Source organism: Nicotiana tabacum, chromosome 11, assembly GCF_000715075.1.
Source record: "Nicotiana tabacum cultivar K326 chromosome 11, ASM71507v2, whole genome shotgun sequence".
Classification (NCBI taxonomy): Eukaryota; Viridiplantae; Streptophyta; class Magnoliopsida; order Solanales; family Solanaceae; genus Nicotiana; species Nicotiana tabacum.
The window spans coordinates 82,056,263-82,200,441 of record NC_134090.1 but is presented as its reverse complement, the minus strand read 5'-3'; the positions used below and the strand labels follow the sequence as shown (position 1 = coordinate 82,200,441).

The 144,179-nt window shown below is 37.7% G+C and overlaps 5 protein-coding genes and 1 non-coding gene across 10 annotated transcripts; 2 read left to right on the top strand and 4 right to left on the bottom strand.

The window, feature by feature from the left end:
- The first annotated feature begins 37,000 nt into the window (after nucleotides 1-37,000).
- LOC107800113 (uncharacterized) lies at nucleotides 37,001-45,074 on the top strand. Of its 2 annotated transcripts, XM_075225254.1 has the most exons (12): nucleotides 37,001-37,221; nucleotides 37,313-37,368; nucleotides 37,549-37,582; nucleotides 37,837-37,935; nucleotides 38,044-38,192; nucleotides 39,047-39,085; nucleotides 40,710-40,802; nucleotides 41,263-41,361; nucleotides 42,255-42,335; nucleotides 43,473-43,556; nucleotides 44,124-44,189; nucleotides 44,719-45,074. In XM_075225254.1, the coding sequence occupies exons 1-12, from the start codon at nucleotides 37,152-37,154 to the stop codon at nucleotides 44,803-44,805; spliced, it is 957 nt and encodes a 318-aa protein (XP_075081355.1). In that variant the 5' UTR covers nucleotides 37,001-37,151; the 3' UTR covers nucleotides 44,806-45,074. The 2 variants fall into 2 exon arrangements, with proteins under 2 accessions (XP_075081355.1, XP_016478747.2); XM_016623261.2 differs by lacking the exons at nucleotides 43,473-43,556; nucleotides 44,124-44,189; nucleotides 44,719-45,074 and adding an exon at nucleotides 43,257-43,452.
- A 764-nt stretch (nucleotides 45,075-45,838) lies between these two features.
- On the bottom strand, nucleotides 45,839-60,911 carry LOC107800112 (peptide chain release factor PrfB1, chloroplastic). The gene is made up of 7 exons (XM_016623259.2): nucleotides 60,628-60,911; nucleotides 60,294-60,371; nucleotides 58,357-58,577; nucleotides 57,645-57,848; nucleotides 56,745-56,960; nucleotides 46,801-46,987; nucleotides 45,839-46,370 (listed from the first exon to the last, which is right to left on the bottom strand). Exons 1-7 carry the CDS (start codon nucleotides 60,800-60,802, stop codon nucleotides 46,066-46,068), a joined length of 1,386 nt encoding a protein of 461 aa, XP_016478745.1. The 5' UTR covers nucleotides 60,803-60,911; the 3' UTR covers nucleotides 45,839-46,065.
- Nucleotides 60,912-62,634: 1,723 nt separating this feature from the next.
- LOC107800111 (aspartate--tRNA ligase 2, cytoplasmic) lies at nucleotides 62,635-70,530 on the bottom strand. Its single transcript, XM_016623258.2, has 10 exons — nucleotides 69,936-70,530; nucleotides 68,788-68,898; nucleotides 68,484-68,597; nucleotides 67,605-67,895; nucleotides 67,427-67,537; nucleotides 67,177-67,239; nucleotides 64,714-64,793; nucleotides 64,476-64,591; nucleotides 63,175-63,289; nucleotides 62,635-62,932 (listed from the first exon to the last, which is right to left on the bottom strand). Exons 1-10 carry the CDS (start codon nucleotides 70,431-70,433, stop codon nucleotides 62,806-62,808), a joined length of 1,626 nt encoding a protein of 541 aa, XP_016478744.1. The 5' UTR covers nucleotides 70,434-70,530; the 3' UTR covers nucleotides 62,635-62,805.
- Nucleotides 70,531-88,897: 18,367 nt separating this feature from the next.
- LOC142165919 (uncharacterized) lies at nucleotides 88,898-89,833 on the bottom strand. The gene has a single exon (XM_075224307.1). The coding sequence runs from the start codon at nucleotides 89,831-89,833 to the stop codon at nucleotides 88,898-88,900; it is 936 nt and encodes a 311-aa protein (XP_075080408.1).
- Nucleotides 89,834-90,425: 592 nt separating this feature from the next.
- Nucleotides 90,426-90,532, top strand: LOC142166671 (small nucleolar RNA R71). Its single transcript, XR_012697074.1, has one exon. It is a non-coding gene; the product is annotated as a small nucleolar RNA R71 (small nucleolar RNA).
- Nucleotides 90,533-95,254: 4,722 nt separating this feature from the next.
- Nucleotides 95,255-107,102, bottom strand: LOC107800114 (OVARIAN TUMOR DOMAIN-containing deubiquitinating enzyme 12-like). 4 transcript variants are annotated; one of them, XM_075225250.1, is made up of 11 exons: nucleotides 106,894-107,102; nucleotides 104,644-104,987; nucleotides 104,389-104,558; nucleotides 102,864-102,937; nucleotides 101,965-102,019; nucleotides 100,563-100,637; nucleotides 100,208-100,281; nucleotides 100,081-100,129; nucleotides 97,810-97,894; nucleotides 96,253-96,309; nucleotides 95,255-95,575 (listed from the first exon to the last, which is right to left on the bottom strand). In XM_075225250.1, the coding sequence occupies exons 2-11, from the start codon at nucleotides 104,969-104,971 to the stop codon at nucleotides 95,523-95,525; spliced, it is 1,020 nt and encodes a 339-aa protein (XP_075081351.1). In that variant the 5' UTR covers nucleotides 104,972-104,987; nucleotides 106,894-107,102; the 3' UTR covers nucleotides 95,255-95,522. The 4 variants fall into 4 exon arrangements, with proteins under 4 accessions (XP_075081351.1, XP_075081352.1, XP_075081354.1 ...); XM_075225251.1 differs by lacking the exons at nucleotides 95,255-95,575; nucleotides 96,253-96,309; nucleotides 97,810-97,894 and adding an exon at nucleotides 98,655-98,813; XM_075225253.1 differs by lacking the exons at nucleotides 95,255-95,575; nucleotides 96,253-96,309; nucleotides 97,810-97,894 and adding an exon at nucleotides 98,655-98,810.
- Between the last annotated feature and the right edge of the window lie 37,077 nt (nucleotides 107,103-144,179).

Genomic DNA, 144,179 nt, shown 5'->3' with positions numbered 1-144,179 from the left:
AATACCAAAATACTACCGTATCTGTATCATGTGCAAGAGTTGATGAAAAGATTTACAAAGATAGAATTCAAACATGTTCCAAGAATCCAGAATTAGTTTACAGACGCATTGTCCACTTTGTCCTCCATGATACAACACCCATACAAGAATTTCAACAACCCGGTTCCAGTAAGAATCCATAATTAGCCAGCTTATTGCGCTCATGTTGAAGAAGAAATGGATGGGAATCCGTGGTTCCATGATATCAAGGAATACTTGGCAAAAGGAGAATACCTGGAGCATACAAATCATACTCAGAAACGCATACTCCGAAGATTATCCAACCATTTCTTCCAAAGTAGAGGAATTTTGTATAGAAGGACTCCAAACCTAGGGTTATTACGGTGCTTTGACGCAAAAGAAGCTTCCAAATTGCTCGAAGAGCTACTTGCCAGAACTTGCGGACCACACATGAACAGTTTCATTTTAGCCAAGAAAATATTAAGAGAAGGATATTTTTGGATGACTATGAAAATGGACTGCATCAGGTATGTCCAAAAGTGCCACCAGTGTCAAATACATGCAGATATGATACGGGTACCACCAAATGAACTCAATGCACGTTTGCCGCTTGGGAAATGGATGTCATCGGCCCGATCGAGCCTGCCGCTTCGAACGGGAACATGTTCATTTTAGTGGCCATAGACTACTTCACAAAATAGGTTGAAGCTGCATCTTACAAGGCTGTAACCAAGAAAGATATCATAGATTTTGTCAACAATCGTATTGTTTGTCGATTCGGGGTATTAGAATCCATCATCATCGACAATGCTGCCAAACTCAATAATGACTTAATGAAAAGCATGTGTGAAACCTTCAGAATCAAGCATAAGAATTCCACAGTATACATGCCTCAAATGAATGGAGTCGTGGAGGCCACAAATAAGAATATCGAGAAAATATTGAGAAAGATGGTAGACAACCACAAGCAATGGCACGAGAAATTACCATTTACCTTATTGGGGTACCATACCACAGTCCGTACATCAACTGGGGAAACTCCCTACTTGCTGGTCTACGGTACTGAAGCTTTCATTCCCGCCGAAGTCAAAATTCCTTCTTTGAGAATTATACAAGAAGCAAAACTCAATGATGCAGAATGGATATGGAGTCGCTATGAACAATTGGCTCTTATTGATGGGAAAAGAATGAATGCGGTATGCCATGGTCAACTTTATTAGAACAGAATGTTCAAACCTTTCAACAAAAGGGTTCGACCCAGACAGTTCACACTAGGGCGGCTGGTGCTGAAGCGAATCATTCCATATCAGGATAAAGCCAAAGGAAAGTTTTCACCCAACTGGCAAGGTGCTTACATAGTTCATTGAGTACTAACAGGAGGAGCACTCATACTTGCAGAAACGGATGGAGAAATTTGGCCAAAACCTATCAACGCAGACGTAGTCAAAAGATATTATGTTTAGGATTGTTTACATTTCTTCATTTGATAAAACTGAACTATGCTTGACATGATTCCTATTTAAGTGGGGATATGTAGGCAGCCTTATAGGTTCGGTCATATTTTAATAAAATCTTCATTTTTCCCATGGTCAAAAACTAGGGCAAAATTTTGAGGAGGACCCTCAAAATTCTGAAGCAAGTCCAGCCAATTTTATCGTATGCGGAACGACCAAAGAATCGCTTAGTAAACTGGGGCAGAATTTTGAGGAGGATCCTCAAAATTCTAATGCAAGGAAATCGCAATGTCTCTAAAGTGTCGTAATCATTGGTTCATCTAATTTATTTGATATTGTATACTACTATGTTTTTAAATAACTACATTCATCAAATGCATGCATATTTTTCGAAAACCTTATTTCTATGGAAGCCAGATTTTACCCAAGGTAACTCAAACAGAATCTCAAGATAAGAGCATAGACAAGTAGAAGACGAAGGCACGAACCAACCTTCCCTGCAAAACTCACGATTTTTCTTTGGATGCAGGAACAAGGAATATTCATAAATACGTACACACATCAAAATCACTATCTTCATAATGACAAAGCTGCCAAACACAAACATATCTCTAGCTAAGAAATAGTCTGCTATCACTCATTACCTTTTCCTTGCATTGAGACTAAGCATTGTCTCCTCTTTGCATGAGGCTAAGCACTGCCTCCCTCTTTGCATAAGGCTAAGCACTGCCTTCCATTACATGAGGCTAAGCACTGTCTCCCATTTTGCATGAGGCTAAGCCCTTCCTCCTCAACTGCATCAGGCTAAACATTCCTCCCTCTTTGCATAAGGCTAAGCACTTCTTTCCATCGCATGAGGCTAAGCAATGTCTCCCATTTTGAATGAGGCTAAGCCCTGCCTCCTTAACTGCATAAGGCTAAGTACTGTCTTCCATTGCATGAGACTAAGCACTGTCTCCCATTTTGCATGAGGCTAAGCCTTGCCTCCTCAATTTCATAAGGCTAAGCACTGCCTTCCGTCGCATGAGACTAAGCATTGTCTCTTATTTTGTATGAGGTTAAGCCCTGCCTCCTCAACTGCATAAGACGAAGCATTGCCTTTCATTGCATGAGACTAAGCACTGTCTCCCTTTCATTGCATGAGACTAAGTACTGTCAAGCATTACCTCCCTAATTGCATGAGGCTAAGCCCTGCCTCCTCAACTGCTATGCCTTTCCTTGCATGATACCAAATGCTATGCTACTTGAAATCTAGCATTATTTTTTGCTTTCCCGGGACCAAGTTCTGCCACAATATTATGCAAGACTAAGCTCTATCTTTTCATATAACCTAGCATCATGTCTTTGCATCTCATGGGCTGAAACATCGCCATCTTGTTCAAAGGCGTCATAGTCTGAAGGCATCATCCTCATAGCCTGAAGACACCATGTCATGACCTGAGGATCTCTCAATATTGCACATCATTATTCAAAGGAGTCATAATTCAGAGGCACCATTCTCATGGCCCAAGAACATCATTTCATGGCCTGCCAATCCCTTATCATATGATTTATGGCCCGGGACATCATGGTCTAAGGACATCATCCTCACCGTTCAAAGACAACCTTCATCGTCCAAAGGGAATTTGCATCATATTTAAATTCTTGCAATAACCCATATATATTTGCATGCATCGTGTTTTAAGTTTTGCAGGTAATCCAGGAAATAACCGTCCTTCAAACGGGAGCAATCTTCGCTCCGGTTTCCGTTTACAATGTCCACATTCCGAAACTATTCAAACGTAACCGACCACCAATAATTGCCCACCTTCACTCTATGACCGTTCATATATTTGCATGTGATACATCCATAACGCTTCAGATTCACTCATGATTTAGCATAAATTCATCCGATATTATCCTACACCAAAAGAACCTTTTCCGAAACATACAAGCATTCATATAACAACTCCATCGGTTCCGTTCACCGTTGGATCCAGAACTACACACGACCTGATTTTCATAACATCAGAGATATGTAGGCAACTCAGGAACCAGGGTTCAGCCCCCAGTTTTTCAAAATCACATCATCCCTTATTCAATTCGGCCAAAATTGGTCATCATTTCTTTACCCTTCAATTTTTTCATTATTCCCGAGTAAAGAGGGGTAGTTGTTGATATCCAATTTTGCCCTCATATTTTTTCAAAATATATATATATATATACTTTCAAAATATCATTTTTGCATCATTATTTAGTTTACAAATTTATATAAGCATTTTCTATAATTTTTCATAATTTTTAGAGCTTTAAATGATTTTTTCTGCATTTGAATTACTTGAATAATTATTAATTATTCCTTCAAATTATTTTGTGATGATCTAATCATCCAAATTTTTTCATCCTCGTATATGTTTCATAATATTTTTACTTTATTTCGTATAATTATGTTTGCATTTTTGAGCTATTTACCTAATTTTGCAATAATAGCCTATATTCATATATAATTGCTTTTATCTATACTATTTGTGTCAAAATAGCCTTCTATATTTTTATAATGCTAAATTATTATTGTTAATTATTTTATTTCATAAATAATAATTTTATTTATTTATTAAGCATTTTATATATATTATTTTTGTTAAATTGTGTGTATTTAAACAATAGCCCATTTTTAAGACCAAAATTCATACCCAAATTAGCCCAATTACCCCTGGCCCAAGACCAAACGACCCTGTCTAATACCTGGTCGGTACCCATTTCTAAAAACCCGACCCAACCCTTTTTTAAACCCTGGCGTTTATCTCTAATATCAACAACACACATTTAATCTGCCACTTTAACTAGCCAAACCCCCCAAAACCCTAACCATTCTCTATAAACCCGCTGCCTCAGAATCCTCTCTACTCTCATCTCCTCTAACCCTAGCCGCCTCACTCAAACTTCCTCCAATCTGTCTCAATCATGGATTCCTTCCATGATTTTCTTACCTTTTATGTGATTCCTCAGTATTCCTTGCAAGATTATGATGTTATATGGTACTTGCCCCAAATTTGGCAAGTACCGGTACCCAAGCGGGATTCCACCGCCTTCAGTCACTAAAATTTAGACGATATTTCATCTATACGCATTCTATATGGTCTGATTCAGTGAGATATTCGACTATCCATGCTTCCATTTTGAACTAGGGTTTGAAATATTCCTTCATCTCTTACTGGTTCTTGATTGATACTTTTCCTTTTTCGTGTTTGATTATTCTTTTCTGTATCTCCGTTTAATTTGCCATGTTTCCCTTTCTAGTTTATCTTTTTACCCTAAATCTGACTCAAAATGATTTTTGGTATGATTTTTCTCGTTCTCTGTTTAATCTTCTGTATTCCTTTATTTTTAGTATTATTTGTATGATAATTGTTATTCCCTGTTGATTTATTGAACCCATTTGTTTATGCCCTAAACAACTGATTCTAATTGATTTTAGTATATCTTTCCTTTTTTGTGTTTGAATAATTTGTTTCCATATTTAATTGTTTGATTTCTACTATATAAACCCCTCTCAAAAGAGATTTTGAGGACCCGGACTCTGACTACTGTTTTCCACTACTCTTTCATTCGCTATTACTATCAAACTCGCTAAAACTATTGAATAACCTCCTCCAGTTCAAGCACTACTCAGAGCCCATTCTCGAGGCTCTTGTGAACTCTGAAGCATCGGGGATTTGGGGTTTTTGCTTCTACACTCTGCACTCTTTTAATCCTGCTACTGGTTAGTGTTTAAACCCTTATAATGTTTAATGTTTTTCCTGTATATGTATCTGAACTTTGATTCAACTGTGATAGTGTTCAACTTTGATGTCATTCTGTGACACATGAGAATAGTCTACTGTCCATGTCATGCTTCACTATAATTTGCATTTTGTGATCTCTTATCTCCTAAGATTAGCTCTAGACCTTGTAGCATCTTAACATGTTAATCTTGGGCTTCAATATTGTAGTTGTATGATGTTTTGCATATTGTGATTAGCTAATGCCCTAGCTCTGTGGAAACCTCTTTACTTGAATGAACTTTTACTGCATCATGTATATATTGGAGTGTTTTGTAATACTGCTTTGAGACTTGTTTAAACCTGTTTCATGTTATCTTGATTCTCTCAAGGCAAACACTCTATTTTCTATAACTATTGTGCAAGCATGTTTTTTCCAGTATGACTTGGTTCATCTACTTTTTTCTCTTTTCTATGGTTATCAATATGTGTATCCTTCTATTGTGTTCAAGTATAGATTAATATGGCATTAGATTAGATTAACTCAATTTAAACCTTTAATTGCCAACCTATGTTTTCTACAAACCTGTTTCTTTTCCTAATTCCTATGATGACTGGTTACATGGTATTTTGATTATGTGAACCTGGCTTGAATTTGCTGGTCTACATGAGTAGTTGTGTTGTATGATCCTTCTATGAATTTCTGTCTATCCTTCCTACCGGTTACTTTGGTATTCTGAATCCCTATTCTTAGCCGGCTGAAAGCCAAGGCTACCTAGGCTCTTTGTTGGTATCCTTAGTGTGAGCACTTCTCGGGGTCCATCTGAGGTCCTTGTAAACTCTGACATACTAGGGATTTGACCTTAGTCATTCCTCTAACCCCCAAGCCATCCCTGTTGCTCTACTCCCATATCATGTGCTGTGTTTTTGTGCTGATTGTCCCAAGTGATGTATTACTTGGTGTTGTGGCTCATTGGAAGATCTGAACTCCCCTATGGACCTGTGATGGTATGGTATGCTATGTTGAAGGCTTAGTATGGCTGGGTATTTAGTTGTTTGCTTGGGCCCGCCATAGGCCTGTTGTCTATTGCCATGTAATATTACGATGTTTATTTGTTCATTTAGGGCTGTAATAATACCATTGTATAAATGATTGGAGTGCTGGTAAAAGGGGAAATAGGTAGAATGTAATATTTGCATTCAAAAATGGGTAGATAACATGCCTATAGGACTTGATAATTATGTGATATACGTGTTGTCCAATTATTATGTGCACTATAGAACCATGCCATTAGAGGAAGCACACATACACACATACTTCTGCTAGCAAACACAAGTAAAAAATACTGCAATTATGTTTATTTCTATGTGTTATTAGAAATCCTGCATATAGGAACAAATGTCAATGGACTATCTTTCAATTCACCTCAGCATATTCACTAGCAATCATGTTTATAGGACTCTTGCTAATATCTTGCAATATACACTAGAAATCATGCCAGTAGGATTCTTGATCGCTTTCTTGCTATTGTCTCGCACCGTTCACTAGAAATTATTCCTATAGGACCAAGTATAACCATAGAATCAGTCCCAAGCGCTAATCATTAGAGACCACGTTTATAGGATATCATTATTCGTTTAATGACCGTTAATGATGCACCTCTCAACTCTGTTCACTTAGACCACTATCAAAAGCATGCATAATTTTAGACTTCATTGTCGCTTAGTGCGTAAATCACTTAGGCACAACATTTACAAAATTAATGACTGGAAATCTTCGATTCTTCTTAATAATCAGTATGCAACATTCGTATATCTTGTCAATGAATAATGCGGGTTCTTCAAATTGCTTGCATGTCTGGATGCCTATCGCTTAGAAATCATGTCTGTGGGTTTTATAACACCTATAATCTATAAATTAGTTAATTTAGAATAGTAGCACCGCATATACGATACTGGAATCCAGAATTACCTAGAAATCATGTCTAGAGGGCTTAATGGTTTTAATTCGTCCCAATTCTGAAACTATCTAACGCTTAATGTGAAAATTTGTTTGCTTGCATTTGTTGTCTAAGTGTGGAGGTGCTAACTTGAGCCCTTAATTACTTTTACATGAAGTCCAACTTGTTTTGTATGTCGCCTAGTTATATCATTTTTGAGCAGCCTAAGTTAAGTCTAGAACTATCCAAAATAGAGGTTCAAACGCCTCTTGGACCATAGGCATGGGACGGTTAGTGCACGCATAAGACACGGTTTAGAATCAACTAATGTGCTTTAGGTAACAACTTAAAGAAAGTAATCGGGTAGCAGGAGATGATAATCTGTGCCCGCTGAATAATACGAGTAATACCCCATCTTGAGGGAGTTACGAAGTATTATTTATATTGCACGGGGTGATCCTTTAGGCTAAAAAATTTAGGACCCCCTCCCTCATCTTGTCTTTAAATCAATTATTTGTATTTAATAAAACTTCCCAGACTTTTTGCTTTCTTTGTCTTTTGTTTGTCTGACTAATTCATACAATTCGAGTTCGGCCAGGACCCACAGTTGTGGACCTCGAAAAGTATCTAACACCTTCTCTTCGAGGTAATTTGAGCCCTTACCCGATCTTTTGTGATGTAAACTAGTTAAAATAGAGTTATTTGCAAATAGGTGCCCTAACACACCTTAAACTCGTTAGGTGGCGACTCTCTTTTTTAACACCTGTCTTAAAAGAGTTGTCACGTATTGAAACCCGATTTCGTGAGAAAAAGGGGCACGGCAGGTAGTATCCCTTAGTTTTTCTTTGGACTCCGGTTCTTTTCCAAGGATGTATCTTGAACCGGGTGTTTGGTTTTTTTAGGAGTAGGATAGAAAGAAAATTGAGTTGCTTTGAGATACCTGTTGACATATTTGGTGCTGGCACATTAGGAAATGACTTGTGATCTGTCTTCCTGTATATTTGATTTGAAGTGTAATGCCTAAGAAAAATAAGTAGCCTACTCTGTGACGCATTTTTCTCAATTGTTTGACTTGCATGTCACCTAGTGCATTATTGCTTAAAATTTCTCAACTATATGTGCTTGCTTGACTTGAGAGTTGAACATAACCATCTTGATTGAGTCATGTGCAATATGTGTGTAACGATTCGTGATATTCTATGCTATTATGTGTAGTCTAGAACTTGCCCTGTGTGTTAATTGAAGAGAAATCATTAAGTTGTGCCAGACTAGAAGATGACGTAGGTGTTTCTTGATTGATCATAGAGGTGCTTGTCACTCACAAATAAAATTTCATATTGCTAGCCCCTTTGTGCCTATAGACTTTTTCTTTGGTACCCACACTACAAGCTGTATCCTTATTTTGTTCTTAATTTGAGCTTGTTGAACCTTTACTTCCGAAGGCACTTAGGTGCTAAAAGAAGAAAGGTGAGAAATTTTTGAAGTAGATTTCGAGTGGAACCGTGGAAGGACACATAAGGTGCACTAAAATTGTAAAAAATACCACTAGCCGATAAACCTTAATATATGGAGTGTGTGTAGAGAAAAAAAGAGAAAAGAAAATTGCAAGAAAAAAATAGACAAATAATGTGGATATTCAAAAAGAAGAAAAGAACACACCTCCTAATCTTACTAATTCATGCTAGTGGGGATGTAGAGTGCTTGATTGAAGAAAGGGCTATATTGTTTATGGTTTGTGGCGATATGAATTGGTTGCGAGGAAAAGTGCTCGATTCTTGAGTATAGTGTATTAAAGTGCTTAGGAGGGTTAGTCAGTATTTCTAAATGTATCCTACCCGTCCCTTAGCCTACATTATAATCTTAAAGTCCTAATTGATCCTAAATTTGACTAGCTTAGATTAGTAGTACGAGCAAGCTTATGGTACGACCACGAGATGCACATGAAATTCATTGTGAGAGTGAGCAAATTTTGTTCAATTGTGTAATGTCCTTAATTTATGTTCAATGGCATATTTGAACGTGTGGACTATTTTCATATTCACTCTTTTGTTTGTGGTGAGGGCACTTGATCCCATGATGGATTGGTAATATTGTAAACTTCTCTTGTTGGTGAGTGCGCGAGTTGAGGGTGCTTAGTGGTAACAAATCGTCTTTTGAGGTAGGGTGGTTGTGGATAGGTTGTTTGAATTGGTTGAATTGCATTGTGTATACTTGGGAATGTTTAAAACGGGAAGAATGTGAAATTTGTGTGTTCATGCTTGATTGCTAGTATCGACCATAGTCAAAAGGTAGAGTGTATGATTGAATTAAATTTGAATTGCTCTTTCCTAGTGAGACGTACATTGTGGGGTGTAGTATAGTTCCATTGCTTGAGAACGAGCAAGAGTCTAAGTGTGGGTTGTTGCTATTCGGCTTAAAGTATAGATATTTATATGTATATTGCCTCACATTTTACTCATATTTCGTAGATTTCGGATGTGTAATGTAATGATTTTTGCTAATTAGTGGTATTTTTATGTGTAAGAATAATCCGGAGGCAATTTAGGACGAAGGTGCGCGAATTGAAGCGAAAAGGGGAAGAAAAGGGAAAAAGTCACAATGTAGAGCCACAGGCAGTGTAGGGCGCTACTTGTGGCGCACAAAACAAAATCCTCCAAATATCCAGTGCTAGGGCTAGCGCCCCACGCTACCCTAGGCGTTGGTGATGTAAATTTGTCCTATTTTGATCGGGACTCAGTTATTTCAACCCAAGACGCCCCCAACTCGTATAAAAGCAAACCTAAACCTATTTTGGCAAGGGAGACGTGACTTTGAGAGAGAAACACAAGTACGAAACACTTGGGAGCACGGAATTCATCAATTCTTCTGTTCTTCTTCTAGTATTCATAGCTTATATATTTGAAAATAATATTTTAATGATTGTTATGAACATGAGTGGCTAAGAACCTTACTATTTTGGGATTATGGGTCGTTCTTGACTATTGTAAATTGACGGTTGATTGTTTTGCTTGATCTTATCATATTAATTTGTTTATTCAATCTTGCACTTAATTATTCTATTAGTTAGCTAACAATAGAGTACTATCTAGTGAATTTTTAGTTGAACTCGAAAGTGGGAACTATAAATTGCATATAAGGTTGAATAGAGTAAGTTCTTGAATCCCGACATCCGAGAATAGATTCGTGATTAGGATAGACATATCCTAGTTGCCTTACTTGGTTACTTTTGCAGGAAATATACATGCATTATTGTTAAGCTTGATTCTATAGACATACAGTTTAGGTTGGCTTGAATAGGCGAGTGATGCATCGAAATAACTTCACGAGCAACCCTGCTAATCAACAAATTAGATAAGTCAAGTAACTACATTAACCCGAAAAATTAATAGGAGAGACGTTAATCTCATAACCCTGGAATATCTCCATCTCATTGAAATCTTTCCAAGTGTTTCTTTCCTCTACTTGCAATATTATTTTCTCGATTGCTTACTAGTTTAGTTCGTAGTAATTTATTTATAAACATCACGATCATCTTATTCACACTCACTTGAGCAATAAATATATAAATAGCTTAGATTGGAGAATATTTGATCATAAATCCTCGTAGGAACGATACTTTTTTATCACTTTATTACTTGTCGACCGCGTATACTTGCGTGTGCGTTTGGACCCAACAAGTTTTTGACGTTGTTGCCGGGGATTTAGAAATTAGTTATTTGTCTGAAATAAGCATTAATTGATTTTTGTTCAAGTGTTAATCTGTTTGACTGTTTCTGACTCTACAAGTATTCACCTCGAATGCTAAGAAGAAGCAACAGTTTGAACAACCTTCCTCCTCATGATCCTGAACCCGAAAGACTCTTCCACAGGTTAAGGAGGGAGTTGGAAGAAAGAGAAAGAATTGCAGAGTTGGGTATTGTAGTCCAACTATATCCAATCGAGATGGCAGGAAATGAAAAAAGATCGGTGATTGACGCTGCATGGCCTAATCTTGCTAATATGACTTAGGCTATCATGAAGCCTGATATCACGGGACACTTTGAGCTCAAACAGTATATGGTGCAGCTGATTCCGTCCATAGGGCAGTATGTGGGTCTATCTCATGAAGATCCACAGCGGCACATTTAGATCATTTTAGAGATTATGGATACATACAACTATCTAAACGTCTCCAGGGACTATGTCAAACTGACTCTATTTCCCTTTTTCACTGCTGGGAGAAGCTAAGGAATAGTTAAACAAAGTACCCGCAAACTCGATCCACACCTACAGGTGCCCTTTCCAGCGATACAAATAATAATCCTTGGGTAAATGCTGTAACCTTGAGGAATGGCAGAGAATTAGAAGAAGTCCCAAAAAAAAACAAGTCACTCCTAAGGGTGAACTTATCCCCAGTTTTTAGTCAACTAGGGTTGGAAGCCCCAAGTCCAACCACAGTCATGTTGTAGCTTACTGATAGATTTATTGTCCATCTCGAGGGTCGATAGAAGATGTGCTACTACAAATTGGGCAATTTATTCTGCCAACAGATTTCATCATACTAGACTATGAAGCTGATGAACAAGTCCCTATCATCTTGGGACGACCTTTCTTAGCCATTGTTGATGTTGTGATCAAAGTTCGTGAAGGAAAAATAATCCTCCAGGTTGATAATGTGGAAGCAGTCTTTAATGTATACATGGCAATTCAGCTGCCAAGTCACTATGAGGATCTAGCTATGATATATGTGATTTAAAATGAAGAAGAAAAAAATGATGTGGGTGCATATCTGGATGACTCTCTAGAGAAAGCACTTATGTTGTTTGAAATCATTGACTTGGACGACGAGGTGTAGAAGATGGTGCTTCATTTGGATGCATGTGATTACATCAAAGGATTGATCGATTTCGAGCCACTAGATAGACTAACTGGGCCAACCCCCAAGCCATCTATCGAAGAAGCTCCTAAATTGGAACTCAAGCCCCTAACCTCTTATCTTCATTACGCCTATTTAGGTGTTGATGAAACTTTACCTACTATTGTATCTTCTGACTTATCTATTTTGTAGGAAGAAAAGCTACTTCGCGTGCTTAGAGAGCACAAGTGGGTGATTGGATGGACCATGACTGACATTCATGGTATTAGCCTAGCATTTTGTATGCATAAATTTCTCATGGAGGATGGGCACAAACCGAGTGTAAAACACCAACGCTGCTTGAACCCAGTCATGAAGGAAGTGGTAAGAAAAGAAGTCATAAAGTGGCTCGAAGCAGGTATTATCTTCCCCATCCCTGGTAGCAAGTGGGTAAGTCCAGTCCACTGTGTACTAAAAAGGTGGAATGACGGTGGTCATAAATGATAAACTAGGAAGTTAAAATTCCGAAAGTTTAATAAACTAGGAAGTTAAAATTTAGTTGGCAATGACTAGTTTCTAAAATTGACAACGGCTAATTTTTTAAAGTTGGCAATGGCTAGTTTATAAAGTTAACAACTACTAGTTTTTTAACAAAATTTCAAAACTAAATAAATTATAACTAAGCTAAGTAAGAAATTATAAAATATAAAAAGAAAAGACCTGTAGCAAAATATTTTAGTAAACATAATGTTTTAATACTTATAAAAAGAAAAAAATTATAGTTTATCAGATATAATCCCAAGTATGAACGATGAAGTAACTAAGTAAGAAAATTCTTTTAAAAAAAATTAAGACTAAAGCCTTTTAGTTTATTTAATAGAAAATTCAAATTTCACACACAAATACAAGTACATAAAGAAGAGCACATAATCTATAAATTATCATATTAATATTTGTATTGTTTTATGTAGCTTCTTTCTAACTTTCGTATAATTTCGATAGGAAGCTCCTTTGGAATTGGCGATGATGTTTGATGTTTCATTTGTTCCATGTCATCATTGCTTCTAGTGTTGAGTATCTTATTGTATTATTCTTCTTCTTGAGTGGTTAATTTTAGTAAGCCAAAATTTCTTCTTTCTACATTGATCCAGTCTATGAATAAGACAAAAATCTATATGTTGTCTGTAAACATTAGATGTACGTCAAGAAAATAATCAAGACTAGAAAATAGTGCAATAATCGTAGTATTAATTTCAAGCAATTTGAGTGTTACAATCTCTATAAATCCACTTATTCTTCTTTTCTAATATAAATTCAAGGGCATTTAAGCTTGATCTTGAATTTGAGTTTGATCTATCATCACGAACACCTTGATGATCGCCACGAATAATAATTCTGTTACGAACAAGTAATATTGATCTTGAACGCCTTATTTTTTAAGAACTTCGTTCTTGATCTTGAACTTGATTTTTTCAACTTGAACCAGATTGCTTGAAACTTGTAGAGAATTTTACGGTGTTTGATCGACGAGCTCTCTCTTGCTTTTTTGTTATGATTTATGGTACCTTTTCTAAGTTATGAAGATCTCTATTTATAATTGTGGGAGGGGTGTAGCTGTATGATTTGATTGGTTGACTTGAATCATTGACCAATCAGATTAAGGCAGTAACAAGGGCATATTTAATTGTCGAGGCACTTTCATTGGTCTTTGATTTGACTGACATGTCTTGTCGTTTTTGACAAATGGCATGATTTTATTGGCTTTTCTGTTTGACTTGGCGTGCTTCGTCATTTGATATGTGGCAATACATTGGGCCTCTAGAATAAGATGACTTCTTGGGCTAAATAAAGTGGGTTCGTCATTTGAAGCCCTAATTAAATGGGCTAACCTAATAGATTTGGACTTAATTGTTAAATTCACATGGATTTATATAACTACTCAATTATATTAACCCAATAAATTTATTTGAACTAATATATATAGTCCAAAATAAATTTATGAATTTTAAATTCAATAAAATTAAAATGTTTAAGTTGTCCTCAGCTAGTGAATATATGTCAGTCTCTAATTTAAAATCTTTGCATGTTAAAACCACTCTCTGAAGTTACTGATGATACTTGAATAGCTAGTACATATCAAGGCATTCTTAAAAGTATTAGAAATGCCTGACATGCTCCATACACCATACTAAAAGTTGCTCTTTGTCTTCTTCATCTTTAATATATTCCAATCTCTGATTAAGATAAGAATCAAGTTCATTTTCAATACCAGTTAAATCAAGACCTAGACCTATTAATTCCTCCCTACCTTGTTTTTGGTTAACTGGACTAATATATATTACCAACTAAAATAAAATAGTAGCATTGTTTTCAGGGGTATATGAGATCTCTCGTGGGCTGTGATCAAGAGTGTTAATATTACAATCCAAAAAATTTCTAGGAATAATAGTTTCTGCATTCAAGAATGATTGAGTCAAAGACATGGTTACTCGATTTAAGCATTCTTATTACCTCAGTCGAGTCTGTGTTGATTTCAAGTGGTATGAATCCTCTCTGATCAGCAATCTGCAATCCCTTTAGAACAGCAAGAAGTTCAGCTTGTGTATTTGTGGTGTCGGGCAAACTTCCCAAGAAACCCAAAACCCAGTTGCCACTGGAGTTTCTGAAAACTCCTCCCACACTTCCCTTTCCAGGGTTCCCAACAGCTATCCCATCAGTGTTGAGCTTATAATGGCCTCTTGATAAGGGAACCCATTTGACCCAAATGATTTTTTTTGGGTGAGTGGTTGGTAAACTGAGATAGTGACATACTCAGTTGCCTTTGCCAAAATAACAAAAGTAGGGACAATATCTTTTTTATTGTTGAAGAGATTATTATTCCTGGTTATCCAAATCTGCTAGAAGCTAAAAAGGAATAGATCTTCCCAACTGAGGATATTGTTTAATGGCTTTCTTTTGAGGGTTGACCATGTGCTAGCCCAGGCTCTGATAGTGAATGTAGAGTGTTGGGTTTGTGTTATAGTGGTGCTCTTCGAGGTTAACTGTTGCTAGAATATTTTTGCATTAGGGAAATCAAAGAAGATGTGGGCAGAGGTCTCAAGAGCATCATTGCAAAGAAAGCACATTGGGTTACAATGAACCCCAATAGTATGGAGGTATGACCCTATAGGAAGCCTTTAATGGTAAAGGAGCCATATGAATGTTTGATCTTATTGGGAGCCTGTAGTTTTCAGGTCCACAAGTAGCTATTGTTATTCCCTTTAACCTTCTGTGGGGCTATTTTGACAAGGTGGGTATATGCTGATTTGGTGTTGGAGAGGCCATTACTGGTGTTGCCTTAGATCATCTTGTCCTTCTTGATGGGATTAGGTGGAATAAAAGCAGTTGAGAGGATGTTTATGATGTTAGGAGGGATGCTTAAGGATATGGAGGAGGTATCCCAAGCCTCATTATTGTAGATGGTAGCAATTGTGGCTGAAAGGTCATCTCGAGTGAGGGGAACTTCTATCATGGACATGATTGGTGGATAGTTGGGGATCGAGGAGTCATTGATAAAGTTGACACTGTCTCTTTTGTGTACCACACATCTACTGGCTTGTGTACATGTTTTCCAGTCTTTGAGAATGCACTACTAAGTAGAGGATTTGGTTTTTTTTTGGGGGGGGGGCTGGGGGGTAGGAGGTGGAGTGTCTCCAATTGCAGTGCTAGGCAATCAGAGTCTTCCCAGAGGGGGAGGTGTTATGAAATTGTCTCCAAGCAAGGCCAGAATAAATAGTTTTATTTTTCAACTTAGCCCTTTATATTCCCAGACCTCCTTAGACCTTAGGCTTGGTGACAGTGTCCCAGCCTACTAGGTGCATTTTCTTCCTATTAGGTGTACTACCCGAGATGAAGTTTCTTTGGATTTTTTCAACTTTCTTTGATGTTTTTGAGTGGAGCTTATGAATTGCATGACATGGATTAGAATGTTGTTCATGGAGGCTTTTGCTAGAGTAGTTCTCTCAATCATGTTTAGAAAGTTTGTTTTCCAACCAACCATTTTAAAATGCATGTTGTCAATGATGAACTAAAAATTATTGTTGAGGGGCCTTTATGGAATATAAGGAACCTCGAGTACTTGCCAAAGGTAGCTGAGGTCTGGATAGATAAGTTGTTAATGTTGGTCTCCATCTGGTGGGGTTGGCAATTGGCAGAAAACAATATTCTTGGCTTTGTGAGATTGATATTTTGGCCTAAAGCCTGATTGAAGGAGCTTAACGTGTTGATTATTGTGGATCAGTTTTTCTGGTCAGCTTTAGCAAATAAAGTCAAATCATCAGCAAAGAATAGGTGAGAGATCTTAGGATCAGACCTGCTTATGCTGATTAGGCATCGCTCCTTATTCTGAACAGTATCACCAATTGACCTAGAAAGTCTTTACATACACATAATGAACAAATAAGGGGAAACGGGGTCACCTTGCCTGATGCCTCTAGTTGGTTTGAGGGGGGGAAGGGGCAGGTTATGTCCCCATTCACTAGAATAGAGATGGAGGAGGAGCTTACACGGACATGATAAGATTGATAATGTCAGTAGGGAAGTTAAAAGCATGGAGGGTATCCCTGATAAAGGACCATTCAATCTTATCAAAGGCCTTTTCCAGATCAATCTTTAGGATCATGTGAGGTATTTTGCCTCTCATTTTTCCTAAGTGGGCTATTCCTGAAAAACAATAGCATTGTCAGAGGTTCCCCTATCGGATATGAAGCTTGCCTGACTAGGACCAATTATGTGGGCTAGGTAGGGCATGATTGTGTTGACTAGGATTTTAGTCACAGTGTTACATAGCCCTATAGGCCTAAAGTTCTTAAGCATGTAGGCCTGGGGGCACTTTGGTACGAGGCAAAAGAGGGTCTCACTTATATTGGGGTGCATTGTTTTGGATGAGAAGAATTCTTTGTAGAATTAGATAACATTTTCCCCCACAATGTGCCGGTAATTCTGGTAAAAAAAGGGTGCAATCCATCAGGCCAGGGGGCTTTGAAGGACTTGAATGAGAAAATTGCTCTTTTGATTTCACTATCTCTGAGAGGAAGAGCCAGATTGGCTTTTTGTACAGTGGACAATGATGGACACTAGGGGTTGGAGTGGTAGTGGAGATGGGGGACTGCGTGTTTGAAGAAGTGTAGAGGTCATTGAAGAATCTCACAATGGAGTCCTTGATTTCATGTGGATCATACTGCCAGTTCTCAGCCTCATATTTGAGAGAGAGGATCTTGTTTATCCTTCTTCTATTTAGAGTAGAAGTATGGAAAAACTTGGTGTTAGCATCCCCATTAGAGAGCCAACTAATCCTACTTTTCAGTTTCCAAAAGTCCTCTTCATTTTTTAGGATTGAGTCTAATTACTCTATTAGAGTATTTTCTAAGTTTAGGAGGAATTGACTAAATTGATAGTTAGGAGATTTTTGGATGCTAGCAATCCTGGCCAATAGTCTCTTCTTTTTGTGGAATATGTTTCCAAAGGTATGTTTGTTCCAATTGATGACATTATTCTTGAACCTTTGAGATGAGAGGATTAAGGTGGAGTGAGTTGGGAAGGGATCCTGGATGAGGGCAGGGAAAGCTGGGTGACTGCACCACATGGACTCAAATCTAAAAAGCTTGGCAGTAACAGATTTGGTGCCATTATTTAGCTTAACAAGAAAGGGGCAGTGATCAGAGTGGGTCCTAGCTAAGTGGGTTACAGAAGCTTCAAGGAATTCATTGATCCAACAATTATTAGCAAAACGCCAATCAATTCTCTCTAGGATTAGGCTAGTCATGTTCCTATATCTCTTGTTAATCCAAGTGTATTTACTATCTTTAAAACATAGGTAACTATTTTACACTAGTTAATGCAATTCCAGAACAGATTACTTCTGTTGGTGTTAATGCAGTTTCCACTAAATTTGTCTCTTGCTTTCAAGACTTCATTAAAGTCTCCAACCACAAACCAACTACCATTTATGCTGTTAGAGATATATCTATCAGATTTCCTCAAACGGCTTTCCTATCCTCTAGATAGTTACTTGCATAAATTGCCGGAAAAACACAAGGGAGGTTGAAGGGTAATACCTTGACCATTATATGTATACCTTGTGGTGTGGCTGATACTTCATCTACCTGGAGGATGTTATCTTTTCGCATGATGACGATGCTCCCAAAGTGCCCCAATGCTAGGAACTAGATATGCAGGTCATATTGCAAATCCTCTATGAGCTTCTTGTGATTTGCTATCTTGGTCTCCAGAAGCTAGGGGTGTACATAGTCCGGGTTGATTCAGATTTTTCATTTACCAAACCAAACCAATTATCTCGGATTTTTAAATCTATACACCAAACCAAACCTACAATAGTCGGGTTTTTCAGTCTCGAATTTTTTGGATTTTTTTGTAGTTCGCTGTGAAGCATCTTACAATAACATCAGAGACAATAGAATATAACAAAAATAAGAATCCATAGATGAAGTAAGAAGATCATCTATACTATTACAATAGCTATGTCAATCTAAATATGAAAATTCTAGGCTAATTCAATCTAAACATAATCTCCAGTTAATCCTGAGCTATAAATATCCTTCTTACAAATCACAAAATAAACTGAACACAAGATATCTTCACTAAGATCTTCCCAAAAGGTGTTCAAACTTCATACACAATAGCTGCAGCTCCAAAGACCAAAGAATTTAGTCTTTGGTTCTTGAAACTTTATGCATCTCACCAAATTTCCAAAATCCAACCTTAAATCTTCTGAAAAATAAATTAAAGTTCTATAAAAGATGAAAAATGTGAATATTGACAAGATATACATAAATACTGCGGAATACTGTATAAAATACCCACTCAAGCTACTGAGGAAGCATGCTATGAGAGATCATATATTATGAAACTTTGATTGACATTTTAAGAAGGTTATGGAATTCTAACTCAAGCTATGAATTTCTCATACTCATTTCAAACAGATGATGTATCAACAGAACATAGATATGATATCGATAAATTAAAATTGTATCAAGAATGATCAAATAAGTTCTCATACCTTCTCACACAGATGGTGCATCATGAATAGAGTCGGCTAATCAATTCTCAAAGGTGAGTCTGAATATTCTGAAATAAATAAAATAATTCACATATTAGGGATTAAACAATACAAAATATTAAAAAAATATTCATTAAGAATTGAATATATAAATTACCTTCTTCAACTTGTTCAATTTTCTGGATGTCTTCCAAACTGTCTTGAAACTTGTATTCTTTGGTAGGTGATCGTATCCATTGTTGAGTGCAAATAAGGGCTTCTACTTTTTTTGGCGATAAAGAACTCCGATATAAATTAAGAATTTGACCACCTGTACTAAAAGTCGACTCAGACGCAACAGTAGAAATAGGAATAGAAAGAACATCCCTTGCAATCTTTGAAACAACAGATATTTAATAGATGAAGCTTTCCACCAACTCAAGATATTAAAATCCTTTGTCTTCACCACATCATCCATCAAGTACATCTCAAGATCAGACTTTTTTCAATATTTCCCTCATCTGCCAAGTGTTTTTCCCACTTAGATAGCAGTAGATCACCATTTTCACTCATCATACTAGTATCGCTTCTAATATTATCATTAGAATCCTCAAAAAAAGAACCATTATAGTGATTATATAAGCGACTCAAAGAACCTGCCATATCTTCAGATTTTAATCTTCCCAACAAGGAACCATATGCATCACTAAGAATGAAGTTCACATACTTTATCTTGTATCTGGGATCCAACACAACAGCCACAAACAGCAACATATTCATGTTCTCAAATTTACCCCAATATTTCTCAAGCTTACTTTTCATCTTTGTTGCCATATCAACCAAAATAAGATCATCACTTTTAGTATACTTGATAATAGCATTTCGAAGAGTAAAAAATTCATGGAAGAAAGAGTTGGACGTAGCATACAAACTACCTAAAAATTTCAAAGTCGACTGGCAGAAAATATTAAGAAACTTGACAAAAGCCTTCACATTCTTCCAATCACTTATAGATGAATTTCCTCTTATTACACTTATTTCTCGACTATACTTTTGGTACTTATGGTCATCAACATACATTCTTGTAAAGGTTTTTTTAAATTTCAAAGTCGTATCTAACATGGTATATGTCGAATTCCATCTAGTTTCAACATCAAGACTCACTAGACCATGACTGTCTATCTTAGATTTCTCAACAAATGACTTGAAAGAATCAAACCTTGAAGGGGACGACCTAACATACTTAACCGCATTCCTTACACGAGAAATGGGCTCAATTTGTTCATCTAACCCCTCTTTTACAATCAAGTTCAAAATATGAGCATTACATCTAACATGTAAAAACTCATTTTCAGGTATTACCCCTTTCCAATCATCAATGCGCACCTTCAAATGCTTAACGGCAGCATCATTAACAGTTGCATTATCGAGGGTCACTGTAAATAAATTCTCAATACCCCAACCTAATAAGCATTCTTCAATTCTCTTAGCAATAGTTTCACCTTTGTGATCCGATATTTGGAAAAAGTTTAGAATTTTCTTTTGTAAATTCCATTGTTCATCAATCCAATGTACAGTGACAACCATATAAGTTAAATTTTAAAATGATGTCCATGTATCACTAATAATACATACACACTGGTTCTTGATAAGCTTTTTGAGTTTTTCTTTTTCTTCTTGATAAATCTTTAAACAGTTTCTAGCAATAGTTACACGGGAAGGTAATTCAAAATTAGGCAAGGCTTTTGCCATTAATTTTTTGAATCCTTCTCCCTCAACAACTCTAAACAGTTGCTCATCAATGATTACAAATTCCGCAATAGCTCTCCTAATATCCTCCACATTATACACCACCCTTTGAGTGGAACCTGAACCTCCTCCTAGCCACCCTTCTTTGATAGGTTTTAATGTTGATTGCCTCTTATCAACGATTCTAAAGGGGCACTTGTGACATGTCTCATTTAAATGTGTCCATAATGTAGTAGTCTCATTCTTGCTCTCACAAGCAAAGGTTTTAGGACAATAATGACATTTTGCCCTACATTTACCTCCTTTAGCAGTAAACTTAGAGAAATGATTCCAGATCTCAGACGTCTCTCTGCCAGTATTTCTGGATTTAGAAGGTATTGGACGAGTTGTTCGTTTTTGCTTTTTAGGAGGAGTGCGTCGATGAGGAGCGTTTTGACCTTGTTGTTGAGCTACTGCTGGCATAGTCAAAGGGTTGTTTACCATCACCTCCACATCTAGTGCAGAAGTTGTAGTTTCCATCTGAGAAAAGATATCCTGCACATAAAAGATAAAATTATAATCTCAAAACAATAGTTATATGCTTTCTGATATAAAACTAAGTAAAAGGGCACAACAACGTAAAAGATAGCCACTTTCGAAGCAAAATGTTATATTCTGGAAAAAAAAAAGCATCCCCAAAACCATAAAAAGACCCAAAAATCCCAAGAAATGAGTGAAAACTAGAGTGTGTAATTGGTTCTGAAGATAATAAGTTCAAAAAATTAATACTAAAAAAATATTTAGAAGAAAAGATTATGAAATAGGATAAAACTTAGACATAGAACAAAACTTAGAGGAGAAAATGAGCAATAAATGAAATAAGTTTCAAGAACTTTTACCTGAAGAAAGAAGCTTCAACGACCTCAGATTTGGAATCTTCAATTTGGGGAAGATAAAGCTAGGGGTTTTGATATGGGTGGGAAAATCCAGGGGTCTTTGATTTAGGGGGAAAAGTATTCTGCTTTTGGCAGAAAAGTCGATGCCATATGTGGTATTTTTCCTTTTATATTTATTTACTTTTGTTATTCTTTTTGGGCTTTATTTGGCTTGCTAGATGTATATGGAGTGGGCTAAAATTGTAAGCCCAAATATAATGTTAATAATAAAAGATAATGATAAAAATTAAAATAAATATATATAAATTTTATTATAATAAATATTTATTTTGTATAAAATAAATTTAAAAATTATATACATAAATATCGGGTTGGTTTGGTCTCGGGTTGACTTATATTAGTCAATACCAAACCAAACCTATTATAGTCAGGGTTTTTTTACATACCAAACCAAATCAAACCAAACCACTAGTCGGGTTTTTTTTCGGTTTGACTCGGTTTGTCGGTTTGGTGCGGTTTACCGGTTTGCTTTGTACACCCCTACTAGCAGCACTATCATGGTCGATTTATGCATTTTGATCTTCTCATAGCAGTGTCTTCTGAACTCCATATTGTTTCCCCCTCTAACATTCCATATGATGAAGTTCATTAGAGGGTTTTGGTTTGTTTGGGGAGTTCCTGCCAATGCCTTTTTCCTTCCCCTGGGTAGGCATCATGTCCTTCCTCCTTGCTATTGGCGTTTAAGATCTCATGACTGTAGTTAGAGCCAGCAGTGGTTTCATCACACCTTGGTTCTAATGATAGGACAGGTTCAATCCACATCTGACAAGGGTTTTGAGACAGAGTAGTATTAATGTCTCGCTATAGTCCATGCTGAATTCCATTGCCCTTACTGCCTCTAGCCATAGGGAGTCTGTTCTCATTGGGTAGTATGAGCTCTGGTTTTCCATCTCTTTGATGGTTTTCTGGCCTTTGGGTATCTCTAAAGCCTTCGTTATCTTCTTCAAGATGTTCCCCAGTGGAGGTGATTGTTGTTTCTCCAGCGTTGAAGATGAAGGGTCTTGCTGAGGCCATTGTTCCATCACTGAGAACTGGGGTATCGCTGATGGGTCTGGTGTTGCTGAGTTAGGGAAGAAGGGGATAGAGTTGAAGATCTGCTACATGAGGTTGTGCTCTGATGGAGTGTCGTTAGTTGGTTGCAGAGGGTTGAAGATGCTCTGTAGAACCATTGATTGCTAAAGCTGAGATCCAAACATAACCAAACCCCTGTTTAGGGCTTTTGTTATAACCCTTGCCATGTGGGCCGGGTTTTAGATGATGAGAGTGATTGGCTAGTTTTCCAGCTAAAAATTATAGATTAAACCCTAGCCGTGGAGTGCTATCTCCGGCCAAAACGCCAGAGTGTGGTCTTATGGTGGAGGGATGGAAGTCAGAACGACCGGGGGTTTGAAGGGTTGATCCATTTTTAGGTTTTTTTGGTATTTCTTTTTTGGGCGGGTATTAATTAGGGGATTTTTGGGGTAATCAAGAGTCATTACTAATATCGGGATTAAATCAACACCCATGTTGTGTGTTTCGTAACTTGTGTTTAATACACTAGGTTTTGAAATAAATATGGATCTAGTTGAGTTGACGAAAAGGGTCAAATCACCTGAGCTTTGGTGGTTTATCATAAATGGCACTTGAGTATCCATGGAGGGGTTTTTTGCAAAGTTATTTGGTAGATGTGATGTAGCTCTGTAGGGTCCATCATTGGTAGTGGTGATCTTGGAATGGGTCTGGCCCTCTATGGTAGATGGGGGTTTGGGGTCTTGGGGGGCTGCTTTCTGTTGCACTAACAAGCCCCCACTTGGTCCCGTTGGGCCTGTTGATTTGTTTTATCTGGGGCCGTTTGGACACCCCCTTTTTGATTTGTAGGTCCCTTTTCTTTGCTAAGAGTTGGGTCTTCCCCTTCCGGGCCTGCTTTCCTTTTTGTGCTTGTGTTGGGCTGCTCTCGTATGGGTTGATTCCTGGTAGGCTGGCTCATCGAGCGAGGAGTAATTTTCCTTGGCCCATGGTTTATGTTGGTAGCCTGCACAGGATTAGACTTAGAATTATAACGAAAAATTTTAGTTTCAAGGAACTTACCGGAGTTTGCATCTAACATTTAGACTTGGATGCCTCCAGTTGAAGTGGTGTTTTTCTCCTTCCTTTCATGTGTTGTTGTTGCTTGGCGTTGTGGTAGGGGGTGTCCATGTTTCCTTCTTCTAGGGAAGACGACAGTTTTCCATTCCTCCTCCTCGTCGACGTTAACTTTAGGAGAGGAGCATTCAGGCTGGTCTTGTATTGGGGAAGGGGGCTTTTGTATGTGGGTACACGATTTTAGGGTGTGACCCATCCTCCCGAATCCTGTGCATAGGATATTTTTTTTCTTATATCACCGCTTGTTTGTGGTCCCCAATAGTGACGGATGTCGCAACTGGTGTTTCCAGTGGAATTTGTATACAAATTCGCTCATATCTGCCCCTTAGCGTAGCTGATGTGCACGTATCAATTTTGAGAAGTTTTCATAGTTTCCGTCCAACTTTTTCCAGTATCTCCTTGTCGTAGAATTCAGTTGGTAGTTGCGGTAGGCGCACCTATATAGCAGTAGAGAACAAGGTGGCTTCTTGTGGGACAAATTTTGGTTCCCACTTTCTGATTAAGAGGAAATTTTTGGATAAGAACATAGACCTTGGTGTATTTCCTTTATCAAGTTCTCCTCTTTTTCAAATTTGACTATAAAGAAATTACATCCTAAGTCAATTAAAGATAACTGTTCGGAGAGGTTTCATAGTTCAATTAGTTTGGATCGAAGGAGATGATGTGGCATTCTTCTACCAAAATTTTTGATAATGACCTAGAAACGTCATGGTTCATATAGCCGGTTTTTATCAACTTAAGAGAGGATGATTGAGGCTATGTTTTCTTTTCCCTTTACAACGCTTCCTGTTTTATCAAGCTCATTTGCGTAGTATTCCATTAGGGATGTATCTTTCTTGTCTAAAAGCATTTACTTGTAGGAATGCGCAGGATTAGCATCCTCCTCCATGGGGTTAATGTCTAGTGGTTCCGGTAGTATATTAGGTATTTTGGTTGTATTTTTTATTTTGCGTAGGGGTGGAAAATGGTTCAAAGAAAACAGTTAACCACCCATATTATCCACTAAAAATGGGTTGGATAATGAACTTTTTAAAAATGGGTCAAATATGGATAAGAACCATATTATCCATTTAGAAAATAGATAATCAATGGATAACCAATGAGTCTAACTTTTACATTTGTAAAGCTTCAAATTGGGGGTTCCTCAAGTTAGGGAGACTAAGAATTCTCCAAAAGTGATCATATGCAAGAAGTCATGGATAATATGGTTACCCATATTATCCGCCGGTTAACCCATTTTTTATCCATATTAAATATGGGTCGGGTCGGATAATTGATCTATTTTTTCATTACCCGTTTTCGACCCGAATCATATCCAACCCGACCTGCCCGTTTGTCACTCCTAATTCTGTGTGTAGTGAGAAGTGAGAGTTTCTTGCTACAGAATCCTTTATGAACCATCAGGATCTAATTCTTTTTGGTCCTCAGAACTCAACAATTCCTCCATACCTTCTCACACTTTATCTTCTACTCTAGCCTTAGAAGTTGAAGATGGATGTGCACTGTCTGGAATTGTCATATTTTTATACTTATCAAACTTTAGTTTGGCATACACACACAGAGAGAGAGAGTTGGCCATTCAGTTTATGAAAGTTCTAAATTCTCATATATTTTACGAACAAGTTCTTTTGCGTCAGTAATTTTAAATATATATATATATATATATACAGACACACACACACACACACACATAGAGAGAGAGAGAGAGAGAGAGAGTTGGCCGTTCAGTTTAATAAAGTTCTAAATTCTCATAAATTTTACGAACAAGTTCTGTTGCACCTCGTAATTTTAAATATGGGTTAAGTATAGTAGAAACTAAATAAACGATGGGAATATGATTAAAAAATACTTTTTAAATTTTGAAATCATTTCTTCAACGGTTTGTATATATGCATCCATTTTTTTATACATAGCAAATACAACTGAAATTTCACAAATATACCATAATATTTGTGTAAAGTAGGATAATATATACCAGAAACTTATTTTGTAGCATAATAAAAAAAAAATCTAAAAATTTAATAAGCCTTTGAATTTTATCCCAGTTAAACTCGATAATTTGATTAATAGGGTTAACGTTATGTGAATTAAATATCATTTTTATAGGAAACCGATAGCATTCAACTTACTACAAACTTATTTTTGAACTTTTCTATATGAAAGTTCAGCATAAATACAACACTCTTTAAATTCATGAATTTTACTCGCTTTTATTAGCATGAAAAATGCAGGAACAAATATATTGTATTTTAGCACAAGAAGCGGCAAATAAATCAATATCATCTTTTATAACCAAATTAAAAGTATAATATGCACATATAACATGAAAATTGAGTCATAAAGTGGGCAAATTCTAAAATTTTAAGTTATTTGCTGCAGTGGTATTAGCAGAAGCATTTTCTAATGAGATAATTAATATTTTATCGAAATACCATAAAATTGAATAATTTCTATGACAGTTACAGAAATATATGGTAAAATTTTCACGGGGTGTCCTATTTGGTCGCCCCTTTTTAATCTGTACTCACTTTTTAAATTTTTTTAATTAGTACCCAAAGTTTAGATAACTTCAGGCCCTTTTCTCCTCCTCCTCCTTCTTTCTTCTTCTCCTTCGCTGTGAAAATAAAGGTGACAATGAATTCATATGGTATTTATGAGCATATTTTAAGGTAGTTTATGATATTTTACAGTGGTGAGTTGTTGTGACACTTTATGTTTTGTTGCTGCTTAGGGTTTCTTCTTCTCCTTCTTCTTAATTACAAAATGATTTTTGTTAGATTTATTATTGTTTTGACAAATTGATGATTCAGTTTTGTTCTTGATAATATTTGGAGGTTATGTTTCAAATTTGAGCTCATTTGGAATAGATTTAGGTGTTAAATCGTGTATTGAATTTTGAAATTCGAAGAATAAATTTTTATTTCTGAATTTTGCACTTCAGACCTACATGGCCTTAAATGCATGAAAACATTAGTTGCACTATAGACCTATTTGGTCTTAAGTATATTGTCAGAACCCAATTCCCGCTATAGCCCGTGATGGCGCCAACGTCACCGCTGGGTAAGCCAACGGTGAACTATCTATATAATTGTCCATTTTAATATTTTTAAAGTCATTGGTTTTATTTAATAAGGGAACGATTAATAGGTGATCGTAATAATATAAAGCATGAAATAAACAAATGAGTGAAATAGTGAATTTAATAATCAAAATCATGAAATATCTATTAGAATCTCCTAAAATTCGGTATCACAAGTGCACAAGCAAACTAGTAGAATATACAAAATCTCTTATACTAATGTCTAGAGTAAGATAGACAGAAAAATAAATACAACAAAGAAGAGCCTTCGGGTGCTGCAGAACGAGGCATAGGAAGCAGCTTACCACTAAGTCTCCGGGTAGCGGGGGTATGTTTACCTTGAAAATGGTAGTTACAATTATATTTGATTTTGTGGTTTTAAAATACGTGATTTATTTTAATACTAGTTGTCAGGCAATAGATGCTAAGTGTGAGCTAGGAAAGTAAGAGTAAGAGTAAGATGCAGTGTTGCTATTCAAACCGAACGAATGCGAATCGGGGTCTCGGGGTGGCCTAAGCTGGACCTCGATGTTGAGCTAATGAGCTTGACTGGGGACGATCAATGGAGGACTAACAGTTCCAAGGGCCTCAATAAGGGCTCTTTATGATTAATGATGAGTAATAAATGAGGAACAATAAATGTAAGCAATAAATCAAAGGAAAGACAGTGGAGAATGTTTAAGTTAGAGAGCAGAGAATGTTCTTATTCTTGTATTGAATATCATGTGTCTTACAAAATGATAAGGGTCTCCTTTATATAGGAGGGGGAATCCCAACATAGTACATGTGTATTTATTACAAAGATATGCGGCTGGTACAACCATTTAATGTCACTGTACAGACTCATACTATTCTTGTAGACCTAGTCAACTCTAACCACGTGCCTTAGGAATTTCCCGCTTGTGCATCATAGCCACCGATTTGCACCGCCCCGAAGTCGAACATAGGGACCCCTGGGGCTGAACCTTGAGTTGTGCCTCGAGCCTTCTAGAGACGGGTTGTGAAATTCCATAATGATCACAAAATCGGACTCTCTAATTTTAGCCGTATATAGGGTACGCGCCTGAATGGCCACCAGATGCACCTGTCTCAGATCCTACATGATTAGTGTAGAAGTGTAGTGTGAGTACATAAATAACATGTACCCAGTAAGTATCTAGTCTAGCATCGAAGAAATAGTAACGAGGGGTCGATATAGACACTTACTAAGGGTAAATAAATAAAGTGCAGAAATTATAAATAGGAATGAGATATATAAGTAACAACAAAATAAGGAACAATAAATAAGTGGTTCTTGAACTAAATATCAATTAAAAATCTCCAAATATCACATACTAATTTCAACATATAAGATCCATAAAGTGATTATAAATTCTCAAGCCATGGAAGAAATATCAAGTATAATCGGACTCCGAGCAATATCACGCATGATTTATGCTGAGGTCGTGCGACCTGATCTAGAATATTGTGTACACTGCCGAGGTTTGACCAGCGCGAATCATAGATGCATCTAATATACTACTGAGGCATTCGTCCCGATCCACAGGAAGAGAGAATACTCTATGAACTTCGATTAATGGCTACTAAGTAAGAATAATACTCAAATAAAGCATAATTTTCACTAACAGTCAAGTAAACCCGCCAAAGTAGTGAAGCTCAGTCTTTACAAATCCTTTATGCAATTTCAATTATAATTTAAGTAATTAAACTAGCAAGTTGGGTGCAAATAATACAAGTAATACATGGTAGAGTTCTAAAACTACCCGGACATAAGCATGATTTTAGCTACCTACGAACTCTCGTCACATCGTGCGCACGTAGCATCCACAATTATTAGCAAACAACCATTTATAGAACCTACGGGGATAATTACCTCTTACAAGGTTAGGCAAGAGACTTACCTCATTTCCTAGTCCTCTTCCCGGTCCACAATTCACACTAAAAGCCTCAAATCGGTGCCACGCAATCCAAAACTAGCCAAATATTGTACAAACTAATCAATATATACTCAAAAGTTTATAATTTAACTATTAGAGTAATTACCCAAACCAAATTGGAAGATTTCAAAGATTTACCCCAGGCCCACATGCCCGAATTCTAAATTTTTTAATAAATAAAGATTACCCATAACCTCACGAACACAAATATATAATTAATACTCAATGCCATAATGTCACGACCCAAAAACTGACCCGGTCGTGATGGCCCCTATCGTGAAACTAGGCCAACCGACACAACTCCCGAATCAACTATTTTCCAATAAACGTTGTTTTTATACCATTTATAAACAATAATTCTCATAATAAATTTTTAAAGAAAAGTGCGGAATAATTACACAAGTCTGACATTGGGGTGTCACTAGTCATGAGCATCTACCAAAGTCTGAATACAACAAGAGTCTAAAAATGTACTAAATACAGTAATGAAAATGAGAGGAGGGAAGCAATGCTGCGAACGTCGTGCAGCCACCTTGCTAACTCCGACGGCTCTGCCTCTGAGCAATCAACACCCGCTACTGAGTTTCGAAATACCTGAATCTGCACACGAGGTGCAAGGAGTAATGTGATTACTCCAACCCAGCAAGTAATAAAAGTAAATAAAGACTGAGCAGTAGGAAACGATGAATCCACATTTATGATAAACTCAATAAGTACAACAGGCTTTCAAATCAGAATACGATTCAATCGTCTCATTTAAAATCCAGCTTTTGGTAAAAATCATTTGAAAATGCTTTCCAACAGCTTCAGTAGGGGTGCAATATCATTTATAATAAAATAGATGAAAACCATAATCGGCCCCTCGGGCAAAACATAGTTCGTATACAGCCCCTCGGGCAAAATAGAAATTTATACCCATTTCATAACTTAAAAACTTCAGTTTGAATGAAGGTTGTTTAAAGCATGTTCTCAACATTTTCAATAGAGGCTCGATCTAAAGACGAGTGAAAGCAGTAATAAATCAACATATTCGATAAAAAAACTCACTTTAAGAAGGAGTGAAAAACAGTAAGTTCATAAACAGGCCCCTCAGGCAAAGCATCACTCATGTACATGTATATCTATAGCCCCTCGGGCAAACCTCTCAGTCACTCGAGACTCAACTCTCATCAATCAACGCTCACACTCAGCACTCACACTAAATAAGTACCATATAGTAACCACTGCGGCGTGCAGCCCGATCCGTATATATAGTCGACTGCGCTCACTAGGGATGTGCAGACTCCGGAGGGGCTCCTATATATATATATATATATATATATATATATATATATATATATATATATATATATATATATATATATATATATATATATATATATATATATATATATATATATATATATATATATATATATATATATATATATATATATATATATATATATATATATATATATATATAGCGGCATGCCCGATCCATAAATATATAATCCTCACAACCAGGCCCTCGGCCTCTCTCAGTCATTAACCTCACCATCAGACCCTCGGTCTATCTCAGTCATTAACCTCACAATCAGTCCCTCGGTCTATCTCAGTCAATACCCTCACAATCAGACCCTCAGTCTATCTCAGTCATCAACCTCACAATCACTCGGACCATCAGTAAAACAGGGAACTCAGCCCAAACAGTTTTCACATTTAAGAAATTAAGTGATAAAACCAGATTTAAACAATAAACAGGTAAATCATGACTGAGGGTATGCTTTCAAAACAAATAAAGTGAGGAAAAATAGTAAAAAAGCCCCTAAGGGTCTCAACAGGTCGGCACAAGGCCCCAAACATAGCATACAACCCAAAATATAATAGCAATCTCTAAAATATGGAATATCATATGATTTCAAATCAAATACGCGACTTAAAAGTCATACGGGACGGACCAAGTCACAATCTCCAACGGTGCACGACTTCACGCTCATCATCTAGCGTGTGTGTCACCTCAAGTAGCACAACGATGTGACACCCGGGGTTTCAAACCCTCAGGACAACATTTACAATCATTACTTACCTCGATCTGGTCCAAACTCTAGCCCGCGATGCCTTTGCCCTGACGAATCATCCTCTGGATGCTCCAAATCTAGCCATAATCAGTACATAACCATTAAAATATGCTAAGGGAACAAAGCCCACTCGAAAATATCCAATTTACATCAAAAATCCCGAAATTGCTCAAACCCGACCCCCGGGCCCACATCTTGAATTCCGATAAATTTTACATCAATAGGTTCCTTATCCTCTCACGAGTCTATACATACCAAGAACATCAAAACCGAACCTCAAATGCCCCTTCAAATTTCAAATTTACACTCTCCAAATCCAAGCCCTAATTCCCCAATTTTAGGCTTTAATTTCCACATATTTCATGATTAAACAAGTAAGAATCAACATAAGATTGAGTATTGAGTTCACAAATCTTACCTTCATGTGTTATATCTTGAATCCCTCTTCAAATCCTCTTTAAAAGCTTCAAAATCACCCAAAAATGGTGAAAGATATCCCCAAAATCGCGGACAATGGCTATTTAAACATTCTGCCCAGGCCTCAAAAACCTTCTTCGCGAACGCGGTCAAAGCCTCACGTTCGCTAAGCACAATCCAGCTTTGACCAAAAATTCTTCTTCGTGATCGCGTCTTGCCACTCGCGAATGCGATGCTTCCACAGACAAAACCTTCGTGATCGCGTAAACTCTCTCGCGAACGCGATGACCTATTGCACAGCCCTTCGCGAACGCAGAGCCTGCCTCACAAACATGAAGGCTAAATTCCAGCCTTCACCAGCTAACCCTTCGCGAACGCGAGGGCCTACTCGCGAACGCGAAGGCCATTGTCTCTGCAACACTGATCAACAATTTCTACAACTTTTCAAAACATGAAGTGGCCCGATGGACCACCCGAAACTCACCCGAGGCCCTTAGTACCTCAACCAAACATGCCAACATATCCCATAACATCATTCAAACTTGTTCCAACCTTCGGAACGCTCAAAACAACATTAAAACACAAATTTGCATCGAATTCAAGCCTAAGAATTCTAAAATCTTCCGAATTATGCTTTTGATAAAAAATCCCAACCAATCCACGTTCAAATGACCTGAAATTTTGCACACACGTCACAAATGAATCAACGAAGCTACTGCAACTTTCGAAATTTCATTCCGACCCCTATATCAAAATCTCACCTATCAACCGAAAAACGCCAAAATCTCAATTTCGCCAATTCAAACCTAAACCTTCCACGGACTTCCGAAATGCATTCCGCTCACGCTTCTAAGTCCCAAATCACCTAACGGAGCTAACCAAATCATAAAAATTCCGATTCGAGATCATATACAAACAAGTCAAATTTTGGTCAAACCTTTCAAATTTCAAGCTTCAAACTGAGAACTGTTCTTTCAAAAAATTCATTCTGATTACCCTGAAAATCAAAACCAATGATTTACATAAGTCATAATACATCACACGGGACAAGCCATGCCCGAGAACTGGCGAGCAAAGTACAAAAACTCAAAACGACCGGTCGGGTCATTACACATAATCATATTCATGGTCTAATCTCATTTTTATCAAACCCTAGGTTTTTCAACAAAGTACTAAATTTTTATAATTTTTATGTTAAAATCTATCCATAATCTATGTATTAAACTCACATTGTGTAGAATACACTTATCAAGATGCTAGGTGAAAATCACTCTCTAAAAATCTCCAAAATCGGCCAAGAGATGTGTGGAAATGAAATAAATGACCTAAGTCCCGTTTTAAATTAAAACACTACCCAGGCCTATCTTCTTCGTGATCGCGAACAAGCCCTGGCAATCGCGAGGGCAAAACTGCCCAAGCCCCTAAAAACCTCTTACGCGATCGCGAGAAAGCCTCCGCGAATGCGAAGCACATGCCCTGCCAATCTACGTGAACGTGACCATCCCTTCACGAACGCGAAAGGCATTTCACCTGTCTAGCCCCCATGCGAAGCCTTCTTTGCGAACGCGAGCCTCCTCACGTGAACGCGATGGCTAGTGGCCCAGAGTATCGCGATCGCGAGATCTTTTTCTCGAATGCGTTGAACAAAATCTCCCTCACCCAATTCCTTCATCATGAAACGCGAGTCCTTCTCCGCGTTCGCGAAGAAGAAAATCGAAACAGCAGATATCAGAAATTTGAACTTAACTCCGAGTGTTCTGAAACTCACCTACGCCATTCGGGACCCCGTCCAACTGCACCAACAAGTCCATAAACATAATACGGACCTGCTCGAACCCTCGGAATACACAAAATAATATTGATACTAAGAATCACACCCCAAAACAAAATTGAATCAATTTATGAACTTCAAACTTTTCAACTAGCTCTGAACGAGTCGAATCTTACTTAGACAACTCGGAATGACGCCAAATTTTGTGTACAAGTCATAAATCACCTTACGGACCTATTCTTAGGCTCGAAATCCCAAACATACCTCAATAACACTGAAGTCTACTTCAAACCAAATTTAAAGAACTTGAAAACCTTCAATGCGCCAACTTTCAACATTAAGCGTCGAAACGTTCCTGGATCATCCGAAACTCAATCCGAACATACAATCAAGTCTAAAATCATAATATGAACCTATTAGAACCATCAAATCCCAGTTACGAGGTCATTTACTAAAAAAGTTGACTCACGTCAAACTTGGCCATCTTAGGCCACTATTAAGGAACCAAGTGGTCCTATTTTAACCCGAACTCTTCCAAACCCAAACTGACCATCCCAACAACTCATAAAATAGTTAAGATATATACGAGGAGTCTTAATTAGGAGAACATAGATCTAGAAAGCAAAACGACCCGGTCGGATCGTTACATACATCCGAAATGTAATTTTTTTACTTCCGACCTATTTGGTCTTAAGTGAGTGAAAATATTGGTTGCATTTCAGACCTATTTGGCCTTAAGTGGATAAAAATATTGGTTGTACTTCACACTTATTTGGCCTTAAGTGCATTCGAAGTTCAATTTTTTTCACTTCAGACCTATTTGACCTTAAGTGCATGAAAATATTTATTGCACTTCAGATTGTATTTGTCTTTAAGTGCATCTTAAGTGGAATTTTTGTACTTTAGACTTAAATGGCCTTAAGTGCATTGCACTGTCGACTAATTTTTTTTTTAATCTTAAGACGCGATAAATCTGAAATTAATTTTAAAGTGGGCAGGCTTGCAAAATTTTGTGCAAAGTGAGTATAAGTTTAATTATGACCCCAAAATTGGGTATATATGCAAATGCTGCTTCATTTATTTTTTCATCAATAAATTTATAACAAATAGTATGCTTTTGGAAATTTAGTTATAATCAAATCCAATGATATGTAACAATTAAATAATCATTATCATTAGGACTATGACATATATGAGAAGTGATAAGACATTTCACGATTAAGTAGTAAAATACACAATATATATACTGAAGATAGTCATAATAAAATCTAAAAATATCTTTTCTAACTATGTTCCAGGGAAACCTTGAAAAGTATAATTATACATTTCTTGTATATAATGCACAAAATCTTGGTGAGAAGGAAAACTAAAAGGTAAGCCATAGATAACAACTATTTTTCCTATATTTCTGTCATTGTTATATGGATGTTGTAAATCATCAGTGGCAGGTTTTAACTATTGTTGGACACAATTAGAACCCTCGACAGTTCATAGGGGTGCCAATAACGCCGCTAGGATCCAGTACTAGGCCGACATCTATTCGAGCTTGTAATTATGCAGCTTTGTGTTTTTTGCTCCAACCGTCTCCTTAACCCCCCCTCTTCCCCCGCCATCTGCTCCTCCGTTGGATCCATGTGCAAATTGTGATCCACATTTGTTATAATTAGCAACATATGCATCGATATAGAGAGTAAAAAGCAGTAACATAAGTAATTTTCTCTGACATGTTGCCTTAACCTTACCCCTAGTATGAGGTACATGGGAAGGTCAAGCTTCAAACTGAGATTTAGTCTTAAGTTGGAGCTTCTATAATTGGACTAGATAGTGTTTCATCTAATTCATCTTCTTCTTTCTCATTAATATTACCAAAATCATTGTCAAAATATCAGTCTAAAGTTTCATTATCTTATAGCTCCTCCGAATTAATATCATAAAAGCCGACGAGTTGACTAAAATAAGTTTTATCAACATGAGTATAATCCTACTTTTTTTTTTCCAGAAAATGAGTTGGATATGCCTAATATCTTTTTAGGATCCATAATTTAAAAAAAATATTAAGAATAAAACTTTAAATTAACTGAAATATAATAAATTAATTACAAAAATTAATGAAATTAAGAGATGGACTGAGTGTACCAAACGTCTACATAAAAGCAGACGATTATAACCGTTAGCTCTAAATAAATTCTGAAACTTGAAGCTTGAAATTTGCTCCAAATATTTGCCCAAATACTTGAAGTTTAGATGGTTAGCAAATTTAGAGAGAGAGAGAATTAGAGAAGTGTGAGTAAAAATGAAGAATGATGGAAGGTGTTTATTATTTAGAATTACGGCTAAAATGTAATTTAATAAGCTTGAGAATTAAAATAAAAATTTGGGGGGGGGGGGGGTAGAGGACTGTTTTAGCCGTTTTTAGTTGTTGCTAACGACCAATTTTGAAATCAGCCGTTGACGCCAACAGCTAATTTTGAAATCAGCACTTTGCTAATGACTAATTTTTAAAATAATTTGGTAGGATACCGGATCGGCATCGATTCGGGATACTGGGACCCATCTCATGACTCGTTCTCGGTCTCCCTCCCTTCTATACCGTCCCCGCTACCCTAAACCCAGATTGGAATGAACGGGGCTCGGACAAGGCCGTAGTTTACACGAGAAAAATATAGAATAAGAATAATACAAAGATTAAAACAGCAAAATAACAAAATTAACCCCATTGCTGCATTATTAATTTTGACATACTACCTCCAATCCACTTTAAGTGATTTCTTTGGCTGTTTTCACATATATTAAGGGATTCGCCTTTTAGCCTTAACTAATAATATAATTGATCATATTAATCTTAATTTGTTCATTGGAAATACAACAAATACTCCTGAGCTCTTTACTCTAAGAGTTACTTTGGAAAAAAGAAGTTAATTCTTTCTTGATATTTGAAAAATTAAATAATGTGGAGTATAGACCACAAAAAGGCCAAAAAATCACTTAAAGTGGACCGGAGATAGTAATAATTTGGGAAACTTACAGAAATGTCCTAAAAAAGTCTGAACTTACCAACCTTTGGCCATTAATCATAAACTTACCTAAACTAGCCAAGCACATATAAAAATTGAAAACCCAAAGAAATAAGGTTCTTTCTCTCCAAGAATCATAAAACCCAATGAAATAAGGTTCTTTCTCTCCAAGAATCATACAAAAATATCTCCTTCCATATTTTCAAGTGTGATTAGCAACATTAGATGCAAGACGAAAATGAAATTTCATGGATGAGATAGCAAATAAAGTGATAAAATACAAAAAAATATATACAAGATTCCAAAAATCTACGTAAAAAGAGGCCTTTTTCAATGGGTATAATTGAGATTCACTAAAAACATATAGATGAGTCAATATACAAAATTTAAGAAAGATTGGAGGTGATTTGAACTGATTTAGTATCAAATTGTTTTAGTTAAAATCGAGTTAAAAAAATTCTTCTGCGACACATGTAGCGAACATGTATAATCTCACACGCAGGTATACATGTGATACATATTTGATACATATGTGATACACAATATGATACACTTATCATGTTCATCTTCTACTTCGAATTTTCAATTCAAACCATCTCAAAACTCCACCAAATCATCGCAAAACTGAGATTCAAGCTCCTTAATATGTACCCAATCTATTATAATAACACCAACTCAAAAGAAAGCAAAAAATTGACCTTTTTGGCTACAAATAGCTAATCGGCTAATATTAGTAATATTTTATGAATTGATCAATTTTTATAATAAGCTACTTATAAATGGATAGAGGTGATATTTTCCCAAATAATTTCTGTGTTACTAATTCCTGTTAATATAATCTCCACATAAAACTGTCTTTGAACCACCCTACCCCTAAAAAGTTACCTGCAATATGAAACTGAAAAAAGAAAGTACATTTGATTTTTTTGTAAAAACGCCAAGGCATATATCGCCCTTTTGGAGCCGAATGCGCAGTGTGGCAGGCATTTAGCAGGAAACTCGCTATACATTGGCGTGCTTTGCTCGAGCATTAACGACACTATAAGCTGAAGAGGAAGAGAAACATGATGATCTTGTTTTTGATATTCCTTGCTATCTTCATAGCCTTCTTCATCAAGTTCCTCACTGCTGATGGTAACTACTCATTTCATATGGATACATACTTCTATTTGGATCTGATTGTGGAGCAAAGGATTGAAATTTCAAAATTTTATTATCTTATCAGCGGACTTTACATTACTTTCCAAAGGGAAAGTCAAACGCGAAGAAATCGAAGATAAGGTTACCTCATTTTTGCCCTTTCACCTCATACGTCTGAGTTTCTGTTTTTTGGGGAAAAATAGCTTGGTTTGGAGTACTATTGTGTTGATGCCTCTAGTTTACTCTCAAATTTTGAGCCGATACTTTTTATGTGTTTTTCTAATTATTTATTTATTTTCTTAATTTTGAATTGAAGTGCAGGTTATTTGGGTTACCGGAGCTAGTCGCGGAATAGGTATTTGGTTTTTAGGATGTCCTCTTTCAGTTTATGGTGATTTAAAGTATTTTATCTTATTTATTTATTTGTATGGAACTGGTGCTTACTGCATACATAACATTTGAACTTACTACATGCATAGAACTTCTCATCTTTATACTATGCTCATTGGCCAAGAAAGCTGTCATAAGTTTGTCATCTCGTGTTAATGCTGTCACTCAAGTTAGTGTCACTCTCTCAAGAAACTAATTCGTTTGTATATTGGTGAAAAGGGGAGATTCTTGCCAAACAACTTGCAAGTTTAGGGGCTAAACTCATTATATCTGCTAGAAATGAAGCTGAGCTCCAGCGTGTCAAGCAACAACTCACGGGTAATGCGTTCTCAATGATGCAGAATAAGCATCAATTTCTTACTTGAGTGCTTACTGATCTTTAAATCCCGGTTTTTATTTCGGCGTTATTGTGTCTATTAAAATCAGGAAAAAATGCACCAAGAAATGTGATGATTTTACCACTGGACTTGACATCCGGGGAGGAAAGTCTGAGAGTCGCTGTAGAGAAAGCTGAATCATTTTTCGATGCAGCTGGAGTGGATTATATGATTCACAACGCAGCCTATGAGCGGCCAGTAAGTAGACAATACTTATGATAAAAAAAAGCCACAATTAATTGAACTTTCACTATTGGCCATTTAATTCCCTTGAATCTGACTCATTTTTCGAACCAGATATTCTTTTGTGCTTTCATTTGGATTCAGTTCATTAATTTCGACATTATTCCTTATGGTCGGAAGGGCACGTTGTGAACTAGCTCATCTCATGGAGTTCTCTTACTCAGAAACATTTCAACATTTAATAAATATATTATTAGTAAATCTGTGAACGTCAAGGATATTCAATTCTTTTGCTAGTTCTATTTAGCATTTCAATCTAGAGAAATTGGGAACTTCTGATATGGGTACTTATCGGTCTTTATGTTTAACTTTTGTGCCTCCTTTTTAGCTGGGCATGAAGCAAAAAGATAATCAGTCCAGTTTGTTATATAATTTTATGAGGTCACAGAGGAAGCAAATATAGAAGCAACACCACTTTCACACTTAAAAGTTTCCTAAAGAAAAGAAAACTTCAAATTTGTGGAAATTCTTTTAAGGTTGAGGGTTGACACTTTCTTAGGATGTTGAATTAAAACTTCAATTATTGTTCATTCTGGCTGGTTCCAATGTAAGCTAGTAAATTTAACCTTGAGTTCTCTTTTAAATTCCTTTGTGCTAAATCTTTTATACTAACTATAACTACTACTGGAGTACACGTGGAAGGGTGGGAGAAGAGAGAGAGAAATGACTATAAAGGATCAATTGAAATTTGCAACTTTCTCTTTGTAGCTTGCATCTGGGTTTTCATTGAGTTTTTGTTTGAATTGATTTTAGACCATTGTTAATGTTACGAAGATGTAGTTAAAAGTTACCGTTCTTCTTTATTCCAGAAATCTACAGCATTGGATGTGACAGAAGAAAGTCTCAAGGTATCATCTTTTATAAAGCTTGTTGTGCAGATAAGGTCCATATCCATGCCTAGCCTATATAAATCCAATATGCTAGTCTGTTCATGGGTTTTTTTCTTAATCATTTCAATCAGAGCTAGCAGCCTCGTAATTCAGTAAATATGCACCCACAATCACAACTAATTTGTTCTAACAGAAGATGTTAAAACACAAGAAAATGTTTGTCAACTGCTATACTATGTCCACAAGAAGAATAGTCTTCAGCTATTATTGTTTATCTGTTGGTTTCCAAAGATAGTTTCAGCTAGTAATATGTTCTTGCAAGACTATTTTGCCTTTCAGTGACTTTCATAAGCAATTGACTTAAGGAAAGAAGATATATCTCCTAAGTTAATTATCTATAAAAAGAATGGGCTGTGTATCCTTAGTTTGCAAAAATTTAGGATACTCTATTGGAGGGCTTAGCTTTGGAGTTCTGGAGATATTCTGCAATGCGAGATTGAAGGCCAGGACTGGACACCACCGTCATAAAAAAATAAAATAAAAAGAGAGCTTAGGAGGCTTGAGGACAGATTGAACTAGTACAGTAATAGCAGGAAGATGGAAAGCCGAAGATTTCAAAGCAATAGCAGGAAGAAAATTGTAATTGTCACTCACTGTTTTGATTTCTGAATATACGTTGCTCGTGCCGTTCTTGTAGGATTTATAGAATCTAGCTTGTAAGAGATGTCAATTTGAGGTGTAATTAGCTAGATACTAAACTGATTTTTTTTCTTCTGAATTTGCTGACACCCCGGTCTCAGTGCACAACTTATATATATATTCCTGTAAGGAAGGAACTGTTTCCTGTGGTGGCTCATCATTCAAACATGTAAATATCTTTTGTTGCCATGTCATCCCTATAGCGGGTACGAGTAATTTTAAGGAGTCTCTTTTATTTCAAAAGAGGGGGTTGTCTTTTACTCGTGCAAATTCATATAACATGCTACAAAGACTTGGTTAATGAAATGAAGGGAGAGGCGAAACTTGGAGGCTAAGAGCAAAGAGAACTGAGGAGGCTTGATCACAGAGTTCACAACTACCACAAAAGCAGGAGAATGGAGTGCAAACGGAATTCAAGCAACAACGAAGAAATTATAGATATCACTTCAAGTTCATTTGGTCTCTAAATATACCTCGTGTGGGCCTCATAGTTTTCTAGATGTCTAGCTTGTAAGAGTTGCCAGTTTTGGGTATAGTTAGCTAGGTGCAAAAGTGTTATTTTCTTATTGCAGGCCTTTCCTGGTGCAGTTCTTAATATATTAACTTTTTTCTTCAAAAGGGGAGCTTTTTTTTATCTCCTGGTAGAGACTTTCGTCATCTAACGTATGAGCATCTTTTGTTGTTTTTATCTGTACAGAGTGAATTATCAGAAAAAGAGTCCCGAGGCTCTTATGACTCTTGTTTTAGTTTCTTTGAACTGGCTGGCATTGGTTCAGTTTTTGTGTTTGAACTATTCTTATATTAGTGTTTTCTGTTCTGAATTTCCTGTCCTTGTGGATATCCATCTACCTACTGCAACTTGATAATATATGACATTTGGTTATGCATTTATGTCCTCATTGTGTTACTTCAAATACTCATATTGTATCTGATCTGTTAGTAGGCAACATTAGATGTGAATGTTGTGGGCCCCATATCGCTGACGCGGATGCTTGTACCTTACATGCTGAAGCAGGGAAGAGGACATCTTGTTGTGGTAAGTAGAATGATCAGAGGTGCTGTGCATTTTGGTGACTACAGTTTTCTTGATGCCATAACCTGATAGGAAATTTGTTCCGGCCAAAAATCTAAAAATTGATCAAATAGGCAAAATAAAACTTTGCAATCTCATAAATAGTTCACCAAGAGTTATACATCCTTTTTTTCTAGGCAAAATTCTCTTGGGGACATGCAAGTGAAACTCGACTACGTCCTTGATCTAAAATTAATATGCCTGACATCATAATTCTCAGGGAAAAACTGTGATTTATCATTTTCTTATGTGAATCAGGTGGTTGCTTTTTTGTATACCCTCATGGCAGGATAATGGATAATTTGTCCTCCTTTGTATTTCAATTTCGTTGTAATTATGTGCCCAAGAGTTAGTTCTCTGTACTTTATATACCCCTGGATGAGGGGAGGGTAGAAAAGATTCATTTGATTCATTTTATACCCAGATGAGCAGTGCAGCAGGAAAGACTCCTGCACCAGGTCAGGCAGTGTACTCAGCTTCCAAATTTGCAGTAAATGGGTATTTCCACACCTTGCGTTCCGAGGTATACATCATAAATCATCTGACAGTGCCTTTCTATGCATTAATACAAAATTTTTAGTTGCTTTCTTCTAGGCTGCAAGATCTATTTGGATAATGGCTGAATTTGATAATATGTCTAAACATTTCTAATGCCACAATTGTATGCTTTTAATTATAGGTGTGAAGTGATAGGGGCCCGTCCAAGAATGTGGAATGTTATGTGCTTGGAAAAAGATAAACATGAAATATACTTTCTCCCATGGCCTAACATTTGTTTTTGGGGTCTAGCAATCACTTTCCATGACCTAACTTAAAGAAGACTGATTTAAAAACATGCTGGGTCTACAGTCGCATTACTTAAGCTACATCATATTGCGCACAAAAGGTTGCATCCTTTTGCATCTATCCTCCCTTGTGTACTCAAACTAGTTAAAGATCTCTGGCGTCCTCATCTTATTGATCTTCATTGAGTCCAGCAAATACTCTGTTCTTAGAGAAATGAGGAAGGATTACTTCCTAGCTATGCCTTCTCTACATATAAACATTTCTTAAGCTTATGTGTATCCTATCTTTCTTGGATGGTGCAAGGTTTAAATTTTTGATTGATACCATCATTCTTCTTAATGCTTTATGGACTCGTTGAAGCTATGTACTTCTCCTCATCACTTTTCTTTTCCTTTCTTAATCAATGAAATTATTTGAGTATGAAAATTTCATATGTGCATAACAAACAATGTCCTTTTAAGCTGGTAGCTGAATTTGGGCCAGTATGGTGTTTGATTCCCACACCCACATTATTATCATTATTATTCTAGGCTTCGTCAATACCTTCATCTATGTTCCAGAACCCTTGTTATTATCATCTTATTGCTTTTACTTATCTTAGCATTAATTTTTTTTCTTTTCCCTTTGCAGCTCTGTCGTAAAGGAATCAAGGTCACGGTAGTTTGCCCAGGGCCTGTAGAAACTCCCAATTCAAGAACTGGTTCAACTGAGGTGATTATCTTTCTCTTAATATAGATTAGATGTTTTTGTTGCCGAATGTCTACAGTAATCCCACTCAGGCTGAGCAATGCTAGTATTCCATCTTCTGGAACTTCTAGACAGAATGAGGGATCTATCTTTAGATTTTCCAAGGAGATGAACCATATACTGAGTGGAATTTCCCATACATCTGTTGTCATAAAACAACAACAACGAACCCAGTGTATTCCCATAAATGGGGTCTGGGGAGGGGTGTGTACGCAGACCTTACCCCTATAGAGAGCTTGTTTCCCTACCTTATAAATGGGACATAAATGTGAAGTGCAACTCCTATCTAAAAGTTGGGCTTAGTTGTGATATTTGTTCTCTCAGTGCTTGTGACAATGTTTTGAAGCATAATGTGATGAAATGATGGTAGAATTTGTCCTTGCCCATTGGACCTTTCATTTTAGGTTTCTGATCCTGTCATTTTAAAGATGGAGTCAAAATTCAAAAATTATTAAGGAACTCTTATGAGGATGTACTTTTCCTTTAGCTTTCGAAAAAATGGTTAATTTATGTTTAGTTGTTCAAATCCATTTTAGAGAAGCTATATTGTTGGCTTCCTCTCTGTTCATAATGGTTATTTGCTGTAAAGCGTAGCTTGGAGGATGATAGACAAATTCACTTACTTTGAGAATCATATGTTCTCAATCTCTCCCCCTCTGATTTAATATTGTCTACTTCTCCAATCTTTTTTTTCTTCTCTCCTGTCTTGTTAGCACAGTAAAATCTCTCTCTTGGTACTAAAGCAGTCCTTCATAGGATAAGAACCCGAAGCCTATGCTGATGTTAGTATATGTGATAATCATAATTCTGCCAACACATGCTACTGGAACTAGGAGTATTATTTGAACGTAGCACATAATGCATTAAAGCTTTCATCACTCTCAGATGAAATCTCTGCAACAATATTTTGCTACAATGGCACTCTTTGACGGAAAGAACAATTCATCTGATTTGGACCAGATAAATCTCTTCCCTTGACTATGCACATGCTTTCAGTATCAAGTTTCCTTTTCCTCGCTTCTTTTGATACATTCATAGCATGTGAAGCATGTGGATAATTTTCACAAATTGTCCTGTTAACTCTTTATCTTAAAATTATAGCGGCGTGTATCATCAGAGAGGTGTGCAGAGCTGACAATTATCGCTGCTAGCCATGGTATCAAGGAAGCTTGGATATCTTATCAGGTTTGATCAAGACATTTGCTTTAGCAGTTGTCTTTTCAGAATTTCGTTAATCATCGAGGTTCTGGCACATTCATCATAATTTTAAATTGCTACAAGGGTGTATATGTGGGACTAGCAATTTAGCATAAAGATTATGTGACAAAATGCCGATGCTATAAAATTAGTCATGATGTGTAGTTACATTTCTCTTGTAAAGAGTATGTGGCAATAATATCGTTTACACATTTATTGTTTATTTGTCCTTTCGTGTTTTCATATTCCTGTGATTACTTTCAAGTAAACTTACTGCCAGCATCACCTCTTTGTTTAGTTGGTTGAAGGTTTGTCCTGTTACAGTGTCCAATGTCTTTTAGCAATATATAACATGAAATGTCTAATAACACTCTATCTGCTAAATTGATCGAGTATCTAGTTGTCCCATCCAATTCACAGAAGTGGGACTCCTACTCTCACTACTTCACATTACACTCTTAATCCGTTCTGTACTATTTTTTTCTTTAATACTAATTTCTCTTGCATATATGCAAATAGCAACTAGTAGCACTAACATTTTGGGTGCTGTTGCAGCCTGTGCTTGCTGTTATGTATTTGGTGCAGTATATGCCAACGGTTGGCTATTGGCTTATGGACAAGGTACTATATGGTTATTGCGCAGAACTTTGGTTATTTCCAATTTGGAACTGTCTCGAGACCAATGGATTATGCATTTAAGTTATAGACTGATAGTGTTAAGTAATATTTACACTATTATAACAGGTTAATAAAACAACAACAACAACCCAGTAAAATTCCACTAGTGGAGTCTGGGGAGGGTAGTGTGTACGCAGACCTTACCCCTACCCCTAAGGGATAGAGAGGCACAGGTTAATAAAAGTTGTAAGTTTATATACCGGATGATAAACAGGTGCAAGTTTAGGTGGCCCTTACGCCATTTCGCCTTTAAGTTACATACATTTGACAGCGAAAAGAATTTTTACACTATCAGTGTACTTTGACATGTTATAGCAGGTTACTTATCATTCTTTTGCAAATCAATGCTTATTATATGGAGTTACCTGTAATTTCTTTTTAAGTAATTGATTGTGTGAATTCTTTTTTTACACTGTCAGTGCATTAGCTCATCAGTCGTTATTAGAACTCTAATATTGTGTTTGTTATCCAGATTGGTGCAAAACGTGTGGAAGCTGCTGCACAGAAAGGCAACACATACTCCGTCAACTTGCTTTTTGACAAAAAGAAGGAAAGCTAGATAGAAGTCATGTTGGCAGTGAGAACCATGTTTTCAGCGTTCTTTCTCCTTTTCCTCAACTAACTTAGCCCCCCCCCCCCCCCCCCCACCAAACCACATATGTTCCTCGTTGAAGGAGTTGATTTGGGACTTAGAGAAATGCATCTAAAAGCTTTACTTCTCTTGGTCAGTCAACAGACTATATGCAAATGTTCGAAAGAATGAGATTATTTTATGCTTAATTGTTCAAACGCCATATTCATTAAGTCCAATGTGTAATCATTTTGAGATGTGGCTCCTCTTTGCAATTGATCGTGGGAGTTAATAACAATCCTAGTCTTGTCATAGCATTTACACATGAAAGTAACTTGCAGAATTCCTATAAATGGTACTCCTCCGGTTCTTCTTAAATGATTTTGGTTCAAAATATTTGTCACTCAAAATTAAGATATAATTTTAATTACTCAATTAAGAAAGAGAGAAGAATAATTTAGTCAAATATTTTTTATGATTACCACTATTATTTAATATTTTTAAATGGGTGGATCCATTTAACTGAATTTTTTCATTAAAGTCAAAGCAAATAATGATTTTTCTTCTCCAAAATGAAGATCAAAACATTAAACTACGGATAAAAATGACCAGAGGGAATAAGTAAACAATCTCCCCATACCAAATCATTGAAAACCTTTAAAGGATTTATGAGAAAATGCTAAGACCAAGCTAATAGGCTATCCATTCGAGTGTTTGACCACCCAAAGGACTCACCTATTTGAGGAGCTTCCCTTTATGAGGAAATGCGTTTTCATTATAGTTCGCTGAAGAAACGTAAATAATATTAACTTATGATACACCAAATTTTGAAAGTAATTGAGAATAAACAATAATATAACCATAAGCTCTTGCGAAAATGCATACCGTATTTACTATGTTAAACTCTACGAATAGATTATACCCTGGAAAAAACAAAAGCAGAAAGGGGAAGAACTTGGACCTTTTTGAAGGCATTTATTTCACCTCAGGCACAACCATACACCAATATAAGCTATAATAACATAAAGAATCTTCTTTTGAAACCAAAATGGAAAAAAATAAAATAAAAGATCATGTTGCGTTTGGAGCCTAGCTAGTTTTATTTTACCCAGTATTCCCACAAGTGGGGTCTGGGAAAGGCAAGATGTACGCAGCCTTACCCCTACCCGGGAGAGCCTAGCTAGTTAAATTTACAGAATTTTCTTTCCAACTTTTCTTTTACATATTGTATTAAGAGTACAATAAAAATCAATTGACTACACTAGTGTTTGCTGCCAAACTGTACTTGTGCTTAAGGTAGGACTTAATAAAAGGATCTAAGTCGCCATCCATGACAGAAGTGATGTCAGAAGTTTCATAACCAGTCCTTACATCTTTCACTAGCTTGTAAGGATGAAAGACATAGTTTCTTATTTGCTGGCCCCATTCAGCCTTCACTGCATCTCCTCTTATTTGCTTTATTTCAGATGCCCTTTGCTCCTCAGCAATCACCAACAGTTTAGCCTTCAATCGGCTTAACGCTTTGATCTTATTTGCTAGCTGTGACCTCTCCTCTGTAATGGTGACATAAAAATTGAATATTCTGAAGATGTGTATTGTTCTTCCACCAATATGCCATGTCTACTCCAGTAGCAGCTAGAATATTATAATAGAGTTTTGCAATTAATAGTACTTCAGAAACTACTTGACAGCGAGAAACTCAGACAAGAAAAATGATCTTTGCCCATAGTTTTTAAATCTTGCAAGGGAAAGAGGCAAAAAGATGGGAAGTGAACAAAAAGACAACGAGCTAAGATCAAAGGTAGCGTCGTGTATAACTACTTTACTACTCTGATCTCTCTGAGTCCATCTGTCAATGTACGCCACAAAGATCAAACATTTATCCACCAGACCCAAAAAAGGTACCCTCTCTGAAAGTCGGAACAAATTTTTCGCTACAGATGTGCACATAATATATAGAGAAACAGGGTTTCAAAGAAGAACCTGTACAGCGAACAGCTACGCCAGTGGGAATATGAGTGATGCGAACTGCAGTCTCAACCTTGTTAACATTTTGACCTCCTTTTCCACCTGCTCTTGTAAAGCTGATATCCAAGTCTTCTTCAGGAATTTCAACATCCAATGAGTCTTCAGGAAGAAGAGGCATAATCTCAATGCCTGAGAAGCTTGTCTGCACAGTGGCCAGTTCAAAGATTTACATATTGTCCAATGTATGTCAATGAGAAGAAATATTTGGTACGAAGATAGACTAAGATGCACGGTGAAATCAGATAAAGAGGTCAATGAAACAATGATACATTGCTCATTTTTCACATAATGATATATTGGGAACTTTCACAAACAGAGAAACAAGAATAATTCAAACAATCTATTAAAAAAGCCCCCTCATTCAGATTTATACAGCATCTTTCCATTTTGGCACACCCCAATATATTTGAAACCATTCACTAATAAAAATATTCAATGCAACTTCATAACTTTCACCAATTCAAATTTTTATTATAAAATCCATATCCAGTCAAACAAAATCGGAGGAGGGAGTATTTTGTTAAAATCTGTAATGCCCGCGAAATTTCGAGCAAGCTCGAGTCTCAGTGGCACTTGACCATGGGTGATGTGGGTGTATCATGAGCGGACGACTCTAGGTGAGCATCAGGCTCGGACGATCAGGAAACTAGGTAACAAATTAATGTAGGTTGCAGTCGGACGCGTGAGACAAGCGGGAAATGTGATTCCTTGATGTGACAATAGCGCTATAGAGTGAAAATTTAAAGGAATGGTCTACAAGTGAATATGTAACTAGTGATACAGTGACCAAGACCTAGAAGTCTGGACCATAAATAGAAAAGAATGGGATTCTTGTTCCCAAAGACAAAAAGCCGAGAATCTAGGCATCTGTCGGAGAGTTCCCGTCGTACATTTATGAGCATTCGGCCTATTTATGACCCATAAATGAGGATCTAATAAGCAAACACTAGGGTTTGCTTAGAATCTCAAGGTTCAAGAATATCTTCTAAAAAGGAGCAAAAGCGAGATTGACTACCAAAAAGGTAACACTTGTCTGAATCTCGAATAGATAATGTATTGGAGTATGAGTATAGCATTTGCAAAGCGTATCTATGATTTTATTGAAATTAGAAACAATTAATGGTGGTAGCTGCGTGTTGAAATATGATGAACAATGTATGGGTATGTTAATCAGTCTTGTAAGACCATAAGTGGCACGAATACCCTATAGATAACATGGAAATGGTGTGGGTGACTTGAGATATCGCCCAAGACCATTTATGGAGGTCTGTGAATGACATGTTTACTGTAAATGTGTAGATTTATCTGTTGAAGACAAGTTGGGTCGATTGAAAGTCAGAAACGCGTCAAGATTGAGGTAAGTGGAGACCTAATCTTTCTTTAAGGCTTTTCCCAGAAGTACATGTTACAGACATTTTAAAGGTATGGTTTCAAAAGTGGACGTACGCTCGTCCAGACAAGCGAGATTGCGTCTCACCAGGTTTGTGACTATGCATTGATCGAGCTACTTTAGGACTCTATGATATATTCTGAAATGGAATACAAACTGTCGATGATATTACACAGTTAGCAATGATATTCATGAAATATAAATCTTTGCGGGTAGAAAACTGTGAAGTCTCGGGTTCGAATCCTAGCGGAGACAAAATTCACAAGGTTATTTCTTCCCATATGTCTAAACTTTGGGGGACAGAGAGTTATGGAATTTGGCTATTGACTGGGATTGTTTCCTTTAGCATTGTTTGACTTCCTTGATGCTACTTGGCTAGGTTTTGGGCAATTGGAGGTCAAGAACAAAGGAAAAAGCGTAATTTGGGGTAGAAGACTAGCCCGGATAATGCTGCTCGGTGGGCCGGGCCTGAACCGGACCGGACCGGGCCCGCGGTCCTAACGGGCCTGGTGGGCCTGGTGGGCCGGTCCTGGGTGGGCCGGTCTTGGTGGGCCTCTGAGCCCGTCACGGGCTGGTCTCCATGGTTGAGCCCACGAGCCCGGGACCGTTTGGCCCGGGACCGGCAGGCGGGCCTGGGCCGGTCCTGGCGGGCCTGGCGGGCCCAACGGCTATTTTAAAAAAAAAAAAAAAAAAAAAAAAAAAATCAAACGGCCATATTTAAAATCTAGCCGTTTGGGCTGAAAATATGACCGTTTTTTAAGTTAAAAAAATGGCCATTTGGCCCCCAAACTTTATTTTAACCCCAAACTTTATATAATTACACTTTTCCCCATTTCTCAACTATAAATACCCCCTCATTCTTTCATTTTTATTCACCAATTCATCAATATCTCTCAATATCTCTCAATCTCTCTCAATCTCTCTACTACAATTACTTAATTTATTGTTGAAATTTCGTGAAAAATTGTGAAGTTGTTGAATTGAAGTTTTCAAGTGTTCAACGATTTTCAATTTTCAAGAAGTTGTTCGGCAATCCGGTAAACTCGTTTCAACTCTTACGTTTTTATAATATATTTTTGTGTGGTTTAGTTTGCATAATTATAATTAATATGGCATTTACTTTGAAAAAAATGTTTGGTAAAGGAAAAGATAAAACCGGTGAAAGTAGTGGCCAACCAACTACCCTTCCCCCGGCTCCCCGACCTAGAAAAGATAAGCAAGTTGAAAGTAGTCGCCAACCTAGACGTCCTCCTCCTTCCGTAATTCTTGATAGTGATCACCCTTGTTTTCAATTTACCGATAGTGAATTTTATCATAATGTTGCACCAGGTGATAGATTAGATGATGAAATTATGAATGCTCTTTATCCTAATGAAACCATCTTAGAAAATAATGAGGAAAATGAGGATGATGATGAAACTCAAGCACCGGATTTAGATGATACACCTACTAGTCCTCTTAATAACCCAAGTGATGCACCGGTCGACCCACCTGTAGAAACTCCTACTTTTAATAGAGAACCTGCTAAACGCTTAGAAACATCATTAGTTTGGAATTTTTTTACTCAAGTAAGAGAAAAAAATAAGGCTAAGTGTAAAACTTGTGGGAAATTAATGTCGCATAAATATGTAGGAGACCGTAGCGGCACAGGTAGTTTGACTAGGCACATAAAAACACACCCTAGAGATAAGGCTAGATTTTTTCAAATGAAAGCGCATCTAGAGGGGACAAGTGTAGATTCTGCGATTAACCCTAGTACAGGTTCAAATCTAGTTCAACCAGGAATTAACACTGTCACTGGAGGTATTTTATATTACGATCCAAATAGAGATCGTGAAGAATTAGCAAAGATGATTACTGTTATGTGCTTACCTTATACTTTTGCTTCTAATCCTAATTGGGTTCATTATATTAGAAGAGTGTTTAATCCTACTTATAAAGGTTGGCCTCGCGCAACAGTTAAGAGTGATATTTATAAATTCAAACATGAATATGAACAATATTTGCGTTATTTATTTACTCATATACCTAATCGGATTTCTATTACTACTGATATTGGTAGAAGTGGTAATGATTGTGATTACCTAACTGTTACAAGTCATTGGATAGATGAAGAATGGATAATGCAAAAACGCATAATTGCATATAGAATAATTAATTCGCGTCACACAGGTAAATTTATAGCTAACACTGTTGCAGATATTTGTAGATATTTTTGCTTTAGCGATAAAATAATGGCAATTTCAATGGATAATGCTTCTAGTAACACCAGTGCTATAGGCATGCTTACAACAACACTAAATCCTGCATTTACTAATATTTTCCATGTTAGATGTATTTGTCATATTTATCATTTAATTGTCGGTGATGGTATGCGAATATTAAACATAGAAATTGAAAAGGTTAGAATGGCTCTTAATTGGCTTTTTTATTCAAACCGTAGAAGTAGACTTAGAGAGTATTTTAAAAAATGTGATGAATATGGCCTTAGAGAAAGAAAGGTTCCTAAACCTTGCCCGACTAGATGGAATTGTATGTACGAAAGTTTAGTAGTAGCATATGAATATAGAAACCCAATTAATGCAACGTTTAATTCTCGGGTAGGTGGTGAAGATGATGATGAAATGCTTACCACTCAAGATTGGACTAATGTTAAAATTCTTTTAGATTTTTTAGAACATTTTCAAATTGCAACAAATGCATTTTCTGGGCAATATTATCCTACTATTTCAAACTGTTTAGTTTATATTGCAGCACTATCTGATTTGTTTGTTGAATTTAGTGAGGGTGGGGATATTTATGAACTTGCTATAAATGAAATGAAACAAAAGTTTAAAAAATATTTTTTTCCTATCCCTCCTATTTATGGTCTTGCTGCAATGCTAAATCCTACAATGAAATTGGGAGGTCCTCATTTTTGGTATTCAAATATTTATAAGGCTTTAGATCTTTCAAATGAGGAAATTGCGACACTTGCAGATGCAAAAGCTTCAATTAAGATTAACGCTCAAACAGTTTATAATGCTTATCAACTTGCCTTAGAGCATGCTAGGCCAACTATTCCAACCCCTACTTCGTCTAGCTCACAATCCTCTAAAAGAGTTGCGGGCTTAAAAGCTCTTAAATCTTGGACGGAGTTCAGGGGGTCTCAAGGTGAAAATTATGATGAAACTTCACATCTAAATGAGCTTCAAGTTTATTTGTCTCAGGGACTTGAAAAGGAGAATCCAGACGGCTCTTTTGATCTTTTGGAATGGTGGAAGGCAAGGGAAAAACATTTTCCTGTTCTTGCAAGGATGGCTCGGGATATTTTATCAATTCAAGCTTCAACTGTTGCATCAGAGAGCGCTTTCAGTCAAGCAAGACTGCAAATAGGTGATCATAGAGCGTCTATGAGGGATAGCTTGGAAAAATCAGTATTGTTTAGAGATTGGATCCGCTCGGAAAGAAGAAACTTTGGAATTGCAGAAGCACAACCGGCGATAGATGAAGCTTATGAAGAAATGATAGCGGAACTTACGGAGGATTCGGCTTCGCCCGGAAGTGGTGATGAACAAGCTTCTTTTCCACCACCACCAACGCAACCTCCTCCGAACCTTGAAGGATTTATGAGATTTGTTAGAGATAATACATAGAATAATATGTAACTTGTATTTTGGCACATCTTCCTTAGTTTTTTTCCTTCTAATGGTGGTATTAGTACCTTGTTGTGCTCATTCCATTGGGGGAAGGATGACTAAGAAAGATATGTCATTTTTTGGTAATAAAATTTATTGCTTCTACCCATGAGCTTCTTTTCGCAATATTTCTTTGTCTATACTTAGAATTATTTATATGCTACAATATATACATAATATACAATATATATACTACAAGAAAATATATTTATAAGATACAATATATACATAAGATACAATATATATACTACAAGAAAATATATAAGAGAATATATATACATAAGATACAATATAATATACTACAAGAAAATATATTATGCTACAATATATACATAATATACAATATATATACTACAAGAAAATATATAAGAGAATATATATACATAAGATACAATATAATATACTACAAGAAAATATATTATGCTACAATATATACATAATATACAATATATATACTACAAGAAAATATATTTATAAGCTACAATATATACATAAGATACAATATATATACTACAAGAAAATATATAAGAGAATATATATACATAAGATACAATATAATATACTACAAGCAAATATATAAGAGAATATATATACATAAGATACAATATAATATACTACAAGCAAATATATTATGCTACAATATATACATAATATACAATATATATACTACAAGAAAATATATTTATAAGCTACAATATATACATAATATACAATATATATACTACAAGAAAATATATAAGAGAATATATATACATAAGATACAATATATATACTACAAGAAAATATATTATGCTACAATATATACATAATATACAATATATATACTACAAGAAAATATATAAGAGAATATATATACATAAGATACAATATAATATACTACAAGAAAATATATTATGCTACAATATATACATAATATACAATATATATACTACAAGAAAATATATTTATAAGCTACAATATATACATAAGATACAATATATATACTAAAAGAAAATATATAAGAGAATATATATACATAAGATACAATATAATATCAAGAAGTGATATTTATGCATGACAATTTAGTGTTTTACTATTGTTTTGTTATTTTCTTTTTCGTCAAGCACTTTAATAATTAGATATACATATATACTACATATTAATATAGCCATGATACTACAAGAAATTGTCTTTAAAAAAAAAAAAAAAACCCGCTAGGCCCGCGAAGCCCACGAGCCCGGCCCGTTAAGCACAGGACCATGTGGGCTTAGGCCCGTCACGGGCCGGTTCCACCCATTAGGCCCACGAAGACCGGGACCGCCAGGCCCGGGACCGCCAGAGCCCGGGACCACGAAGCCCGGGACCGCGAGGCCCGGCCCGTTAGGCCCACTAAGGCCCGGGCCCGGGACAAAATACAGCCCTAAGCCCGGATAAGGTAAGAACTTGCTTAACCACGACTTGAGGGAATGTTTTCTAAAAATGAAATTATATGCTACATGTATGTGTTTGGGGGTGTGACGTATATGCGAGGTGACGAGCGTATATGCGGGCACCAAGGTTATATCATATTCGGGGTAGATTTTAGACTTCTTTATGCCTGCTAGTAGGAGGTAGCAGGTACCCGATGGAGGTCGAAGTGCGCGCAAGCTAGCCCGGAAACCACCGTTATTAAAAAAAAAATCTATCATGATCAGTGAATTACTGTAAAAACTGCTGCCCTATGTGCTGGTGCGATGTGAGATAGACTGATATAAGCCCTGATGGGCAGGAGGATGGATCGTTCGACGTAAAGAGATTATGGTGAAACCGCCAGATGAAGGACCTGGCAAAGGGGAGTTTGGCTCGTCTGCTGTGCAAAGGACATGGTAAGAAAGATTGTGATACGCCAAGGCAAGAGGGAGGCTAGCTTGTCCACCATGAGAAAGATGTGCTGAAACTAAATTGATTTGAGTTTGAGCTTTGTCGATCGGGTGGTTGGGTGGCGAACCAGAATGAAAAGCTTAGGTGAAGTTGCTGAAGAATATGAATTGTTATGCCTAAGAACCAACTCTGATTTCAAAGAACAATTTCAATCATGAATATCAAAACTTATGAAATATTTGAAACATATATGATTATGATTTGTAAAACTGTATGCATGTTTTCTCGAAAACTTGTCCTACCTTTTGGGGAGGGAGGTATGAGACTTACTAAGTACATGACGGAGAATCAGAGAAACTAAACAAATCTCGAGATCCAGAAACCTATTTATACACCTAGCCTTAAGCAAAAGAAATATCATTAGTCCTACCATAGAATTCAGCCTTGAAAGTATGCTGCATCTTTAGCGCAAATGGAACCATTTCTCAAAATAAAAAGGAATCTTCCTCTTGAGGTTGGTAAGCTAGCCCAAAACCATGCTCATGGGAAAAAAGTATGAGGAAATTAAAAGAGACCTTGATGTCTTCGCCCTAAGCGCATGCCAGGAAACTCATTCCTCCATGATTGGAGACTTTTGTCTATTTTTCTCTTACAAGGATAGGATCATTCGTGACTAGGAGAAAGTTAGAATCATTGCCCATCCCAGACTTCTTTTGGTGAGCTACACTTCATGTTTGATGGTGGTCTATCTAGCCAGGAAGCATCCCCAGCATCAATCTTTTTCTTTTGTTGTCCATAGAGGCTCATGACACACTGTGGATGTTATGTATAAGTATTGATGGAAGTATTGATGGTCGTCCGTATTATTTAAACCCAATGGGCGGTATTTCAGTATAAATGCATATTTTGTTCATGCTAATTTATTACGAGGATACTGGGATAACTGGACCATATATTGCTCGGTGCATTCGGACGGAAATGCTAATTGTTCGCTCGGCAGGGGATGGAGACGCCAGGTGCCGATCATGCGGCCCTCTGGATTTGGGGCATGACAAAATCAACATGAGCCTATTTTGAATAATATCAAAGCTCATTTCACTCCATCAGGGATGACTTCTTTTTTGGATCCTTTTCCCAAGAAAAATAAGAGATATTTTCAAATAGATAAGAGGAGGTCAATTTCAGGAAAAAATGTGCATCATTATGTGACCATTTAAGGTAAAGACGGGATTTCGACTTTTCAACACAAATCACTACTTTTAGCAATGAACCTCAACACACAAGCGAGGGGAGGGGGAAAAGCTCCAAAGTGACCACAGAATGACCATTAGGCTACCACAGTACAGGAAGATGTCCTCATAAAATAAAAATACAAAAACTGGAAAACAATCATGAAACGAGTTGATCGAACCACCAATACTTTCTACTTTGTACTTTAGCTCTATTAATACAATTACGGAATTACCCCATACATGCTCTTGCTCTTTGGACCATAAAAGAGCAAATGGAACCATTTTCTCCCACTCCAGAAGCGTAAGAGAATTTTCTTTTCTTTTTTCGAAAAATCCGTACATGCTCTTGCTTCGAACCATAAAGATCAAACAAAAGCATTTTCTCCCACTCCAGATTCATCAGAATTCTCTTTGTTTTTTTATCATGCTCTGAAATTTTTCTCTCAACTGTATGTAGAAAACATCATCTTATTATACAGTGAGATAACTAGTACCATAAAGAAGCAAGCATAACCATTTTCTCCCATTAGAGATGGCTTCCTAATTCTCAGATGCAGCAACTTTGCTCAAGCTTATGCAGATAATTTACTCTTGATATACTCCCACCGTTCCTATTCATATGAAACTTTCTTTAGAACGTTCCAAAATGTTTGGCACCATCTACAACTTTCAAGAATTCAAATTTATCAAATCATTCAACTTTTAAACTTTGATGTAATTATTTCCCTACCAATAGTTCAATACCTTCCAACCATTACTTTGATAATTTTATTTCACTACTACTACTAATATATATGTATATATGTCAAATTAACACCTTAAGTATTATTCCATCAGAAAACAATTACCGAATGGGACTTCTTAAACATGCTTAAATGCTTATTCCGATTCTGTTGGTATCTTTTATAGAATGCTATTATGATCTAGAGTTTATTCTCGGATTTCACTTTTGACTGAACTAACAATTCAATATCAAAGAAAAAGATCACTATGTTTTCTTTTTCTCTGTAATACCAACTATCAAATGGTTTCAAGACTAGTAGTCTGATTTCTAGGAAGATATCAGATATGGAGAATCACCCTTTCTCTTTTTTCACAACTAACTCTTAGAAGTTATGCTCAGAAAGTATCCACTTGGCAAATTGATACTTACACTTTAGGAAAAAGGAGAATTATTCTAAAATGGAGCAAACCAAAAGGATAGTATATGCTTGGACTGTTGGGTCACGTTGAATTTAATAAAAACAGCTCAAGGTAAGCTCACTTGGTGCTAAAATTAAGTAACAACAACAACAACCCAGTGTATTCCCACAAGTGGGGTCCGGGGAGAATAGAATGTACGCAACCCTACCCCTACCCCTACTCCGGAAGGGCAAAGAGACTGTTTCCGGTAGACCCTCGGCTAGAGAAAAGATTGAAGAAGCACCGATAGCAAGTAATAACAATACAGGATAATTAGAAAACTAAATCTAAGATAGCAAAAGAGAATATGAAAGAAGTATTGATAGCAAGTAATAATAGTGCAAGATATGTAATGATAGCAAACTAGGGTGCAATAATTAAGTATAAAGGAAATAATTTTATATTCCATAACTCATTTGTGAAGCAACAAGATTTCTATGATTACCATTCCTAGGTGCTTTTATTTTGAAGTAGCACACTCAAACTCATAGTAAGTCTTCCATATCTATGTGAGAATCTAGAAAGTAGAGAATATAAGGAATCCCAGAGAAGTATTATGAAAACATAAAGATTTATAACCTGACGAAGGCCTTTAGAGTTGAAAGGAGACTGTCGAACAATTCTGTGAGTTCCTTTCTCCCCTGACAAGTAACCATATGCATACCGTCCTTCAATTTCAATAGTGGCTGACTTGATCCCAGCTTCTTCTCCCATAGACTTCTCAACAACTTTTGTCTTATACCGCTGCTTTTCTCCCCATCTCACATACATCCTGAGAAGCATGTCAGCCCAATCCTGCACTGGAATTAATCAAAAATATTCTAATGTAAAAGAGCCACAAAAAAAGTAAAGAAAACTGTAACACAGTGATTTCGCAAGTTTTAAAGACGTGAAACTATGATAAAACAGGAGGACTAACAGAAAATATAAGGACCAGTGACGTATAATGAGAAGGAGCAGGACAAGGTCTTAAAGCAAAAATAGAGCACCAATCATGTGTACTTTACATCATATCTTATCGTGCTATTTTTTTTTTACAAGTGAAGATTAATAATATAAGTCATATCATGCTTTATTTGAGAATCTCCCTCTGATCAAAATGCAACTCCAAAACGTTTAAGCCACCTGTTCAACCATATATGAAGTCTTTTAAACAGAGAAGACACACTGAGTTGAAATCTATATGGACAACGACAGTTAATGCTCACAGCAAAGAATGAATTTCTACATTGCAGCAAGGCACCTAAGACTGTATTCTGGTTTTTATAAATGACCATTACTGCATTATCGTGATCAGTATCAGCTAAAATGAAAAAGAACCCTGCCACATAGCAGGAAGTATATGGGATACTGCCTCACCCCTTCGAGTGAAAACCCATGATGATATTCATGAAAAATGTGAACGAATATGAAATTTTAATCATTGGGGTCCATATGCAATCAATAAATGTAGTCCCTAGAAATCAGATCCAGCATTACCTGTGCATCAGTGCCCCCTGCACCAGCTGTGATAGTAACCACAGCTGCTTCTTTGTCATACGGGCCTGAAAGAAGTTGAGTCAACTCATAACGATCCAGTGCCTTGTTCAATTCCTTTATGATACCAGCAGCCTCCTGAAGAAGCCCTGAGTCAATAGAATCCATCTCCTCAGTGAGCTTAATAATTGTTTCTGCATCATCAGCCTGTGGAAGTGTGAATTCCTGAATTTGTCATAGTCTGTCGCATTGACACTCTGGATTATGCATGTATATCCAAACAAGTGGTGAGATACCTGAGATGTTTTAGATGACCGGGAGAAATTCTAAAAGAGCAACAAACAGATCGAAGATTTGCAAATTGTTGAAATGGGTATCAAAGGGAAGCAAAAGTAGACAACTGTATGCACTATACCTTCCTCTTTGATTTTTAGTTTACCTTCCAAACTTTGGACAGAAACAAGGAGGTATTAACAAGAAATGAAAGGATATTCTACAAGTACATCATAAGATTGGTAACCACTGGATTGTTAAATGTCCTTGAACCATTGACCATTTACGGACAGGACAAACCAAAGTTAAAGTTGGCATGCACCTCGCAAGATAAAATGGGAACTCCAGTGTAAGATTAATCTAGTACAAAAGATACTTCACCAAAAACAAAAAATAACAACTTCAAACCAGTGCGCGCTCTTTGTGGGAAAAGTGTAGGTACCTGTGTCTTGAAGTCATGGAGAAGCTTTAATTTGTCTTTGCAATCAGTTAAAGCTTGAAGTGTTTCCTGAGCTTTAGCTCGATTATCCCAGAGAGAGCTATCAGCTGCTGCTGCTTCTAAAGCTGCAAGATCATGTTGAAGTTGCTTCAGACCAGCAGCAGCTCTAATCTCTTCAACGCGCTCTAAGGCGGTCTCTACATCCTTCCTTAAAGTATAGAAATCTGTAAGCAAATAAACAGTGAGAACAGTCCAACTTCATACTATTGCAAACGACATATAATGAGCCAAATACTCCACAAAACATTCACACTTCAGCAGAAGATAGCACAAAGATTTTGAGTGCTAGTCAGAAAATTGTGACTACAGAAAGCTACTTCCCATCCACAAAATTTGAACTTCGAATTTCGATAAAAGTGAATTTCATTCAAAGATGACTAAAAAGAGCCCCTTCCCTACATGCGATTCAGAAGGAAGTTCCAGTGGAGATATTTTAAATGTCAAACTAAATTTCATTTAGAAAAATAAAAAACCTAGTTGGATTCTAAATACAAAAAGAACTACAATCAGACCAGCGCGGTGCATCCATACGCCAAAATACAGACACCTGACCCTATCAAAAACAAAGAAAACAGAGATTCGACTCTCTGCTTCTCCTGAGCCAAGGTCTATCGGAAACACCCTCTCTACCTTCACAAGATAGGGGTAAGGCTGCTTACACACTACCCTCCCCAAGCGGATTACACTGGGTCTGTTGTTGTTGTTGTTGTAGATTCGACTCTCCATTATTCATCTCCACCTCCTTAATCCATTTCAATTTTCAGACACTTTCTCGTTTTGCCACCCTCGCCAATCGTAATCCTCCTACATTAATTAAATTCATGTGTGACATCTTGTCTGTTATAAATGAGCCCCAGAATCTAGCTTTAGCACCCCCTACGCTGCCACCTTCAGATTAGTATTATTAAGGTCCCTTGCATTCAATTTCTTTCAATTAGTTAACAATTCCCTTTCTTCCTGTGAAGGTTTGCTGGGAATATGGCAACGGTTCCAAAGCAATATTACAGTTGCAAACTTTTTTACCAAAGAAAGCTTATGAATCCACCAAATTTTCTTATGAATCCACCAAATTTTGATACTTATAATGTCAAAGAAACGTAAAACTGATTACAATTATGACAATAGAACCGTCCATTTCCTTGATGTTGAACTTTTTTGCACAGGTTTCATGGATTACAGCTTGCCTCATTCTCCATATACGACCTTTTAACCCTCACTTCCTTTTTCCAGTAAGGAGTTGAGTATAAGATTATTATGGGGGGGAATTGAGACAGGCTTCGGAACTAAAGAAACAAAACAAGGGGTCAGGATATACTTCGCTGGTTGGCATTACTGGATATGTTTATTCGGGTAAGTTTGAAGGATTCTTGTCTACAGATACTTCAAGAGAGCTTATTAATCATATTTCAACTGAGGAAAAATCTCAAGTTTTAAAGTAGCATAGTATGAGTGAATACGTAATGTCCTGCTAATAGTTAAGGTTTCAAGTTTTTAATTTCTTCTAGGCCATATTCTCATGATGTTACAAATGCACAGCCATGCAATCATTACATTGCAGAAGATACTGCAGAAGTAAACTGATAGAATCAGCTAGGCATAAATACTTCATATAACACATAATCTTTTGTTTTCATAGTACAAACATTACATCTCAACTTAGTAGTTCGGTCAAAATGCAGACAAGATACATAAAAACAAACTGCAAGAAGATCTAACAAAGTTCAGAATACACCTAAATCATTAATGTCACTATAACAACCCAATATAACCAGAATTTCTTATCAAATTTATTGAAAGAAAAACTCAACCATTCATTATACTATTTCTTCAAGGCACAAAAGACAACATTTTAGCATCATGGGTAAGTAGTACAACTTTACCTTGCATGGCCCATTCACGCGTTTCAGTATTGCTAACTCCCACCTCAGGCGTTGCAAAAGAAACTGTTCCACCTTCGACTGAATTCATGAAAACACCAAACAGTAAGCAAAAAATTATTTTCCTTTTTCCGGATAAGTACAAAATACTAACCAAATTAAAGGCCCCAAAACAAGTATATTGTCAGAAACAAGGTGACAGCCTAACAATTCAAGACTGACAATTACAATTACTATTAAATTAAATAGCAAAAGGAGAAGAAAATAAAAAAAGAAGGAAGACCCACTAATTGCAGTGCCCTTAATGGAGTAACAAGCAGAAGAAAGAAGTAGATACCCTTTGGAGAGGAAATGGAAGGCAGAAATAAGTGAGTCTGTTGTGGAATTCTCAGTCTTCTCCCGCTATGTATTGCTGTAATTCGAACTGATGTTACCACTGTTGGGTTTCTTCTGGTTAAGCTGTGGAATGGCTTCGAATATTGAGGCACTGAACTTTGAACCATACCCTCCATGGCTAAGCTGTGTCTGTTTGCGTAGCAAAAGGATAAGAAGTCTCCAATTCTTGTAGAACTTGGGACTAATCTATAATTTCCAAAACTTATGCTCTTTTTTTCGCGGCTGTGTTTGCGGGTAAATATTATTTACACCTTTTAGTAATCAAACTCTTTCCTCAACTTTACTTTAAGCTAGGGGTGTACATGTACCGCATTAGTTCGATTTTATCACGTTTTTCAGGTCTTTTTATTACATGAATATTATTTCAATCTTACTTTATTAAAATTATAGATAAAGTTTTGATAAGTGAATATATGTTTAGTAAATATGAAAAAAATTGACAAACATATGATCTTTTAAAATATTCTAATACAAGAATTGTTTTAGTAACACATTATAGTTATTTTCTTAGTCGTATAACAATAATTTTTCGTTAATTTACACTTTCAAGGTTAATACATGAGAGGATCCCAAATATTTCTATATTTTCTAAAGAAAATTCACTATAAAGTCTTAAAAATATAGATAAAATTTATATATTTATATATCGGTTTAGTTCGGGTTTTTTAACTCAATACCAAACCAAGTCAAACAAACCTAGTCGGATTTTTTAATCGATTTGGTTTGATTTTTCAGTTTGGTGCGATTTTCCGGTTCAGTTTGAACACTCATACTTTAAACAATAGTCATTCTCCTTTCTTATTTTTTGCAATATCTATTTTGCCTTTCACACCTTTTTATATTATATATAATACTTTTTAACCAAGTATTTACCTATAGTTTAAATGATTTGATATTTTATTATTAATTTTTATTTAAGTTAATAGCGTTATAAGTAGAAGATCTTTTTATAAATATTTTTAAATCTAATGCTATTTTTTATAATTATTTTAATATTACGTGCATTAACTATATATTATGTATATGTGTGCGTGTGTATATGTTCCATTTCTCTCTTATTCTTTATCGTCTATATAATAAAAGAGTTTTGATTATCATTAATAGAATAATTTATAATTTAAAAAATATTGCATTATTCTATTTATAACATTCTTTATCGACTACATAGAGAAATGAAATTCTAACCTAGTTGGTTAATAGTACTCAGAAATTTGTTAGGTGAGGTTATATAGAGTATGCTCGGATTAGTCCAGCTAATTTTGTTCTTTTTGAGCCGTAAACCTGCTCACTTTTAATTTGGTGTATTACCAAAAAAATCATTTATAATATAAATAGATAACTTGTTATAAAATTTGGTATAAATCTAATTTACCAAAAAAATCATTTTAAAAAGTACATAAACTTCAGTATACCGTGCTAATTTGAATTAATTAAGAGCCCGTTTGGACATAAGAAATTTTTTTCTTTTTTTTCAAAAAATTTCACTTTTTTTCCGAAATCAACGTTTGTTTATAAAACAAATTCAATTTTAACTTGAAGATGCATTTTGTAAATTTTCAAAAATTTGAAAAATTCCATAAAACCTATTTTTCAAAATTCACTCAAATCACTCACAAACCTTCAAAAACAACCCAAGATATATTCATGTCCAAACACAACTCTAAATTTCAAATTTCACCCTTCTTTGAAATTTTACAATCTTATGTCCAAACGCCCACTAAATATGGGAGCTTTTGATACCAAATGCCTTAAAAAATAAACATTGCTGGGTAAATCAATTGTTTTACTCTTTCCCTTTCTCCCTCCCCCACAATTATAGTTGTCTGTGCATCAACAAGACAGAATCTTGCGTCATCCCAGAAAGCAAGGTGATAACCAAGTTAAAACAAATTATTCAAAACGTATTAACTGATACGCAAAATCAAAAGTAAGCAAGATCAAAATCAAGTACTTCAAGTAGTACAGTGGATATAAGTTGATTCATTATTTTCCCGTAGCCACAAAACCAGGTTAGGGGTTCATGAACAATCATGACATTTGTCAATTCTCATCGAACTACAATGTTCATGCCTCATACATTAAGGTAAACTTAAAGCATGTCTAGCGACGAATATAGGAATCAGGGGGCAATCCTTTGTGGGTCACGAGGGAAAAGTGATGTCTTGCGAATATTGTTGAGCGCGCAGAAAAGCATCACCACACGCTCCAGTCCGACTCCAAATCCACCGTGAGGAGGAGCACCATATCTTTAACATGCGGAAAAAAAAATAGTCACTAAATTTCAGTTAACTGAGAATGAGCTTATCAAGTGTAATTAGGGCGGATGTCAAAATTTAGAGAACAAATAGAGCAGTTAGTTACAGCTTGAATTTACCAGATGACAACAATTCCAAGAAGTTTAGCAAAATAAGATTTAACGTGAGTTGACTAAACCAGTTATGAAAGAAATCTAATATTATGGGGAAAATTGATAAGCCAAGAAAAGTACCGGAAAGAATCAATATATGTTGATATTGTCTTCACATCAATTCCACATTCTTCAGCACGTTTTGCCAAGAACTCAGGTACATGGACACGCTGAGCTCCGGAGATAATTTCTTCTCCTGATAAAAGACAATGGAAAAATGTCATCAAACTCTCAAAGCACACTGCAAGTAGCTTGTGTTTTAGCAGGAAACCCATCTCCACATCAGAAATTGCAGTCATTTTCTTTAATTTTCTAACTGAGGCTCATTTGGACAATATTTGGTTGAAGTAGATAAAACGAGTATTTAAAGTTGAAATTGAAACAGAATATTTGGAAGTTGAAATTGTACTTGGACATAAAACTTCACTAGGAAAAGAAGCCAAAATTTTGTGAATGAACCATTATCTCACTTGAAATACTCCTCATACTCCCTCCGGTCCAAAATAAGTGATTGTTTGGCTTTTTTCTTGTGGTCCAAAATAAGTGATTTCTTCAGATTTCAAGAATGAATTAATTATTTTTTTCCTACATTGCCCTTGGAGTAATTAATGTTGGAGTATGTGTTAGGAGTGTTTATGTGAAGAGATAGTAAAGGTTAATATGGTCAATTTCATTGCTAATTAATGTTAAAAGATGAATTTCTTAATATGTGTGAAAACAACCAAAAAATCACTTATTTTGGACCGGAGGGAGTATAAGTTTTTCAACTTCAATATTCTCTATTCAAGTTGAAGTTGTAATAAATAATGTACAGAATTGTAAAACAAACACTAAGTTGCAAATAATATTTCATTATTTGCAAATAATACGTACATCCAAACACCTAGTGAATTCACAAAACATAGAACTAGACAGCTAGCATAAATTGAGGCATTTGCAGATAAGAAGCTAACAGAATCACGAAAAGGAAGCCCCACAAACCGTGTGTGGAGATGTCAGACGATGTGTGAAAATCATTTTCCCTCGAGGAAAAATATCAATGTCAATTAATAAATAAAAAGTACGGTTGATCATGCTCTGATACCATGTAGAAATTGTGTGACCATCTCATATAAAAGCTTCAGTTGTTAGTCAAAGCACACTTTTATTTACTCAATTATGTCCTCAACAAAGAAAAACAAAATGTAAACTATAACCAAAATAGAAATGGAATAAAGAAGCTCATCCTGTCAACATAAAGAACTAGAGAAAAACTGGAAATGTGAAATCTGTTTCCATTTTTAGGAAAGAAGAAAATAAAACACACCATACCAAACTAGATTATTTTTGGAAGGAAAAAAGAATTCATCTTGGCAAAATACTGAAATAAAAAGTTAACATACCTCTAATGAAGACATCAAAAGAATTACTGTAAGCTGGATTATCATAACATGGCATAGTATAGAATGGACGAACTGCCAAGGGATATTTGTGAAGTATATAAAATTCAGTTCCATACCTAGAGCAACAAGGAAAAACAGAAAATTAGACCAATACCAACACGAATATCATGCAGAGAATTAAGAACAGAAAAAGGTGAAGAAGGAGGTTTAGGTTTTGGGAGATGGAAATGATAAATACTTCTTTGCAACAAGCTGGCCCAGCTTTCTTTCTGATTCTGTATTTAGGTCCCCAAACGGATCGACTTCAATACCAGCTTCCTGTAATAGCAGAACATCATTAAAAGGTTAAGTAATGACTAATAAATACTCTTGATTGCATGCCTGAGGCATAAGCAGACATGAGATCTCGTGAAGCTTCTTCAGTTCCAGTTCAACCAAATATCCAAAAGAAAGGAAAGCAAAGAATACAAAAGTTCAATTTTCACTTATGTGATAGGATTTCTCTATGCAGTATGCACAAGCTCCTAACGCTTGCTAGGTGATTGAACTTTCTCTTTTCATATGACTAATCATTCAACTTCTTACTGATGAACACAGAAACACAGCGAATAATGAAATCCTAACCCATTAAAAGAAGCACCAAGTGATGTTATACTGACCCACATACAGGCTGTATGGCGTGACTACAATACTGTCAAAACATTTTTGTGACAGCCACAATAGCATTCAATTGACTGAAGGCATCTTCCTTCACAAAAAGGGTTGAGGGAAGGAAAAGCTGCAATTCTTCCACTTTTACTAGAAGAATGCCCGAGTATTTGCACGCCCAGATCAGTATATCGGGGTTCCTTATCGTTCTTTCTTAATTTTCTTAGAGATTAGCAATTGGGGTTTCTTATTGTTTCAGGCCAATAAATCTTGAATACTCCAATGATTTCTTCACATTATCGATTGCCAGAGATACTATTATTTTCGGCCGATGCAACAGAAAATCAATATCAAAATTGAAGGATAGCAATCTAAGATCTCCAAATTGCTATTATTTTCTGCCGATGCAACAGAAAATCAATATCAAAATTGAAGGATAGCAATCTAAGATATCCAAATACACCTTGCGAAGAGCAAGAATTTCTTAGTTGAAGATGTACCAACTTTTATTTCTTCAGCCAGAACCCTAAATTCTGTGGATTAACTGCCCTCACACATTTGTTACACTAAATTGGGGGATGTTACTTCTTTTACCAGAACCCCAAACTTATGGTGAATTAACTGTCATCTACATATTTATTACACCCTTAAAAGAAGGATAGTTACATTGAAGAGACAATGCATGTCAATCAAATTTAAAGTAACATGTATGTTTACTCAACAGCATCCCTACATACAAGTTATCAGTTCATACTGCACAAATTAGCGGTCATAATATTTTCCAAATGCAGCTGTAGTTTCCTGCTAGGAGGAAGAGGATGGTCCATTCAAAATCCTTATCGACTAGAAAATGGACCTATGCCTCTATAATATAGGGAACTAGGAATGGGAGGATAGGGATCTAAGAGAGCACAAGCACCTTCCTCTTGGTGGTTATTTAAGTTACTCGGACTTGAAACAGGTGCCCGATACGAGTGCGTATCTAGAGGTCCGATCCGTCATGATCCAAATTTTAAAATACAGGGGTATGGATCCATGTATAGATACGGGTGCGCGGATTCGGCTAAAAATAATTCAAATATCAAATATCTAAATAGTTATAAAAAATGTCTAAATTATTAGACATCATGTGAAAAATTACAATGTATATTCCAAGGAGGAGAAATAATGATCAAGAGGAGATCCGAGGAGATAAAAGGGAAAAGGACTGACATAAAAAATTTCATATACAAGGTATTCCAATTTTTTTCAATTTCACCCTAGCTTTTATTTTGATTTTAGAAATCATTGTATCTATCCCGAGTTTCTTCATTAATTTTGGTCAAAATACCCAAAATCAGTTGACCAGATCCGGTACGAATCTCACACCCCCACGCACACCCATGTTGTGTCGACATGGTTGCACCGAAAGTGAAGAGTCAGAACAACTTAGGTGGTTATGGAGATAGGAAGCAGACATGGACAAGCGATCCACCCACAACTACTTGCAATTCATTATAGTAGCTAACCAGCAAATATGGAGCTTATGAAATTTAAAGCAAACGAATGTTCAACAGACGAGGCTGAAAAGGACAGAAATTTTCAAGGCAAAACCAAACAGATACATTCTCCTCTTGAAGAAAACTTTTCCTACATCCGCAGATGTCAATGAGTTGCAGGAAAAAAAAAAGGAAATAGACAGAATATCATCTCCTTCTCTCCACTTTGAAGTTTCCTAGATTCTCTGGAACTATGTTTTCCCCATTGTGACAATATGACATGCAATTGACATGGGAACTAAGTGCATGCAGGTGTATCCAAGTATTTACTTTAAACTTTCTAACTCTTTCTTAGTGATAGTCCATTGTCCATAGCTTTATTCTGAGGATTCTATGCAATTTCCTACTTTATTTTGCTACTGCACCTCTGGTGCACAAACTCTTCATCTAGAGGACCTTTAGCACCAAAACAATAATAATAGCATGCTTGACTGTTGTCTTAAACATTACATCACTGGTCAAAAGTAAATATCCTTCGCATTGCCAGACAACCAATTTCTGCAACAAACATTTACCTTCAACATTTGAACTCCCTCTTCAAATGTAAGCCGTAAGGTCTTTTTATCTCCCCGAAAATACTGCACTTTCAATAATAAGTAGTTAGTCCCTCTGAAGAAAGTGATAGTGAAATAAGATAACTAAAAGCTAACGGAAGAAAGTCCCTTTCGCCACAAATAAACAAGGGAATTCCATTGGACACTCCTATTTGTGGAAGCTTAACTAACCATAAGCAGCATAATAATCATTCAAATCCATCTCAATTACCCTCAAAGGTTCAAAAGGATATTGCCTTCCAATGGCTTCCAGTTCCTTTTTGCATTTGTCATTCAAACTATCAAAAATTGTCACAAATAAGCGGTCAACAATATCCATGACCTGCACAAGTAAACACTAAGGTCAAGCTACTAGCAACTTTAGAACATATAAATCCAGAACATCATACCTCTGAATAGTGCTCTTTAATCTCCATTTCGACATCAAGACCTGTAAACTCACACAGATGTCTGTGTGTGAAAGAATCTTCTGCTCTAAAAACGGGACCAATTTCAAACACACGGCCAAAATCACCACATATTGCCATTTGTTTGTGAAGCTGAGGTGACTGTGCCAGACATGCAGGTTGCCCTTTGTAATCCAGTCTGAATACAGCTGAACCACCTTCACTAGACCCTCCAATCAATTTTGGGGTATGGATTCCAACAAAACCTTCAGACAGCAAAAACTGCCTAAATATCTGCACTTCCGCAGGAGAGAGATTAGCTCTTCATGCTATGTTTGGTGATGGACTCAACATAAATGTACAAAATAATCTACTGAACTACTTTGCTTTATTTATCAAGTGTTTCTCTATTCACTCCAGAAAGGAGCTGAAATCAAGTCTTACAACAGTTTCTAACTGCAATTATAGAGGTTCTGACTTGCTTATATCCAAAGAATATTAAAAAGATGATCAAAATGTACAGACAAAGGAAATTCGAACTGGAGCACATTGTCTCCAGAAATTACAGAGAAAATATTTTTGAATAGAATGGAGACAGGTTCGTAAAAAACCTACATATTTTTTTGTAGATCCAACTCAAAGAAAAAATTAGGTTACTAGTTTTCAATCTCAAATTATCATAAGACCTTTAAAAAGAAGCAAAACATGAGAATATGTAAAAAGGACGTGACACAAGCAAGCACAAAGCAAATTAGTCATATAAACAGAATAGGATGCGTGTGAGTGTCCCTTTTTTTTTGTTGAATATGTGTGGATGTCAATACAGGATAACATTTTCCTCTTTTTCTAAGGAAATAAACACAAAAGGATTCCGTAACGAACATTTTCAACTTGACATTGGATGCGGAAGATCCCTTGATTTGCAGGTGTGCGCATATCTAGAATTCTGTAGTTCAAACGAGTATCCTGATTTACACGAACAAGCTGCTCTCCTTTCTGCATTTCATATAGAGAAGTTAGCAGAAAATAATTCCACTACCCACAGAGACCGTCTTCCATTTTTAGAATTTGTTGCATGCTAAAATATACTAATGACCTTTTCCGAACAAGATCTTTCTAAAAGACATGAATGGTGAAAGTTCATTAACCAAACATGACACATTACAGGAGAAAAAGAACATAATACCTCTAAAGCTTGTTCTATCTCCACCTCGCTTCTAGCAGCATCCTCGATATTAATTGGCAGTGTTGGCACAGCCTTGTTGACACAATAAAGTTTGCTTATCTGAACTTCCACCTAGAACAACCACAGAAGTTATAATAAGTTGAGAACCATAAAACAACAATGAACATATATAAAAATTAAAAGACTTCGTGCATCACAACAATAAGAATTTTCTATTGTTTAGACAATATACCAGAAATTGTAAGCTAAGAACATAAAAAGATAGAACTATGATTTACCTACTTAAATTGGACACTATTCAAATTCAAAAATCAAATTAAGCATATGACTCCCTCTTATCCCAAAATAGTTGTCTAACCTTCCGAAAGTTACACTAGTCCATTTGTTATAGAGGTACTTTTTTCCCCATGGGAAATGGTTTTCGTGGAAAATATTTTACCTTGTGAAGCCTTTTTCTGGAAGATTTTCTATTGTTCGGTTAGGTATTAAAGAAATGTAATATATGGTAATCCTACAAGGAGTAGAAAATGTACTCTATAGAGATAGTTTTGATGATATTTATAAGTATTAAAAGCTCACAACAATAATTATGTGTAGTTGTGAAAACATGACATATCTGGAGCCCTTTAGTGTTGTTAGAGATTTATATGCTCGACGGAAATATAGAGAGCTTCTAGTACATTTTATTTTTATTTTTATTTTGTAAACTATTTGTCTGAAATGAATTTAAATGGAGAAACATGGACGATAAGTATTCATATAGCCCATCCCTACTTGTTTGCAACTGAGCTGAAGTTGTAGTTGTATTACGAGTTGAGAACATAGCCGAGATGTTGAATGAATCAAATTTTATGCAGTTAAGAATTGAGCCATTTGTAAAGGGAAACGACGTCCGCAAGTGACACAAGTCATTTTCCCTAATGGTGGAAAATAGTCTATGGAGCAAGTAGCAAAACACTGCTGCACAATAATATGAAGGAAAATATTTTCGCGGTACCAAACACCCCTAAGTGCTCAACTTTAACTTACTATGGTAAAAAAACATGAATTAAATCTATATCGATTCAGTTCAAAAAGGGGTCAAATTTACAATCCGTAAACAAAAAGAACAAACAATAATGCAACATATACACATGTACTGTACATACCTGTTGTTGAGTAGCACCCGTAATTGGCTTCTCGGGGACAGTAACAACACCTTCAACATCAACAATGGACTCTTTGCTCAGACTAGTTGCGAATTTCACCATCTGCGCACTCACCAACTCTGGCTTTACCGTCAACACGCACTGCACTGTGAAACCTCGTTCCCTCACGACAACGAAAGCTATCTTCTTCCCAACGGGACGGATCGTCTGAACCCTACCCCGAATCAGGACCACCTGGTCCCTCATTACCGGAGCAAGTAACTCGACTTTGGTCCATTGGCGACCCGACAACACCTTGGATTGCAGGTCGTTGAGCAGAACGTCGCCGTAGTTGCTGGCAAGCGGGTCCGGTCCTTCATCAACGGAGACAGCGGATAAGGCAGTGGTGGCAGCAGCTGCAGCAGCCTCTTGACGTTTGCGCTGGCGTTCGAGCTTTGCGGCTTCTTTTTTGGAAAGTTTTTTACCTTGATTGCTGCCTTCTTCTGAATCCGAGGCCATCGTTGATTGAGAGTTTCTGTTAGGTTTTCGCACAAAGCTGCAGGTTTTTTGATTTTTTTGCTATGAATAGACAGCAAAAGAAAGTTGTTGTTCCATTCATTTCAACATTTATCAGCAACTCACCTTCAAGATCAACCAGCTATCCAATCAAGGGCGGCTCTGGGGGTAAGGCAAGTGAAGCTCTTGCCTTAGGCCCCAAATATATGTAATTTATATTTATGCAATTATTTATAAAATATTTTAAATTTTAATATTTATTTAAAATTGAATGAGTTAATAGGATAAATAAAAGATTTTAAATTTTAATAATTTTTAATATTTGGTATATGTAAGATCGAGTGAGTTAATTGGATAAATTTTTTTCACTAAATTAAATAATATATTTACCTTCTCATCAATTTTATTTTTCTTCCTTTATGTATAGTTTTTTTCATGGTTCTCACAATTTTACTTTCTAATTTTAACTCAAATTCTCTTAATTAACTATTCCTTTTTGTCACATTTCATTGATCCATACACCAGAAAGCAAGTTCTTTTGTGTCTCGTCTTTTTTAACTAAGAAATCCCCGAGACAAATGTCGCAAGGTTCAAAACACAATGGATAATGGGCTCACTCTTTACCATTCCCACTTAAGGAAAGATTTCAATACTAGTCACAATAAGAATAGCTCCACCTTGTCTCACCACATGCGCAAAATACACACATATAGCCCGCCTTGTCATGCCGCATGTGTGACATCAATAGTAACAATAGCACGGCAGAAATCTCATGCAAACACCCGAACAGATCCTCCCAGCCATCTCACGTATCAAGAACACAGCAACACAATAGAATGATCTTCATAATATGTACCCTTATTCCACGACACTTCCTCTAAACAGTTTCAATACCACAATTGCGCATAGCCCTCGACTCAACAAACTGAGTACAACAACAATACCACCACCAACAATAACAACAACAACAACAATATACGAGAATACGACAAGTAAATCAACTCAAGAGGTTTAGAACGCAAAGAAACTATAGAACGGGCTCACAAAGAATAAACACAATAGATAATACTAGTCACAATAAGAATAGCTCAACAAGGGAGAATTAATATGTAACAATAACTTCACAAAGCAACAATTCGACAACAAAGGAGAGAACATGAGTCATTAATTTCAAATAAGGATGAGGCAACTATGATAAAGGATAACTAACTTCATTTAGGTTTGAGAAAATTACGGAAGCAATACAACAACTTAATTAAGAATAAGCAACGGAAAAGATAGCATGGTAATTGAAGAGGCAACAACTCAGTTAAGGCACACGAGAATCAAATAGGCAATAAGAGTGGAACATGAAGCAATTAATTCCAATTAAAACACATGGAGGTGAAACTAGTAAATGGGTGACTTAACATAAGAAAACAACTTCATATCTAATGAACACAAGAACCTAAGAACTCTAGAAGGTTAACTTTCCATAAATAAGCCCGAGTATGTACTCGTCACCTCGCGTACACGGACGTTACATGATACATTAGCATAAAAGACTCAAATCCTAAGGGGTAGTTCCCCCCCCCCCCCCCACGAAGTTAGGCAAAATACTTATCTCAAAGAAGATACACCGTTACTCTAATATGAACTTTTCGAGTGAAATAACCTCTGGCGGCTCAAATATAGCCAAAATAACTTCAAAGTTTAAATAAAACTCATAAGAAACTTTTCTGGCTAATAAAGCTTCAATCTTTATCGAAAACTAAAAATCAACCCAAAAGTTGACTCCTGGGCCGGCACCTCGAAACCCGATAAATTTCACAAAACCCGAACATCCATTCCGATACGAGTTCAACCATACCAAAATTATCAAATTAAGATATCAATTCATCCCTCAAATCATCATTTTACACTTTGAAAGTTTTCTTCAAAAATCCCCATTTTCCCTCAACTCAAAACACTAATTTAATGATAAAAATATAGATAAAATCATGGAATGCAATAAATTCTAGATGAAGAACACTTATCCCAATGATTTGCTTGAAAAACCCACGAAGAATCGCTTAAAACCGAGCTCTACAACTCTAAAAATGTTTAAAATGGCTAACCCTCGGAATAGAGTACTTTTATATTCTGTCCGGTGATTAATACATCGCGATCGCGGAATTTCAACTGCGATTGTGAAGAGGAAATGACCACTGTCCAAAAATTAATGTTAGGCGATCGCGTACAAAAGAGTGCGATCATGAAGAGGGAAAGCATCTGACGCCAAAGGAATGCACTACGCGACCGTGAAAGGGAGAATGCGATCCTGAAAGGGAACCAACTGGGGTTATGCTACGCGAACGCGTACGGTTAAATGCGAATGCATTGAAGGGAAATGCACAACTACGCGATCGCGGATGGAGGCATGCAAACGCGAAGAATAAATATTATATGCCTCCAAAAATCACACTACGCGATCGCAGAAGAGCTAGTGCGATCGAGATGAAGGAAACTAGCAACTACCAGAACAACAATCCAAAATCATGGAGAAAAGGTTCGTAGCCCATCCGAAACACATTCGAGACCCCCGGGACCCCATCTAAACACACCAACAAGTTCCATAATCTAACACGGACTCGCTCGAGGCCTCAAATCACATCAAATAACGTCGACACTATGAATCGCACCATGAATCAAACTCATGAACTTTCAAATCTTCCAACTTCTAAAACTCACGCCGAAACCTATCAAATCACCCCAGAATGACATCATATCTTGCAGGCAAGTCCCAAATGACATAACGGAGCTATTACAACCCTCGAAAATGCATTCCGACCTCAATATCACCAAAGTCAACTCTTGGTCAAACCTTTCAACTTTCCAAAACTTTAATTTTTCCAACTTCCAACGAAATGCTTCAAATTACCCTACGGACGTCCAAATCCAAATACGGATGCACACCTAAGTCCAAAATCACCATACGAAGTTATTGGAATCTTCAAAACACCATTTCGGAGTCATTTTCTTAAAGCATAACTCCCGTCAACTCTTACCGCTTAAGTTTCTAAAATAGAATCTTTCTTCCAAATTAACTTCGAATCATTCGATAACTGAACTCGGCCACTCCTGTAGGTCAGAACACATAACATGAATCTGCTCAAGACCTTAAGACGCCAAACGGGATGTAAATTCTCAAAACGGCCGACTAGGTCGTTACATCCTCCCCCTTTTAAACAAACGTTCATCCTCGAACGTGCCAAGAATCATCTACAAGCCATCAAATCACTGAATGCATCCATCCTACATATACCCATAGGTGACCCCACGTCACTGCAATCTATATAATCCTGACGTCACCACCTCAACTGACATTTATCCTTTCCACCAAACCAATAAGCCTTAGAACTAGAATTTTCACCATTTGTCCATCTCTTAAAGTCCCGATTCCTATATCCACACCCGGTATCAGCCTCAACCAGCCGTAACAACTTATGCATACACCCACAAAGTACAACCACATAACGTGATACATCACACATAGGCCCATAATAACATTTGTGATCACAATAACTATCTGTAATCAAATTCTGCACTGACAATTAGCCTTATATCCATTAAAACCCTATTTCAAACCTCCACAATATTAACAACGATGCAAGAAACATGAAGACCTCATAACTATTCACCTGAATCAACAAGTCATATCTAACACTACCGGGCACACACTACGCAAGCTAAAACTTAATAAGCACATCACAAAAATGACTGAATATGTAAGGAGAAACACATAAGAGAAATATCAAACAAGCTCGACATAAACAACTCCCTATCTTACCATTCTACGAATCAATTTACTAGGAAGAATCAAGGTATATGAACAAATCACAAGGATCTCATCCTGATACAACTTCCATAACTGCACGTAGTCTGGTTCAAACACATCAAATCACATAAAACTGTGGGGTCTCACCCTCAACTCTGAATCACAAGTAGAATACACATCATAACAACTGAAACCTTCCACTAATTCAACTCCGCCAAAAAAATCACAACACTTACTGAACTCTGATTCCGGTAGAGCATCTAAATCACAAGCCGTAACCAAATTACTTAGAAATCACATCAAAACCTACCGTAATGGACAATCGGAATTCACTTCTAGTCCCGTAACTCTCAATAATAAATAAAAAATAAAATGATAGACACGGGCTACCACTTATAGAATCTTCCAATAGGGGCAAACATATAAGCAGAATACTAAATCACAAAACTCACCCACATGTGAAGCAAAATAGGAGTGGCCTGATATGATGCGAATGGTGATCCTCTATAACAAATCAAAATCATACATGCATGACATCATCTGGTGCAGTGGCTTGATACCTACTATAGGAATCACATCAACGGATCGGGTCTCCCCCTTTTGGGCACCCTCTACCTTCTTGAATAACCTGTTGTCACACATTTGTCTGGAGTTTGGGATAATCTCTCACCATATAGCTTGTATCTCCACACTCGAAGCAAACTCTCGGCTAATGTTGTTGTGGAAACTGTACGATACTGGTACTCTAAGACCTATAAGCACATGAAATACCGTACGAAGCCTTAAGTGCAAACTAAATTGGTTGGCCCACAAAACCTCTACCATGTCGTACCTTGCCTCCAAAATAAGGACCAGTTGATTTCTCCGGTCTGCAAGGCCTCTTAGTCTCCATGTTCTCTCTCTCCTGACCTCGCCTGCCCTCTCTCTCTTGGCCCCACATGTCCTCTCTCTCCTGGTCCAACATACCCTCTAATTAGTGAGCGATCTCTACCACCTACTGAAATGAAAAATCTAACTCCAACTCCCGAGCCATGCTAAATCGAATATCATGTTTGAGCCCCTTAATGAATCTACAAACATGCTCTCTAACTGTAGCAACCAAAGCAGGTGCATGTCTGGCCAAATCACTGAATCTAACGGCATGCTCTAACACTCACACAGTGCCCGGGTGCAGCTGCTCAAACTCTGCGTGCCATGCATCCCGAAGGGACTAAGGAACAAAATCTCTCAAGAACATCTCTAAAAACTGAATCCATGAAAGTGAAGCTGCATTTGTCGGGTTGCCCAGCGCATATGCTCGCCACCACTAATAAGCCACTCCCTAAGGTGAAACGTATTAAAAGCAACCCTACTCGTCTCCACAATACCCATAGTGCAGAGTATGCGGTGGCACTCCTCTAGAAAACCCTGTGCACCCTCTAAAGCCAGACCACTGAAAGTAGGAGGGTCATACTTCTTAAACTTTGCAAGTCTAAGTTGTTCTTCCTCAAATATTGTTGCCCCAGCCACAGGCTGAACTGGAACCACAGGCTACGTCGCCATGACACCTGCAACCTGACTAACGGGAAATCGTTGCTCTAGAGTACGGGCGGCGGGAGTTTGAGCTCCTCCCCTGATCTGTGAAGTAGCTGAGGCAAGTGGAATCAATACCGCTTGAGACAATATACCAAACATGCTCAGAAATTGCGCTAAAGTCTCATGAATTCTGGGGATAACAGTAGGTGCCTCCGGTACCTATCCCCTAGCTGGAGCTACTTGCGGCTCCTCAACTGCTGCTCTAGTAGGTGCCCTAGCTGCGGCACGTGCCCCTCTTCAGCCTCTTCCCCTGCCTCTAACGACACCTGCTCCGGGGGCAGCGTTATTAGTAACTCCAGCTCGTGTCCTCACCATTTGTGCGAGAATAAAATGATAAAAGCTCAAACTTCGAGAACAATAAACTCACACGATATGAATGAAGGAAGTGAAACTATCCTAATAGTCCCGTAGCCACTCGAATATAAGTACAGATATCTCTGTACCAATCCGTAGGACTCTACTAAACTCACTTATGACTCGTAGCACCTATGAACCTAGAGCTCTGATACCAACTTGTCACAACCCAAATCCCCCTCCGTAGGAGATCGTGATGATACCTAGTCTTAAGGACTAGGTAAACCTAACATTCACTAAAATAATAACAGTATTAAATAACGACTGACAAATGCAAATTAGAAATCTTTATACAAGATTTACAATCCTAAAATCGGTAGTATAAGTCATAAGTTCTACTGAGTTACTAGGAGGTCTACAAATACAAATGTTTTGAAATAGAGATAAAATAGTGCAAGTACAATATTAGAAGGTGAATCTGAAGACCGCAAACGCAGCAACAGGTTTACCTTGAGTCTCCACAGCAAAATCTGTATAGCTAGCTAGCGATCGACTGACTCCGAAATACCTGGATCTGCACAAAAATGTGCAAAAGCGTAGTATGAGTACACCACAATGGTACCCAGTAAGTATCAAGACTAACCTCAGTGGAGTAGTGATAAGGGACAGTCAAGACACCTATTGTACTAGATAACCTGAACAAGTATAAGTGGAGAACAACCAGAGTATGATATCTCTACAAAACTACGCATAATGACAATAATGATACAATGCTTACAATGAGAAACAGAAGCAACAATTAGCGGTAAAACACAACAAGTAATAACACAGTAGGGTAAGCTGATCGCAGTCTAAATCCGATGAAAACAGACAAAGGAGGGACAAGTAGCAACTTGGCAAGAATAACCGCTTTCACACCAGATTTATCCAATAATCTCCCCGAGGTAAAATACCTCAAAATACTCACAAGGTCTCACTTTGTAAACCCTAAACACTTGGTATCTTGTGCCCTCATTTCAACTAGTAATTGCACGGACGACGCACGTGCTAATAGAACCCTTCTCACATAGGAGGCAAATAGGGGAAGGAGTATAGAAATGATCAATAACATCAGGATTCATCTTCTTAAACCGACAGAGGGTGACTAACCACATGTATACTTGTGCAAGTGTTCCATGATATCACTATCTTGTACCATCTGGAAAGGCCAATGTAGTGGCCGACGCTTTGAGTAGGAAGGCGGTGAGTATAAGTAGCCTTGCATTTATTATTGTTGGGGAGAGACCTCTTGTAGTTGATGTTCAGGCCTTGGACAATCGGTTTGTGAGGTTGGATATTTCGGAGCCCAATTGGGTCTTAGCTTGTGTGGTTTCTCGGTCTTCCTTGTTTGATTGCACCAGAGAGCGTCAATATAATGATCCTCATTTGCTTGTCCTTAAGGACATGGTTCAGCACGACGATGCCAGAGATGTGACTATTGGTGATGACGGAGTATTAAGGATGCAGGGCCGGATATGCGTGCCCAATGTAGGTGGGCTTCGGGAGTTGATTCTGGATGAGGTCCATAGCTCGCGATATTCCATCCATCCGGGTGCCACGAAGATGTATCAGGATTTGAGGTAGCATTATTGGTGGAGAAGAATGAAGAAGGATATTGTAGGATTTGTAGCTCGGTGTCTCAATTGTCAGTAGGTGAAATATGAGCATCAGAGACCGGGTGGTTTGCTTCAGTAGATAGATATTCCAGAGTGGAAGTGGGAGCAGATCACCATGGACTTTGTAGTTGGACTCCCACGGACTTTGAAGAAGTTCGATGCTACTTGAGTGATTGTGGATCAGCTAACCAAGTCCGCGCACTTCATTCCCGTGTGTACTACTTATTCTTCAGAGCGGTTAGCATAGATCTATATCCGAGAGATTGTTCGCTTGCATGGTGTCCTAGTTTCCATTATTTTTAGATAGAGGTACTCAGTTCACTTTGCATTTCTGGAGGGCCGTTCAGTGAGAGTTGGGTACTCAGGTTGAGTTAAGCACATCTTTTCACCCTCAGACAAACGAGCAGTCCGAGCGCACTATTCAGATATTGGAGGACATGTTGCGCGCTTGTATCATTGATTTTGGAGGGTCATGGGATCATTTTCTACCGCTTGCGGAGTTTGCTTATAACAACAGTCATCAGTCGAGTATTCAAATAGCTCCATATGAGGCTTTATATGGGAGACAGTGTAGATCTCTAGTTGGTTGGTTTGAGCCGGGTGAGGCTAGGCTTTTGGGTACAGACTTAGTGCATGATGTTTTGGACAAGGTGAAGGTAATTCAGGAGCGGCTTCGTATGGTGCAGTCCAGACAAAAGAGTTATGCTAACAGGAAGGTCCGTGATGTGTCTTACATGGTTGAGGAGAAGGTTCTACTGAAGGTTTCATTCATGAAGGGTGTTATAAGATTTGGAAAGAAGGGTAAATTGAGTCCTCGGTTCATTGGGCCTTTTGAGGTGCTTCGGAGGATTGGGGAGGTGGTTTATGAGCTTGTTTTGCCACCCAGCTTATCGAGTGTGCATCCGGTATTTCATGTTTCTATGCTCCGAAAGTATACTGGTGATCCGTCCCATGTTTTGGATTTCACCTCGATTCAGTTGGACAGTGATTTGGCTTATGATGTGGAGTCAGTGACTATTTTGGAGCCGCAGGTCCGAAAGTTGAGATCAAAGGATATAACTTCAGTGAAAGTGCAGTGGAGAAGTCGTCCTGGGGAGGAGGCTACTTGGGAGACCGAGCGAGAGATGCAGAGCAGATATCCTCACCTATTTGAGGATTTAGGTATGTTTCTTGACCCGTTTGAGGACGAGCGTTTGTTTAAGAGGGGGAGGATTTAACGACCCGACCGGTCATTTCATAAGTTACCGCTTTGTTTCCCCCCATTTATGCTTCTTTATGTGTTGTTCAGCTTCATTTCATCTTGTCGCATTGGTTGGTTCGGGTTCGGAGTAGATTTGGAGTGATATGAGACACTTAGTCCCTCAAATTGGCCATTTAGTTGGATAAGTCAATCAGAAGTTGACTTGTGAGTAAACGATCTCGAAATTTGATTTTTGCGATTCAGATAGCTTCATTAGGTGGTTTGGCACTTATGAGTGTCACGATCTGGATTTCCCACCATCGGGTGTCGTGATGGCGCCTACTATCGGAGCTAGGCAAGCCAAATATGTAAAACACCTTTCCTGCTTTCTTTCAAACAATAAATAAACGAGACAAAATCTAAGCGGAAGACTTTAAATCTAAAGCGACTGAAAACCAAAAGTGCGGAAGTTTGAACCAAAATGCTACCCAGAGTCTGGTGTCACTAGCTCACGGACTACTACAGAATACTACAATCAATGTCTGAAGGGAAAATACATCATGTTTGTCTGATACAAGATAAACAAACAAAAAAAACATGGAAAGGGACTTCGGCCTGCGAACGCCAGCTAGGCTACCTCGAGAGTCCCTGGACTGAAGATAGCTCCCAGAAGTCCGACTGTTGCGGTCCATAAGTTGCTCCCTGATCTGTGCACCAAAAATGTACAGAGTGTAGCATCAGCACAACCGACCCCATATGCTGGTAAGTGCCTGGCCTAACCCCGGCGAAGTAGTGACGAGGCTAGACAGTACCTACCATAATTAACCTGTACAGATGTATATACAACAAGTGCAAGAAAACAATAACAAGATAATACAAAGTAAAACTGGGAGGGGACATGCTATCGAGGAGTAACAGATAAAAATGAAATATCGAAAATAAATAGAAGAAACTCCGGTTTCCATGATATATATATATATATAGTGGACGGCGTGCCACACGATCCCATAATATCATATATAAGTGGACGGCGTGCCACACGATCCCATAATATCATATATAAGTGGACGGCGTGCCACACGATCCCATAATATCATATATAAGTGGACGACGTGCCACACGATCCCATAATATCATATATAAGTGGACGGCGTACCACACGATCCCATAATATCATATATAAGTGGACGGCGTGCCACACGATCCCAATTATAGTTCATAATATCTGACTTCATATAGTAGACCCCTTCAGGGGAGAATAACAACTCAATACCTTTAACCCGGCAAGGGTACAGCTAACAACCCAAAATATCCCGACAAGGGAGAATATATATATCAGTCTACACATCCCGGCAAGGGAGTATTCACAACACATTCTCCTTTTAAATCATTCTTCCTCAACCGTTCACATTATATGAAACTTATCAAATAAACAAGGAGCTTGTGTCACATTATTCGAATTAAAGCGATCGCACGAGTAAGTCCGTAAGATGTTTTTAAGGTTGTGTGCATGTTTGGTTTGGAGCCCCGAGGGCTCGGGTGAGTTTTGAATGGGGCCCGGGAGGTCTTGGACTTAAGAAAATGCAGGTTCAGGTGTTGCAGACACCAGCGCGGCCGCGGTCATTTCCGCGCGGTCCGCGCTGGAGCCGCGCGGCCGCGATGCATTTTTGTGCGGTCCGCGTGGCTGAGTCTGAGGGCTAGGGTTTCAGGTTAGCCAGCGCGGCCGCGCACCAAAACAGTGCAGTCCGCGCTGGAAGGGTTCAGAGAAGCCCCACTTTTCTCCCACTCGGCGCGGCCGCAACACATTTTTGTGCGGTCCGCGCCAGGTCCTCAGAAAGGTATACAAGTTCGGAAAATCTCAGTCCATTTTCACTTTTCAAAAACCCAAAACCTAAGAGGCGATTTTCCAAACAACTTTTTTTCTCCAAAACGATTGGTAAGTGATTTCTAATTAATTTTGTTTATTCCTTAACATCTTTTAACATAATTTTAACTTCAAATCAAAGATTTTCATGGGGAAAATTGGGTGTTTTGGATAGAACCTAGGTTTTCTACAAATTGAGAAGTTGGACCTCAATTTGGGGTCCGATTTAAAAACAAATCATCTATTGGGATTCATGGGGGAATGGGTAACCGGGTTTTGGTCCGAACCTCGAGTTTCGACCACGTGGGTCCGGGGGTATTTTTGACCTTTTTGGGAAAAACCTTGAAAATCTATTTTCATGCATTGGGGATGATTCATTTAGTAATTATTAATGTGATTAAGTAACTTATGACTAGATTCGAGCGGATTGGTGGTAGAATCAAGAGGTAAAGCTATACTAGAAGCGTGAGTTGAGTTTGGAGCATTTGAGGTAAGTGTTTGTTCTAACTTTGGCTTGTGTCACATTATTCGAATTAAAAGCAATCAAGACTCACGGTCATGCTAGACTCCGGTGCATAGATAACCGTCACCATGCCTATACACCGTACTCCACATTAGCAAGTAGCAAATATCATCCTAATCCTATTCCCTCAAGCCAAAGTTAGAACAAACACTTACCTCGAATGCTCCAAACTCAACTCACGCTTCTAGTATAGCTTTACCTCTTGATTCCACCACCAATCAGGTCGAATCTAGTCATAAGTTACTTAATCACATTAATAATTACTAAATGAATCATCCCCAATGCATGAAAATAGATTTTTCAAGGTTTTTCCCAAAAAGGTCAAAAATACCCCCAGACCCACGTGGTCGAAACTCGAGGTTCGGACCAAAATCCGGTTCCCCATTCCCCCATGAATCCCAATAGATGATTTGTTTTTAAATCGGACCCCAAATTGAGGTCCAACTTCTCAATTTGTAAAAAACCTAGGTTCTACCCAAAACACCCAATTTTCCCCATGAAAATCTTTGATTTGAAGTTGAAATTATGTTAAAAGATGTTAAGGAATAAAGATATTAAGTTAGAAATCACTTACCAATTTTGGAGAAAAAAAGTTGTTTGGAAAATCGCCTCTTAGAATTTGGGTTTTTGAAAAGTGAAAATGGACTGAGATTTTCCGAACTTGTATACCTTTCTGAGGACCTGGCGCGGACCGCACAAAAATGTGTTACGGCCGCGCCAAGTGGGAGAAAAGTGGGGCTTCTCTGAACCCTTCCAGCGCGGACCGCACTGTTTTGGTGCGCGGCCGCGCTGGCTAACCTGAAACCCTAGCCCTCAGACTCAGCCACGCGGACCGCACAAAAATGCATCGCGGCCGCGCGGCTCCAGCGCGGACCGCGCGGAAATGACCGCGGCCGCGCTGGTGTCTGCAACACCCGAACCTGCATTTTATTAAGTCCAAGACCTCCCGGGCCCCATTCAAAACTCACCCGAGCCTCGGGGCTCCAAACCAAACATGCACACAACCTTAAAAACATCTTACGGACTTACTCGTACGATCAAATCGCCAAAATAACATCATATACATAGGATCAAGCCTCAAACACATGATTTTCTTTCTTCAACTTTCATAACTCAAACTCTCCATTTTTAGTCCGAAACACGTCATATGACGTCCGTTTTTAGCCAAACTTTACAGATAGTGCTTAACACATATTTAAGACTTGTATCGGGCGTCGGAACCAAAATACGAGCCCGATACTTATATTTTCTAACTCCTTTTCATTTCAAATTTTCATATCAAATTTCAGAAAAATAATTTCTTTCAAAAATTCATTTCTTGGGCTTAGGACCTCAGAATTGATTCCGGGCACACGCCCAAGTCCCATATTTTTCTACGAACCCTCCAGGACCGTCGAATCACAGGTCCGGGTCCGTTTACCCAAAATGTTGACCGTAGTCAACATTATGCATATTAATACCAAAATTCATCAAATGTTTCACATAATTCACATATTCTAACATAAAAACTTTCCGGCTACGCGCCCGAACTACGCACGCCAATCGAGGCAACTAAAAGCGAGGTTTTCAAGGCCTCGGGAGCATGGAACAAGGAAGAATTACGGTGATGACCCCTTGGGTCGTCACATTCTCCACCTCTAAAACAACCGTTCGTCCTCGAACGGACAAAGGAAAGAAGTACCTGAGTCGGGAAATAAATGAGGATAACGGCTCCGCATATCGGACTCGGACTCCCAGGTCGATGCCTCAGGAGGATGACCTCTCCACTGAACACGCACCGAAGGAAAACTCTTCGACCTCAACTGTCGAACTTGCCGATCTAGAATAGCCACCGGCTCCTCCTCATATGACAGATCCTTGTCCAATTGGACAGTGCTGAAATCCAACACGTGCGATGGATCTCCGCGATACATCCGGAGCATAGATACATGAAACACGGGATGCACAGCTGACAAGCTAGGTGGCAAGGCAAGTCTATAAGCCACCTCTCCCACACGATCAAGAATCTCAAATGGACCGATGAACCTAGGGCTGAGCTTGCCCTTCTTCCCAAATCTCATCACGCCCTTCATAGACGATACACGGAGCAATACCCGCTCACCGACCATGAAAGCAACATCTCTAACCTTGCGGTCTGCATAACTCTTCTGTCTGGACTGAGCTGTACGAAGTCTATCCTAAATAATCCTGACCTTGTCCAAGGCCTCCTGAACCAGATCCGTACCCAATAATCGAGCCTCTCCCGGCTCAAACCATCCAACTGGAGACCGACATCGCCTACCATACAACGCCTCATACGGAGCCATCTGAATGCTGGACTGGTAGCTGTTGTTGTAGGCGAACTCTGCTAAAGGCAAAAACTGGTCCCACGAGCCTCCAAAATCAATGACACAGGCTCGGAGCATGTCCTCAAGAATCTGAATAGTCCTCTCGGACTGACCGTCCGTCTGGGGATGAAATGCTGTACTCAACTCAACCTGGGTGCCCAACTCTCGCTGAACTGCTCTCCAGAAATGCAAGGTAAACTGCGTACCCCGATCCGAAATGATAGATAGCGGCACCCCATGAAGGCGAACAATCTCCCTGATATAAATCTCGACTAACCTTTCGGACGAATAGGTGGCTGCAACAGGAACAAAATGCGCTGACTTGGTCAGCCTATCAACAATGACCCAAACTGCATCAAACTTTTTCCGAGTCATCGGGAGTCTAGTAACGAAATCCATCGTAATCCTCACCCACTTCCACTCGTGAAGTGCAATCCTCTGAAATAGACCATCGGGTCTTTGATGCTCGTACTTAACCTGCTGACAATTCAAACACCGAGCCACGTGCGCAATGATGTCTTTCTTCATCTTACGCCACCAATAGTGCTGCCTCAGATCCTGATACATCTTCGCGGCGCCCAGGTGAATAGAATATCGAGAACTGTGAGCCTCCGCTAAGATCAACTCTCGAATCCCATCAACATTGGGCACACAAACTCGCCCCTGCAATCTCAATACACCATCATCATCTAAGGTTACTTTATTGGCACCTCCACGCTGCACCGTGTCTCTCAAGACACACAAATGGGGATCCTCAAACTGCCACTCGCGGATACGCTCTAATAGTGAGGAACGAGCAACCGTGCAAGCTAACACTCTTCTAGGCTCAGAAATATCCAACCTCACAAGACGATTGGCCAAGGCCTGAACATCCAAAGCAAGCGATCTCTGGCTGACTGGAATATAAGCAAGACTACCCATGCTGGCGGACTTCCTGCTCAATGCATCGGCCACCACATTGGCCTTCCCCGGGTGGTATAAGATAGTAACATCATAATCCTTTAGCAACTCTAACCACCTCCTCTGCCTCAAATTCAACTCTTTCTGCTTGAACAGATACTGAAGACTCTTGTGATCAGTGTAAACCTCACACGTCACGCCATATAAGTAATGCCTCCAGATCTTCAGGGCATGAACAATGGCTGCCAACTCGAGATCATGAACCGGATAATTCTTCTCGTGGATCTTCAACTGCCTCGAAGCATAAGCAATGACCTTGCCTTCCTGCATCAACACTGCACCAAGCCCAATACGAGATGCATCACAATAGATCGTATATGGCCCTGAACCTGTGGGCAGAACCAATACCGGTGCCGTAGTCAGAGCCGTCTTGAGCTTCTGGAAGCTCGCCTCACACTCGTCCGACCACCTGAACTGGGTACCCTTCTGGGTCAATCTGGTCATAGGGGCTGCAATGGATGAAAACCCCTCCACGAACCGACAGTAGTAACCTGCTAACCCTAGGAAACTCCGAATATCCGTAGCTGAAGCTGGTCGAGGCCAGTTCTTGACTACCTTTATCTTCTTCGGGTCTACCTGAATACCTGCTGCTGATACGACATGACCCAGGAATGCGACCGAACTCAACCAAAACTCGCACTTTGAGAACTTAGCATACAACTGACTATCCTTTAGGGTCTGAAGGACCACTCTGAGGTGCTGCTCATGCTCCTCCTGACTGCGGGAGTATATAAGAATATCGTCAATGAAGACTATCACGAACAAGTCCAAATAAGGTCTGAACACTCGGTTCATCAACTCCATGAACGCTGCTGGAGCATTAGTCAATCCAAATGACATGACCAAAAACTCATAGTGCCCATACCGAGTGCGAAATGTTGTCTTAGGGACATGAGACGCCCTAATCCTTAGCTGGTGGTAGCCAGATCTCAAATCTATCTTTGAAAACACCCTCGCACCCTGAAGCTGGTCAAATAAATCGTCGATCCTCGGCAGTGGATACTTATTCTTAATTGTAACCTTGTTCAATTGCCGGTAATCGATGCACATTCTCATCGAACCATCCTTTTTCTTAACAAACAACATCGGCGCACCCCAAGGCGAAACACTGGGTCTAATGAAACCTTTCTCAAGCAAATCCTGCAGCTGTTCCTTTAACTCTTTCAACTCCGGCGGGGCCATACGATATGGCGGGATAGAAATGGGCTGAGTGCCCGGGGCCAAATCAATACAAAAGTCGATATCCCTGTCGGGCGGCATACCCGGCAAGTCTGAAGGGAAAACCTTAGGAAACTCCCGAACAACGGGCACATAATCGCACGACAAGAATGAACAAGGTGAAGTTTTCCTAACTCAGTAGCCTCTGTGGGATAAATACAGACGTCTCCGTACCGATCCCTCAGACTCTACTGAGCTTGTCCGTGAGTTGTGAGACCTGAGTAACCTAGTGCTCTGATACCAACTTGTCATGACCATGAGCGTGATTGGAAGGTATTTTGGAGGTCCGTGGTAGATTTAGGCTTGAATTGGCGAAAATGAAATTTTGGCGTTTTCCGGTTGGTTGTGAAAATTTGGATATCGGGGTCGGAATGGAATTCCAGAATTGGAGTAGGTCCGTTGTGTTATTGGTGACATGTGTGCAAAATTTCAGGTCATTCGGACGAGGTTTGATATCCTTTTGATCAAATTCGGAATTCGGAAGTTTTGGAATCCTTAGGCTTAAATCCGAGGGTGATTTGGTGTTTTGGAATTGTTTTAAGTGTTCCGAGGGTTGGTATGAGTTTGAATGGTGATAAGTGACTTGTTGGCGTATTTGGTTGAGGTCCCGAGGGCCTCGGGATGGTTTTGGATGGTTGTCGAAAAGTTGGACTTAGAGTTGTGCTACAGAAAATTTGCTGCTTCTGTTGTTTCCGCACCTACGGAGTGGGGACCGCAGGTGTGTGGGGGCAGCCGCAGGAGCGGAAGATTTGCCGCACTTGCGAGCCCGTAGGTGAGAATCCTAGGGTGCAGGTGCGGGTGTTTGGCCCTTAAGTGAAAAATCGCAGGTGCGTCTATTTTGTCGCAGAAACAGTCCGCAGATGTAGGAAATGGACCGTTGTTGCGAGATCGCTGGGCAGAAGGTATAAAAAGGTCCTCTTCGCAAATTTGTGCTAAGTTCTCCATTTTTGAAGACGGGAAGTGAGCTAGAGCAATGATTTTTCAAGGGAAATTGAAGGTTATCAGTTGGGTAAGCCACTTAAGCTTCATTACTTGTGTTTATGACCATTTTTCTATTGTTTAATCATGGTATTAGTGGAAATTAGGGAAGAAAATTGGGGGGATTAGGGCTTGAAATTTGAGAGCTTTGAGTGGGGATTTGAGGGACCATTTGAGGTCCGATTTCGATGCTTTTGGTATGAATAGAGTCGTGGGAGGATAAGTATTCTATTAATGTGATTTTTATTGGATTCCGAGATGTGGGAACAGGGGTCAGGTTTGACCAATTTCGGGATTCTTGATGTAATTTGATTATTTTCGCATGAGCTTCGTTTCCTTAGCATATATTGATATTATGATTCTGATTTTGGATAGATTCGACGCGAGTTGAGGTCAAGTCAAGAGGCAAGGGAATTGCGGAGTAAGATTTCATTCAGTTTGAGGTAGGTAACGATTGTAAATCTAGACATGAGGGTATGAAACCCCGGAATTCCATACTGTTTTGATAAATGAGGTGACACACATGCTAGGTGATGGGCGTGTAGGTGTGCACCAGTAGGGATTGTGACTTGGTCCGTCCCATGGTGACTGTATAGTTGCATATTTGATATATTGTATATGATATCCATGTGTTTTAGAAATGAAATTGTTAATTTGGGCTGAATGCCATGTTTGGAGCCCCGTGCCGAACTGTTTAGACCCTTAGGGGTATTTTACTACTTTCCTCACGCTGTTTTGATTTGAAAGCATATCCTCAGTCATGTTTTACTTGTTTATTGTTAATCCGGTTCCATTTCTCCACTTTTTAATATATGAAAATCGTTTGGGTTGAGTTTCCTTGATTTTTCACTGAAATGTCGGAGTGGCCATGATGTTAATGACTGAGAGAGGTTGAGGACCTAATGGTGAGGATTATATATATATATATATATATATATATATATATATATATATATATATATAATGGATCGGGCTGTATGCCGCAGCGATATTTATATATATATGGATCAGGCTGCACGTCGTAGCGATATATTTATTGGATCGGGCTATGCGCCTCAGCGATATGTATTGGATCGGGCTGCGCGCCGCAACGATATGATGCTTGGGTTGTAGGAGCCCCTCCGGAGTCTGTACACCCCCAGTGAGCATAGTCGACAATATATTATGGATCGAGCTGCACGCCACAACGGTTATTATTATGAGATATCTATTGAGTTGGAGCGATGAGTGTGAGTACTGATTGACGAGAGCTGAGTCACGAGTGACTGAGAGGCTTGCCCGAGAGGCTATATTTATGAGTGATACTTTGCCTGAGGGTCTTGTTTGTGAGATTTTCTGTTTTCACTCTTCTTTTATATTGAGCCTCTATTAAAAAAAGTTGAATAAATGTTTTAAAGGATTTTAATTGAAACTGGAGTTTTACGAGAAGATTGGTTATTGAACTACAGATTTTTGACTTGATATTCCTGTTGAGGTTTTCTTGATAAGTATGCAAATGGTTTAAAATGCTCGTCACTACACTCACACTTTATTTACTTTAGTTACTTACTAAGTTGGCGTAGTCATGTTACTCCCTGCACCTTGTGTGCAGATTCATGTGCCCAAGAATCAGAGTGAGATCTTCCAGCACTCTTAGAGTCTTATCCGGAGATCGCAAGGTAGTTGCACGACATTTACAACCCTGCCTTCCTCCTTCCTATCCTAATATTTTATATATTTTAGACTTGTTTCGTATTGAGCAGACAGTGTTGAGTTATATGTAATGGCTCATGACTAGTGACACCAGATTTGACCTGTGGGTTGATGTATTTTCGAACTTATTCCGCGTATTTCTTTAATATTTTAAAAATCAAAGCTTTGAGACTTAATCTGTTTAGAAAAGTGAATTTATAAATGATCTCCGTATTGTTCGTGTTGTTTCTGGCTGGCCTAGTACTGTGATAGGCGCCATCATGGCCGAGGTATTTGGTCGTGACAATTCATATACAAGGTCATTTAGCAAATCTATTTGAAAACAAGAAGATGATGGCTCGTCCTCAGGAAATTTCATTATTTTGTGCATATAAAAAATTACTCTTTCTTCATCAACGCGCAATATTAATTGTCCTTGATGGACATCAATGATTGCTCTTCCGTTGCGAGAAATGGTTTACCCAAAATTAATGGTACCTCGGTGTTTTCTTCCATTTCAAGTACTATAAAATCTACAGGGAAAATAAATTTGTCAACTCGAACAAGAACATTTTCAATGATTCCTTTCGCGTTTTTAGTACTTTGATCAGCCAATTGAAGAGACACACCAGTGTCTTTTATTTCACCAAGTTCTAATTTTCTGAAAATTGAAAAAGGCATTACATTTATTGAAGCACCTGAATCACATAATGCCTTTTCAAAATGAGCACCTCCCATAGTACAAGGAATTGTAAAACTGCATGGATCACCAAGTTTCGGTGGAAACTTGTTTTGAAGTATAGCGCTACATTTCTCTGTAAGCTTAACTACTAAAACCACTTCTAATTTTCTTTTACTTGATGAAATTTCTTTAAGAAATTTAGTATATGAGGGCATCTGCGTTAAAGCATCTGTGAAAGGTATGTTAATATAAAGTTGTTTCAAAATTTCTAGAAATTTTGAAAATTGTTTGTGAAGTTTTTCTCTTTTCAACTTTTGGGGAAAAGGGAGGGGTACAGAGTGAGGATTTGTTACTAATTCATTTTCTTGTACCTTTTTCCCTTTGTCTTTTTGTTCTTTTAAAAGTTCAGAGTTTCTTTTATTCTTACCTTCATTTACCTGTTCCATTTCTCGTGGATTTCCTTGTCTATCTGCATATGGATCATCAAAAGTTTTACCTGATCGCAGAGAGATGGCTTTGAGGTGTTCCTTTGGATTTTTCTCAGTGTTGCTTGGTAGAGCATCGTCTATTTGTCCAGACATGAGGGTTGCTAATTGGCTTATCTGGATTTCCAAATTTTTGATTGCTGGATTTTGACTTTCAACCTTCTCATCAGTAGCCTTAATGAACTTGTATATCATGTCTTCATGGCTTTGCTGATGAGCTTTTTGGGGCTGTTGTTGATATTACTGAAAGTCTTATTTCCCTCTATTTTGATTTTGAAAACCAGGTAGTCCTTGCACCTGCTGCTTTTGATTGAAAAATCTTTGAGGGTTTTCAGCACCATTTGGGTTACTCCATAAATCCTGGATGTTTTTGTACATTGGGAATACCGAATGGGTAACTGACTCTATAACCAATTACATTTACTTGTTCTTTATTTTGTGTTGAAGTTTGACACTCATGATTGGGATGATTACCTCCACAGACGTCACATTTATCAAGTTGAGATGATGATTGAGTATTTAATTGAAAAGCCTCAACTTTTTGTGACAATGTAGAAATTTGTTGGGCTAATGAATTCAAGGCTTCAACCTGATTTACTCCTGATGATTTCTTGTTGATCATTCTATCTGAAGGCAATTGAACAACATTTTCTGAAATTTCATTAAGCAATTGCATGGCTTCTGCAGTGATTTTTCCCATTATAGATCCTTCTAATGCTGCATCAATCACATTTCTACAGAGGGTTTAAGACCATGATAAAAAATATATAACATATTAGGATCTTGGATACTATGATGTGGGCATTTTCTTAACATTACTTTTAATCTTTCCCATGCTTGGTATACAGATTCCGTATTTGTCTATATAAAATTATTAATTTCTTGCTTCATTTTAAAAGTCTTTGTAGGTGAAAAATATTTATTAAGGAATTTTAAGGTCATTTGGTCCCATGTAGTAATAGAACCTCTTGGTAAGCTTCGTAACCATATTTTGGCTTCACCTTTTAATGAAAAAGGAAAAAGACGCAACCTGATAGCGTCTGTTGTGACTCCATTGTACCTACAAGTTTCAACTAATTCAAGAAAATCAATTAGATGGTTGTGAGGATCTTCACTTGAATCACCAGTAAACTGACAAGACTGTTGGATGGTTTGAATCCTGTACGAATTTCAAAGTTATTTGCTGCAATTGGCGGTCTTCTTACACTTGATTCTCCTTCAAAATAATCTGGCCTTGCATAATCTCTAAGTATTCTATCACGTCGTGGTGCCACTTCATCAAACTGTTCTTTTGCTTGATGTGGCGGAAATTGGTTGTTGTTAAGTTCTTCATTCTCCATTTCTTCTTGTGAAGAAATTTGAGGTCGTGAAACCTGCTCTTTTCGCAACAACCGCAAGGATTTTTCAATTTCAGGATCGTATTCAACTAGTTCTCTTGAGGAGGAACGGGTCATACACTTCCTGAAATTGTTGCACAAAAATTAAGATAATAAAATAAAAACTCAAATTAGTAGTAAAATAATTAATCTGTAGTAGACTTTGCCAATCCCTGGCAACGACACCAAAAAATTGACGAGTGTCTAGCGTGTATAAATTTAAACTCGTACTCTGTCAAATAATAGTATAGAAAGATGTCGAACCCACACAGATTGGTTTATCTATTCTACAGACGTTTCTTGTTTTAATTACTATTTGAGAAAATCAGGAAGAGTTGAGTTGTGAATTAGTTAACTAAAAATATATGAATAAAGTGATAGAAAATATTTTATTTTTCACAAATATAATAATAAGGTGTTGGGATCATAACTTCACTTAATATTTCTACTATATAATAGATAAAATTATCCTTCAATTTCTATTTCTCATAAATATATAAATGCCTCTCACGATTACATTTATATTTTATTACTTAAGTTGAACAATTAATTGCACTTCTCTCGGTTATACAAATTAATCGTTAAAATAGTAATATTAAAGACCCAGAAATATATGCTTGAACTGAAACATGTTCCCATTTTTTAGTAGGTCCATTTCGGTTACCCTACTTATTATAACTGATTCCTACAATATTCGCCTCTTACGATTACAAATAAGTATAGAATCAATTTTAACATATAAGAGCTAGATGTTATTAAATAAAACTTAACATCTATCAATAACAAAATTTACTATATTGCTTCTTCCGCCTCTTTCGATTACAAAATTAATAATAAGTTAATATGTAGTACGAAATAGATAGATGTTAACAAATTAAATAACACCTAACTATAAAACAGATAAAATTTAAATGAAAAGCTTCAGCTCAAGCACATGAAATTGAAGGATAATATCTACTATTATATAGAAATATTAAGATTCTCCATTTTCCCAACACAAGAAAAGTTACTCCATATTGAAATTATTACTGACAACGGAAATATTCTTACCCATTAAATAAGAAAATAGAAGGAAATATTCAAAAAGAATAATTTCCCTATTTAATTAAAAATAGGAACTAGAGTAATTTCCTACCCTAGATAATTAAAGAAATTGATATTAAAAAAAATCTTATAATTAGAAAGTAATGTATGATATAGTTTCTGCTCCTCCGTCATATCCTTTAAACTAGCTCCAAGTTCCCATTTTATAGGTGCACTTGAAAGCTTTTGGAAACGTGATTTTACATCACGTTTTCTTCGGATTTGCATAACTTTGGTTTCCTTTCCTTGCAATTAGTCTTCACGGGCTTACAAGGCAAATTTGAGTCACGTTTCAAGCTTCTGATTTCTTTTCTATATTTTTCTTTTTCTTTTCTTCTTGATTTATTTATTTTCTCTTACTTATTTATGGTATTTCTTGCAAATAAAATATAAATATTAGTATTTAAATTAAACGTGATACTTATATATGCATGATATTTTCTTCTTATCAATAACATGAGTCATTAATTCCAAATAAGGATGAGACGACTATGATAGAGGATAACTAACTTCATTTAGGTTTGAGCAACTTACGGAAGCAATACAACAATTTAATTAAGGATAAGCAACAGAAAAGGTAGCAAGGTAATTGAAGATGCAACAACTTCAGTTAAGGCACACGAGAGTCAAATAGGCAATAAAAGTGGAACATGAAGCAATTAATTCCAATTAAAACATGTGGATGTGAAACTAGTAAATGAGGAACTTAACATAACAAACAACTTCATATCTAATGAATATAAGAACCTAAGAGCCCTAGAAGGTCAACTTTCCATAAATAAGCCCGAGCACGTACTTGTCGCCTCGCGTACACGGACTTTACATGATATAATTAGCATAAAAGACTCAAATCCTAAGGGGTAGTTCCCTCACACGAAGTTAGAAAAGATACTTACCTCAAAGAAGATAGACCGTTACTCTAAAATGAACTTCTCGAGTGAAATAACATCCGGACAGCTCAAATCTAGCCAAAATAACTTCGAAGCATAAATAAAACTCATAAGAAACTATTACGGATAATAAAGCTTCAATTTTTATCAAAAACTAAACATCAACCCAAAAGTCGACCCCCGGGCCCGCACCTCGAAACCCGACAAATTTTACAAAATCCGAACACCCATTCCGATACGAGTTCAATTATACCAAAATTATCAAATTCTGATACCAATTTATCCCTCAAATCATCATTTTATACTTTGAAAGTTTTCTTCAAAAATCCCCATTTTTCCTCAACTCAAAACACTAATTTAATGATAAAAATAAGATAGAATCATGAAATATAATAAATTCTAGGTGAAGAACACTTACCCCAATGATTTGCTTGAAAAAACACGAAGAATCGCTCAAAATCGAGCTCTACAACTCCAAAAATGTTAAAAATGACTAACCCTCGGAATAGAGTATTTTTATATTCTGCCTAGTGATTAAACATCGCGATCGCGAAATTTCAACTGCGATCACGAAGAGGAAATGACCACTGTCCAAAAATTAATGCTACGCGATCACGTACAGAAGAGTGCGATCGTGAAGAGGGAAAGCTTATGACACCAAAGGACTGCACTACACGACCGCGAAAGGGAGAATGCGTTCGCGAAAGGGAACCAACTGGGGTTGTGCTACGCGAATGCGTACGGTTAAACGCGAATGCGTTGAAGGGAAATGCACAACCACGCGATCGCGGACAGAGACATGCGAATGCGAAGAACAAATATTATCTGCCTCCAAAAATCACATTACGCGATCGCGGAAGAGCTGGTGCGATCACGATGAAGGAAACCAGCAACCAGTAGAACAACAATCCAAAATCATGGAGAAAAGGTCGTAGCCCATTCAAAACACACCCGAGACCCCGGGCCCTCGTCTTAATACACCAACAAGTTCCGTAACCTATCACGGACTCGCTCGAGGCCTCATATCACATCAAACAACGTCGACACTACGAATCGCACCATGAATCGAGCTCATGAACTTTCAAATCTTCCAACTTCTAAAACTCACGCCGAAACTTAACAAATCAACCCGGAATAACGTCAAATTTTGTAGGCAAGTCCCAAATGACATAACAGAGCTGTTCCAACCCTCAGAATCGCATTCCGACCCCGATATCACCAAAGTCAACTCTTGGTCAAACCTTTCAACCTTCCAAAACTTCAATTTTTCCAACTTCCGCCGAAATGCTTTATATTACCCTACGGACCTCCAAATCCAAATCCAGACGCACGCCTAAGTCCAAAATCACTATACGAAGCTATTGAAATCTTCAAAACACCATTTTGGAGTCATTTTCTCAAAGTCAAAATTCTTGTCAACTCTTACCGCTTAAGCTTCTAAAACAAAATCATTCTTCCAAATTAACTCCGAATCATCCGATAACTGAATTCGGTCACACCCGCAAGTCAGAACACATAATACAAAGCTGCTCAAGACTTTAAGCCATCGAACGGAACGTAAATTCTCAAAACGACTGGTCGGATCGTTATAAGATGTTTGGTTCATTGCACTAGAAATGAGATATACAGGATATAACACAAAACATATTTGATTTACATTAGATAAATTTTATTTGAATTTTAACCCTAAATTTTCAAAGGACTTTGGAAGACGACCATTGAAGAAAGACATCTTTGTCCTTTTACTCCCTCCAGTCCACAATAAGCGACCATTTTACTGTTTTATTTTAGTTCAAAATAAGTGTTCATTTACATAATCAAGAAGTTAATTTTATTTTTTCAAAATTTGCCCTTATTTACATATTCCAATGTGTCAAGATAACAAGTAATTAAGGTTAATTTAGTGAATACATCTTTTTTTTCTCTCCAGGAGTTCGTATTTACTTAATGGGTGTGCCAAAGGTAAAATGATCACTTATTGTGAACCGGAGAGAATAGTATTTTATCTCGAAATTATTGTTCTCGAGATTGTTATCCCATCAAATGCGGGATAGGAAAGGGTTTTGAATCGTGACACATAGAATGAAGGATCTTTTATAAGATTAATAAAACCTATTAGCTAAAAGTGTAGCGGGAACCTACAGTCGTTAAGTTGCAAGTCCAAACCTTTGCATTTTCCTTTTCAATCTATATCTTTTTAAGAAAGTTTATACGGCAGACATCAAGCGGTGATAGTGAAGCAAGAATTGAATCTTGCAAGTTGCAGGTAACTGGTGTAAAGTAGCATTGCATATATATATAAATCAATAATAGATAGAGCTAACTGAAAATAAGAAATAATATATACACAAAGAATGAAGGCCGTGAAATGGCAAAATTGTTGTCTACCTAAGGGAAAGAATTAAAAAAATTATATACAATCCGAAGGTGTTGTCACAGTGCCCCTAATCCTCGTGATAAGGTGCTCTGTTCCAGAAAAGAACTCTTCTAAGTTCTAATCATCCAAAAGAAGCTGGCGAATGCTATTCTCAAGTCTCAGCCTAGCCACCACCATTTTTTTCTTTTTCGGGTCTCTCCAGCAGGAAACTCTGTAATAAATTAGCACAAACGGAAACCGTTTAACCAATACTGCATTTTATATCCCTACTGCTACTACTGAAAAAGATGAACCCTCTTAGCCAGGTAAATCCGCTATGTAACTATCTTGTTAAACTTGTCCTGTCAAAGCAAATCCTTAAACTGGAAGTATACCGGTTCAACCTAAATTTCTGGTCCGACAAAACCAGTTAAAAGAATCCTAAAAGATCACTGAATTCTCAGCTAATTGTCTTTATATAGGACTTCCCAGCAGGCACTCCGAGCCACAGTATAGGGAAAAACTAGATGCGAGGCCACTAATTAAGAACAGAAGATATAGCCAATAATTTTTTTTTTAGACAAAACATGATGGTACTTCACAATTAGTTTGAGGAGGAAAGCTCAAAACCTCGACAAACGTGGAAGAGTGGTTTTTCTTTTCTCCAAACCTTGGCAAATGTGGAAGAGTAGTTTTTGGGTTGAGGGTGGTGGAGTCCAAGATAATGGGAGCTTTTCAGAAAATTGTAAACATACATCAGAGACTAATTAGAACATTTCTTTTACTAGGTCAAAAGTATGTTGGATACGAATAAGATGTAAAAACAATATCCGTTCAATAAAAGAGCATGGCGCAGATATTAAATGCATTCTCTACCACAAAAAGGAAAGAATGACAATACTCATTTACCTCCTTGCGGATAGATTGAATTGTAGTGCACTTCAGCCCAAAAGCTCAAAAAAATGACTGCATAAATTAAAAAGACATATTATTCGGTCTTTCTGAGAGAGAGAAAAGAAAGAGAACAAGACATATTCTTCACCGGAGGAAGATAATGTGCCAAATTAGCAGCACTAATGTTATTGGTGCTGCCCTCACACGAAAAAAGAAATTAGAACCAGACAAATTGTTATAGGTTCTGAGAGAGAATGAACAGAAATTGAACAAGGTGCGTTTATCAGAGGAAGATAATGTGCCAAATTTTCCTCAGTCTTCAGTGTTATATCCATGTATACTAGAATCCAAGGTCTAGTGTTAATTCCTTCCCATATACAAGTCTAGGAATGGCAATGGGGCGGGGCGGGTTGGAGCTTAACCCGCAAAATTTCAACCCGCCCCGCCCCGCCCCCGCAAATTTTTTTTTCCGCTAAAAAAATACAAGTTTAATATTTCACCTTTTTCAGTTTTTTAAACCCCTCATATGGATCCAAATATTATATTTTTATTTTCAGAGATTATAAATCTGTGCATGCATTTCTAATTAATTACTCTTAGGACATATATTTACATAAATCTTTGTCTTTTAAAATTTCCCTTTTGAACGTACTTATCATAGAGTTAGGCAAATGCTGCGAAAAGGAGTGGACAATAATGTTCTTTGATAATCTGGAGCAATGTGATCAGCAATAACTGAAAAAGAAATTCTTTGATTCTCACAATTTTCATTTCCCACAATCGAGAGATTGAATGAAATAAAGAAATAGAACGAGGGGGCATCACTTGAAAATGGAAACAGGAAAGCTTGAATTGGAGCTTATATACAAAGTCCAAGTTCAGTGCTACGAGGAAACCAGCAACCGCCCCGCCCCGCATTAGTTTTTGAAAAAACAGTTTCAACCCACACCCGCACAAGATCAAACCCACCCCGCCCCGCATAAGATCAAACCCACACCGCCCCGCATAAGATTAACCCCCCCCCCACCCGCACCGCCCCATTGCCATCCCTTATTACAACACCAATACCCATGTAGATTTCTCCTTCCAGAATTAGTGCTGCTTCTAGCTTCTCTCACTATTTGTCATCTTGTACTTCAGACAGTTGTATTCATGTCACAAAAGGTTTCTCAACTCACAGTACTAAAGGGGATAGCCCCAGCAAGGATCCTCATATTCTGATCTCCCTATCTACTCTGATTCAATTTTCACTTCTTAGACCTGGTCTTTCTCTCCTCCTTTTCATCCTACATCAGCAGCTCTATGCAACAGTGATGAAAGTGAATCGACCTAGAAACTACTGTAGTTGCCAATTTTAGGATCCTACCTTTCTTATAGCTTTCTTTTCTTCTTAAGTATAATAAATCTACCATACAACAAGACTACACACAAGCGCACAAACGAAAAGGAAAGAAGAACGCTAACTTTGATCCCTCTCACCCAAAAAAAAAGGAAAAATAAATAAAGTAAGCTTACTTGGATATCTAAAATGTACAACAGGAAAAAACACTCAATTGATTAAAAAAAACTTACTTCTCTTTGACTTTTGAATTTGTGGAAGAATCTCAATGTAGCAGGTGTCCTTAAATGAAGTAATGACAAATATCTTAACACCATACTGTAATAACATTGGAACAAACGTCAGTCACCAATTGAAAATTTAAAATACACACCTGAATTGAGAGAATAGCAGATCGCCATCATATGACAATAGACAACAAAAGAGAGAGAAAATAGGATTTTCTGTGTTAGGAAAAGAAAGGAAAATGGTTGGCAGGAACCAATCAAAGGTCTCTTTCATTAAGGATGCCAACTCAGGAACTCCTAACCATTGTCTGAGCACTGAGATTCCTTGAAAGAAAATTCATAATCAATCTAAACGAATCAAATGGAAGAGTGGCGACGACCCTGCCTAATCAGCTACTTCTAGCAAAAATTGGGGTTTGGGAGAGCATAAAAGAACATAGCCGTGACATGCATTGTTATCCAGAATAAAGTGAATAATGAGACCCTATAATAGCAACATTTTTATTCTTAACTGCTGTATGGTGCTCTAAGCGGTATACTGCTTGTTTTCCATACAGTAATTATTATAATAGCAAGGATAACAGCTGCTTTCAAGATGCAAATGAATTTAACGGAATTGCTTCTGAATTTAAAAATCTGGAATAACGGTTACTATATCTTTCACAAAAATAGGTAAGAAACCCCAAAGTTTGGTAATAAGGAATAAGATGTATTACATTTTAGAATCATTAAGGAACATCATCTTGATTCTAAAGTAACCAGTCTTTAGTTTTTTGAGAGGTTAGCCCCGTAATCAAAATCCATAGATAATAAGAGTCCCCACGCTTTAGAGGGTTTGTTCATCTTGCCACTATATGTGTTCTTAGCAGTTTTGACATCTGATGCATGGGCCATAGTGTGAATAACTTAATCTCATCCAGAAATCATCAAGAGCCTTAATTTCATCCTCCTTGCACTTGTTTGTGGAATACAGAAAATACCAGTGAATTACCAAATCAACTCCATTTCTTCTGGTTGATACAAGTCCAAAAGAAAACTCTCACAATACATAAAACAAGCTTATGTTTGTTTTTTGTAAATAGTAGTGGATTCTATGCTCTGTACAGGCAGATAAAAATCAAAGGCCACATTGCAAAAGGGATGATAAGCAAATACATTTTGAAATTCCTCAACAAGCACCAAGAAATTCCTAATAACAGATCTTATTAGGATACATTTCTCATTTCTTATGAATTTATAGATAAACTTCTGTGAAAACCTATGATTTGTCGAATTCAAATATTCAAACTATTTGTTTACTTAGCTCGAATAATTAGGTCATAAAAACAGAACTCACAAATTCTTAGTCGAGAGACTACTTCATAAAACAGAAGAGGTCACAGCTAACATTCACATCAAGAAGACCTAAATCCATCAACAAGGTTTTGGTCAATGACTACAAGCCCAAAGTAACTCAAGTTACTGGCAATTCTCTCTCTCTCTCTCTCTCTCTCTCTCTCTCTCTGTGTCGGAAAAAATCAAGAAGCCACTAGCAATTTAGTGTAAAATCCAAGGGTTTTACTTTAGAAATCCCGAGAACCTAAGTGCATATTTATGTCGCCACGTAAGCTCTTCATATTATAATATTTCAAAAGAGGATTTATACCGGAATTCCATAAACGTCTCATTCAGACACATCTAAGCCATCAAAGCAGCTGGCATCAAGAACGAAGACTGGTGGAGTAGACTCATTGAATACAAAGTCACTACATTTGATCTAACATATAGGCTGCCTAAAAAATTTCTAAAAAGATATAAACTTTTACTGCCATACTACTCCTGTTCATTGTCTTAATAGGATTCAACATAACAATAGTATTGAGGAACACACTAAGAATGAGATTTATACAACTATTTGATTTCAGAGCTTTGTCCTTCCAGTCCAAAAGAGTTTTCTCCACTTAAAAGATCCATCCTTTAAGAAAGAACTGAAGCCGGTTTAATCCAAACACGGGTGACTAAGCAAGAACCAGACCCCTGTTGAAACATCTAAAATGGAGCTGAAGGCTAGCTGGTAAATAATTCACTTAATGCCCTGCCAAATTACCAATTAAGTTCAACAGACCTCAAAACTACCATAATAGCAAAATTGTGGTGCTCCAATCAATCAACTTGCAAGTAACTATCATTTTTGTCAATATATGCTAGAGTAATTTCTAAACAAAAACAAATCCATTCAACAAATTACTATGGAAACCCAAAACACCAGAACACAAGGAGAGGGCAAGAGGACAATACTGAATCTGCAGCAGCCTGCAAAGTTATATGATCACCCCATTCGCCAGCCCTGTTTAGAAGGAGTACTTAAATAAGAGCGTAATCATTAAAAAGTGGGAAAAAAAGTGTAAGGAGCTTCAGTAATTACTTGCTCATTTTCTTCAAGTATTCATCATAGACCATCGGAACATAACCCTCATACAACTCCCTGCGGAACTTGAGCTAATAATAACAACAATTAGAAGTAATCAATAGTTATGAAGAAGTAAATAGAAGGACACGATCACAATGCATAGTAATGATTTAATGTAACTTTGTCTTAGAAAAGGTATGCATATGTAAATTTTGGGTTGCTTGACTGCCTCTTTGTGCCTATACTTTCCTAGTTTTTTTTTTTTTTTTGGATGCAGGGAGCAGTCCTTTTGCTGACAGATAACTTTTTCCTTTTTTCTTTATATAGTATTTAAACGAGGTTGAAACTAACAAAAAAATTTGAGAAGAACCTGTTTAACAACTTGTTCCCTCACAAATTTGTGATGCTCAGTACTGCGATATATTTGGTCTGACAATGAGCGGAACTGCAAAAATGTCATAAAGCATTAAGAAGTTAACAAGTGTTACCTCATATATCATATCATGCGTAATAGAGCACAAGATAGGATTTGAAAAAACACGGTTGTGAAAGACCCGTCTCTGATACAACTGAAATAGAGCGAGAAAAGCTTTACCTCTTCAATCCCCTACAATATCCTCTCAGCGGTGGGGATCTAAAAAGTAGATCTCTCAAGTTTACTTCCAAACCAAAGGTGAAACAATCCTTAACCCCCAACCCCACCCCAAAAAAAAAAAAAAAAAGAAAAAAAAAGAAAGAACAACACAATCCAGCTAGTAATTCACTAAAGAGTCGCTTGGTTAAAAGACTAGTTATACAGAGATTACTAATGCAAAGATTAGTAATACAAGGAGCAGAAATGCAGGGATAGTATTGTAGGGATTACAGTGCAGGGATTAATTCTTGTTAGATGTATGGTTTATTGTATTAAAATAATATGTCTGAATAGATAAGGGCATCTTTGAGGTTTAAGTAGTTTTAATTCATGTATTGCCAATTCAGTATTCTTATTCCACATTCTACCATGCATAAAATAATACATATATTCCCGCGAGACTTATTTTGTACGGCAACCGGTGCACAAGGCATCCCGCACTCCAAGGCCTACCCTAATGCAAGCATTAATGGCTGGTTTCACGGCTCGAACCCGTGACATATAGATTCCTGCATGACTTATGCAGGTATTTTTCATAAAAAAGGAAAAATTACCGAGGAGGTTAATTCTCCTTATTCAAGCAACTAAACAATGTAAAAGTTATGTTGAATTAAGTGAGGGGATTGATTCTCCTTCTTTGTATAACCAAACACTAACATAGATAAGAATGTGTCACTCACAGCACCAAAAGAGATGGGAAGAGGGACAAAGAGAAAGAAAAGAAGGGACAGATCAAGAGCAAAAAGGCAACTCCAGAAGTATCATGCATCAAAGAAAAGGTCACTTTTTCAAGTTTCCCCGGATTAAATTGGATGTGGAACCTAGCAAGATAATACAGAATGGACATTAATATTTTCAGAAGGCAACAGAGAGCAGTGGGGATCTCACCCATGTGAAGTATGGTGCGATAAATAGGGATAAAATCTACTGACATGATAAATGCAAAAATTCTAAGAACTAGGAGAAAAATAGAAAGAAAGCGGAAAAATGCATTTTATAGAGATTTGAAAGAAAGATATCTTATTCTCTATAGAATTAATCCATTGCAAGTGATTTTAGTCCCAAAAAAAGGAATTAATATATTGTAATATTCTAGTGATCAGGAAGGAGGTATTAGAAAAGATGAAAATAAACGAACCTGACAGTTGCCATCTCCGGATACTTTTAACTCAAATAAATCATATACTTCCAACCTACATATGTATATGTATATGTATATGTATATGTATATGTATATGTATATGTATATGTATATGTATATGTATATGTATATGTATATGTATATGTATATGTATATGTATATGTATATGTATATGTATATGTATATGTATATGTATATGTATATGTATATGTATATGTATATGTATATGTATATGTATATGTATATGTATATGTATATGTATATGTATATGTATATGTATATGTATATGTATATGTATATGTATATGTATATGTAAAGAAAAGGAAGTTCATTTAAACACATAAGGATTGCATAACTTGTATAGGGATTAATATACTGTTTCCTTACCAGAAACAAAGAATGTGGAATAAAAATAGTGGTAGCAGTATCTAAATTAACACACCATGATAAGAAAAAACACCTAACGACTATGAATAAGTACCCTAAAGTATGGTACCTGATTCTATTAGATGGGATTTTAACAAGCAAATTTGCTAAATTGGGAAAAGAGTTCCGTCTGTAGGAATGCTTTGAAATGAAGTTTGGGAGGAAATGCTAAGCAAGGCAAATGAAGGGAGAAATAATTTTTTTTACATATAAGTGGCATATGTATGCAAGATATTCTTTTTTACATTTAAGTGGCATATGCATGCACAATTGACATACAAAACACTGTCTCAAGGAGAGGTTAAGTGCATTTGAAACTCTCAGAAACTTCATCTCATAGAGTATTCATTGGCACTCGCTAGCTAGCTTGGAGAAGACAAAGATAAAGAGTACCTGACATAACTTAGTCTGACAAGTCCACAACTCCTTTTGCTAGCAAAAAACTATAAGTGGAAAGAAGTTAAAGTTACCTGTCCATCAGCCTTTGATGATCTGACGTGGCTTCATCTACTGAGGGTATATCTCCATTGATTTTGGGAACATGCTGAAAAAACCAGGGATCAGAGTTGAAAGTAATTCCAGTTGTTCGGAAATTAATGGCATAGAACTAAAACAGGAAAGGGAAAAAATGGATGTTTGAGAATTATCCACTTCGCCTTCTCACAAGGAAAAAAAAAGGGGGGGTGGGGGGGGGGGGGGGTGAAAGGAAATACATAAACAGCATCAAAGAATAAAGATGGATGCCAGAATATCACATAGTATTGAAATGGCCCACACATCAACCCCTCAGCAGCTGCATGAACCATAGATTTGTATTTGGCTGCTGGAAATTTATGGCATAAAAATAAAGAAAAATGAAAAAAAACCACTATAGCTCATAATGAAGTGACCAACTATAGATAAAGCTTTTTAGCATTTCTTTCAAGGACAAGCACACAGGTCCCAAAAAGGATACTGCGCATGAGGAGTTACAGCTATAAGATTTCTAGGTTTCCGTATAAGAACATCAGTAACACAACCTTGGGGATGACTTAAGATTGGCCTAATCACATGTAACCTGTTAGTACTTCTGATCTAGTCTACCATTTCCCTCACTTTGCACAAAGTAAAATATTTTAAATAAAAGAAATTGGGAAATTGGAATATGGAGAAAATCCTTCCTCTACTACATCAAGGAATTAAAACAGCAACAAACAAGTGCCTGATTTCTAGATCTTAAGAGGAAAGAATAGAACAGAGAAGTGAAAGAGTCGATTATATGCCACAGAATAAAAAAGCAATGGTATGTCCTTCCTCTAAAATAAAATGCCGAAAGGCAACAGCTGAAGACATATTTTTCCTCTTCAGACAACAAAGAATGCTTTCAACTGATTAGCAATTTCTTAGGTCAAGGGGAAGATGATGGCAGTCTCCCTTTCACTCTCCTGTATTCTTCTTAAAGCTAAAACTGAAGTTAACAAGGAACTGGTTCATTACTGCTGATCCGGCTTTTATTTTCTAGCTGTGGATGCGAATTCATGAGCTGGTTCATTACTGCTGATCTGGCTTTTAGCTGAAGTTAACAAGGAACTGGTTCATTACTGCTGATCTGGCTTTTATTTTCTAGCTGTGGATGCGAATTCATGAGCATTACGCTAACCTTAAGGTGAGTTGATGTTTAACAGACTTGCTCACCCTATGCCTGTTTACTAATAAACTGTTTCTGTGTCAACATACACTACTAAAAAGCTGGAACCCTACTTTACTTTTCCAGAAACTATAAGAAGATAGTGTCCAACTATGACTAGTCGCGATTGCAATTCCAAAAGCACATCCCATTTACAGCTAATGCAAAAAGCAAGCAGAAATCCCAATATCCAAATACAGAAACCCCAAATTATCATTGGCGTCGGAAAATAATTCAAGCAATGCAGTTATTCAGAAATCCTGAATATTTTGTAAGTACTGTCTCTAAAATCAGTAAGAGTAAATTTTTTAGCTACAAGTAAAACTCACAGGGATGGCAGCCAACTGATTCAGCCGTTTCCCAACTTCACCATCAAGAAGAGATTCATCCTCTATCTCCGGTGAAACTTCTTGATACCCCCAATTGGATGATGCAGCTGTGCGAGGGCAAAATGTTATCATTCCGTTACTATCCGTGTCTTCCCCATTGCCATCAAGTGCTGCACATTCCAAAGTATTATCAACATAAGTATGCAAAGCAGAGCTGTCTAATCCATGTACATAAAACTAACGCCTCTTCTATACCAAAATTGTAATTTCTCCTTGACGGTGCAATCCAATCCTGAGCAAGAACTGACGCATTTCGATGTTCTTCTTCGGTGTGTGAAGATTCTACAGAATCCACGACTGAAAGTCGTGATAGTTCCTCCTGAAGGGCACGGGCAATTACCTCATCATTCTCCACGTTAACATGTGTAGGCTCACAATAACCTTCTCTCACGTATCCATCTTGAGAAAAATCCCTGTCATACTGAGTAACAGTTCCGAGAGAACCACCGTTGTTTATAGAACAAACATCTATAAGGTGGAGATTCCACCTCACTACGTCAGGATCTAGCTCATAAACAGTCATTTATGTTTACAAATTCCTGCAGTCCCCAAAGAATTAGCAAGAAATGGAGTCAACACATCCCTTTCCACAAGTTTTTACACTAATAGGTTTTACGCATCACGACAATAATGAGAATATCAGTCACGTTCAATAGTCATCCATATCCTCTGGAAGAAATTTTAAACAAAAAATGGAAAAATGAGTTCACACAAACACATTCATACATTCAGAGACACATGACACAGACATTTATTGGAGCTGTCAGAACGTTGCGAATAAAGTTGTGCCCATAGCGGTGACATCTAGTCTTTCTGCATCTTAAAAGAAGGTCAGGACATAATACATCAAAGGTAAAATCCTAAAGCTTTATGGTTCCTTTACCTCCATAAACTTTTGTGCTCTCTGCTTATTGTAGAAGAAGAGCTTTTTTCCATTGTCACTTACACTTCCCAAAACAGGACTTGATTCAATGAATCAACAAATTTCAGTAATGGTTCAAGCTCTGCCTATAATCCTGCAACATATGCTACAGAGTAATTGTATTCTGGTAAATTTCCTTCCCGAAAGGGTCATATCTACCTGCGTTTTTCAGACCTATGGAGGACAGTTCTAAAGGAATTCTACTAGCTTTGTTGAAATAAATACTTACTTAAACGGTTGACTTGTGGGACTTACATAAATGACATCCAAAGGAAAGTCAGTCACTAAATAGAATCTTTTAATGCTTAGGATAGACAAGCTAAAAGGTCAAGAAGATCATGCAAAATACAAAATCCTTCTACTTTCAAACCACCCACAAATCGAATTATATAAAATAGATAAGCAAAGTAAAATTTCTAATTCCGCATATGGATAATTGCATGGAAAGGCATAACAGGTGGGAGCCAATGGTGCCAGACAACCTACAGTATGTTATTTCCACCCACCCAGGAAACACATCAGAGCTCTGATAATGCACCACGTTTTTCTGCCAACTGAGGTATGAGAATATCAGGAAAAATATGGGTTTTTTCACACTTCATCTAGCAGCAAAGGTAACAATATACAGCTAGTTGGCTGCAAATACATTTAAACAACAAAGTATACCTATAGGAATTCTCATTAAAAGATTCAATTATCTTGCAAGAGTTAAGCTCCCCTGATCCCCTTCATTCTAGGAAGTGGTGGCAAAATAAATAAAAACACTAGAAAATTAATTTACTTCTTAATTCCAACTCAAATATATGTGCAACATCAAAAGGGAGTGAATAAAATTTTGTTGCACCTACTATCGAATTTCTACCACACAAAGATGACAAGCCTCACATATCTGTACAACTTATACCAAGTTACTAACCATTAACAGTTGCCACTTACAAGTCACAACAATGACATTTCTCAAGAAGTAAATGAGTGATTTATTGACCCAATAATAAAAATCCAAGAACATAAACAAACTTCAATGCAAAGTCACAATGATGACAGACTTATTGAACTACTTAGAAGCTCTTTCTCACAAGTAATATGGCACATCAACGTTCACCAGATTCACTCAAAGAACAATTTAAAATACATGCATAACATTGGCATACGTTATCACTACTTCAATTTCCTGGAAAGTAATTCATTAACTTTCTATAACTAATTAAATAAAACCAAACTAATACTCGATTAGAAAAGACTTCTCTTTTCAGGAAGAAGAACACTTCATGCGATAGCCAGACAAAATGCTAGACCAAAGATTTGATCTTCATAAACATAAAATTAAATCACAAAAGCATTTAGTTGCTTTTTCCAATTCTAACAAACAAATTTCCAATTAGCAAAAAAAAAAAAAAAGTCTCATCTAATAACAGGATCATAGAAGTATTATCAATCCCTACAATCTCTGAAAAGTCTGAAACTGCCAAAAAATTTATTACAAGTACGTATGAAATTGAACTGATGCAGTTGAACGTACGAACCTTTGAATATAGCCACTAATTCTTCAAACTTAGGGGGGAAATCGTTATGTAGAAAGCAGAAAAAGAAAAATCTTCAATATATTTTTAAAACAATCGAAGAGTTCGACGCGTAAAAGCGTGAAATCAGCAGAACGCCGCCGTATTTGGAAACGCCGTGGTGGAGTAGTTGAAGAAAGATTGTATCATAAACATTCTTTGAATGGGAAAGCGAAAAGGAACGAACGTCCGAATTTCCGGCGTGAAATGGGACTCCTATACTGTGGGGGCCCACCTAATCTTCCTCAGCAATTTGTTAAACCGACTTTTTGGCTGAACTCGAAGATGCGCCGCCAAACCGACACGTGTCCTGGGGCAGTGGCACCTGCAAATCTGCAACCGGCAGACGCCCGTGACTGTGTTGGTGTTGGTGTTAGTGGAACGTGTGATGTTTCACACGAAAGATTCCACAATTTATTGGACTTAATTAATTGAGAATATCTAGTTGAAAACTAAAATTTGAGAATCTAGTGATATTCTTTCTTTTAAGAATGTGAGAGAGGAGTGTACCGATAAATCCTGAGGTCGTTAGATTCAAAAATATAGTATAATTTAAACGTAAGATCAATACATTAATGTGAAAAATATAGTATAATTTAAACGTAAGATCAATACATTAATGTGAAAAATATAGTATAATTTAAACTTGATAATGTGAAATACATGTATATGTAAGATTTTGTATCATTGATGTACGAGAAATTTATTGTAATTATGCACTATCATGTGTTTAAACTTGAGTAAGCAAGTTTAGCAATAAAATAAGGTAAAATTCCAAGGCCAATAACAAATACGAGCGGCGTTGAACATGACAATCCTGTTCTTTCACAACATTGCATAACCAAATAACAATTTATCAAGACAACCAAATTACTTCAACAACAAAGTCATCGCAACAACTTGAAAACTTTTATTTTGTGCCTGTGAGGCCTTGTTTTGTCTCGCAACAAAGTAGGGTCGGGCATATAACGGGTAAAACCGATAATCCTAACCGTTAATTGTTTATTGGATTATCGGTATCGGGTTATTAGATTAACGGTTCGGTAACTGTTTAGAATTTTTTTACTATTGGGTTATCGGTTCGGCCTCGATTTGCCAATTTTATTAATGGGTTAACCGATAACTCAATAAGAATTAATAAAATTACGACTTTATATGCTAGGCTTTCAGTTCATTCTCTCCTATTCTTTCTCGGCCACACTCTTCAGTTGCTTTATCTTTATTCTTCATGGACCTTACTAGTTACCCCTAGCGTAAGTCTTTAGTCTTATACATTAGGCTTTTAATTTTTATAACAAAATTCATCTTTATAAAGGGATTACTCTATGGTTTCTTTTTTCAGGTTAGGCATTTGACAAACAACATAAATTTTATCTTGGACTGTTTGAGGGCTTCAACGCTTGTAGAACTGCAGGTATTGTGTGAAATAAAAATTCTAAATCAACTATTGTTGTTATCATATCAGAGGAGGCAGCTAATGCCTTGGAACATTTTGTGGGAATTGTTGCAGTTTGATAAGTATTTATCCACTGATTTTTTGGTGAAGCCTATAAGGATTGAGTTGTTGTTGTCTTGTTAACTTGAATTTGAACTGCTACTACTTTGTATTATTATTAATGTATTTGGACAACTGTTGTTGAAGAGTTAGTACTATTCCAGTTGTGGCCACTGGACAGAACGCAAAAATGGGTAGTATACTATATGTGAATTCTTCTCTTCTTTGCTTAACTCTAGTGAATTGTCTTCTCTTTTTTGCTTAACTCTAGATTGAGTTATCTTATCGGGTAGTCAAAATATAGAAATCATATTATATACATAATATGTATATTATATGTATTTACTTATCATACAAAATATATATATCCCGGCTATTAATTTTTGGGCGGCCCAAAAAATATAATTAGTCCTATAAATATAAAATTAGGGCAATATTTACCCCCTTTTAGCTAGACTTTTCTATTTACAGAAAGTAGATAGAGTTTTTTTTATAAAATATGTACAAATTTGGTCAAATCGTACAATTTATATACAACTTGTATACAACTTTTTATTGTACACAATTCAAGCTTTGTCTGTCAAACAATAATGGGGGCTAAAAACATTACAATTGAGTGAAGCTCTGGGTCTCTACTATTATTGTGACAAATTGACATTGGACTGTCACGACCCAAAATTTCACCGGAGTCGTGATGACGCCTAACACCTCTTGCTAGTCAAGCCAAGAATAACTATATGGAAATAAAGCCAAGAATAACTATATGGAAATAAACTTCAGCAACAGTAAGAAATAGTCTCAAATAGTGGAATGACATAAATAAATAAAGTCAAATGACTATAAAACTGAAACCATCCAAAATCCGGTGTCACCGAGTGCATGAGCTCTATAGAGTACTAAATACAAAGTGTGGAAAAAATATAATACTTTCTGAAAAACTAAATAACAATATCATAAGATGAAGGAGAAGACTTCAAGGCCTGCGAATGGGACATCAGTGTTACCTCGAAGCCTCCGAGCAAATCTGGATGACGACACATTAGCAACCACCGGTATCGACAACATTTGGATATGTACATTAAGTGCGGAGTAAAGTATGAGTACAACCGATCATATGTACTCAATAAGTAATAAGCCTAACCTCGTCCTTAAAGCAGAGATGAGGTTGGCAAGGTCCAATACTCACTTTCAATAGTCAATAACAATAATAACAACACAATAACGACAAAAGGAAAAACAACTCAAATGATATTAGGTTCAACTCTATCATAATAAGAGGAGAAATAAGCATACTTTTAAGTATATCGGTCAAGGCATCAACTTTTTCACAGAAATCACCTAGACAGGGATTTAACAAAGTAAATTGCGACTTCAAGCTCTAAACATCAAATACGAATTAGCATGAGGAAAAATACAGCTATATGCCTACATGACAAGTATACATTATAAAATCAACAACAACATAGTATAATCATCAAGTACACAAAATCTCAGTATATTCATAGTGCCCAGTATTGCGAGGTGTTGCTAAAAAGGTGGCTACTGGTGATGATAACGTTTGCGCCTTTAGAGTCAGACTTGTGTTTCTAATGTGAATGTATGCAAGAGTTGATTCTTGAGGAAGCTCATAGTTTGCGATCTTATATTCATCTAGGTGCTATAAAAATGTACCATGATTTAAAACAACATTATTGGGGGCAGAGGATGAAGAAAAATATTATTAGATATTCTGTGTGGTGTTTGAATTACCAGTAGGTGAAGGACGAACATCATAGACTGGGTGGTTTGCTTTAGAGGTTAGAGATACATACGTGAAAGTGGGAGAACATTACTATGGACTTTATGGTAGGATTCCCACAGACTTTGAGGAGGTTTTATGTTGTTTGGGTCATTATGGACAGACTTACCAAGTTTGTGCATTTCATTCTAGTCATGAATTCCTACACTTCAGAGAGTTGGCTAAGATCTACATCAGAGAGATTGTCCACTTGCATGGTATGACTGTGTCTATCATCTCGAATGTCGTGCCCCTTTTTCTCGTGAAATCGGGTTTCGATGTGTGACAATTCTTTTAAATGGATATTAAGAGAGAAGAGACGCCACCTAACGGATTAAGGTGCATTAGGGTACCTATTTGCAGATAACTCTGTCTAACTAGTTTGCATCACCAACGATCGGGTAAGGGCTCAAAATTACCTCGAAGAGAAGGTGTTAGGCACTCTTCGAGGTCCACAACTGTAGGTCCCGGCCGAACTCAATTATATGAATTAGTCTAGGTGATCAAGTACAGGAAAAACAAGGAATTTGGGAAATTGTTTATTAAACACAAATAATTGACGAAAGGCAATATGGGGGAGGGGGTCCTAAGTTTTTTAGCCTAAAGGATTACCCCGACAACATAAATAATACTCCGTAACTCTCTTAGGATGGGGTGTTACTCATATTATTCAGCGGGCACAGACTATCATCTCCTACTACCCAATTGCTATCTTTAAGTTGTTACCTAAAACGCACTAGTTGGTTCTAAACCGTACCCTATGCGTGCATTACCCGTCCCCAGGAGGCGTTTGGACCTCTATTTGAGTGGTTCTAGATTTAACTTAGGTTTCTCAAAAATGAGAAAACTAGACGATATACAAAACAAGCTGAAATTCATATAAAAGCAGTTAAGGGCTCAAGTTAGCCTCCACACTCAAACAACAAATGCACGCAGACTAATTAATAAAGACAGTTGCAAATTTTAACAAGTTGAAGTTGCAGAAACCTATTGGCAGGATCTCTATGTGATTCTGGATTTAACGAGCGGGCAGTTTACAATCTCTAAAACTTACATGGTTGACTACTGTTTACAGGTATAAGAAATTAAACCTATAGGCATGATTTCTAGTGATAATAATTAGCACAGCGTTGAAGACTATTAAGGAAACAAGTAGGATAATTAATTAAACTGATTCAGACCCTATAGATATGAGTTCTATAATTAAAACTGGTTTTAGATCCTATAGGCATGATTTCTATAACTAAAATGATTTTTGATCCTATAAGCATTATTTCTATAACTAAGACTGATTTTAGATCTTATAGGCATGATTTCAATAACTAAACTGATTTTAGATCCTATAGGCATGATTTCTATAACTAAAATTGATTTTAGATCCTATAGGCATGATTTCTAACAAGCAGGAGCAGAACACATTCGGACCAAATGAAGAACCTATCGGCAGGATGGCTAACATATAATAATTGAACATTCTGAGCATAATGATATACCTATAGGCAAGATTTCTACAATAACTAGAAAGTAACACGTTTTGAGCAAAGATAAAATACCTATAGGCATGATTTCTAACACATGATAGCTGAACACGTTTGAGCATATTTTAACTAAGTAATGAACCTATATGCAAGATTTTTACCCATTTCAATGCAAGTATAAGATAAAAGCCCCTTCCCCAATTTCACTAATACCCCAAAATGTTACTACAAGACTTATTACAGACACAGAATGAATAGAATAAATTACAAAGTTGAATAGCTATAGGGAGCCTACAGCAGGCCCAAAGGTACACCTGGCCACGCTAGGCCTTCATTCTCACAGTTCACAACAACCCAAATATTATATGTTCATGGACATAAGGCAGCCAAGACTTGAAGGATTCCCCCATTGGTCTTAAAACAGAGTTGAGCATATAGAACCAAGACCATAGTGTGTCAGAATTCCCAAGGGCTTCAAGAAACCAGGGCAGTGCTCACACTAGGGATATTAGCAGAGATAACTCAGAGAAGAAACTAGGGACCAAGCCCTAGTGTGTCAGAGTTCACAAGGGTCTCAAATGAACCCTGAGCAATGCTTACACTAGGGAGGTCAAAGGACAGAACCTAAGTGGCCTTGGCTTTCAGCCGGCTAAGAATGGGATTCAAAGAACTTAGGTGACAAGTGAAAGAAAGGACCAAAATTAGGAAACAGGAGTTGAAGGGATTTAAACAGACACGACCAAACTGAGCATAAAAGGCAAATAGTTGAACAAATCACAAAATTTAAAAGGAAGCTTAACATAAATTGAGAAATAGGTACAACACTTATCACAGAAGCAATCACATGCTAAAAAAACTGAAAAAGAACATGTTTACAGGATTGATAAAGATTACTGTTCACATATGCAAAACAGGTTAAAACATGGTTGAATTATGCTAAGTGCACCACCTAGTATCATCAAGATAACAAGAAAACATTGTGATGAGACAAATAATCACAGAGGGAACATGGCATTATGTTAGCAAAGAGGTAAGATCGCAATCACGAATTAAGACACATGTGAAAGACTATCACTATAGGGATTCTGAACAGAGTGTAAGGTGAAATCATGTCAAGTAGCAGATATAGGCATTCAAGCATTGCTATAATAGCCTAATTAACTAAAGAGGATCCAGTTCGTATCGAAGATTTAGCCTAACATCTCAAAGTACTGATTCAAACATGATGAAACAACTTTTCAAGTCACAAGTAAACACTAGAAAGAGGGGGTATAGGGTCGAGTGATCATGTTGAATAACACAATAGCAGAGAGGCAAATTACGACTGACAGTGAAGGTCTTAACACAGGCTAACACAAACATGTTCATGAGCATTCAAGAGTTTAACACACTAACAGAATAAACCTCAAGAAAGTCCAGATTAACCAGGCTACGAAGAGATAACTTCAGAACTGGTAGCATTAGGAGCAGTTAAGTGTTAAAAAGCCTAAAACATATAGAGTTGATAGAACAATACCTAATATAAATCAGAAGCATATTGAACCATAGATTCAGAAGTAAGAACAGATGCAAATCATAGACATGTAAGAATGAAATTGCAGAAGTCAAGTGACTCACCAGTTAAACAAAAATGCACAAAAGAACAAAAGTCCATAATGTTCTGAGTAGCTAGATCCTATAACTAAATGGCCTTGGCTTCCAGCTAGCCAAAATCAGAATATAGAATGCAAAACAGAGTAAAGCTTTAAATTTAGTGAAGCTATATCGAATTCTGAAGAAGTCCCCCTAAAGGGAATGAGGGAAGGGGTTTATATAGTGGTAGAAATTAACATCCAAATAAGGAAAATCATCAATCAAACACGAGAAAGAAAAGATTCATTACATGCAATCAGAATCAGTAAGGGAAAGAGGAAAAGTCTCAACCCCTAATTTTAGGGAGAGTGTAAAATTGGCAGAATAAAATCAAACCACACAGAATAGGACGAACGTAGATGGAATATCACTTAAAATTAGAGAATCAAACCCATTTTGGTTCGATTGAAATGGGTCTAAAAACCCTAATTTAGGTTTGGTAAGAATCATCAACAGATATAGAAAATATTCGTACTTACAAAGGATACATGATGAACCTAGACAGAATAATCAGAGAAATCAAGGATTTGAACCGATTTAATTCGATTTTGATGAGATTTGCTTGCCATGTTAGGCAAGCAACTAGTTAACACCACAAACGAGTAACCAGTACAGAAGGAACACAGATATAGTAAGTAAATAACAGGTAAATCCCATGGCTAAAGGGATTAGGAAGGGGATTGGTAAAGGGGCGACATTAGGGTTCTTCGGAGGTGAGACAGAGAGTTTAGAGGCGGCGGTCTTTAGGGAATGGGGATTAGGGTTAGGGTGAGGAGATATAAGGAAAGAGGATGGGGTTTTATGAGCCGTTGATCATTTTTTATCAACGACTGAGGTTTAAGGCGATCTGGGACGGGTTTGGAAATGGATTAGGGATTAAGGGGTCGTTTGATTGGGCTATGGCGGACTGGGCTAAGTTTTGGGCCACTAATGTGGTCCAAAATTGGTTAGAAAGGGCTATTATTCAAATACCCAAAATTTTATCAAAAAATAATTTATAAATAATAAAAATATTATTTATGCACTAAAATGATTAAAAATAATAACTTAATATTATAAATTTATAAAAAGATATTTTTTGCATAAATAATGTAATTATACATGAATATAGGCTATTGTTGCAAAAGTGTGCAATTAGCCTAAAAATGCGAATGTAATTATGAGAAATGAAATAAAATATTTAAAATATGTATGCTGATGTAAATAATAAGTTTAGATGATTAAATTATCATAAAATAATTTGAAGGATAATTACTGAATATTTATATAATAAAATACAGAAATAAATTAATTTAAAGCCTTTTAAAATTATGAAAAATTACGAGAAATTCTTGTATGAGTTTATAAACTAAATGATAATGCAAATATACTATTTTGAAATATATGTTTGAAAATATGAGGGAAAAATTGGGTATCAACATCTAATCAAGGCACTCAATTTACATCGTACTTTTAGAGAGCCGTTCACCATGAGTTGGGCATGCAGATTGAGCTGATCACTGCATTGCAACCCTAGATGTATGGGCAGTCCAAGCTGATCATTCAAATTTTGGAGGATATGTTGAGGGGTTGTGTTATCTATTTCGGAGGCCAGTGAGATCAATTTTAACCATTGGCAGAGTTTGCATATAACAACAACTATCAGTCTAGTATCCAGATGGCTTTATATGAGGCCTATGTGAGAGGTATTGTTGTTCTCCGATTGGTTGATTTGAGCCTAGTGAGTGTAGGTTGTTGGACACAAATTTGGTTCGTGACACTATAGAGAAGGAGAAATTAATCTAGGAGCGGCTTCGTACAGTGCAGTCCAGGCAAAAGAGTTATGCTGATAGGAAGATTTGTGATGTGGTTTTCATGGAGGGTAAGAAGGCACTTCTTCGAGTTTCGCCTATGAAGGGCATGATGATATTTGGGAAGAAGGACAAGTTGACCCCTTGGTATATTAGTCTATTTGAGGTTCTAGAGAGAGTTAGTTAGGTGGCCTACAGACTTGCTTGGCCACCCAGCTTATCGGGAGTTCATCCGGTATTTTGTATTTTTATGCTCCGAAAGTATTATGAGGATCAGTCACATGTGTTGGATTTCATTTCAGTACAGTTGGATGAGCTGGATTAAGAAGAAGAGTCGGTGGCAATTTCGGATAAGCAGGTTTGGAAGTTGAGGTCTAAAGACATTGCATCTGTGAAGGTTTAGTGGAGAGGTCAAATGGTCCAGGAGCAGATTTGGGAGATCGATCATGATATGCAAATCATATATCCTCATCTTTTTGACGTTCGGGTATGATTCTAAACTCGTTCAAGGACGAACGTTTTCTTAAGAGAGGGAGAATGTAACGATCTGGCCAGTCATTTTGCGTATTTGTGTCCAGTTTTGCTATTTGATGTTTTTCGTATGCTTGTTTGTTATTTTGTAACTTGCGAGGATGATTGGTTTGGTTTCGAAAAAATTTGGGAGTAAATTGGAACACTTGGTTCTATTTTTTCTTAAGTTGTAAGAGTTGACCAATATTTGCCTTTTGAGTAGATGACCCCGGAATGGTGATTTGAGGGTACCAGTAGGTTCGTACTATGATTTTGAACTTAGGTGTATGTCCGAAGTTGGATTTGGCGGTTCCTGGGTTATTTTGACTTTATTTACCGAAACTTGAAAGTTTGAAGGTTTAGAAAGTTTATAGGTTCGGCTGGGAGTTGACTTTGGTAATGTCAAACCTGGATTGTTGGTTTGGGACTTAGAATAGATTTATTTAGTGCTTTAGAACTTGTCTGTGAAGTTTGATTGGAATCCGGAATATTTAGGCATGATTCGAACATGATCGGCGAAGTTGGAAATGTTGAAACTTAAGAGATTGATTTTGATCGTCGATTCTTGATTCTGATGTTATTCGTAGTATTTTAGGCATTTGGTTTGGATGATGTATTTGGACTTGTAGGTATAATTGGATGGGGTTCCGAAGGGCTCGGATATATTTTGGATTAATCCCGGGCTATGTTAGTGAATTAAAGCATTGATGGTTTTGGTAGGGATCTGGTGCATCGCACCTGCGGATCCGCATGTGCGGGATTTTGCTTGTAGAAGCGAGATGAGGGGTGGCCCAAGTGGATTGCACCATTGAAGTTTGCAGGTGTCGGCATGCTTGTGGAAGGGTGTTTGCGCAGAAGCGCATCCGCAGATGTAGAAGCATGCCGCATAAACGAGGGATCGGTTAGAGATGCAAAGGATTCTACTAGAAATCATGTCTAGGTTATTGCTTGTCTGTTTGAGAAATGATAAGGTTATTTTTTCTATATGAAGCTATTTTCCTTAGCCATAGTCATATTTTTCAGTCATGACGTGTGTTATATCTCTCTTTGTACACTCTTTATATATTATCTCACATGTTGTTAGTGTCATTGTGTGTGTGACATGGATTTGAGTTGAGTTGTAGCATGTTGGTATATTCCATGCGGTATTTTTATTATGGTACTGTGAAATGTGGGCATATTGAGACCCAATGAGATTCATGATTGGTTTTGGGCCATAAAGCCATATTGAGCGGATTGACGACTGATCATGGGCCATAGAGTCGTGTTAATATTGATAGTATGTAGAGCTATCAATATGGGATTGGCCCGCTGGGTCGACCCAATCCAGACTATGATTTAATAGGGTTGAGCTAGGATTTTTGGAGCCCATTTAAAATCGAGGCCTTTAAGCCCGACCCAAGTAAGCCCGTGGCCCATGAGACTTGACCGAGGGTGGACTTGGTCGGCCTGCGAGCTTAATAATGTATTTAACTAAAAATATAAAAATATAAGGATCTAAAAATAACAAGAAGAGTAGTCTAATCTCAGACTGGTAATATTTTTTATACGAATATAAATATTTCTTGTTCTTAAATTTTTAGTTATTTCTTAATATTTAACTAATTAATATTTTATATAATTATATATTTAGATAAAACTAAAAATATTAAGATATCTTTGTTTCACAAGAAGATTTAATGTGCTTGATAAAGATGATTCGTTGGTGTTGGATATGCCATGAGTACCTTGAAAATATTTGTGAGTAGTTTGTTTTGAGTATTGACTTTTAGAGGTCGTTTGGTAGGAGGTATTAGAAAAAATAATGCAAGCATTAGCTTTGCGCATTAATAATACCTTGTTTGGTACATTTTTTAACCTGTTGTATAACTAATGCTTGTATTAGTTATACATCATACTTGGTATTATCCTATGTATAAGTAATGCATAGAAAACCATGACATTAGTAATACCAAGGCTATTAATGCATGCATTAGTATGGTTAAAGACAAAATTATCCTTAATGTCCCTTAAATCTAGAGATATGGAGGGCATTTTTGTAAACAACTATTTTTCTTAAAATTTATGCAATACATTATAATTTTTAATACACCACACCAAACAATAGATGAAAAATAATATCTGCATAACTAATGCTTGCATTACTAACCCATGCATTACCAATACACCTTATTCCGCATTATTCTTATATACCTTACCAAACGACCCCTTAATGAATGACATATTTCCTCCTTTTTTGTCTTTTATTGTAATCTATTGGAACAATGTCAAAATTATTAAGTTTTGCAGAAGCTTTTTATCCAACAAATATGTTTTTTGACTTGTTGATATATATATATATATATAAGTTTTAAAACTATTTTGCGGCCCGTGGACAACCTAGGGCTGGTTTGGGCTGACCATTATAAGGTCCATCAAAATAGTGGGTCGGCCCAGCCCAACCCGTCAAATGCCAAAGACCGCATGGGCTGGGATAGGCTGGGCTGGGCCAACCCGTATTGACAGCTCTAATAATGAGGTAACACTTACGTCAAGGACCCATATTGGGCTGAGTGATATTGATCGTTGACTTTTGATCTGATTAGTAGTTGGGCTAGGATCTGTTCCTCCGGAGTCAGGTGATAACCCATGTTAATTTGGGCCATGTAAGTGCAAGCACATAATATATGCTCAGTAAGGTCAGGCACCCTATACAATGCTGAGTCTGTGTGTGATGATTCAGGGGCATTGTGCCAGACACATATTCAAATAAGGATGACTGCGCAACAACACAAGCGAAAACTCTAGTAGTCCCTGAAATATCCAATCTCACAAATCTGTTACCAAAGCTGGAACATCCATAACCAAAGGTCGATCCATAGCTAGAATAAATACCAAACTCCTCATATTGTCTGTCTTCTTACACAAGGCATCTGCTACCACAATGCCTTCCCCGAGTGATACAAGTGTCATGACCCAAAATTCCACCTTAAGGATCATGATGGCACCTAGTCTCTAAGACTAGGTAATCCTAACACATGATGAGATAATAGAATTAAACAATTTAACTATTAAATTAAGACTAATAAATGCCATAACGTAACCAAAAACGGAATACAATAGTCATACATCCCAATACCCAGTACTATGGAGTCATACGCTTTATAGAGAGCACACGAGAAATCTCAAAGACCAAATTATTTTGGAATTTAATAAGCACTAGTAAGGAAAACAATAGAAGGTAACTCTGAGGCCTACGAGCAGAACAACAAGTATGCCTTGAAGTCCCCATCGCAACTCGAGAACAGCTCACTAATGACCAGTACACTCGGAGGTACTTGGATTTGCACAAAAATATGCAGAAACATAGTATAAATACACCATAATCGGTACCCAATAAGTATCAAGACTAACATCGGTGGAGTAGTGACGAGGTTCAATCAAGACACTCACTAGAAAAAAACCTGTGCAGAATATTAATATAAAACTAACAACAGAAAATATAATCAAGTAGATGACAACAAATTATAGACATGTGATAACATAACAAATCAAATAAAACTTGTAAAATACAAAGTGAAATCAATTAAGGAAAACAATGGCATATTCGAATCATCAACCCGTGCCAACACAAGAATAACAACAAGAATCACCCTAAAGTACCACATAACATAATCACAAGTCACCCTTATGACGCCGCGTGAGCTTCACATTTAAATATTATTATAAATAGCTTCACGCGCATAAGCTCCCTTATCTCGCCGTGTGTGCATCACAGTAAGTATTTTCCCTTACTTGCAACACACGCATAAGCACCCTTATCTCACCGCATGTGCATCAATATATACACCACTCTTATGTCGCTGCATGCACGTCTCAATCACAACACAACAATCAATCGCACTACATATGCACATATGCCACAACATTGCCAAACAACAATACTAATGCCACAACAATACATAGCCCACGGCTAAACAATAATGTATACAAGAATTTCAGCAACAACACAAGAGTACGGGGAGTGAATCAACAATAAAATGTGCTTCATTTAATAAACAACTCCAAATCAAGGCAATTAATAGCCTAAGGTCTAATTCGGTCAATTAACATACATACACTGGTGTACACATTCGTCACCTTATGTACACATCATTTCACATAGTACAAATAATGCAATTAGGCCAAATTCTAAGGGGTAATTTTCTCACACAAAGTTAGGCAAGATACTTACCTTAATTAGGCCAATTCAACACTCTAAAAATGCTCTTTCCTCTTCTGTTCGGCTCAAATCTAGCAAAAATGAATAAATAATATCACATAAAGCATGAGAGACTAATTTCGATTAATAAAGTTAAGATCTTTACACAAATTTCCAAAGTCAATAAAAGTCACCCCCGATCAAAACTCGAGTCCATATCGACTATCCATAACCCTACGAGTTCATATATATATATATATATATATATATATATATATATATATATATATATATATATATATATATATATATATATATATATATATATATATATTTGAATTTCAAATCCGAGTCCAATTCGACTCTCAAATCTCAATTTTTATTTTTTAAAACATAGTCAAGTCAAAAAATTTCTCCTCAAATCTCATGATTTATATGTTAAAATCCATAAATAATCTTGTTATAAAATAAGAATGAGTCAAAATCACCTAGTGAGTAACTTTGTATGAAAATTTCCTCCTAAAATAGCCTCCTACCGAGTCTAGGGCTCAAAAATATGATAAGTGAGACTAAGTCCCGAAATCACATTCTTATGTTCAACTGTAGAAGACACAAATGCGACCAAAGGATCGCAATTGCGCTGCCTGACAAGCCCATGGAATGTCGCAAATGCGACTCAGACATCGCAATTGCGAAGTCTGCCCATGTCGCAAAAGCAACCAAGTGGTTGCAAAAGTGACCAGCTCAAACTCAGACCTAGATTTGCAATTGCGATCAAGGAATCGCATTTGCGAAATCTGACACCCCCTACACGCACTTTCAATTTTGATAACCGCAACACCAACACACTAACAACCTGGAACTCAATTCCAAATGGTCTGAAACATGTCTGAAACTCACCCGAGCCCCCGGTGCCTCACACTAAATATCCACAAAAGTTGAGAAACATCATACGAACTCACTCACGAACTCTAAATACCAAAATAACATCCGAAATTACGAATCGAATACCAAGACACATGGAAAATTACAATGAAACTCAAGAATCGCTAAAATTACAACCAAGTGTTTGATTCTTATCAAACCAACTCGGAATGATGCCAAACTTTGCAGACAAGTTCAAATGATAAAATGGACCTATTCAAAGTCCCGAAATCAAAATTTGAACCCGATAATCATAAAGTCAAACTATGACCAAACTTAGAATAATTCTAAACCTTCAAATTGTCAGCTTTCGGCAAAAAGAACTAATTCAACCTAGGGACCTCCGAATCGAATTCAGAGAATATGCCTAAGTCCAAAATCGCCATATGAACCTATTGGAACTATCAAAAATTATTCTGGAGTCATTTTCATAAAAGTCAAACCTAGGTCAAGATTTCCAACTTAAGCTTCCAACTTAAGAACCAATTGTTACCACCGATCCAAAAACTCCCCGAAAAAAACCAACCATCCTGGAAAATCATAAAACTACAAAAACATACGGGGAGATTCAGAAGGGGTAATAGGTCTTAACTACACAAAACGATCGGTCGGATTATTACAACAAGATAGTGATATCATAGTCTTTTAACAACTCCAATCACCTCCTCTGCCTCAAATACAAATCTATTTGCTTGAACAAATGCTGAAGACGATGATCGGTGTAAACCTTACAAGACACACCATACAAGTAGTGCCTCCAAATCCTGAGCACGTGAATAATAGCCGCCAACTCCAAATCATGAACCAAATAGTTCTTCTCAAGGGGTTTTAACTGGCACGATGCATATGCAATCACCCTACTATCCTGCATCAACACACACCTAAGACAAACATGTGAATCATCACAATAGATAGTATACAACCCCAATCCTGAAGGCAATACTAAAACTAGAGCTATAGTCAAAGTAGACTTGAGCCTTTGAAATCTCTCCTCACACTCGCCAGACCATCTGAATAAAGCACATTTCTGAGTCAACTTGGTAAATAAAGCTGCTATATATGAAAACCATTCCACAAAGAGATGATAGTAACCTGCCAAACCTAAGAAACTCTGAATCTTTGTAGTGGTGAAAGGTCTGGGCCAACTCTGAACTACCTCAATCTTCTTCGGATCCACCTTGATTCAATCACTAGATATCATGTGACCCAAGAATACCACTGAGTCCAACCAAAATTCACACTTGGGAACTTAGCATACAACTTCTTCTCCCACAAAGTCTGAAGCACAATCCTTAAATGTTGCTCGTGCTCCTCCCTACTAAGAGAATATACCAAGATATCATCAATGAACACAATAACAACATCCAAATAAGGTTGGAAAACATTGTTCATCAAATACATGAAAGATGCGGGTGTATTGGTCAAACCAAAAGACATTACCAAAAACTCATAATGCCCATAACGAGTCCTGAAAGCTATGTTAGGGAGGTCCAAACCCCTAATCTTCAGCTGGTGATACACCGATCTCAAGTCAATCTTTGAGAACACCCTAACACCCTAAACTAATCAAATAAATCATCAGTATATGGCAGTGGATACTTGTTCTTGATGGTAACCTTGTTCAACTCCCTATATTCAACACACATTCTCATAAACCTATATTTATTGTCTACAAACAACACTGACGCACCCCAAGGTGATACAATATGCTTGATGAACCCCTTATATAGAAACTCTTTTAGCTGCTCTTTCAATTCCTTCACCTTGGCTGGAGCCATACGATATGAAGGAATAAGGATTGGCTGAGTGCTTGGTGCCAAATCGATACCAAAATCAACCTCCATATCGGGTGGCATACCCGGTAGGACAATAGGAAACACATCCAGAAACTTCCTTACTACTGGAACTGATGCAACAATATGAGTATCATCACTAATATCTCTAACAAAAGCTAGATATGCCAAACACCCCTTCTCAACCATCCTCTAAGCCTTCAAAAATAAGATTACTCTACTAAGAGTACGACCAAGAGAGCCCTACCATTCCAACCTTAGCAATCCAGGCATAGCCAATGTCACGTTCTTAGCGTGACAATCAAGAATAACATAGTATGGTGATAGACAATTCATACCAAAGATCACATCAAAGTCTACCATATCTAACAATAGAAAGTCTGTTCTTCTCTCAAAATCACATATTGTGACCACATGACCTGTAAACTCGATCCACCATAACGGAATCTCTAACCGATGTAGACAAGAAGAAAAGTATGATGACATATATGGATTAGTAGAGCCAGGATAAAACAATATTGAAACATCCATGTGGCACATAAAAACAATACCTGTAATAACTGCATCAAAAGCGACGACCTTGGACCTCCCTGGGAACGCATAGAATCTAGCCTGAGCTCCACTAAACTGAGCTCCACCTCTAGGAAGACCACGTCCTGGATGATCTCCACCCCGAGCCGACTGTGCAGGCTGTGTTTCAATCGGCGCAAGAATCATAGTCTGATCTCTCTGTTGCCCTGAACCTATATGAAAACAGAGACTATAGTTCCTGCCATTCCCTAAGTCTTCACACTCATATCAACCTATGATCGAAAATGACTGTAGGTCCAGATTCGGACCCCGCGTACCAAAATATCCACCAGAAGAATCCGATACATATGAACTCTGAATAGCTAGAGTGTAATGAGAACGCTGTGCTAGAAGTTCACTGAATGAAGACTGCACAGGAACTCCTTGACTAGGTGGTTATGCATGATAAGCTAGCTTGCTAGAATGGCCTCTCCCTAATCGACCTCGCCCTCCAAATGGGGCACCATCGAAGCTACCCAAATGTTGGGGCCACCTGTCCCGACCCTACATCATCTCTCTAGTCTCACTGCGAATGCGCTCAATACAAAGCGCTTCTCCACAACCCGGTGAAACAAAGTCCTGGTCTATGCCTCCCTAGCCATGGTAAGGCAGATATCATGGTGAAGCCCATCAATGAATCTCGTCACACTCTCTTCCTCAGAGGCAATTAACATAGTAGCATGATGGGACAACCCAATAAATATTATCTCATAATCAATAACTGACATCTGACCCTATTGAAGGTGCTCAAATTGCCTCCTTAACTCATCTCTCATAGCGCGGGGCACAAACTTCTCCAAAAAGGCTCTGGAGAACTGAGCCCAAGTAAGAATAGGGGAACCATTCGCTATGCTCTGCTCATATGATTGCCACCACCTCTAGGCTAGACGTCCAAGCTGATACACAGTGAAATACACTCTGTTGGACTCCACGAGTTCGAGATTTCGAAGAATATCATTGCAACCATCAAGGAAATCCTAGGGATCTGCTGTAGGAGAACCATCAAAATGCGAAGGATCCATCCTCTTCAACCTCTTCTATTCATCCGCGGACAAAGCAGTTTCAACAATTGGTCTGGCGACAACTACTGGCTATGGTGCAATAACTAGAATTGTGTTTGAAAACCTGGATCAATCTGCTCGAGGGTATGAGTAGCTAGAGTCTGAACTTCGCCCCCATCAAAGAAGCAGCCAGTGCATTAGCAAATACCTAGGCCTAAGGCAAACTCTTGAATAATCAACTATACGAACCAAATCATCCGGATAAATTAGTGTAAGAAATAAACCATAGGGAACCTGAGCTGGTCCCACCAGCTCTACACAAATATAGGCCTGCTCATCCACTGAAGCTACTAGTGGCTCCACAGAGGGTGCTTTATCACGACCTCTAGCCGGGGCACGTGCTCCGCCTCTAGTCACTCCCCTACCCCAACCTCTCGCGGCTCCGACTCTAGGGATGGGCTCCTGATCTCCAGCTAATGCATGAGTCCTTACCATCTGTGATAAAATAGAAATAAAAGGTTTAGACTTGGATCAATCGAATCGCATGATAAGGATTGAAAGAAAGGGATCTTTTCCTAATGTCCTATAACCTCTCAAAGATAAGTACATATATCTCTACACCGATCCGCCAGACTCTACTAGGCCTGCTCCTGATTCGTGAGATCTAAGCAACCTAGTGCTCAGATACCAACTTGTCACAATTCAAAATTCCACTAGAATCGCGATGACACCTAACACCGCTTGCTAGGCAAGAGAACAACACATATACAAAAATAAACTTTAACAGTAGTAAGAAATAGTCTCAAATAGCTAAATAGAATAAATAACTTAAGTCAAATGACGATATAACTAAAACCACCCAAAATCTGGTGTTACCGAGTGCATGAGCTCAATAACGTACTAAATACAAAGTCTGAACAAAATACAGTACTGTCTGACAGACTAAATAGTAATATTATAAGATAAATGAGGGGACTTTAAGGCCTACGAACAGAACAGCAGTGCTACCTCGAATCTCAAAGAAAATCCAGATAATAGCTCTCTAGCAACCACTACTACTAGCGACACCTGGATCTGCACAAGAAAGTGCAGAGTATAGTATGAGTACAATTGACCCAATGTACTCAATAAGTAGCAAGCATAACCTCGACCTGAAAGCAGTAACGAGGTTGGCAAGGTCCAATACTCACTTTCAACAACCAATAACATCAACAACAAAATATAATGGCAAAAGGAAAAGCAGCTCATATTGGGTTCAAATTTATCACAATAAGAGGAGAAATATGGATGCTTTTCAAATATATCAGTCAAGGTATCAACTTTTCCATAGAAATCACTTAGATAGGGATTTAACAAACTAAACTATAACTTCAAGCTCTAAACATCAAATAGAGACATCAAATACCAATTAGCTTGAGGAAGAATATAACTTTATGCCTACATAACATGTATACGTGCCAAAATCAACAATATTACAGCAAAACCATCAAGTACACAAAATTTCAGCACATTCATAGTGCTGGCACAAACATCCCTAAATCATATTCTCATCACTCTTAAGGTGCCTGGCATAGCGTAATCATCACATACACATACACATACACATGCACATATACAAAACATTGTATTGGTGCTTGACATAAGTCCATCACTAAGCATATATAATGTTCCTGCACTTACAAGGTCCAAAGTATTATGGGTTATCACCTGACTCTGGAGGGACAGATCCTTGCCCAAGCACTGATCGGATTAAAAGTCAACGATCAATATCACTCAGCCCAATATGGGGTCTTGACGCAAGTATTACCTTACTATCAATATCAACATGGCTCTATGGCCCAAGATCAATTATCAATCTTCTCAATATTGCTCTTTGGCCCAAAATCAATCATCAATCTCCTCAGTTATCAATATACCCACATCTTGCAGTACCATAATTAAAATATCGTGTGGAATATACCAACGTGCCATAACTCATCTCAAACGCGTGTCACATAAACAAAGACACTAGCAACACGTGAAATAATATATAAAGAATGCACAAAGACAGAGATATAACATACGGATATAATATCATGGCTGGAAAATATGACTGCTGCTAAGACAAATAGCTTAACATAGCAAAAATGGCCCTATCATGTCTCAAACAGATAAAAAATAACTTAGACATGATTTCTAGCATGAATAACAGCTCATGCAGTTATACAAGTGGAGAAAACACGATATCAAATAATCATGATAGCAAAACAAGGCATGTAATAGCTTAAAGTCTATCTGGATCATGAATAACTACAGTGCACGCATATGTGCTCGTTACCTTGCATATGTGTCACCCTAACATATAGCAAACATCATAGCCTACAGGGAAATACTCTCAAACCTAGCCTAGGCAAGATACTTACCTCAAACGAGCGAGATTCAATACTTGAAGAATCCCTTGACTCTAAAATGGGTCTCCAAACGGATCAAATCTAGTAAGATAACACACCACAATGTCAAATAATGCTAAAGAAAATAATTATGAAGCATATAGGCTAAATCTTTAATCAATTATACAAAGTCAACCAAAAGGTCAACCCGAGCTTGCTTTCCAAAACCCAACAAAACCTATAAATCCCGATTACTCATTCGAATACAAGTCCAAATATATAAGTTTCATCCAAATCCGACTCCAAATTGCGGTTCAAATCTCAATTATTCACTTTTTAGAATCTAGCACAATCCCCCCCCCCCCCCCAAAAAAAAATTCTCTTTCAAATTCCATAATGTTTAATAATCCATGGAGAAACAAGATATATTGTCAAAAATCAAGTAGAAATCACTTACCCTCCAAGTGGTGATAAAAATCTCCCAAAATATTACCTCTGACCGAGCTCTAAGACTCAAAATAGTAAAAATAAACCAAACCCTCGAAATATATTCTCCTGCCAGTAATTCCGTATATGTAGACCACTAGAATGCTTCTACGACGTTGCATTTGCAGAAAAACCTTTGCATATGCAAGATTCACTAAACCAGTCGACCTGTCGCCTATGCGACACAGTTTCGCATCTGCGGATACACTTCTATGCGAACACCCTCGCACAAGCTGGGACTCATACTTGCGAAACTTCAAAGCAGGTATGATTCAACCGAGACACCTCATCTCATTTCTATGAGAAAAATTCTGCACCTGCATTCGACTCCGCCTATGCGATGTGCCTGACCCCAGGTGCGATGCACCATATCCCTTCCAAAACCACCAATGATTTAATTTACCAACATAGCCCGGAATTGAACCGAAACACATCTGAGCCTCCCGGGACCCTGTCCAATCATACCTACAAATCTGAATACATCATCCAAACATATCTAAATTCCCAAAACACTATGAATAACATCAAAATCAAGAACCTACGATCAAAATCAATCTCTTAAGGTTCAAACTTTTTTCGGCGAACATCTCCGAATCATGACTAAACATTCTGGATTCCAACCAAACTTCACACACAAGTTTCAAAGTACTAAATGAACCTATTTCAAGCCCCGAAATGATAATTCGAGTATGGCATCACCAAAGTCAACTCCCATTCAAAACCTATGAGCTTTCCAAACTTTCAAATTTTCTACTTTCAATAAATAGAGTCAAAGCATCGTAGGAACCTGCAGCTTCAAATCCGGACATATACCTAAGTCCAGTATCATGGTAAGAACCTATTAGAACCCTTAAATAACCATTTTGAGATCATCTACTCAAAAGTAAAACCTTGATCAACTCTTACAATTTAAGTTTCTAACAATAAAACTAAGTATTCTCATTCACTCTCAAACCTTTTTGAAACCAAACCAACCATCCCCACAAATCATAAAACAGTAAACATCATCAACGTACCTAGTATAATCCCACAAGTGGGGTCTGGGGAGGGTAATGTGTACGCAGACCTTACCCATACCTGGCGAGGTAGAGAGACTGTTTCCAATAGACACTCGGATCAAGAAAAGGTGAAAAGAGAGAAAGGAAGAAGATGAAGGAGAAAGAGGAAGAAGAAAAAAAAATAGAGGGACAAAGGACGATAAGGAAAAGGGGAGAAAGACAACTATAATAAAAACAATAACAACAACAACAATAATAACAACAACGAAACCAGTAACAGAGAATAACATCATACAATAGCAAACTGGAACATACGATATACAGAGCGAACGAAAAAAACAAGGGAGCTACTAATACTACTAAAAAAGAACGAGGAACTCTCGACTACCTACTAGCCAACTACCCTAATCTTTGACATCCACACCCTTCTATCCTGGATCATGTCCTCAATAAGCTGAAGTAGCGCCATATCTTGCCTAATCACCTCTCCCCAATACTTCTTCGGCCGTCCTCTACCCTTTCTCAGACCCGCCACGACTAGCCTCTCACACCTCCTAACAGGGGCATTCGTACTCCTCCTCTGCACGTGCTGGAACCATCTCAACCCCAACTTCCTCATCTTGTCCTCCACGGGAGCCACTCCCACTTTGTTCCGAATAACTTCATTCCTAATCTATCTCTCCTGGTATTCCCACACATCCATCTCAGCATCATCATGTCTGCTACTTTCATCCTCTGAACATGGGAGTTCTTGACTGGCTAACACTCAGCCCCATACAAACACCTTCTTATCACACAAAACACCAGATGCGAGCCTCCATTTCATCCACCCAACACTGATATGGTGGGAGACCTCATCATCAATCTCCTCGTTACCTTGGATTGTAGACCCGAGATACTTGAAACTACCTCTCCTCGGGATGACTTGGGTATCAAGCTTCACATCCACATCCGCTTCATGAGTCTCGTCACTGAACTTACACTCCAAGTATTCCGTTTTGGTCCTGCTCAACTTGAAACCCTTAGACTCTAGGGTCTGCCTCCAGACCTCCAGCCTCGCATTGACCCCGCTCCTCGTCTCATCAATCAGAACTATGTCATCGGCAAATAACATGCACCATGGCACCTCCCCTTGAATGTGTTGCGTTAGCACATCCATCGCTAGAGCAAATAAGAACGGGCTGAGATCCAATCCCTGGTGCAACCCCAACACTACCGGGAAGTGATCTCAATTACATAAAATGATCTGGTGGAATGGGAGAGGAAGATCGAAGGAGAGAAAATGGGAAAGATTAGAGTAGAATTAAATGAAAACCTCTATAATAATGGTAATTAGATTTATAATATAGCATGGATATATAAACGTTCCTTTTAATAAAATTTAATCCTAATGCAATTCGAGTTACAGTTAAAAGGAACACTTGAAAAATATATAAAATTAGAAAATATGTAGAATTAACACTTCGTTTTGTGTAGTTTTGTTGCTCAATTTGTATATTTCGTTTATTTACTTCACTCTGTTTGGATTATTGTTCCCCATCGGTTTTAATGTATTGTATTGTATCGTATTGTATCGTTTTATGAATACGATGGTTGGATAGATTGTATTGTTTATTATTGTCAAATAATTTTTTGCTGTTCGGTTTGACTATATCGTACTGTACTATAATTGATAAGTTTACTAAAATACCTTCAATTATTTAAATATTAAATTTATCAAAAATTATGTATAAAAATAATTTAAAACACAAGAAGGCAAAACACCTTAAGAAAGTAGAACAAAGGAGTGAGACAGAAGAAGGCAAAACAAAGGAGCACATCTAGTTAAAATTGAGTTAAAAGCAAATTAGGAGAAAAAAATAAAACAGAAGGCGGCAAAACACCTTTAACGTTGGCGGCAGAAGTTCTAGAAAATAAATAAAGTAAGTTATAGGTTGGAGATTTGGAGTTAAAATAGAAAAAAGGTAAATGATAAAATAAAATTGTGGAATGATAAGTTAGGACATAATTGAAAAGAAAAATATGAAACAATCTCACCATACCAAATCGGTTGTTTAAAAAATGGGGACCTTTTATTATTCCGGAATAGTGGATTTAATAATACAATACAATCAATTTTAATGAAACAATCAAAATAAATATTATTTTGGGATAACAATACAATACGATACAATGTGAAACAACCATCCAAACAAGTTGTTAGTTGCTAGGTGTAGTTAAGGCCGGTAGAGCGCATCTAAGGTCTTATCTGTTTACATTAATGAAAGTCTGAACTGATTCAAACTTGAGATCATTAAGGATATAAAATTGACTCCTGCTATTAGAAATTAGCCATTATTTAAAAAGCTATTAGCATCTAGCTACTACTTTCACATGAAAGCAATATTTGGACAAAAAAAACTTCTACCTAAAACATGGAACAACTCTAGCAATAGTGTTGGATTTCAAATTTCGACAAGTGAAACTTCAACACTCTGTACCGGAGTTCAAAATTTTCCTACAGGTAAAATCCTATCACCCTATGCTTGAGTTTGAAACCTGTGAAGGTAAAACCCAGCTTTGTATGCTAGAGTTCTAACCCAATTCTTAAAGGCAACGCTTTTCAATGTTAGTTGCGACCTAAAGATGAGATAAGTACCAAATGCAAATCCAAAAACAATAGGAAAAAATCAAGGTTATGAATATCAAGGAAGATCACATGTCGTTCCAAACACATAAACTATGACAAATAACGTCTAAATTAAGTATATAAATTTAACCGATCCAACAAAATCAGACCCAGATCATATATGCAATTCTTTATCTTTCGTCTTCGACATGTCAACACATCAAATAGAAACAAAAAAATTAATTGCGTAAGAAGGGAAAACGAGAGGAATATATATATATATATATATATATATATATATTTTTTAGAAAATCAAGATAGAACAATGATGATTTTTTTCTCTACACTAAATAATCTGTTCATTGTGTAATTATCACGACCCAAATCCCTTAATAGGTAGTGATGATACCCAACGATGCTTTTAAGCAAGCCAACGTGTGAACCTCCAATTAGCTACCCATTTTAATTCTTAAAAATCAGAAATTTCACTTAATAGTTAGAATTTAATCTAACACTCATACAAACATGTGCTTTTATTTACCAAATTTCCGAGCATAAATAAATTATAAAGTGAAGTAACAGTAATAATATTAAATACAACTATGAAAAATCATTAGAAATCCCCAAAATCCTGTGTAACAAGTGCATGAGCATCTACTGGAATATACAACTCTACAACCACAACTGTCTGGAATATATAAGTTGACAGGATAAATAAATGAATATAATGGAGACTCTATGTGCTACGGATCGTAGCATGGGATGCAATTCACCATAAAGTCCCCTCAGCAGCTTTCGCCTATGCGCCAAGATGACCATCAAATAAACCTGCTGAGTACCTGCATAATTAGTGTAGAAGTATAGCATGAGTACATAAATCAACGCGTATCCAGTGAGTATCTAGCCTAACCCTGGAGAAGTAGTAATGAGGGGTCGGCATCGACACTTACTAGTGGTCCTATAAATTAGGTATCATGAAAGTAAACAGATATGAGGCATAGAAGGTAAAACAACGAAACATATATAAGTGCATAATACGATCCTCAACAGAAGAACAAACACGAGGTCCTTAATACCGGATACTATCTCGAATGGAATATGTAGTGGTCAACACCAGATAAAATATCACATCTACACTGACTTCTTATAAGATATTACGCACGATTCTGACGAGGCGAATGGCTCGATCCCATAAGTGTGTTTCATAGAACTGCTGAGTTGAACGACCTGATCCCATAAGAGTGTGTTACAATATAATGCCGAGGCGAATGACCCAATCCTATAAGAATACGATACATGATATTGCCGAGGCGAACGACCCAATCCCATAAGAGTACTACTAAGGCGTTCAGACCGATCCCATTAGAATATAAAACTTTATAGAGTCCTTGACTCCACTCACGAATATACGTGTGAGTTACGAAATTCAAGAAAACATTCAGATGAATACGCACGATGCGGGAGAAATTCGTAAGGGGAGTACAATTTCCATGGCTAATCAAGCAGCTCGTCAAGTATCTGAGATAGCAAGTCCATTACTCTATGCAAGTCTAGTCTCAAGTTATAATATGAATTAAAGCATTTAGACAGGTAAGGATAACTCAAATAATACAATTAGAGCATGGCATAAGTCTAAGTCTACCTAGACATAATCAGGAATTCTAGCATATGCACGGACACTCGTCACCTCATACGTGCATAGCTCCCACCACATGTAGCACAAAACCAATATATCACATTTGGAGTAAATTCCCTCTTACAAGGTTAGACAAGAGACTTACCTCGTTCTGAAATCCGATAACCGGCTCCAACGCCTCTCTAACACCTTAAACTGATGTCGAATGATCTAAAATTAATCAAACAATATGCAAACCAATAAAAATATACTCCAATACTTTTAATATAACAATTTATAACAATGTTCAACTCTACTCGAAATGTCAACAAAGTCAACCCCGAGCCCACGTGACCATATTAAGAAATTCTTTGAAGATAGATATTACCCATAGCACCACGAACTCAAATATATAATTTATTCCTAATTTCATGTCCAATTTCGTGGTCAAAATCCAAAATACCATTTCTAGGTTTTCTTCCAAAATAACATTTCTAGGTTTTCTTCCAAATCCCGTAATTTCTATTAATTTAATGTTAAAATTCATATATAATCCATGCATTTAACTTACAACATGTGGGAATAGCTTACCTTACCATAGGTGATGAAAATCTCACCTCAAAGAGCTCCAAAAATCGCCCACCCAAGTGAAAGTGTGAGGGAAATGGGATAAGTCCTGAAATAAACTGATCTACCTAGGCCTTTCCTCTTCACGATCGTGGAAGCCTCCTCGCGATCGTGAAGGCCAAAAATATAGCTGCCCAAAAATGTTTTTCGTGTTCGCGACATACAAGTCTTGTTCGCGATGCTCACGTTCACGAAGGTTTAATGCCTGCCAAGCTCACCAGCCCCCTTCCTTATTTGCGAACGCGATATTATTTTGCGAGTGTGTTCAACAACCCGTCAAGCCTATGCGAACGTGAGCACAAGTCCGTGAATACGAAGGCCAGTTGTAACGACCCGACCGGTCGTTTCATGAGTTACCACTTTGTTTCTCCTATTTCTACTTCTCTATGTGTTGTTCAGCTTTATTTTACCGTATCATGTCGGTTGATTCGGGTTTGGAGTAGTTTTGGAATGTTATGAGACACTTAGTCTCCTAAGTTGGCCTTTTAGTTGGAAAAGTCAACTGAAGGTTGACTTGTGTGAAAATAATCTCAGAATTTGATTTTTATGGTTTGGATAGCTTCGTTAGGTGATTTGGGACTTAAGAGCGTGATCGGAATGTATTTTGGAGGTCCGTGGTAGATTTAGGCTTGAATTGACGAAATTGAATTTTTGGCATTTTCTGGTTGGTAGAGGAAATTTTGATATTGGGGTCGGAATGGAATTTCGGAAATTGAAGTAGGTCCGTTGTGTCATTTGGGACGTGTGTGCAAAATTTTAGGTCATTCAGATAAGGTTTGATGGACTTTTTGATCGAAAGCGGAATTTGGAAGTTTTGGAATTCTTAGGCTTGAATCCGAGGGTGTGTTGGTGATTCGATGGTGTTTTGAGTATTCCGAAGGTTGGTATAAGTTTGTATGTTGTCATATGACTTTTTCGTACTTTTGGTTAAGATCCCGGGGGCCTCGGGATGAATTCGGAAGATTTTCGGAAAGTTTGGCTTTGGATATGAGCAGCTGAAGTTGATGCCCCTGTCATAACCGCACCTGCGGATTGGGTACCGCAGGTGCGTGATCGTAGAAGCGTTGGATCAGCCGCAAATGTGGCAAAGTAAGAGGAAGCCAGAAGTCGCAAGTACGGTAGATGTATCACACTTGCGAGACCGCATGTGCGAAAGGTAAGGCGCATGTGCGGTTCCAGGAACTTAAGTGAAAACTGTAGAAGAGATAGTTTGACCGTAGAAGCGGTAGTGCAGTAGCGGAAAAGGAACCGCATGTGCGAAATCCCTAGGTCAGAAAGTATATAAGGTTTCCTTCGCGAATGTTTGCTAAGTTCTCCATTTTTGAAGACGGAAAGTGAGCTAGGGCAGTGATTCATCAAGGGAAATCGAAGGTTATCAGTTGGGTAAGCCACTTAAGCTTCATTACTTGTGTTTATGGCCATTTTTCCATTATTTAATCATGGTGTTAGTGGAAATTAAGGAAGAAAATTGGGAGATTAGGGCTTGAAATTGGAGACCTTGATTTAGGAATTTGAGGGGTCGTTTGTGATCGGATTTGGATGTTCTTGTATGGACTCGTGGGACGATAAGGATTCTATTGATGTGTATCAAATTTCGAGACGTGGGCCCAGAGGTCGGGTTGGACCAATTTCGAGATTTTTGATATAATTTGATTATTTTCGCATGGGCTTCATTCCCTTAGCATATTTTGACATCATGATTCTGATTTTAGATAGGTTCGACATGAGTTGAGGCCGAGTCGAGAGGCAAGGGCATCACAAAGTGGTATTTCATCCGGTTGAGGTAAATAACCATTGTAAATCTAAACCAGAGGGTGTGAAGCCCCAGAATTTTGTATTGTTTTGATAAATGAGGTGACACACATGCTACGTGACGGGCGTGTGGGCGTGCTCCCATAGGATTTGTGACTTGGTCCTTCCCGTAGCGACTATATAGTTGCATATTTTGATATATGTTGAATATGATATCCATGTATTTAGAAATTGGTTTATTAGTTTGGGCTAAATGTCATGTTTAGGGCCTTCGTGCCGACCTGTTTAGACCCTTAGGGGTATTTTTACTACTTTTCTCACTCTATTTGATTTGAAAGCATATCCTCAATCATGTTTTACTTGTTTATTGTCTAAATTCGGTTTCCTCACTCTATTTCTTAATATGTGAAAACTGTTGGGCTGAGTTTCCCTGATTTTCCCTGATATGCCCGAGTGGCCGTGAGGTTAATGACCGAGAGAGGTTGAGGACCTAATGGTTAGGATTATATATATGTTATGGATTGGGCTGCACGCCGCAACGATATTATATATGTGGATCGGGTTGCGCGCCGCAACGATATACATATGGATCGGGCTGCACGCTGCAATAATATATATTGGATTGGGCTGCGCGCCACAACAATATGACACTTGGCTGTAGGAGCCCCTCCGGAGACTGTACACCCCCAGTGAGCGTAGTCGACTATATATTACGGATCGAGCTGCATGCCGTAGTGATTATTATTGTTATTATGAGATATTTATGGAGTCAGAGTGCTGAGTGTGAGTACTGTGTGACAAGAGCTGAGTCACAAGTAGCTGATAGTCTTGCCCGAGAGGCTATACTTATGAGTGATACCTTGCCCGAGGGGCCTGTTTATGACATTTTGCTTCTTTCACTCATCTTTTATACCGAGCCTCTGTTGAAAAATGTTGTATAAATGTCTTCAAAGGATTTTTGAATTGAAACTGGGGTTTTACGAGATAACTGGATATTGAATTGCAGATTTTGACTTTATATTTCTGTTTGAGATTTCTTATATGATTTTAAATGCTCATCACTGCACTCAGACTTTATTTACTTTAGTTACTTACTGAGTTGGCGTACTCACGTTACTCCCTGCACCATGTGTGCAGATCCAGGTGCCCGAGCATCAGAGTGAGAGCTTCCAGCACTCTTAGAGTCGAATCCGGAGATCGCAAGGTAGCTGCACGACATTCGCAGCCCTGCCTTCCTCATTCCTATCTTAATATTTTGTATTTTAGACTCATATTGTATTATTTAGATAGTGTTTGGTTGTATTTAGAAGTTCATTACTAATGACACCAGATTTGGGTTGTGTTTGAGTATTTTCGTACTGTTTTCTGCATATTTCTGTTGGTTTTTATATTACATATGAAGAATTTGAGACTTAATCTATTTTTTTGAAAATGATTTTATAAAAAGAATTCGATGTGGTAAATGTTGGGTTGGCTTGCCTAGTACTGTGATAGGCGCCATCACGACCTGGGTATTGGGGTCGTGACAAGTTGGTATCAGAGCCTAGGTTACATAGGTCTCACGGGTCATGAGCCGGTTTAGTAGAGTTTCGCGGATCGGTACGGAGACGTCTGTACTTATCCTCGGGAGGGTGCAGAACCTTTAGGGAAAACTTCACATTCTTGAAATTCCTATCGTGCGAATCTGTTGATTCTAGTATTAAACTTATGTTATTCTATTCTCTCACAGATGGTGAGGACACGTGCTACCGGTCAGGACGGACAACCACCAGTACCACCAGTTGGGGCCACTAGAGGCCGAGGACACGGTCGAGGCCGTGGTAGGGGCAGAGGTGTAGCCCGCACATCAGCTAGGGCAGCATCTGCAGATCCACCGGCCGCCCCAGTTCAGGATCAGGTCCTAGTTGTGGACGCTCCAGCAGCACCAGCTCAGGCGCTGGCTATGCCTATAGTGATTCCAGGCCTTTAGGAGGCCCTAGCCCAGATTCTATCAGTGTGCACTGGCCTGGCCCAAGCGGTCTCAGTTACTACAGCAACAACTACTTTTTAGGTCGGGAGAGGTACTCAGACTCCCATTGCTCGCATACCTGAGCAGGTTGTGCAGGGACTTCAAACACCAGGGGAACCTCCAGCCTAGCTGGTTGCACCAGCTCAGGATTATGTGGTTCCAGTTATGCCACAGTCTCGCGGAGAGGAGCTGTGTAGGCAGTTCGAGTAGTTGCGTCAGAGAGATATGACTGTGACGTAGTATGAGATGAGGTTCTCGGAGATAGCTCGTCATGCTGTTTGGTTGGTTCCTACGGATAGAGAGAGGATTTGGAGGTTTGTTGATGGCCTCATATATCAGCTTCAGATTCTCATGACCAGGGAGAGGGTGTCAGGTGCTACTTTTGAGGAGGTTGTTGACATTGCTCGCGAGATTGAGTCGTTTCGTCACCAGGAGCGAGATGAGAGGGAGGACAAGAGGCCTCGGGGATCTGGTGTCACACCTCCTTTTTTACCACCCGAGGGTATATGGGAGTTTTACAATTAAAGTGACATTAATCAAAATAAGATTAATTAATTTATCAGAGTCGCCATTTGGAATAGTTTATTTGGTGACCCAAGTCACTGGTTTATTTTAAAATCCCAAATCGAGGAAATTTCGACTTTACTTTATAAGTCTACGAACCAGAAATTCTAGATAAGGAATTCTGTTAACCCGGGAGAAGGTGTTAGGCACTCCCAGGTCCCGTGATTCTAGCACGGTCGCTTATACTATTAATAATTGGCCTATTATCTGATTTACTAACATGTTTTAAACCTATTGTGCATTTTTAACTTTATAACCGCTTTTTAATTATTTATTGTTACATATTGCGAATCATGTCACGGGAACCGTACCCACGATCTACAACATGTTTAATTTACTAACAAGATTAAATTGTGGCTGGGTCACATAAATGTACCCCCTGATTTTAGTAATTAAGCATCACAACTACGTCACGGGAACCGTACCCGTAGCTATGACAATTATTTAATTAACGCGCTTAAAGCAAACTACGAAAGTTCAAGGCATTTTCTACACGAGTTAAAGTAATTAATATGAGGGCCATAGATTATGGATTTTGTTTGCGTATGGCGCACCTCAATTTATTAAAGGGAAAGCATTCAACTAAGTGAACTACGAATATTCATATTTTAAACTAATTTGGGATTAAGTGTCACAACCACGCCATGGGAATCATACCTATAGTTGTGATGATTTAATTACGTGCTCAAAGGTTCGCTTACCCGAATGTCGACGGCCTAAACATACAACTAGCGATCAAAGTAAAAATAGAATAGTGAACATGTAATCCTCAAATTTCGGTTAGGCTTCCTTCAGATTCCCCAACCCTATGGCCAAACCACTACATCAGACGAAATCTAAATATTAAAAATACGGACTAATGAAACCAAAACAATAACATTACTAAAGTAAATAAAAATGTATAACACACCCAGCACAAAAGGCATCCGAACAATTAGGAAAGATACGAACCAAGAAATCAAACGATGACACTACTAAAGTGAGAGAGGAATTAAAGCTACAAGGAATTGCCATTTGAAGGTCCAGTTATTACCCCAATTGTCCTAGAAAGCTCATCAATTAATAATGTGAGCTAATTGATTTACTCTTCTTACTTTAGTATTTATCAAATTACCTAGGAGATTACTAAGGCGATCTGCTCACTCAACATCACGTCACAACAACTAAGTGAGGCTTAAGTCCTTATGAGCATTAGGCGAAACAAATCGGTGCAGAATGACATTACAACGACTTTACGCAATTCTCCTTTTAATCCAAAACCCACGAAACATGCCTGCTACATGAATTCCAATACTCCACACGGCTAAATGATAATGCCAGGAACTCTACTAAAACTAAGCACACTGCCAGGGGAGGTTCAAGCAAGGATAGTGATGTTTAAAACATAGTACAACCCCAAAATCCTCTAACTCTGAATAATTGAAAAGCTAACCAAACCTTTTTATTTTTACTTTAACAAAGCATACGGTCTTATTAGACTGAAGAACTCCCTTTAGCTATGACTTAACTGTCACGATCCGGATTTTCCACTCTTGGGAATCGGATGACGCCTACTAATGTGAACTAGACAAGCCAATCCTTTAAACCAATTACTTCTTTATACAATTATTTCCTTTTAGCAAACATAAAGCGACAACGTAATGACAACGAAATTTAAATTTAAGCGGAAGAAAACAATAAAATAGCTAAAATCCGTATCTATTACAAGTGCTTAAAACTTAATTGCCCAAAACCTGGTGTCACAGTGTCACAGACGGTCTAAGATTTAGTACATACAAAGTCTGAAGAAAATTATCAATACACTGTTTCTGAATTTAAGGAAAATGAAACATGGAATAAGGGATAGAGGGAGACGCCACGGCCTGCGGATGCCTGCAGGACTACCTTGGATCTCCGCATGGACTGAAGATAGCCTCCAAACTACGGTTCAAGAGCTGCTCCGGGATCTGCACATAGTGCAGAGTGTAGTATCAGCACAACCGACCTCATGTGCTGGTAAGTGTCTAGCCTAACCTCCGCGAGGTAGTGACGAGGCTAGAACCAGACTACCAAATAAACTTGTGCAGTTATATAATATATAGCGGAAAGTAAAGCAGAAATAGACAAATAAAGATGGGAGGGGGAAAAACATGCTTCGGGGAATAACAGGTAAAACAGAATATCAAGAGAATTATAAAGGAACCAAAAATCCAGCTACTAACAAGGATAAGGCAAACAAAGGCAGATTTCACTTTAATTTCACATCTTGTTGCAGGCGTGCAACCCGATCCCATTTCCTGTATCTCGTGGAAGGCGTGCCACCCGCTCGCATTTCATTAATCTCGTGGCAGGCGTGCCACCCACTCCCATTTCATTTATCTTGTGGCAGGCGTGCCACCTGCTCCCATTTCATCCATCCTGTGGCAGGTGTGCCACCCACTCCCATTTCATATATCTTGTGACAGGCATGCCACCCACTCCCATTTCAATTATCTTGTGGTAGGCATGCTACCCGCTCCCATTTCATATATTTCCGTGGCGACGTGCCACCCGATCCCAGTTACAAACCAACAATAATCATAAGGAATCCCGACAAGGGAACAAGAGCAATATCACAACTTCCCAGAAAGGGAACAATGATATTTCAATAGCATCCCGACAAGGGAATAATAATATCAAACAAACATCCCGTCAAGGGAACAATACTATCAAAACAAACATCCCGGCAAGGGAACAATGATGATAATAACATATGAAGCGCAACAAACCACAACGGAGTCATAACAATTATAATACAAGACTCACGGGCATGCTTGACACCGACGTATAGATACTCGTCACCATGCCTATACGTCGTACTCCACAATTAACATGTATCAAATAAGACTCAACTCCTAATCCCTTAAGCTAAGGTTAGACCAAACACTTACCTCGATGCCACGAACACAATTCACGTTTCAATTATAGCTTTACCCCTTGATTCCACCACCAATTCGCTCGAATCTAGCCACAAGTTACTTAGTTACATCAATAAACGCTAAATGAATCAACCCTAATGCATGAAAATGAGTTTTTCAAAGTTTTACCCAAAAAGTCAAAAATTGCCCCCGATCCCACATGGTCCGAACCCGAGGTTCGAACCAAAATCCGATTACCCCTTCCCCCACGAACCCAAATATATAATTTGTTTTGAAATCGGACCTCAAATCGAGGTCCAAATCCCCAATTTTTGAAAAACCTAGGTTCTACCCAAAACACCCAATTTCCCCCATGAAAATCATTGATTTTAAGTTGAAATCATGTTAAAAAATGTTAATGATTGAATAAAACTAGTTAAAAACGACTTATAATTAATTTGGAGAAGAAGAAGCCTTTGAAAAATCGCCTTAGTGTGTTTTTGTTTTGAGAATATGAAAAATGGGTTAAAATTCGTCAAAGTATAAAAGTTGAAGGTCTCAAATGTGGGAATTACGAACCCCGACCTTTGTCGGCTTAGGAATTGGGAAACAGGGCTCGCATTTGCGAACCCTTCAGGAAATTTGGGCTTTCGCATTTGCGACTTCAAGCATTTCCAGCATACATCGCATTTGCGAAGGCACCCTCGCATTTGCGAGGTTGGAATTGCGAGGAACATCTCGCTTTTGCGAGGAAGGGTAGGCCTGGGCTGGTTCACATTTGCGACCAAGCCCTCGCATTTTCGATACCGCATTTGCGAGCCAGGCTTCGCAAATGCAAAGCCTACAGGCCTGATCATACTAGCAAAAATCTGCAATTTTCTACGTTTAAAATGCACCCCGTGGCGTATCCAAAACTCACCTGAACCCTCGGGGCTCCAAACTAAATATACACCCAACCTCAAAAACATCCTACGAACTTATTCGTGTAATCAAATCACCAAAATAACATCATAAACATCGAATTAAACCTCAAGATCAATGAAATTTCTTGAAACGTTTTTAAACATCAAATTTTGTATTTAAGGTCTGAATCATGTCAAATGGATTCCGTTTCTTACCAAATTTTACCGACAACACATATAAATCATATAGAACCTGTACCGGGCTCCGGAACCATAATACGGGCCCGATACCACAGGTTTCACATAACATTTCACTTTCAAAAACCTTTATATTTTTCAGAAAATAATTTCTTTCAAAAATTCATTTCTCGGGCTTGGGACCTCGGAATTCGATTACAGGAATACACCAAGTCCCATATTTTCCTACGAACCCTCTGGGACCGTCAAATCACGGGTCCGGGTCCATTTACCCAAAATGTTGACCGAAGTCAAATTAATTCATTTTATAGTCAAAAATTCATTTTTCATAGATTTTCACATATAGGCTTTCCGGCTACGCGCCCGGACTGCGTACAAAAATCGAGGTGATGCTAAAAGAGGCTTTTAAAGCCCCAGAACGCAGAATTCATTTTAAAAACAAGTGATGACCTCTTGGGTCATCACATTCTCCACCTCTAAAATAACCATTCGTCCTCGAACAGACAGAAGAAGGAAGTACCTGAGTCGGGGAAAAGATGGGGATAACGGCTCCGCATATCGGACTCGAACTCCCAGGTCGATGCCTCAGGAGGCTGACCTCTCCACTGAACACAAACAGAAGGAAGACTCTTCGATCTCAACTGACAAACCTACCGATCTAGAATAACTACCGGCTCCTCCTCATAAGACAAGTCCTTGTCCAACGGGACAATGCTGAAATCTAACACGTGGGGTGGATCGCCGTGATACTTCCGAAGCATGGACACATGAAACACTGGATGCACGACTGATAAGCTCGGCGGCAATGCAAGTCTATATGCCACCTCTCCTACTCAATCAAGAATCTCAAACGGGCCAATGAACCTAGGGCTAAGCTTGCCCTTCTTCCCAAATCTCATCACGCCCTTCATAGGCAACACTCGAAGCAATACCCGCTCACCGACCATGAATGCCAAATCACGAACCTTGCGGTTGGCATAACTCTTCTGCCTGGACTGAGCTGTACAAAGCCTAGCCTGAATGATCCTGACCTTGTACAAGGCATCCTGAACCAGATCTGTACTCAATAACCGAGCCTCTCCTGGCTCAAATCATCCAACCGGAGACCGACACTGCCTATCATATAAAGCCTCATATGGAGCCATCTGGATACTCGACTGGTAGCTGTTGTTGTAGGCAAATTCTGCTAAAGGCAAACACTGATCCCACGAGCCTCCAAAGTCAATGACACAAGCTCGGAGCATATCCTCCAAAATCTAAATGGTCCGCTCAGACTGCCCGTCCGTCTGAGGATGAAACGCTATGCTCAACTCAACCCGCATGCCCAACTCTCGCTGAACTGCCCTCCAGAAGCGTGAGGTAAGCTGCGTACCTCGGTTCGAAATGATAGATACAGGCACACCATGAAGGCGAACAATCTCTCGGAAATAGATCTCAGCTAACCTCTCGGAGGAATAGGAGACTGCCACAGGAATGAAATGCGCTGACTTGGTCAGCCTATCAATAATGACCCATACTGCGTCGAACTTCCTCCAAGTCCGCGAGAGTCCAATAACAAAATCCATAGTGATCCACTCCCACTTCCACTCGGGAAGCTCAATACTCTGAAATAAACCACCAGGCCTCTGGTGTGCGTACTTAACATACTGACAATTCAAACACCAAGCCACATATGCAACGATATCCTTCTTCATTCTCCGCCACCAATAATGCTGCCGCAAATCCCGATACATCTTTGCGGTGCTCGAATGAATAGAGTATCGGGAACTATGGGCCTCCTATAAAATCAACTCTCGGAGCCCATCCATATTAGCCACACAAACTCGACCCTACAATCTCAAAACTCCATCATCACCTAAGGTAACCTGCTTGGAACCTCCGTGCTGCACCGTGTCTCTGAGGACACACAAATAGGGATCATTATACTGCCGATCTCGGATACTCTCCAATAATAAAGAACGAGCGACTGTGCAAGCTAACACACGGCTGGGCTCAGAAACATCCAACCTCACGAACTGATTGGCCAAAGCTTGAACATCCAAAACAAGCGGTCTCTCACCGACTGGAATATAAGCAAGACTGCCCATACTGGATGACTTCCTACTCAAAGCATCGGCCACCACATTGAACTTTCCCGGATGATATAAGATGGTGATATCATAGTCTTTCACCAACTCCAACCACCTTTTCTGCCTCAAATTCAACTCCTTTTGCTTTAACAAATACTGAAGACTCTTGTGATCCGTGAATACCTCACATGCCACGCCATATAGATAATGACTCCAAATCTTCAATGCGTGAATAATGGATGTCAACTCCAAATCATGAACCGATTAGTTCTTCTCATGAATCTTCAACTACCGCGAAGCATAGGCAATGACCTTGCCATCCTGCATCAACACTACACCAAGTCCAATACTGGATGCATCATAATAAACTGTATAAGGCCCTGAACCTGTGGCAAAAACCAACACCGGTGCTGTGGTCAGAGCTGTCTTGAGCTTCTGAAAGCTTGCCTCACACTCGTTCGACCACCTGAACTAGGCACCCTTTTGGGTCAACCTGGTCATCGGGGCTGCGATAGATGAAACCTCCTCCACGAACCGACGATATTAGCCTGCCAACCCCAAGAAACTCCGAATATTTATAGTTGATACTGATCTAGGCCAGTTCTTGACTGCCTTAATCTTCTTCAGATCAACCTGAATACCCTCTGCTGATACAACATGACCCAGGAATGCAACTGAACTCAACCAGAACTCACACTTTGAGAACTTAGCATATAACTGACTATCCCTCAAGGTCTGAAGAACCACACTAAGATGCTGCTCGTGCTCCTCCCGGCTGCGGGAATATATCAAAATATCATCAATGAAGACTATCACGAATGAATCTAAGGCCTAAACAGTCGGTTCATCAAATCCATAAAAGCTGCTGGGGCATTTGTCAACCCGAATGACATAACCAAGAACTCATAATGCCCGTACCGAGTGTGGAAAGTTGTCTTAGGGACATCAGATGCCCTAATCCTCAACTGATGGTAGCCAGATCTCAAGACAATCTTCGAAAATACCTTGGCACCCTTAGGCTGATCAAA

What these genes read in the sequence shown, in the direction of transcription:
- LOC107800113 (XM_075225254.1), top strand. Translation starts at nt 37,152, where the DNA reads ATGATGATCTTGTTTTTGATATTCCTTGCTATCTTCATAGCCTTCTTC. An exon ending in CGGAGCTAGTCGCGGAATAG is followed by an intron (nt 37,583 to 37,836) that starts GTATTTGGTTTT and finishes ATTGGTGAAAAG; the next exon opens with GGGAGATTCTTGCCAAACAA. An exon ending in TGACAGAAGAAAGTCTCAAG is followed by an intron (nt 39,086 to 40,709) that starts GTATCATCTTTT and finishes ATCTGTTAGTAG; the next exon opens with GCAACATTAGATGTGAATGT.
- LOC107800112 (XM_016623259.2), bottom strand. Translation starts at nt 60,802, where the DNA reads ATGGAGGGTATGGTTCAAAGTTCAGTGCCTCAATATTCGAAGCCATTC. An exon ending in TTCCATTTCCTCTCCAAAGG is followed by an intron (nt 60,372 to 60,627) that starts GTATCTACTTCT and finishes TCATGAATTCAG; the next exon opens with TCGAAGGTGGAACAGTTTCT. An exon ending in ACTCTAAAGGCCTTCGTCAG is followed by an intron (nt 46,988 to 56,744) that starts GTTATAAATCTT and finishes GCCACTGTGCAG; the next exon opens with ACAAGCTTCTCAGGCATTGA.
- LOC107800111 (XM_016623258.2), bottom strand. Translation starts at nt 70,433, where the DNA reads ATGGCCTCGGATTCAGAAGAAGGCAGCAATCAAGGTAAAAAACTTTCC. An exon ending in GGCCAGCTTGTTGCAAAGAA is followed by an intron (nt 64,592 to 64,713) that starts GTATTTATCATT and finishes TTGTTGCTCTAG; the next exon opens with GTATGGAACTGAATTTTATA. An exon ending in TTTTGATGTCTTCATTAGAG is followed by an intron (nt 63,290 to 64,475) that starts GTATGTTAACTT and finishes GTCTTTTATCAG; the next exon opens with GAGAAGAAATTATCTCCGGA.
- LOC142165919 (XM_075224307.1), bottom strand. Translation starts at nt 89,833, where the DNA reads ATGATATACAAGTTCATTAAGGCTACTGATGAGAAGGTTGAAAGTCAA.
- LOC107800114 (XM_075225250.1), bottom strand. Translation starts at nt 104,971, where the DNA reads ATGACTGTTTATGAGCTAGATCCTGACGTAGTGAGGTGGAATCTCCAC. An exon ending in CCGGAGATGGCAACTGTCAG is followed by an intron (nt 100,638 to 101,964) that starts GTTCGTTTATTT and finishes ACATTTTTGCAG; the next exon opens with TTCCGCTCATTGTCAGACCA. An exon ending in GGGAACAAGTTGTTAAACAG is followed by an intron (nt 100,282 to 100,562) that starts GTTCTTCTCAAA and finishes TGTTATTATTAG; the next exon opens with CTCAAGTTCCGCAGGGAGTT.